The sequence below is a fragment of the Anguilla anguilla genome, chromosome 13 (genome assembly GCF_013347855.1).
Source record: "Anguilla anguilla isolate fAngAng1 chromosome 13, fAngAng1.pri, whole genome shotgun sequence".
Taxonomy (NCBI): domain Eukaryota; kingdom Metazoa; phylum Chordata; class Actinopteri; order Anguilliformes; family Anguillidae; genus Anguilla; species Anguilla anguilla.
In genome coordinates, this window is record NC_049213.1 from 21031639 (window position 1) to 21172902 (window position 141264).

The following is a 141264-nucleotide window of genomic DNA, read 5'->3' on the forward strand; positions in this document are numbered from 1 at the left end:
CTTTAGTAGTTACCGAGATCGGTTGTTTTCCCTCGTCATGGCACCTCATTTAAGGCAGTAGTATCTGGTTGTTCTGGACAGGAGTGAAAGGCAGTCAGAAATTGTAAAATTAAGAGTTGCAGAATTAATTTCAACTGGAATAATTTGTGTACCTTCACATGCATTAACCTTTGCATTCATTCCAGTCTGGGCAATTGAAATGGGATGAATATTGAATAGGAAGACAATATTCCAGTCACATTGCAAGACATCTGTTTAAGACAAATTCAGTGCAATAATTCCTGGAGAATTTAAGCTTAGAAAGCCCCTAGGATACCTTTGAAATTAGGTGGCTGGCCAAGTAGCCCTTTCCATTCTGAAATCTGTTCTAGACCTCAGTTAGCAGTAATGGGCATTAAATCAGCATTAGAATGCTCAGTAACACTAGTCACATTGAAAGTCTAGCTGTTGCCTTCATCTCCCTAAAGCAAGGGCCAGACCTTTTTTTTTTTAATTTTAAAAAAAGCAATTGAATTTATCCAGGAAAGTGATGGGTTAGCAGTGTAAAGACTAGATTGTGAACATGCTTTGAAACCAAAAAATCCTGGGTGACAATGTTCTTTCAAATCAAGCATTTTACAGCAGTTGTCACAATACATTTTAGACAACCCTGGCCTAAACCCCCACAGGAGCAAGCTTAAGGCAACAGTGACAAGGAAAAACTGGCAGATGGGAAGAAACCAGGCTCAAGTGGGAAACCATCCTCCTCTGGTTGGCTCAGGGTTCTGATTGGTGACCAGCATGCCTGCATCTTACAAAGCTGATGTACTACGGAGGGTCAACTTGTCAACTCAAGGTTACCAATACAAAAGTCAGTCAACTTCAAACCATTATTTTTTAAATAATTTTATTTGTTTACATAAACACGATTCCATCTTCCTTCAGCTGTGCCGTCAACTGTCTGCGAGAGGAAAGTTGACCAGTCAGGACATTCTACACATTGACATTTGACAATGCAGATAACTACCACAAATTAGAATTACCATCACTGTTCAAGTTCAACTCACAGCTATCCTTGGCAGGTATACTTGCTTGTCCATCTCCCAGCAGATCAGAAGTTTCAACTTGTGTCACTTGACCTGCATTGGAGCCATCAGGTTTTTGGGCATACCAGCTCTGGTATGTGAAAGGCTGTTGCCAAGGCTGCGCAGGAGCAGGTGCAGGTTGAGGCACAACAGGCCAGGAGGGTACATATGGCCAGGAGGGTGGAGGCTGAAGAGTGTGGGCAGTTGGCAATGGTGCAGGAGAAGGATGGACATGGTAAGGCAGGCCTGGCCAAGGGAATATAGTTTTGGGAGGTGTGGGAGGTGGAGGGAAAATGGGCCATGGGAGTGGAGGTTTAACAGTAGGTGGGGCAGTTAACCAAGCGGGGTATGTAGGGTAAGGATAGGGAGGGAATGTGGGGTAAGGGTAAGGTGGGTATGTAGGGTAGACTGGTGGTGAGCAGGTGAAAACCATTTCGGTATCTCCTGAACGAAGAGAAATACTATGGACACCATCCTGGAAAAAGAAAGTTAGGATTTGGGCTTCGTTTAAACACTATGAAAGGCACTCTAAAAATCCAAACCATTGTTCCACTTCAAACCCTTAAAGGCTAGACTCAAAGCAATTAATGGATTGCTTTGAACAGTCTTAACTTACAGGTGAAGTGGATTCTAAATTTGAGCCATGTGCATTGACAAGGTTAAACATCTTGACAAAGGTCCAGGTCAGAAGCAGCAAGGCATGCACCTACAGGGGCTCACCTTAGTTTCAGTGCAGGAGCCTTTGAATGGAGCCTTAATGGACAGCTCTCCACCCTGCAGTTCCACAGAGAGTCCACACCATCTACAAATAACCATCAGGGGATACCAGTACCCCATCACTGTTTCATGGGGAAAGGTAGGACAGAAGAGGGGGAAAACACATGAGTCACATGCCCCAACTAGTCACATTTAATGTGGCAACTGCAGCAGCCAAGGGCAAAAATGAAGTTAGTCTTAAAGAATAACTATAGAACAGTGAAATCTCATTAAGTAGGAACCAGGCTGTTAAAATCAGCAGTTCTGCAGATCATAGAATCCAAACTGAAGTCACTAGCAAAGGAAGAGTTTAATGTCCCACTTAAGTTGAGGCCATGCTACCTGACCTTTGACTCAGGCACCCAATTGCTACCAGGAACTCACCCTTGATTTTCAGGCCGCCAGGAGAGACACCATTAAGTCGCAACTGCAGGCCAGTGGTACACTCAACTGTAGGATCGCGTGGGGGAAATGGGCAGCCAATCACCAGAGGGGTTCCGGCAACCCTCACAGGAAATGTAGCTGGGCCATCCTGGGACCCCAGGAGAAATTATACATAAGGTTAGCAAGAAAGTGGACCAGCTTGACAAGACTAGCCAACCTGGTTAACCTACCGGTTTGGAAAGGACACATCCAAAATGAGGTGGCAACTGTCGTCGGTGCCTGGACTTCCTGCTACTGCATCTTGGCAACTTCTGGAACACCGCCACCCAAGACTCATCTGGAACAAGGAAGTTTACTCCATAGGAACTCAGCAACACAATTAACATATGCATGACAGGCCTTACTTTGGTTCACATGCAGAGGAGAGGATCCAAGTTTTGAAATTTTTAGGGTCATGTCCTTGGCACCACACTGGATTTCAGCATCAGGTTTTGGCAAAGCTAGTAGGAAATAAGTGAGAATCCAATAGCATCTTAAGCCAAATGAGTACCCTTAAAGCACACAACTCACCTGTTGATGGAATACTAGAATATGGAGAGCCTTTAACAAGAAATTTGGCATTATCTGTACTAGGCACAACATTTCTGTGGTGGTTAATTCTTGGCACCACCCATTTAGAACCCCAAATGTCCTCATAAGGCTTGCTTTGTGGGGTGTTACTAGATAACACATGAGCAGGATTTACAAAACTCAAAGCAAGTGCAATAGCACTAAACGCTAAAAACACATCCGGCATTATTACACACGCAGTAATCACTAGAGAAGTTTTGAAACACAATATACCATGAAGCCGACCATAACACGTTATATAGTCTACAACGAAGTGACGCTGATTGGAAAACCACAGACATCAATCACGATGAGACGCATCTGCCCGCGCTGCATGCATCATGTGCAGGTGCGGTCAATTAACAGGATTTCTGCAAGCGATTACAGCACGCGCATGCACTTCATTGCTGGAACACACCACTTGGGTGATCCTGCGTTAAGGTATCAATGCACTGAACTGAAGGCTACTCAATTGAGTAATCGTTCAAAACCCACAATAAAACCGTCTGTTTAATCATAAACATCATGATTTAATAATCTCAGAAAACCAAAGCTGCGTTTAGATTATCGTTGGCGAACATCGATTTGGACGCTGTTTCACGTGATCTACGCGGCTAACTCAGTTAACGCAATTAGTTTGTTGACATTTTAGGACTCATGATTTTCGATCTCACAGTTTAGTCCAGTGGTGTCAAACTCGTTGCCATGGAGGGCCGTGTGTATGCAGGTTTTCATTCCAACCAATTAATGCTGCCTTAATTGAGTCCAATTACTCATTCAGCCATATGCGTTTAACTGCATTGAAGCACAGAATATAAAAAAAAATTTATTTAGACAATGCGGGTCACCATTGTGCACAAACCTGCATCAATAATTCAGAAAATAATTTAACTAATTATATAATCAAGATCTGAGGCTGGAATGAAAACCTGCATACACACGGCCCTCCATGGCAACGAGTTTGACACCACTGGTTTAGTCAAACGTTTTACCGGTGCAACAGAGCTAACATATGGGGGGTAATTAGCTACCCTAAATCAGTGATTCTCAACCTCGGTCCTGGGGGCCCACTGTGTATGCTGGTTTTCGTTCCAACCACAATTGCAATCCCGGAATTGTAACAAGCTATTATTTTTCCTTAATTAGGTGCTTCTCATGTCAGGGATTATTTGCCCATTTAAGCCACCTTGTGTCAGAAATAGCTATGCATGCCATAAAGAATAAAATAACTCATATCACATTGTGCTATATTGTAGACGATTACGTAAAGAGGTTACAAAACTTTTAAACTAGGCTAATAAAAATAAAGACTGAGGCAAATCAACAGGTTCCTAATTGGGGAAAGTGTGGACACCCGGTCACTAAATCTAATTATTTGATAGATAACGAAGAATTCAAAAACAAATAAAACGATAACGAGTCAAACCTGTAGGCCTATTGTGCTGATTAAAGGGAAATATTATGCACTTAAACACGTGTTCAGCAACCTAATTAGGAGCCTATTAATTCCCCTCGTTAATTTGATCTGTTAAAAATGTTACCTCTTTTTAAGTGATTGTTTGCAATCACTTAAAAAGCAACACAATAACACAATGGGATTTTATTCTTCATGCCATATATAGCAATTTCTGACATAATGTATCTTAATGGTAAATAATTCCTCTTAACATGAAAAACACCTAATTAAGAAAAATGAACAGCTTGCTAAAATTCTGAGATTGTAATTGTGGTTGAAACGAAAACCACACAGTGGGCCCCCAGGACCGATGCTGAGAACCACTGAGCTAGATGACATGAACACACCCTACAGGCACACGGTGAAATCACGCGCGCGCGCGCACACACACACACACCAACAGCAAACGACCGGTTCTGGTCGATGAACGTGTCATCATTGTAAAATTTAGAAGGGAACGCGTGTTTTTAGAAAACGACTAGATCCTTTAAGGCACATGCACGATTATCTTTATGAGCGCTACTGATTTCGTCGTGAGGGAATTAGGGGATTATTTACCTCCAGAAATTAATAGTTATGAACATTGCCATCTCTGCGCGAAGCGAGCCCTAACGACGATAAACATTATGTTGAGCTCCGCTTCCTCGCACCGGTGCATTTTTATATGGTGTTGGCGACGCTAAAAATACAATTGTTCATTTGTTTAATACATAAAAATGCAACGTAAAATCTCTCACATTTGTGGACAAGAGTAAAAGTAAAATAAAACCAACAAACAAACAGCCTACAGTAGTCAAATGAGGAAATTAAAACAAGGCATTGACAAAAATAAATAAATAAATAAAAAATAAAATGAGAAATTGGCCAAAAAGGTCAAAGCAACAATATAGCCCACTAAGCAATCAGGAAAGTGTACCTTGCATTCAAAAGGCATATCCTATTCATCATATTTCCTGGCCATGCAAGGGTGAACACTATTAAGAAAGTTTTATATGCAGATCTAATTCGCAAGAGTTGGTAATATTTAGCCTATACCTGATCACTAATAATTAAATATTTTCATAGCGGTTCCAAATGTCTTGTGAGGTTAACCACTAACTTGTACCTAGCCTACCTGAAAACGTAGAACTTCAATAAACAGGTTTGCTATATATTTTTATATTTAACTGCTGCCAGCTCCATTTGTGGCTGCCGGCATGCAATGAAAAATAATACACTCGGTGCCTGGAGAGTAGCCTAATTAGGTCAGTTCGAAGAGATTTTAGAGTGTAAAAGTAGGCTACAATTTAGCTAAATTTAACAATTTAGCAAAATAACAAAAGAATAATTTAATTTAGCCAAGCCGAATTCGTAGTTTTGAATGGACTTCAATGGGGAAATTCGCTTTTTGGCACCAGAGGCGTAAGCTACTAAACTGTAGTACCTCGAGTATTCATTGGAGTTTGCGAGCTTCACTGCGAATGGTAGCCTAATTCCTTATCCCTTGGCGTCTCCATTCCCGTCGGGTTCCGTATAGTTTGGGGGTGTTTTCGTGGGACGGAGATTATTTGGTGACCGAATTAATCAGATGGCTTTCTCCGTGGATAGACTACATGAAAGATATAAATTATCTACGGAGGGAGTACAGTAGGCGTAGGTGTAGGCCTACTACTTCCCTTAACTATGGGACAATGGCCCGAGTCCCATAATTCTTGAATTTATGAGTAAACTTTGGTGTGATTGCTTCAGGAAATATTTTAAATCCTATATTAAGTGCAAGGTTTATGAGCTCAAGCATGAGCAGTTGCCACATTAGAACTAAACTGAGGGACAATTCGTGGGAGTGCGGATTTATTCGTTGTAGTGGTAAGTAAAAAACAAGTAGGCCTAAATGGCAAATTTGCGCTATTACCATTTTTGCCTTTGCCGGCGATAACGGTGATACTTTTTGACATTATGATTGTTTTATTTTCTTCGTATCTGTTTATTATATCCGTCCATATCAGTATTTTTTCCTCAGGTGAGAAATGCGCTGCTCGGGTACGGTGCATTCTGTATTGTCATAGGCTCATTATTGCCGACTCGAACACTTTATAAACAAAGCGCGTGTTCACTTAGCAAGTTGATAACCACTCACTAATTGTGCTCTTCTGTAATATCTGTGAGTTTCTCAGTGTGCAGTGTTTATCCTGTTAAACAAGTGTTCAAGCACATTTAAGTAATTTGCACGCTCCAAATGACCCAAAATATTAGGTAGCAGTCTTTGCTGGCCAGGGTGTCGCAACCGTCCCAGACATCAGTTTCTAAAGTGGAATTCATAAATGTAATGTATGAAAGCCTCATTGTCTCCAGCTGCTGATCACTTTAAGATACCTTTCACTGTGAAACTGGAGATGTCAAGGTGTCAATCCTATGAATGGGGGAACTTCCCAGAAGTGACAGGCTGTGTGTTGATGTATGCCATATTCCCATCAAATGTCTGTGTACACCGGATGCCGAGAAGTACAAGTATTGCAAGAACTGGTTTTCTATTAATGTCCAAGCATTACGCACTCGAGACTAAGTTTACACCGTACATTGGAAGGATGCAACTTACGATTCCAGAATTTTCCATATTTTCAAATTCTCCTCTTTGTACACTCAGATCAAAGGAGGAGACCACGGTGGATTTTTTTTTGATGACAGTGGGTATGCTCATTGCTCAGAACAACAGAGATGTTGAATGCTGACTGTAAATTTTATGCGCAATCCTGTTCATGTGATTAGCAAAAGGAAACAGCCAGGAACAAATACAAATAAGAAATAAAAAAGCCAAAATGTTTCTGGAAACAAAAAAAAAAAAAAGTTAACAAATTAAATGCGCATGCATACACACATACGCAGTCACATACACACCCACCCGCACGCACGCGCACACACACACACTCACAAATGTAACACCGCCACCTCAGTCACAGAACTAATTCTGTAAAAATACTGGTTTATTAAATTTATTTTCAGTCTATTGACAAAAACAATGCCATTCTACAAAAATATTCATCAAATTTATGGTGTCCTCACCAAGTATCCAGTCTACAAGAGGCTTTTCCCATTGTTCACGACAGGATCCAGGCCTGACAATTTTTGGTGTCAAGTTCAAACTGAATGGTGAATTCCACCGGCATAAGCAAATGAAATAACCAGGCTGAAGTTATGGCTCCACAAGCACTTGGCTACCAAAGGTGATGGTGACTCTCAGATGCACATTAGAGGGACAGTCAGGCTTTATTTTTCTAGATGCAGTCTTGGACAGGCCAAACTCCATAGCCGCCTTCACTTTGCACTCTCCCAGTGACCCAGGCTGGCCTCAGAGAAGGTCTAACAGGCAGTGGCACAGGGTCAGATGGTCATGCTGGGGTTGCAATGGGGTCAGTGGTCACGATGATGCAAAGCAAGATCAGAGGTTATCGCTTCTCTGGCAGGGGAATCTGCAGCTTGCGCAGAGAGCTGGTGAAGAACTTGGGCAGAGGGCACTGGACTGTGATGTCGCCCTTACCGCTGATCCCTGGCAGAGTCAGCTGAGAGGCATGCAAGTGGAGAGGAAGATAACGTGCTTTACTCTGCTCTAAACCCAACTTCCGCAGAACCCCTTCAGGCAACTTCTGTAGGGAAAACAACAAGGGTTTGTTTTTATCTGTGTAAAGGACCAGAGCAGAACTGTAAGGAATCATGAATGTTATTCACAGAAGTGGTCAGTTAGCACACAATGGCTCATGCTGCCTTGATTGGACAGCTACCCTTTTCATTAAATCAAGAATTCTGCATTTTCTGTTCATATACAGAGCCACAACTGATCACTGCTTCTCATATATGGGCCTATACCTGAACAGCTCCTATACCATGCCTACACTCAGGTTGAAAATCCAAATAACCCCCATATGTTAGTACCTTAAACCATAATCTACAACCCCAGAAAACCCAGTAAATACCACTGTGGAGAAAGTGTGCTGCTAGCTGTGCTGCAGGTTTGTGGCAGGTGTGCTCTTACCTGTGGGGCCAGTTTATTCCAGTGGGAATATTTGTGGTCCCCAAGGATGGTGCAGCCGAGAGCGTAGGCCATATGAACCCGGATCTGATGCTTCACACCTAAACATGAGAGGGGCCTTTCAATGGTACCTGCATCACTGTGTACAATATGCAGACCGAGACACACGGACACACACACTGCAGTCACACTTGCACATGTGCCCACACAAGCCTTCCTGGTACAGCGTCTTCATTCACCCAGTGCACCATCCTTAAATATTCAGTGGTCACTAACATGGCACTATGTATCTGTGTGATAAGTGTTAAACTGTGTACTGTATGTGGATGCATATGACACTGATTTAAGTGGATGCAGGTGCTTGTATGTATATGTATGTGTGTATTTGTGAATGTGTGTTTGTGTATGACTGTCAGGTTATTGAGTGCAAGTAGTACATGTCACTATGTCTATCTGTGTGCATGTTTACGCATGTGTTAGTGTTCTTGTGTGCGTACATTGTTGTGTGTGAGCATGCATGTGTATGTGATTTTGTGTGCATGCCTATAAATTTGATCAAGTGCATTTGTGTGCTTTTGTGTGTGTGTGTGTGTATGTGTCTTTGTGTATACCTGTGATAGGGCGGAGCTCCACCAGGCTACAGCCTCCAGAGCTGGCTAGAACTCGGTAGTGAGTCACAGCACCATGGGCCTGTTGATTGGCTCGAACCCGTGTCACTCCCTCTCCTCCTTCACTCAGTCTGTAAACTGGGCTAAGGGCCATCTAAGGGAACAAGGAGGAAACAGTTACAACTGAAAATAAAGTTAAATTGTATTTTTAAAAATATTCAGGTAATATATATATATATATATATATATATATTTATATACACACACACGCAGCAACTCAATGCATTTAGGCATGTAGACATGGTCAAGACAGTCTGCTGAAGTTCAAACCAAGCATCAGAATGGGAAAGAAAGGTGATTTAAGTGACTTTGGCATGATTGTTGGTGCCAGACGAGCTGGTTGGAGTATTTCAGAAACTGCTGATCTCTAGAGTTTACAGAGAATGGTCTGAAAAAGAGAAAATATAAAGTGAGCGGCAGTTCTCTGGGCGAAAATGCCTTGTTGATGGCAGAGGTCAGAGGAGAATAGCCAGACTGGTTTGAGCTGATAGAAAGGCAACAGTAACTCAAATAACCACTCGTTACAACCAAGGTATGCAGAAGAGCATCTCTGAATGCACACCATGTCAAACCTTGAAGCAGATGGGCTACAGCAGCAGACCACCACACAGCAGGTGCCACTCCTGTCACCTAATGAAGTGGCCGGTGAGTGTATATAAACACACACCTATCCTGGACATTGCAAATGCCACTATATAAATATCTAAAGTATCCATTATTTGCACACAAACTGCTTGGGTCAATCAAAAACACACTAAAACTGCAATAATATTACAAAAAAACAAAAAAGTGAATTAACCCTTCTGTTAAATTACCCCTCCAGATGCACTTTAAAACCTTAGAAAGTATTCTATGTTGAATACGTGTAATATGGGTTGTGCATAAAATTTACAAACAGTCAGCATTCATCATCACATATACCTGAAATATGCACAAAAACAAAGGTCTGCAATTTAGATATCTTTGATTAGTGGACCACAAATTTTGCTCAAACAAGCACATTCCCAACTTCAGGAAAGTAGAGAGAACCTCTCTGTCTACAGTGGAAGAGTGTGAAAAAGGCACTCTGGTGACAAGTTCTGCACAAAAATCAAACCATATAGTGAAAGTCGTGCTTCAAAGAAGACATAACCATAAAAAATACACTTTTGAGTGGAAGGGATCTTTAAACATGAGACGCGGACGAGCACCCAGCAGGGGGAGCCCTGGCCTACTTTGTAGTGGGGCTGGGGGCCGGAAATCGCTTTCTCCACAACAGGAATGTCAATCACTCCTTCTGAGGGTACAGGTACACCCACACTCAGCACCCTGAAAGACAGAATGCATACAACATACATATTACTGACAAGACACCACACCAAACACTCAACACTAATATCTATTGACACACCAAAAACACTCAACGCTAATCTGTACCAACACACCAAAAACACTCAACGTGAATCTCTACTAACACATTAAATGCTCTTAATAATGCTCATCTCTACAAGCACTAAAAAATGCAACACTAATTGCTGCAAACACACTACAACACTCAACATGAATCTCTAACACACTCAACAGCTATCTCTACCAACACTCATCTCTTTACTAACACACCAGTCTCATCTACTCATTTCTCTGATTAGCCCTATAGGCTGGTTTATACTCAATTTCAGAGGAGCAACGGAGTATACACCAGCCTTATATTACAGTGGGCTCCGTCTCTGGCAATATGAAGCACTAACAAAACACATCAGCGCAAAATCTCCCATAATCATTGCACATGCACGAATATACAGCTCTGCAACCTGTAGGCATTCCATTCATTTGTTTCAACAACCCCCGTTTAAACAGACTGTACGTGTTAACTGGAGGTGAACAAGTGAACATGCTAACTTCTAGCTTATGCAGCTACACAATAATACACTGACTAACACATCTTATCATTATGGTCGTGTGGTCTGAGCACGGTTGGTCATTCACATTATTACACTAAAGCCCTGTTCGGGCGGGAAGTAATGTAAATTTTTCCCTTTTCTTTTTTCCTGGTAGGCGGGAATGAGTGATAAATACATATGGGAACAACCACGAGCCCCAGGCGGCTTTTTTCACTGATGCGCAATTTTAAAAATACGTTACCGACGAGTCCTCCAATACTAAACCCGTCCAGATATTGCTTAACCCAGAAATCATTCAACTTAAAATATCTCTTCACCAGTATTTTTTCTCCACTTGATGAGTTCTGAATAGCTCTTGGACACGACTGGCTGCCATCTCACTCCTGGCCAGCAGCATTGTGCCAGTTGTCTCCTTGTCCAGTCGGTGGCAAAGGTGTAGTTCAGGTCCTGCCCTCATTCCATCAATCATCTTGGCCAGGATGGGTAGCACATCAGATATACTATTTCTGACTCCTGGTCCACCTGCAGAAGCAAGTGGTCCAAATGACTGAGTTCAGGGAACAGTACTCTCTAGGTCCTGATGATGAACAAATTCAACCAACGAAAACACAGATAACACCCTTCATCTGGTTTACTGGGTCTGGATTGATTGAATACTTTAAGGTGAAAACTAGTGACTATTATCATTTACATAGTTTAAAACAAACTAATTAGTATTGGTCGATTAACTAAAATTTTGGCTGATATTACTGATTGATTAAATGCACCAGATACCAATTATTTAATTTCAGCATATGACAAAATCGCTGTAATAATAATTATGGAATCATGCTAGGATGTAATTCAAGTTTCATGCCATTCCAAAAAAAAAAAAAAAACAGGACACAGGATCGTGTGGCCACCTTGGCATTTTAAAACGCGCATGGTAAATCATCCTCATTGGTTTGACCTACCATACCGCAGCCTTCAGACTTACGGTCTCACATGATAGTATTTTTACATGGGTGTAGCTATGCTCTGAGTGCGGTATTGGTGATGTGTGTGTACAAACCGTGCACAGGTACGCCGTAGGGCTTGTTGATCGCGAGTAACTCTTGGTTGTGGAAAAGCAAGCCCCTGTGTAGGGCTTTTGCCAGCACGTTCGGGTGCACCACCTGCAGCTGGCGGGTCAGCTGTCGCAGTTCACGCACTTTCTTCTGCACTGGAGACAACTGTAGCTACTCCGCGCGGCGCACAGAATAAGAGAATGTTAGATATAGATTTAGATAACGAGAACAGTGACAGCCAAGCGAAGTGATAGTGACGTGCACATGAAGAAATCTAGGGTAGACACGACGTCACGATTTTATGACTTCAGCGAGCATGCTACTATATTATGCTACCGTTATGAGGTTTTACGAGCAAATTGACAATTAGGTAGCAAGTACAGTATCATCCCATTTAATCCATATAGTTAATACAACAATAAAGGCATCACAAACTGGGAGATAGCCTTGCACATCAGCAACCTGACAATGTTTCAGTTCTTGCGAGATCACACACCTAGCAAGCTACAAACCTTGTTATTGATTTCTGTTTTTCCACGCCGAATTGCCTGTGCCAAATCTTCTGCTTTTATGTCTGGTTTATTGTTCACAGCGGCCCTTGTCAAGTCTAACTTCTGGGTAACTGTAGCGTTCGAACGGGCAATCACAAAACGCGAATGTCGGGGCAGGCTCCAAGGTCGTGTTTTGTCCAAACGTAGGTGAATCCAAAATGGTCCATGCTGACACAGACTAAAAGCCCTTACACCTTTCATTGCCGCAGAGCCCCAATTCACAAGCCTGATTTAATAAATATTCTCAATGCCACCTACACAGAGCGTGCTTCCATATGTAGCTAGTATGAGTTGTGAAGTGGAGGAGAGTCACGTGAAACGTATACTTCCGGTGAATTAGCGGCAATTGAGTTTCAAAATTAAAGTGCAGATTTAAAACTACGTCATATAGTACAGATAATCCTCACATCATTTTAACAAATGAAGCATTATCGTGATGGTTTATTTGAGTAGTTTTCGTTCAAAAATAAAGACATTATTTGCACTTTATTGGGGAAATTGTCTAAATGACAAAGCTAAATTAATTCCCTAGAAGGCTGGAGTCATAGCCCATACTCAGCTGAAATTCAAATTCAGCAAGAGCTTTATTTACATATGGGATGCTTTCCAACAAGAATTCAACTGCCTGTGGAATTCCCAGACTGTTTCAAAATAAAAGGGCAATTGGTGGGCGGTATGTCATTCACCAAGTTATGGCTTGGCAGGACATGCCCCATACCTGTGCAGCAGAGTTTGGCACTTTTCAGGGTTTCCTACCAAAATGACCACAGACTCTCAGTCCTTGAACTTCAGTACCTTCTCACTTTATGTAAAGAAATTCACACATTTTTTCCCATTTTTGTGAAAAGAAAAAAGGGTATTGCTTTCTGTGCATCCAGATAAGGGGCAATGCTTAGGCATTTTCACAATTTCTGTCCAAATATACATACACCCCTATGCACGTTGCCTGTATACATAGAAACATATATTTCATTGTTATATGTATATTAGTCATAGGTTAAATACATACATTTTAATCAATCCTTATCCCTGCATGTGCCTGATCCCCTGAATCCACTACAAATGAACAGAAGGCACAGAAACATTATTGGGCAATGGTAAATCCAAAACCAGCTTACAGGGATTTAAGGACCATGAGGTGCATCCTCTTACTAAAAGACAGTGCTTTGACATGACAAGCCACCGGACAGCCTGTCAGTTCACTAGGCCTACTTGGACAACATTTCGAGCTAGCAGTCTAACCGCTACAGTCCAAATGCTCCTCACACATTTGGTTCGTTTTACCCATCGACCGTATGAAAATAGGTTCGACCCACCCCATCCCCACGGTCTATAAAATCTCCTATACCACGCCCCCCCCCTCCCCCCTCCCCCCCTTCAGTCCGTGGACGCGCCTACTGTCCCCCATTATCCCCCGCACATGGGCGCGCCTCCTACCCCTATTACCGCCCCGATGCGCGCACACAGAGACGGCTGAATGCTAGCCAAAGGAAGCGAATCAGAGGGAAATCACCGCCGCTGGAAAACGGTAAAGAAGCATCTGGTAAGTCAACTTTATTTTCGGATTCATTGGCAAAGATTTCTGAGGTGAATTTCCCTGTACGAAACAAACAAAGAAAGGTGCAAGTTAAAGTTTTGTTCTTGTCAAATCGTTAGCGAAAGTTGCTGCTACACTGCTGTTTTCCTCTTCAGCCAATGCAACCTCTTTGTCGCTTCCGCCCGACGAAATCTTCAAAAAACTAGCTATCGATAGCTAGCAGCTCTCTTCATCCAATCGCACACTACCGTTACATATTTTGCTAATCCAATTAGCACCATTATTTTCTTCAACAAACCTGACTTATTAGCTAATCAACTCTGAACCTTCAAGGTACTGTTAGTAACTGGTTAACTTACAACAAATCTTTTTTGTTTCCATAGACGAATATTGCTAACTTATGTTACCAACAGCTACTGTTTAACTTTAATTAAGTTTTATCAGTAAGCTATGGCTAACTTCACTTTCGTGTCATAGTCCATATTGTTTTGTAAGGTAGCCAGCGCACATTCGCAATTTCGGAGACTAATGGGTAATAGCTTGCTACAAATGCTATCCGTTTCGCTAGCTGGCTAACGGTCGCACAGTCAAACGGCAGCTAACGTTATAGTAAGTCAGTTGGGTGAGTGGCAAGCTTAGGTATCCAGACATTGCTTCTAAATTTAGCTTTCTTGCGAAGGTAACTTAAAACAACTTTACAGAAAGTGATAGAGAGTCACGCGTTTTCACGTTTTGGCAAAAACCTTGAGGTGGTTAAAATGATTGAATGACGGAGTGACTAACATTAGGTAGCATTAGCGTATCTAGCTAGCTCAATGTACAGGCGAATGCTTTTCCACTTCATAGTGTAATGGTGCCGTCATGAAGTAGGTAAGTATCCTGCCGACCATACTCTCCGTCCCAGCGCAAGTCAACAGTGGCTCATTGGTGAGATCAACTACTACGCATTGTGGTCTAAGCAGTGGTAGCTACACACACAAGTCCAGTTTGTGTGTTGTGGTTGTGGAGACGTATTTCTTGAAGATATAAGTTATTGCAACATCCTGGAAAGGAGAGAACCAGCATTCCCTTAATTCAGGGATTTTGTCTGAACGATGATCACAGTTCCTGAAATATTACAAGCTTTTAATTTGTTTTAATGACCTGCTTTTAATATCTAAGTGATGATCTGCCCTCTTATTGCCACACTGGGTGAGAAATAGAGATATTAATTTGATAATTAATATTCTTTATTTGCTTAGGGACTTTTAATCAGTCAGGTCAGTTCAGACAACTACTACTTTAATTTTCTGTAGTGTGCGCTGTCAAATTATGGCATTTATATTTGAATTGACTTGATATACCTACAGCTGAAATCAATTAAATCATAATCATTGAAAGTTTTTCTCAACAGGTCACTGAAAATAAAGCACTTGTTAAGAAAAATGAATTAAGGCTAGGGATGGTGATTTTCTATTTTACAGATCAAGTGATCACATAATATGATCCATTTCAAATCAATTGGAAATGTGTTGTGAGACCATTGAGGGAGGGACTAAAAACGTGTTCATTTGCTAAGTGGTATAGGGTATGGAATATTTGCTGGAATACTTAAGTAACTTTTACATTGCTTTGTAATCGCATATTTAAAAAGTCATGTTTTGATTAAAATTATGCTTTTTGTCGGTAAGCTGTTATGTAAGCAGGATAATGACTGAGTGGCATTTAGCAGTTTGAATGTCCAGTGGAAAAAGTAGTAAATTCGCCATGGCAGTTTCCCTCAGTAATCAAAAATGCGTTTCAAAATATGTATTTGCTTTTCTGTTCACATTAGACAAAGTATCCTCTATTTTATTGTGTTTAAAAAAAGGTTTTGTTTACATATGTTAAATTAATAAACGGAACCAAGTTCCAACCCATAGTTGTACATCATAGCCTTTGTGAGAAAAAATATTTCATAGGCACGTATTTATTCATCCATTACTCATACCCATCCCTAGTTAGGACAGCAAATGGTATTGAATCGAACCTATATTGTATTAAAATCTAGTTAAGCACAAAATTGTCGAAGAACATAAGCAAATTAATTTGTCCTTTTTTTGTTTTCTTTAAATTGGTTATTGTTGCACCTATTCTAATTAAGGCTTCCATTATATACTAAGGCATTAGCTGTATATTTTTGAAAAGCAAAGGATTTGTGGTTTGATTAGTGTTTGCTAGTAGCTTATTACACACTTGACCTCTTTGTATCATATTATGATGTAATTTTGTTTAAACTGTAATCACTGACCTTCCTGTTTTCAGTGCATTTGAAGATGTGTAAAGACGGTTTAGAAAAAACTTGTCTGTCTTCATCCAAAATTTTATTTTATTTTTTAAATGAGTAATTTTTCAACATTTTTCACCCGTTGGCCAGCGTTGCTTGTAGATTCTTAAAAAATCACCAACCGTTTTCAACAATTTACTCGCCACATTGCCTTTTTATGATATAGCCCTAACACAACCTAGTTTGTTGCCTGCCAAAGTGGCTGCTAGGTTGATTGTGGCTGATGCAATTAGCCACAAAGTTTTACCAGTATTTAGCTGGTGGCAGCTGTTAATTTCACACCCTATAAGATATTTATCATTTAATCAGCCCACCATTGCTGCTCACTGTCAGGGTACTACAGCCCATCACTGCTGTTGGCTGATCAGGGTAGTACAGCCCATCACTGCTGCTCACTGTCAGGGTAGTACAGCTCATCACTGTTGTTGGCTGATCAGGGTAGTACAGCCCATCACTGCTGCTCACTGTCAGGGTAGTACAGCTCATCACTGTTGTTGGCTGATCAGGGTAGTACAGCCCATCACTGCTGCTGGCTGATCAGGGTAGTACAGCCTGTCACTGCTGCTGGCTGATCAGGGTAGTACAGCCCATCACTGCTGCTGGCTGATCAGGGTAGTACAGCCCATCACCGCTGCTGATTGATCAGGGTAGTACAGCCCATCACTGCTGCTGGCTGATCAGGGTAGTACAGCCCGTCACTGCTGCTGGCTGATCAGGGTAGTACAGCCCATCACTGCTGCTGGCTGATCAGGGTAGTACAGCCCGTCACTGCTGCTGGCTGATCAGGGTAGTACAGCCCGTCACTGCTGCTGGCTGATCAGGGTAGTACAGCCCGTCACTGCTGCTGGCTGATCAGGGTAGTACAGCCCATCACTGCTGCTGGCTGATCATGGTAGTACAGCCCGTCACTGCTGCTGGCTGATCAGGGTAGTACAGCCCATCACTGCTGCTGGCTGATCAGGGTAGTACAGCCCGTCACTGCTGCTGGCTGATCAGGGTAGTACAGCCCGTCACTGCTGCTGGCTGATCAGGGTAGTACAGCCCATCACTGCTGCTGGCTGATCAGGGTAGTACAGCCCATCACTGCTGCTGGCTGATCAGGGTAGTACAGCCCATCACTGCTGCTCACTGATCAGGGTAGATGCTTTTCGGTGCTGTTCATAGATTTTCCAGCACTGGCCACTTAGGCCAGTCTACTTCATTGACCAGACACATAACATTATAGTAATAGCTATGTTCATGTGTGAGTAGTGAATAATTTGCTGACCAGCTATAAGAAATCTTAGTTGTAGCGATCTTGCTAGATATTTAGCCTAATCTTCTTGCGCTTCTTTCAGAATGTGTACTTGTGCAGATATTCCTGTGTGCATGTGTGTGTTCCTGACAATGTGTGTGCCATTGTGCAGGTATGGCAGCCATCAGGAAAAAGCTGGTGATTGTGGGCGATGGTGCATGTGGGAAAACATGCCTTCTGATCGTGTTCAGTAAGGACCAGTTTCCTGAGGTCTACGTCCCCACTGTCTTTGAGAACTACGTCGCTGATATCGAGGTGGATGGCAAACAGGTGAGCTGTACAGCATTGAGGCATGTACATACACGCAGACACACACACATACACACGCTCCTTTCATACCTTGTGGACTATACAGTTCTCTACCAAGTGGTAAGACTGAACAGCACCAGTTCTAGAGTTTTTAAACCTCAGGGTTTTTTTCTCCCAAAGTTGGACCACATAGCCATGCTTGTGTGCCCCACAGGGTGGTACATATTGTATGTAGACACTTGTTGGAGGGAGGGATTTCAGTTCTCAAATCGTAACATCCCAGTGTCTCATCTTGCAGTGATCCCCCCTCTGGTCAATTGGCACCCACAGTTTACCTGCACAAACACGCTAAGCATCCTTCTGTGATTCTGTTTGCAAGCTTAACTGATGCACTGTGGAGTAAAAAGCACTTGATTGACATAATGTGTTTCAGAAGAGTGCACTTGTTTTGGGGGGTGTGTGAGATTGTTCTGCTGTGACAAATGGAAACAAGCAAAAAATGTGTCAAAATATACCCACCCAATCTTGGTTATTAGAAAGAGCTATTGTCGTAAAGAGATGTGGCAAACTTCAAGACTGAGGAGGCAGACTAATATCAAATGTTTGAAACATTGATACTGCAGCCTTATAAAACAGGCTCACAACTGAATAACCAATGCTACTACCATTGAGAGGAAGTGAGTCCTGAGTAATGAGATGGCATTAAGCCCTGCTGCAGACAGTGACATACCTGAGTTTACAGTGAGTGAAGCTGACGTGTAAGCATAATCGGGTGGGTTTGTGTTTTCTGCCAGGTCGTGGGTCACTGGATGAGGTCCCCCCCAAGCAGGGGCGGGCAGTTCTTTGCCTAGAGGGCTGGTGTGTTTGGTGTGTTGTTGTATGCAGGTTTTAGTTTTCACTCCGTTACCCATGGCTGAACTTTCCCCTGCTGTCCAACCAACTTACAGCAACCATACAACAACACTAGAGCAGTTTTCAGTGTTTATTAATGTGCTTATTAGTAAGTGCTTGCTAAACTGTGAGATGGCAAAAATGAATGGTGACATGAATGGATGAAGTTTGTATGAAAACCAGAAATAGACAGTTCTCTTTCCCCTCCCCTGTCCCAAAAATACAGGCACGCAAGTGGATTTTACAGGTTAGGGTGCAGTCAAACATGTTCTGAATATGAATGATAAAAAAATATGTCTGCTTTTTGGATCTCAATAACTGATAACTGCATGTTTTCATACCAAATTGGGGTGTGTCACACACACATGTGGAATAGCTGGTGGGGTTGAATAGTGGCACCAGCCCCTTCATAATTTTAGCACCCTGTGTGCACGTCTGGTTAGTCACATTTTTGGGGTTGCAGGTGCAGACGGTTGCATGGGTGCTGTTTCAGGTTGAGCCAGTCACAGGTGTGTTGATGCAGGTGGAGTCAGTCACAGGTGTGTTGTTGCAGATGGAATCAGTCACAGGTGTGTTGTTGCAGGTGGAGTCAGTCACAGGTGTGTTGTTGCAGGTTGAGCCAGTCACAGGTGTGTTGATGCAGGTTGAGCCAGTCACAGGTGTGTTGTTGCAGGTGGAGTCAGTCACAGGTGTGTTGTTGCAGGTGGAGTCAGTCACAGGTGTGTTGTTGCAGGTGGAGTCAGTCACAGGTGTGTTGTTGCAGGTGGAATCAGTCACAGGTGTGTTGTTGCAGGTGGAGCTGGCTCTGTGGGACACGGCAGGTCAGGAGGACTATGACCGGCTTCGTCCTCTCTCCTACCCTGACACCGATGTCATCCTCATGTGCTTCTCCATCGACAGCCCAGACAGTTTGGGTGAGTCCCAGCAGCCCTTTGGTTCTGCTTCCCTGCAAAACCCCACCCTCTGAGCCCCCCTGCCTGCTTTTTCTTAAAACCCCACCCTCTGAGCCCCACTGCCTGCTTTTCCTCAAAACCCCTCGCTCTGATTCCCTCTGCCTGCTTCATGTGGTTGACCTGAGGGATGCGATCTTGTGATTTGACTGAATGATCTGACTGTTGGGTGTGATCTAATTGAAGGTGCTGACACCATGATCAGTGCTGTATCTCCTGTATTGTAGAGAACATTCCAGAGAAGTGGACCCCTGAGGTGAAGCACTTCTGTCCCAATGTTCCCATAATCCTTGTGGGCAACAAGAAGGATCTCCGCAACGATGAACACACACGCCGGGAACTGGCGAAAATGAAACAGGTATCACACTTGCACATACTGTACACACATACACACAGGTGTACAGACATGCATTTACAATCTCCCTCTCTCTCGCATACACACACCTCCCACTCTTACCATTGGATAAAAGCTAATGGTAACTAACTCCGTATGTTGCGTTCTTCAGTAGTTCTCATCCTCTCACCCCTCCCCCCAACAGGAGCCAGTGAAGCAGGAGGAAGGGCGGGATATGGCCAATCGTATCGCAGCTTTCGGCTACATGGAGTGTTCAGCAAAAACAAAGGATGGAGTGAGGGAGGTGTTTGAAATGGCCACTAGGGCAGCGCTGCAGGCACGCAGAGGGAAGAAGAGCAACAAATGCCTCCTGCTGTAGAGTGTATAGGAGAGGGTGCACCCCCTACAGACATGCACATTATATGCACATTATACAAGTGCAGTATGTGCATTGTGTTTTTAATTTATATAAACACAATGCACATACACCCCTACAGACACACACTATACACATTCAATGAACATACTCTCACACATGCCCTACAGTAACACACATTATACATATATACATACATCCCTAAAGGTACACACATTTTATACACACAGTGGGCCTCATTTATCAAACGTCAGCTGAACAAATTTAATTTTGAATCATTCGGAAATACATTTACGCAAACAGTTTTTGTATGTCAGTTTGTTCATCTGAACGGATTTCACAAGTGCTCTAAACTGTTTGCATTGTGTGCGTAAATGAAAAGGCATGGTTGTAAAGCCTGCTTTGCATGTTTGTGCTTTTGTTCTTTCATTTATCTTTTATTTTAGTTAAAAAAGAGTATCTGAATTATTTGAATAAATTATAGTTTGACTATATATTGACACATTATAATTGTCCAAATTATATTAAAATCACAATTGGATTCAATGTTAGAACGGGTCATGCTGCATTTGCGTAATCCTGATTAACCTATTTAATGCTTAATTGCAATAGAATATTAACACGTAAAACACATAAACAAAGTTTGCTATAAACAGGGTGCAGGAGTCATAGCTTAGGCCTTCATTGCTGAGGCTGAATTCGCTTTTTAGAAATTAAGACTTTCTTCTTGGCCTCCAAGTTCATGTTTAACCATTTTCGTTTTACCTGTTGCATAGTACACAGAACCTGAGACACAGAGTTTACAGCAACAGCTAGGCCTATATCTTGCTTTAGTCTTCCCTGGCCCTGACCACTGCTTACACTATTGAATAAAATATGTTTGGCTTGTACTATAATTAACAGCACCTGAATCACCACTTCAGAGAAGTTTTTTTTTCTTTTCTCGTCCATCTCTTTGCCTGCAATGTAATTCCAAGTTTTTTATATGGCATTTTAGAGGCGTCAGTTTATGCTAATCACAAATTCTGGGAATGCGCTTTTCATTTAAGATTCATAGGTATTTATCAACGCACGTGGATACAAAAAAAAGCTGCGTCTATGCGTGTTTTGTACATCCAGTGGATTACTTTGTTTCAAATTAAGTGTGAATTTAAACAGTTTTACGAATATATTGATAAACGAGGCCCAGTGCACATGCATGCACGCACGCACGCACACACATGAACATTACATAAAGACCATACACAACTTGCACTCACCCCATACACACATGCACATTATATGCACAATGTACACCCACACCCATTCGTACAGATCTGCATATTATATACACTCACTGCTCATGCACACACAACCATACAAGACTTGCACATGCACATTGTGTACACACAATGGGCAGTCATGCACGCGCACACACCCTTACAGGTCCACACACATACACAAAAACAAACACACCTGTATTGATGCACATACACACCTGCATGCACACTCAATAGTGCTCCGACCTCCCTTCAGCTCAGGGAGATTAATCACAGCCAGTCTTCATTCATTTGTTTTTTTAACCTGTTTTTATGAAGCTTGTGGGCGTGTCAGTATTTAAAGGGCAGAGAAGTGGAGGCAGCTTTAAACAAAAAAAAAAAAGTATGAACCTCAACTTGCCTCGTGGCGTTTTGTCATGTGACTTGTGAGGTCTTTGATCAAGGCTGGTCCAGAGCCCAGGGTCCTCTTTCACATGCGTGTCTGTGGAAATTTTGGGACAAACCCAGGATTTTCGGTTTCACAAAGCGAGTTCAGTGTCTTAAGCCCAAACCTGCAAAACCTCAAGTTTAAGCTAATTAGCTGAATAACATGAACATAGCCTCTATAAGCCACACGGTGAAATCACAGACACTTCAACAGCAGAAATGAATGCACCGTTTGTAAGAGGTTCTTGTCGATAAACGAGCTAACAAAAGAAGCGCATTTAGGGACTTCTAAGGCACTAAAAGCATGTTCCTTTCTTGCTGTTTTTTTGCTGTTGGTACGTGTGTGTGATTGAACCATGTTTAACCAGGCATATAAGCTATTTTCATGTTATTCACCTAACTGAAGCTTATGGTTTCACGGGTTTAGGCTTAAGGCCCTGTTGCAGCAATAGCAACTCTGGCTAAATTGTGAACTCGCTTTGTTGAACCAAAAATCCTGGGTTTATCCTAGAATGTCTGCAAACTTAATTTGGTTAACTGAGTTGGCCATGTTCGTGAAACCGTGCCCAGATCTGCTACTTAAGTATTTGGCCCCGCCTCCAGCCTGTTTACTGATTCCCCTTTCACACCAACGCAACTACCCAAGTAAAACCCGTGTTTGCCTTTGGTGTGAAACGGTCAACCTGTGTTATCTAACCCAGGTCACCCTGCTCATGACCTGGGATTTACGTGGGTTTGACACTGCTCAGCTTCGGTATGAAAGGGGGTGGGGGACACAGGTTACTCAATGTAGCATGATTAGCTGACCAACCCTTGATCTTGTAATGTGTTTTACTGGCCAAAATGTCCTGAATCAGTGCTCCAAGTCTTACAACTGCCCTCATGCACAAACAGTGTCCCAAAACTTTTATACACAGGCCATGATGGAAACCATACTCATGTAAATGTGTATTAGAAACAAACTTCTGTGGAATTATTGCCATTTTCACTAGCTAGCTTTACTGCTAGATTCACGCAAGAAGATGATTGCTCAGTTGTCACAGGTAAATATGTAATAGTGAATATTAAAAAAACAACAAATAGGCTATATTACTTTAAATGTTTTGTGACAGCTTTTACAAAGTATTTGCAAGAATTTGAGCACATCACTGGGCTATTGATTCAGGAGTTAACATCCTAAATTAAGCCAGCGTAATGGCAAACTTCATTGTATGCGGTAGCCGGCTGGCTACCAAGCTGTATTAGCAGGAGAAAGCAGAATGTGTGCAGAAGTAAACTTGCGGACCCAGGTCTTGTGGCAAAGACCTGGTACTCACCCGTGACCATAGTATGGTGTGACTGTGTGAGGGGTGTGAGTCAAACGCAAGTTAAACCTGTGTTCAATATCCTGTGTCAACCCTGGGTTTTGTGTGAGAAAGGGGTACTAATTAGAGGGTTTCCTGCTTGTCCAGCAATCTCTGTGCAAAAACACGTCTCTGCAAATGTACAATAAAGGGATTAGAATAAGAGATTTACAAGCGTAGATACTGTACACAAATGGCTATGTATGGCTGTGTGTTGAGGCATACGTGCATATACACAATCATAAGTACAAATATGAGTATGTGTGTAAAATATGCATATATACATATGTACACGTGATTACAAATATGTATTAATGCATTTGTGTGTGTGTGTATATATATATGTCTATATGCAAACATGCAACAATGAATGTGTATGACATGCATATATACATATGCACACGCATGGCTACAAATGTATATGAGTATAATTGTATACATGTACACAACTCACTACAAATATGTGTGTGAAAGCATGTGAGTTGTATAATACACAAATGTGTATATATGCACATGTGCATATATACATGTGTACACAGACATGACTGGAACCTGAATTTGTAAAGACTTTGGAACTTTTGTGTAATAAATTGATTTATATAAGGTTTGTGTGGTGCTTTGAATCTGAAAGAGGTGCCTTGTTAAGAAAGGACTTTTTGTGCAGTCCATGACTGGGTTATTTTCGCATTGAGGGTGGAGGGGGCTCGTTTACCATCATGGACATTCATTTTCCACATCTCCATCCAAGTGTTTTTGAAGGAAACTTCCACTGAGGGGAAAAAAATTTACTAAAAAGCAGAGCACATAATGAATGTGCTAATGGATGCAATTAATGGAGTTAATGTCTCTGGAAGACATTAGAAGGTGATCGTTCATAGAAAAGCGACATTGCTCTACATGCAGAAAAGCTAACGAAAGCTCTTAAATGCAAATTGTAAATGAACTCGGAAGATCTGTGACACTTTGTTCACGTGGTTTGCCTTACAATGGAAATAACCTGCCAGTGATGTGCATTGTTTCATTTTACTGGACACATGCTGTTTAAATGTGTAGCACAATTAATTTAATTCATAATGTGCCTGTCATTAAGGACAAAGCTGGTAAAATAAACAGCCAATTATAGACCTATTGCCCTAGCCAGCATTCTTTCTAGTGTTGGAGAGAATATTGCTGAACAGACTACAATTGTACATTCTCACCACTGATAACCAATTTGGCTATAAAAGTAAACATGGCACAGATATGTGTATTTTTTCTTTAAAGGAAATAGTAGACAAATACAGAAGCCAAAATTCTACCATGTTTATGTGTTTTATAGATGCCTCAAAGGCATTCGATCGAATAAATCATGAGAAATTATTTTATAAAATGTGCCATAGAGGTGTACCCAAGTATATACTCAGAATCTTCGTTCTCTGGTATGCACAGCAGACTATGCAGGTTAAATGGGGCAACGCTGTATCTACTCCCTTTCATGTTAGTAATGGAGTCTGGCAGGGTGGGATTTTATCCCCTTTTCTTTTCAGTATGTACATGGATGATTTATCGAAGCAGCTGAATAGGTGCAAAACCGGCTGTATTGTTGCAAATATTGTCATTAATCACCTTATGTATGCAGATGTTTTGGTTGTTTGCAGTTCATATAGTGCTGGTCTACAACAGTTATTAAAGATATGTTCCCAGTATGGTGAATAATTTGACATCAAATATAATGCCAAAAAGAGTAATATTATGACTGTTAGATCTAAAGAGGACAGGAAATCAGTATTCCCTGGTTTTTTCCTGAGTGATAATGCTCTTAAGGTGTGTAATGAGATTAAATACCTTGGCCACTGTATCACAGATGATTTACCAGATGACAGAGATAATTATCGACAATGTCGCAAATTGTATGCACAAGCTAACATGCTGACACGTAAATTTCATATGTGCACAGTCAATGTCAAATCCTCATTGTTTGGAGCCTTCGGTATGCCCCTGTATACAGCTCACCTGTGGTGTATTTACAGAAAAAGCAGTATGCAGAGACTTAAATTGGCATATAAATTGGCGGTTGTTACTTCATGTGCCAAGATCTCACAGTGCTAGTCAGATGTTTGTTAATATTGGAGTACCTACCTGTCAAGCAGTAATAAGAAACCTTATGTACAAATGTATGTGTCGTCTGGTTGAGTCAGAGAATAGCATTATTGAGGTTCTAACCAAGCCTGTGATGAGTTGTACTAGATTTTCATCAAATATGTGGAGGCACTGGCACGAGTCTTTATGTAGGCCTAAACTTTTAGATGGGTCATAAATGTAACCTCTATCAATGATTTTTATCTATGCTTTTGTATGTGTAACTTATTCCCCACCCCATCCTTTTTTTTACTCGTGCTATGGACCTTTTTTTCAAGATGAGTCTTGATTAAAGTTGAAATGAAAATGAAATGAAATAATGGGGATTCACAGAAAATATTAGCCACCCTGGCCTTCGCTATTGATGCCATGTAAATTACAAGAGAAACCGGTTGGTTTTAATGTGATAGCGACTCTGGAATCTAATCCAGACCGTTAATGATAATGACGCCGGAAAGGTAGAACTAGTATGTGAGTAAAGAGTTCGTGACTCAAATACCCGTCACTTCCATCTGCTCCATCATGTGAGCAGCTCTGCTGTAACTCCATCTGAATCCTGTGAAATGTTCAGCGCGGCGCTGCTGTTATATACGTTTCTATTTTTAGAAATAACGAGTTAACTTATTTTTAAACGACGTGAGATCATAGCAAGGCGAGTTGCTGCCCCGCTTGCTGGAACTGCGCACGCTAGGGCGGGCCTTTCGATGCCGAGTAGGAATTGTATGTGGTAAAAGCAGTATTCAGAGCGGTCAGTGCTGATATAGTCACTTTGTGCTCTTTCTTTGTAACGAGCGTCGACTGTATATCCAGTCCTCCGCTCACGTTTTCTATTACTACAGTCCCACAGCGCCATTATCCATAACAAGTCTATATTTGCTTATTCAATGACTTTTGAATGGAGGTGCTGAGCGGGGTGTTCTAAAAGCATATTTTAGTTATTATGAGTGATAACGCTTATATTAAGGCAGTGAATGTTTCCTAGATCTACACTGGCAACGAGTGTAACGAAAAATACTAGACACACATAAAAACCCCACACACGTTCTATCCAGGCTATAAGCTCTGTAACGTTTACTGGGTGCCATAACATTTCATAGAAACCTGAAATAACTGCTGGTCCCATCCAGGCCACCGCTTTTAACAGTTTCTGGTGGCGCACAACTCGTCGCACTCCTGTGATGTACTGCATAGTTCGTATATTCCATGGAGGGTGCCTGCACTGAATACCCCATTGATGTTGGCTGGTTGTGGAGAGCCAGTCCCGATCGGGTGGAAAATGGGCCATTCCCCATGTGCAGTGCCAGCCATAGCCTTTGAGGGGCCATAAGCAGGATTTGATATTCTTTAGATTGACCAACATCATAAATTCTATATATGCATATATTAGAATAATTAGGGGCCCCCTGGTGGTCGAAGAGCTCTAAGCATCCGCTTATTGAGCCAAGCTGGCTCTGGCTGTGTGGTAGGTTTCCAGTGTATAAGTAGGGCTTGTCAGAAGGAACTTACTGGCAATATCCTGTGTTTCCTATTAATGTGGGTATTTGTAACCGGGAATGATGCAGAGAGTGGGCTGAACAGTCTGCAGGATGAGGTATGTGGTGAACTATCTGGACTTTTCCCATAATCCTCTGGGTTATCTTCAGTTTTCAGAATTTTGGCAGACTGATGTAGGGAAGAACACAGAACTAAATGAGTGCTGTTGACTGTTTCTGTGGTTATGCACTCTGTACACTTTATTTCTCAGCTTTAGAGCATTTGCAATGAATGGGTTCATTCTTTCACAGGTTGGTTCAGCCAATAATTTAGGTTAGTCAGGAAGACCCTGACATTTTAACTTCAACATGATTATTATTTTTTTTATAAACAGGTTTTTATTAGAAACATTAACAAAGAGTAGAAAACACACAAATCATAGGGCAGGGGCATACAAAGGGGTGGGGGTGAGGACTAATCAACTACACACAATGAGCAAGGTTGTCAAAATATACAGAGCTTGACAAGCTCACAGCATCACTACTAGACCTGTTCCACCTCCCAAACCTCTCCAAAAACAAGTATACTACTTTTTGGACGCTTTACAAATCATTAATTTCAATTTAATTTGATTGTCTCAATTTTTTGATATTTTAGTTTGGTAAAAATCAATGGTATAGTGTTCTGGGGAACAGTTGGTCAGCTCCACCGTGCTGTCTCTACACACCTGGTGAAACACAGTGCAGCAGTCAGCCAATCAAATTCTTCATCTCACAAAGTGCATGCCTGCAGTTACTATAAGCCAATACATAGCACATCAGAGAACATTTCTTTGGTTTTACTGTAAACATACCGCAGTGCTAGGCATTTACACCCCCCCCCCCCCACCCATGATTTGCCTGCTTGTAACGTGAAGGTGAATGAAATCCATACATTGTGTGTGTTTAAATTTCAAAGCTTCCCCAGTCAGATAACAAGGCATTAAAAGTGAACAAACACTGCATTTAATTTTGTTTTTTAACAAAAGCTTAATTGTGACCAAATGCTAAATCCCAAGCCTGGCAAGAAATAAAATTCACCAAATAAATGCTTTTCATTGGTAGCTTGCCTCATTAATATATGATGTCATTAAAGTGCCACATGATGGAGTTCTCCCTGGTAGTGGGATAGCCCATAAAGACTCAAAGCTGCTGTATTCTAACAGGCATCTGATATGCCCCCTTATTTGTGATTTTCATATTTACAAGTGGACACACCCACTTCCTTTATGGGGTCTGCAAGGTTTAATTTTTCAAAACCCATACACACTTCTGTTCTTTAAATTATTATTTTTAATTTCTCAGGCAGTATTGATCATGATGCCAAGGTTCTGCTCCTTGGCTGACCACTGATCTGTGGTTATTGTTGCTGAGGAGAATGAAAAGCAAGCGCATGTACCAATACAAGAAGAGGGAGGAGCAAGAGCTGCAAGAAAATACGGGGGAGGTTGCTGAAAATAGTGATTTCACTCTCTTCTGTTCCTGGAAAACACAGATTCTTTAGAAATACCAGATTCTTAACTCTGTGTTCTTAACACTGAAAGTTCTGTCCCTCTGGCTTGGAAACTGTGGCAGTGCTGTCATGCCCGTGGCCACACCCCTTAACTCCTATGAACTCCTATTAAGCAGCAGTAACTCCTATCACCAGCAGAAACTGTTGTAGTTATGCAGTGGAGAAGAGTGAAGGAACATTTGTGGTGAGCATCTGGTGTTTCTAAATAATCTTGGTAAATGTGACACGGGATGAGAGATCAGGGGTGAGGGCTCACTGGTGCTTCTTTGGTGGGGTGCGGGTGCGGGCGATGAGCACAGGTAATAGGGCCAGTGCAGTGAGGGCTATAGCCAACAGGGGGCGGTAGAACAGCCAGCCGGCTGCAATGGTGAGGAGTGAGAGGGAGCAGGAGACACAGAGAGCGAAGATCTTCAGCCCCAAATTCACAAGCTCTCTGAGGACAGGAACCCAGTCCACTGTAACATACAAACATATCATTACATACACAGATTCAACTGTAACGAACGAATACATAATTAACTACGACCTATTCCACAGTAACATACAGAGACATCATTACATACACCCATTCAACTGTAATGTACAAATACATAATTAACTACAACCTATTCCACTGTAACATACAGAGACATCATTACATACACCCATTCAACTGTAAAGTACAAATACATCATCATCTACAACATATTCCACTGTGACATACAAACTAGGGATGCAACGATCCGATACTAGTTATCAGTATTGGCCAATATTGACCTAAAATGCTGAATTGAATATTGGTGACAGTGACTATTTATCCGATCCGATCCAGAGATGTAGTTTGCCATAAACGTGTGTGATGCGACCGACGGCAATAGAGTACCGCACACTTGTAGAATGTGACCACCACCAAGTGTGGAGGGTTTGTAAAGTATACTTCAGTGACTAAACAAACTCATCATTACTTATTCCACTAGCTGACAGATCTTCAGCACATTTTAGGAAAGAAATTATATGAAATTTCTGCCTATTTTACCTGAGAAAACACACCCCTCAGAAATTACATTTAACACAAAAAAGAAACTGTGCCTATGCCCTTAATTCATAAGTGTATGTTTACACAATGTGCAGTAAGAGGGCAATGCATCTTGTGTATCGTGTCATCTGTATCTTACCATGTGTGTGGGTAAACAGGATCATTTTAGCTCAATATAATGCAGGGTCATTCAAAGTTGAGGACAGATTTTCTAGGCGGAAGACAATGCTGATTTGCTCTGCTCTTACCCAGAGTGTAGAATATCCTCATGGTCAGACTGATCCCCAGGAACATGAGCCCCCAGCCTGCAGCTCTGAGAGCCCAGAGACGCCTGGTGTTCACCTGATGTTCCCGCTCAAACACCTCCTACAGCAGGTAAAGCACCTCCAACAGTAGGTATAGTGCATACACAACACCTCCTATAACAGGTATGGCCCTGAAGGGGCGACATAGCTCAGGAGGTAAGACCGATTGTCTGGCAGTCGGAGGGTTGCCGGTTCAAACCCCACCCTGGGCGTGTCGAAGTGTCCTTGAGCAAGACACCTAACCCCTAATCCCTAACTGCTCTGGCGAATGAGAGGCATCAATTGTAAAGCGCTTTGGATAAAAGCGCTATATAAATGCAGTCCATTTACCATTTACCATTTACCATTTACATGACACCTCCTGAAAAAGGTTTTGCACACACATAACACTTCCTACAACAGGTAGGGCACAAACACCTATTACAACAGGCATAGCACATACATAACATGTCCTACAACAGGTATAGCGCATACATAACACCTCCTGAAAAAGGTTTAACACACACATAACACTTCCTACAACAGGTATACAGCATACATAACACCTACTGTACAACAGTTAGAATTCAGAGAAGTTTCAACAAAACAGTTTGCTAACCAAAATGTACAAGAATATAAAATAATTATTTTGTTCTCGATATTGGAAAAAATAGCTATTTCTTTTACAGTCGTTTCATAATCTGCAGGAAATTTATGGGCATCTTTTCTTTTAAAAGGGATAAAGTAATTCAACTAAGTATTTGACCCTGGTTTTGAACACCACACACACATACAGTACATACACATGTACACACACATGCACACACATACCTCGGCAGACAGTTCTTCCAAATACAGAATCTCCAGCTTTTCTCCAGACTTGGTTTTAAAGGACATCAGTTGTTCACCCCTCTGCATCGCAACCACACTGACCTGCAGAGACCACAGATTGACCAAATAACCTAATCACTACACACTGATCTGCAGAGACCACAGATTGACCAAATAACCTAATCACTACACACTGACCTCAGACTTTCCTGCTGGACAATTTGCAGAACGTCAATACTCACCACCTGAGCAGGTCTTGGGTATGATCCCTCACCACTCATTCCCGCGTAGTAAAAAGACACTCTTACATCCCCTACCTGAGAATCCAAAGCAAATCTATTAGTCTGTGCATGCCATACAGAACTCTGTCACAGACTGCACATATAGAGCAAACTCTGTCACAGACTGCACATATAGAGCAAACTATGTCACAGACTGCACATACAGAACAATGTATGTGTGGAGTGTAAGTGTGTACTGACCTCTGGCAGGTTGGGGTGTGGAGTGTGTGTGTGTGTGTGTGTGTGTGTGTGTATAAGTGTGTACTGACATCTGGCAAGTTGGGGTCTGGAGTGTGTGTGTGTGTAAGTGTGTACTGACTTCTGGCCGGTTGGGGTGTGGAGTGTGTGTGTGCGTGTGTGTATAAGTGTGTACTGACATCTGGCAAGTTGGGGTCTGGAGTGTGTGTGTGTGTAAGTGTGTACTGACTTCTGGCAAGTTGGGGTCTGGAGTGTGTGTGTGTATAAGCGTGTACTGACCTCTGGCCGGTTGGGGTGTGGAATGTGTGTGTGTCTGTGTATATGGCCAGTTGGGGTGTGGAGTGTGTGTGTGTGTGTGTGTGTGTGTGTGTGTGTGTGTATAAGTGTGTACTGACCTCTGGTCGGTTGGGGTGTGGAGTATGGTAAAAGAAGTCTCCATCCACTGTGATGAAGGAATCAGGGTCAGGTGAGGGCACAGTCAAACTCAGCCTCTCAAAGTTGTCAATCTTCTCCACCAAGCCTGAGGGACCAGACAATTATAGAAACACATACACTAAAAAAACATAAACACACATTCTACCACAAACAAACTGATACACACAGTGGAAACCCTCATACCGCACATTCACTTACACTAAAACACACAATCTCTTAGACACACACTTTCACAAAGTTGCACTGTAGGGAAGCTCAAAGCCTACCATTGGACAGAGAGAATCGTCCCACCCAGACATCAGGAGCAACCACAGTTACACTCTCCACTGCCATCGCACTGCAACAGGGGTGTACAAAACATTTGTTACCTTTAAATTCATGTTGCAGACACTACAGTTTTCACATTCTATGCATTTTTTAAGGAGAGCAGACACTGTACTCTCCTGACATATTTTTGTTTTTATTCAAACAGGGGGAGAAAGAAAGTGTACAGAAAGTGCCACGGTGGGGAATCAACCCCTTGCCTGTATGGGAGAGTTCACAGATCTAATGTTGGTCTCATGCCACCGTCTTTTTTGGGACAAGGAAATGGAGGGAATAAAAACATCTCATTTTGTTGCGTGTGGGGACTACACAGATTTCCCATAACCCCTGGGATATGATGTAAATAACATCCCGCTCTGATTACAGTACTAAGCCACAGTGTCAGTACGCATTTCCGAGTCCATGCGCTAAAGTTGAGCGTGGGCCTGGTTAAAAGCACTTCAAACTGTATTGTGGGCTTCAGAATTTCTCTGGAGTAGGGGCAGGACTGAGTTTGCACCAGTGACCCACTGTTCATCTGACATTTTCAAACATCACTCAGGCCCTAATGTTCCCTGAGTGAAGGGGGGGAAAAGGTCCAGTCTTGACTGAGAGGTCACCAAGCGCTGATGCTACCTTTGTGGCAAAGGGCAAGGGGAATGCATTTGAGAAGAAAGATTCCGAGCTGGGATGGCACTTAAATAGCCACCGTATACAAATTTGGCCACAAAGAACATCTTTACTCTGACTAGCCATCAAGATGGCACCGTGTAGATCTTTTCAGTCTTGGGATTGTATTAATTCAATTTCCAAATGCAGCTTAAAATGAAGTTAATAAAGAAACAGAACTGCTTTCTCTCTTTATGTGGCTGCCTAAGCAGGCTCATCATAGCTGACTGGTTATACAATGCATTCACCAAATTATTTCCCTTAAAGCTGACTTGCCTAATTTCCCCCTAAAAGCTGATACATAATTATTTGCATTTCTAACTCACCTACATTCCTCACACTCAGCTACTTCTCAGTGCAAATGCTTGGGTAAATAAGGTTAATAAATGAACAGCAGCATGAAGATGTTAATATAGAGAATGTTACCTGGGGTTAATGTGCCCAATCTCTTTGTCAAAGTTCCTGCTACTGACGATGTCTGACCTCCACTCTGTACCTGAGCAAGAGGGAGAGGAGCGATCAGTGTGTGTGCTCACTGTAGAAATATGCTGTCTCACGCAGTCTCACTGTGCTTGTGTGTGAAGGTTTAAATCTGTAGGGTACTTGTATGTGTGTGTGTGTGTGTGTGTGTATACCCCCTGTAGGAGTATGTTGTCCTCTTAAATTGTGTGTCTGCATGTGTGTGTGTGTGTGTGTGTGTGAATGTGTGTACACATTACATACTGTAGGAGTATGTTGTCTCAGTCTTCGTCTGTCCATCCTCCTCATAGTCTCTGTACGAGAGGAAAACAATCAAGGTTCAGTGAGGAGGATGGACATGCTGTGCTATCTCATTGGTCTCTGTCCTTGTAGTTCCTCCCACCTGCTCTCCTGGTGCTCCACCCACTGGTACATTTCCACCTGCCTCTTCAGTTTGACTGCATGCACTGCCACTCTGTAGTTTGGGTCATGCAGGGGCTAGAAAGGGAAGCACAGTGGTGTGTTTTGTGAGGGTGTTTGCATACAAGTGTGTCCACAAAAATGAGAGAGTATGTATGAGAGACGAAGTGAGATGGTATATGTATATGTTTGTCTATGCTTGAGGAAGAGGAGGAGCATGTAAGGATGATAGAAACAGGGTGATGTAACTACTAGGAGCAGTGAAAAGGTGGTGTTGGATGCTGTACCTGGGCAGTGCGCAGGGGGGCAGACAGATGTATTAGGTGGTTATTATTCTGGACTTCTGGAGCAAAAGAAGGTTCCAAGGACACCACCAGTGACAGACCCTCATCCAAAGAAGCAGCGACACGTATCGCCCTGCCCTATAGGGGGCAACACTCCTTACAAATCACACAAACAGACCCTTACAGGTGGCAACACTCTCGACTACTTACAGGCACACAGAGGGCAACCCTCAAAACATGCAAAAACATCACTCTGCCCTGTAGGGGGTGACACTACATTAAAAACAAAAGACACAAACTGCTCTTCACATCAAGGGTAACTGCAGGGCAGTTCGAGTTAGTTGTACCTCATTGGTGAAAAGCACGTAAAATGACAGCAGGAATAAAGAGACTCCCACAAGCATTCCTCCAGACGTCTCGCTGAGGCGCTCCAGGAACCCGGGCTTTGATTGGCTGCTGACACGCGTATGCGTGTCCCTGATCTGTGGGCAGAATGTAAACTAAAGTAAAGAGAGCAGTCATGGAAAAACACTGTCACTTGACCAAAATATGTGTGAATTAGTTTGAGAAAATTCTGTATTGTCACGCCCCATATACATAAATGTATAATGGTTCATCATTGGTTCTGTCTATAATAGTCTTTTAAACATATCCACAAGTTACTACAACGAACATGGCCAAAATCACGGGACCAATGGATTCCTTTTAATAATGAAGTAGCTTTGGATTCCAACCTTGTACTCTTATTGAAATGGTTCATTATTGTTTTACAAAAATACGAAGAAAAACTGCAGCATTAGCGGTATCGGAACTGCTCAAATGAATATCAGCCAGATCTCCTTTTGATATTTTTAATTTACTTAAAGGTCATGCTCAGGCCGGTTAAAACGTGCACATTATTATTTCAGTGTAAGATTATTTAAACGAGTTGCAGTGCAGTTGGTATGATTTCGTTTACTGTAACGTTAATGATGATAACCTTAAAAATGTCACCATGAACCAGATTTATTCTGCAGCTATTTTTGTGTGAATTACACATTCTAGACATTCAAAGAATGTTCGATTGTTCGGACCTAGTTAGGCAGTAATTTGCAACGCCTGCAGCTGCATAGGGTTAGCTAACCCACAACTCCCCAGGTATTAAATTAACTTAGACTAATTATGTTTTCGCTATGGTGGAACGCTGGATTCGATTAGCTAGATAGTCTGTGGACGTCATTTTTCATTTTCACATTTGTGTTCATTTATAACCAAGAGTGGAAACTTCTTACCGTACCGGTTCCGACATACTTTCACTATTTCCACACCCACTCTGCTTTTTGCAAGAAGTCCTTTGGGAGATGAACTGGAAATACTATTAATGCAGTTACTAAACTCGCGGCTGATTATATAATTATTCGATCATCTCGTAACCACTAGGACGCTGAACAAATGCACGTTAGGTTTTTAAACTGTAGAACAGTACAGGACACTCAACTACCCTAAACTGCAATCCTGGAAATGTCATATAAATCAGAAGTTGTTAGGATCTTGCAGGAAGTTGACGCCTGTATCGTGCTATGATTTGATAGGGTGAATGGACATCAGCTGGTTCTTCAGAGGCTTTTTGGGAAATGTAGTTATTGTTGAGGTCCAGCTGTACTTGAGGATACTGCCTTGAGTACGTTGTACCAGGGTTTTAATGTGACCACTTTTTTTTGGAATTGTTGCCCTCTGAAATGATTTAGATTTTTCTTGGCGTGTTTCTATATTATTCTTCAATATAGAAATACGAAAGCTGAAAGTCTCTTGGTGTATGGCAAGGTGCCACAGGATATGATGGTTTTTGTGTTCACCTTAAAATCAGCAATCCAAAGTACACCCAAGAAACAAGTAATAAGATGTCTGTTAACTGTTCGGACATTATCTTGATGTGACTTCTACTAACTGCAATTTGCTCTGTAACTCACCACAACCTACCCCCCATCCCCCCCCCCCCCCCCCCCTTTAAACACAGCTTTTGTGGCTGAGTGAGGAAACCCCCACCTTGGCTCTCTCTCTCTCTCTCACTCACTCTCTCTCTCTCTCTCTCTCTCTCTCACACACGCACACACACACACACACAGATGCATCAGATTCTATAAACTCATCTTCTGTGATTGACATTTGAGAGGATTATGTGCTATGGGGCAGATGCGCTTGCATGATCCACTGGAGACGGAGACGTGAGGGACTAGCACGCACATGCATGAACTCGCACACTCATACAGGCACTTTTCTATTCACATACTCATAGACACACTTGGAGGATTGGCTGCCCCCTGCCAGTTACAGAAGAACTACTTCTCCCTCAGAAACAGGACCTTTACTCCGGGGAAGAGCCAGCATGCAGGAGTATGATGTCATCGTTTTGGGCACAGGTCTGAAGGTGAGAGTGGCCTTTGTGTCTATATGATGAATTCCATATATATATATATATACAGTCTATACCTGTCCTCACCCATGTATGCCAGGCTATACCTCTGCCATCTCTCTGTACTATTACTAATTTTCCTCAAATGCTTGCCAACACTAACTGAAACAGTTTAAAGACCGTTTAATACAGGAAACGTATCAATTGTGTGAATGCACTGTTCATTTAAAGTGCTTATTTCATGCTCCTCTGTAAATTTTGTTAATAGTGTCAATTAATGATTTGACCAAATGTTGTATTGTGTTAATGCAGCTATACAAATTTATGTACAGTAACCTTGTTTTCTGAGGGTATGGGTTCATTTTGTAAATCAGTTTTGATTAAATGAGACGATGAAGAATGAAACATCCTTGGATATTTGCTGCAATAATGGGTTATGATGGTGGTGTGTGTGCGTGCGTGTTTGCGTGCGTGTGTGTGTATGTGTGTGTGTGTGTGTGTGTGTGTATGTAAAAGTGTAAAAGGGAATAGGGCAAGGTTCTGAACTTGTGGCTCTGATGATCCCACTCACTGGATCAAGTGGCTGTAAGCAGGATTATCTGTCTGACATTCACACCTCCTCCTGTGATAATGAAAATTTGGCAGTCCTAGTGCCTGTCCTGAGGAGTATGTTATATAGGTGATCAGAAAAAAGCATAGGGCAAACTTTTCTTAAATGTTTTTTTTCATTCAAATCAAATATGAAATTGGTCTTGTATAAAATGTATATCATACATTTCTCTGTCTTTCAGGAATGCATTCTTTCAGGGATAATGTCAGTGAGTGGTAAAAAAGTCCTTCACATTGACCGGAACCCATACTATGGAGGGGAGAGCGCCTCTGTCTCCCCACTGGAAGAGGTATTACTATATATCACCTAAAAATAAAGTTGTGTGGCTGTCAAACATTTTATTTAGACAGACTTTATTAGACCTGGGTATGTGAGATGGTTGTTTGTTGGGTTTGTACAGTCGTCTGTGTTGTATGTGCAGTTGATTGAATGCTGTATCTATGTAGTTAGTTGTGTGTTGATTGTGTGCAGTTGTCTGTGTGTTGTATCTATGTAGGTAGCTGTGTGTTGATTGTGTGCAGTTGTCTGTGTGTTGTACGTTTATGAATGTGTTGAATACATTGTCCTCTCTCTCTCTAGCTGTATAAGAAATTCCACGTATCAGGTCCTCCTAATACTATGGGTCATGGACGTGACTGGAACGTGGACCTTATTCCCAAATTCTTGCTGGCCAATGGTGAGGAAACTGTGTGAATTGGGGCATACTGTGAAGTCTATAATATCAGTTTGTGCATCTACGTTTGGTCATGTGTCTCTGTCCGTGAGACACTTTGGATAAAGAGTGTGTAAGTAATGAGTTGCAGTATGTGTGATAATTAATTTGTTTGCACTGTATGAAATTTCACATGTGTAGGCATGTGTATGTTGCAGGGTGTGTAACTGTGTCTACATACGGTATGTGTGCGTGTATACTGTGTGTAAATAAGTCCACAGTGAGTAACTTTTCATCTCTATTTGTGAGTATGTTGTTGGGTGTGTAACTGTATGTGCATGTGTGCTTGTGTGTGTGTTGCAGGGGAGTTAGTGAAGATGCTACTGTACACAGGGGTGACTCGGTATTTGGACTTTAAGGTGGTGGAGGATAGTTTTGTGTACCATGCAGGACGAGTCCACAAGGTCCCATCAACAGAGGCTGAGGCCCAGGCATCAGGTGACATCCGTCACTCTCCCCCCGTCTATCACTCCTGTAACTCTCACCTCTCAATAACATCTTACTCCATCATATCCCAGCATGTAACCTGTGTATCTTCCCTCTGTCAGATCTGATGGGCATGTTTGACAAGCGTAGATTCCGTAAGTTGCTACATTTTGTGCTGAACTATGAGGAGAGCAGCCCAGGAACTCACCATGACATGGAGCCCAAACGCACCAGCACCAGGGAGCTTTTCCGCCACTATGACCTTGGGCCAGATGTCATTGAATTCACAGGACATGCCCTGGCTCTGCACCAAAATGATGAGTCAGTAGCAACCACTTCTACTACCACTGCTGCTGCTACTACTACTATTACTAATCATTTTATTACCACTGATACTACTATTACTGATACTGCTACATCTACAACCATTACTACAGCTACTGCACTACTTCTACTAGTTTTTTGTATTAGCACTACTACAGAGATTTTCTCTATATAGCTCCCCACTTACTGTGAGCAATAGTCTCCAAATAAATCTCCTCCAATATAGAACAGTGGTATTTTACTTCACTAGCTCTGTTGCCCACTGCTGTGTGCCATCTGTCAGTGCTGGAGCAGTGCAAACGTATGAACACATTGTTTTCCTTCATTGTTTTGCTATTCAGAAAAGAGATAAAATCTGGTCGGACCTAGCCACTTTCACATTCACAATAGGAGTAACAACCATGGTTTTAATGTGGTACAATACAATGAAAAAGAATCACACCACTGGCACTTCTGTTCTACTGTGACAATTAGATCTACATCTACTACTATTTTACTCTCACAGAAATATACATACAAGGTAACTCCACGGTTACTCCCTGATTAATGCAATGTCTCCATGGTAACTTGTATCGATGTGCGTCTGCAGGTACTTGGATCAGCCTTTCCACCAGACGATTAAACGCATCAGACTGTACATAGAGTCTCTGGCTCGCTTCAGTCACAGTCCATACCTCTACCCCATCTATGGCCTGGGGGAGCTGCCGCAGGGATTTGCACGGTAACAATACAGAGCATAGCCTCCTTTAGATATCTGCAGTCTGAAATACTACACAATATATTATCTCTCTTTCTCTCTCTCTCTCATACTCACTCAGTCACTCTCTCCCTCTCCTTGTCTCTCCCCATCTCTGAGTCTCTTGCTCACCCACTCTTTCAAGATCTCTCATATTCAAATTCAAGATTTTTTATTGGCAGAAAATACATTTGTAAAAATCTCCAAAGCATATCACATCACATCTAAACATTACCACAGATGAACATCAGTAAATGCCATAGAATTAGGACAACTGTAATAATAATAATAATAATAATAATAGTAATAATAATTTCTCTTCTTCAGACTCAGTGTAGAGTATGGGGGAGCCTACATGCTGAACCGTGCGGTGGAGGAGATAGTGATGCAGAACGGTAAAGTTGTTGGAGTGAAGTCTGAGGGACAGGTGAATCAGAAGATGGACACCCTTACCATTTACCCCCTTTTCGCCTGCTATCTCCTCCTATCTCCCTGTTCTTCATTTGTCCCCCCTCCCCTTTACTTAACCCTTGGGTCTTCCTACCTCGCTTGTTCTCTCTACCTCTCCCACTCCTTTCCTCTGTCTTACCCTCTTTCTTTCACTCCTTCCCCCTCCATCACCCGCTTTCTTTCTAATTCTTTCTCTCTTTCAGCTGTAATATCAGCTTCTCCATTTTCCCTTTCTATTTCCTCCATATCTCCCCTTTATCCTCTTTTCATTGCTCTTCCTTGTTATGTTACTTAGGTATTTCACTGTAAGCAGCTGATCTGTGACCCCAGCTATGTTCCCAATCGGGTGAAAAAAGTGAGCCGTGTCATTCGGGTTATCTGTTTACTCGACCATCCAATCAAATCTACTCATGATGCCAGCTCCTGTCAGATCATCATCCCTCAAACACAGCTCAACAGAAAGTCAGGTATTGTGTCACAGATCAACATGAATTATTACATGCGTTCACAGTGCAAGTTTGAAAACTGCTGAATTTTCTGCCAACCAGTCCAAGGCAATCGTGCACCTTGGCTCTATTTTTGGAAGTAGTCAAAAAATAGTTTATTTTGCTTCTTGGGAAAGTCTTTGGGACCTTTCTGCTATTATTCCCCTCTTTGTCTGTGCTTGGCAGCTGAGAGATTCACTCCCAGCAGTTGAGCGCCTCTCGAGTATCACAACACTAGCTATGTAATCCAGAATAGACCCCCCAAATGTAGCAATGTCGATTTAAAGTTATTACTGATTGAGTCTTTCTGTCTGTGTCCATTCCTATCAACTGCCACGCAGACGTCTACGTTTGTGTGGTGTCTTACGCCCACAATGTGACAGCTGAGGGGAAGTATGTTGCCATGGTGAGCACTACTGTGGAGACCAATAACCCTGAGAAAGAGGTGAAGCCAGGACTGGAGCTGCTGGAGCCCATTCTACAGAAGTGAGTACGACCGCATCCACAACACAAACAGAAACTAGAAATACTGCCTCACGGTTGTATGCCTCTGCCAACCAGTAGCCAGTTTGGATATAAAATGTCATCACTTCATCATTTTATCCTATTAGACATTTGTGTGAAACTTTGTCATAATTCACGTATGAATTCTTGAGTTATGGCCAAAACGTGTTTTGTGAGGTCACAGTGACCTTGACCTTTGACCACCAAAAGCTAATCAGTTCACCCTTGAGTCCAAGTGGACGTTTGTGCCAAATGTGCAGAAATTCCCTCAAGGCAAAAACGTGTTTTGTGAGGTCACAGTGACCTTGACCTTTGACCATCAAAATCTGATCAGTTCATCCTTGAGTCCAAGGGGACATTTGTGCCAAATTTGAAGACGTTCCCTCAAGGTGTTTCTGAGATATCGCGTTCACGAGAATCGGGACGGACGGACGGACAGACAACCCGAAAACATAATGCCTCCGGCCACGGCTGTGCCGTCGCGGAGGCATAAAAATCCACAAACACAACCTGAAAGTGTATTATGTGTTATAAGCTTTTTTCTGATGTGTTATCTAGGGACTGCACAGCAGGGAGTAATTCCCTAGTTTGTTTGTTTGTTTATTTAGATCCCCATTAGCTACTGTATTGTAGGGAACCATTTACTTACATTAACTCTGATTGGTCCACAGATTTGTCTCCATTGAGGACCTGTTTGTCCCCAGAGATGATGGGAGGTACAGCCAGGTGAGGACCGCGTTGTACTGGATGCAATGGTCAGATAAGGTTATAGCTAAGATAGATAGATAGTTTATTTGTCTTCAAGGAGGAAATTATTTTCCACAGTAGGTGCATACATAACACAAACAAGTAAGACATACAGAATTACACAAAATACAGGATGTCTTTGCTCCATTTCACCCATTCTAAATGGGGCCCAGAAGGAACACAACACAGTGTGTATATAGGTCTGTCTCTGTGATTTCTTTTTTGCACCATGCAATTTTGTATCAATAAAATATTTTTGCAAGTCATCCGAGCCCAACCGTATGTACAGTGTGCACAGTACCGTTTTTTTCTTTTTGCTATACATACCTGCAGCAACACTTATTGAGTGCAGAATTTCACCTTTCATTTTGTGTCTGTTGTTGCTCATTTAAATCGGTCTGCGCTCGACCCTCTGCCCACACATACAAGCTGATTTTACCTCGCCAACAGGGGGCACTGTGATCAGTGTGCAGTAGATTGTGAAGGTGCTTTGTTCAACACTAAGCCTCTATATATTTTTTTATATTTTATAAAGTGGGAACACAGCCGCTGATCGTGGTGATGTCATAAGAACACAACCGTCACACAGGTCTTTGGGTGTAAATACCACTCTGATCTAGCTGACTAACCATGAAATAATTAGGATTTATTTAAAATAGCACTGTCGCCTCACAGAAGGCCCTAGGTTTCTAATCTGTTCTCTCCGTGTCCGCGTGGCTTTCTTCCGGGTACTCCGGTTTCCTCCCACAGTCCAATGACATGCAGCTTAGGCTAATTGAAGACTCTAAATTGCCCATAGGTATGAGTGTGTGATTGAATGGTAGCCTGCCCAGGGTGTATTCCTGCCTCTCGCCCAATTCACGCTGGGATAGGCTCCAGCACCCCCCGCGCCCTGCCCAGGATAAGCGGGTATAGATAATGGATGGATGGATGTTTCATTTGTCAGGAGCTGGGTTTGGGTTGACAGCTGAGAGCTATGCGTTTCTCCTGCAGGTGTTTGTCTCCAAGTCATATGACGCTGCCACACACTTTACGGCAGAATGTGAGGACATCAAGGACATGTACCATCGCATTACTGGGTCAGAGTTCAACTTCAGCAGCCTGGAGAATAGTACCACATCAGAGAGGACTGAGTGACTGACACAAAGACCAACCCAGCACACACCCACCCTTTGATAGTAGGGAAATGAGAAACAGACCAACTCCCCTTCCACATCTCCCAGCATGCATTGTCTTCAGAGTGATGTACGATGGCAAATAACATTGTGGTTAAAGCAATAAAAAATTTCCATTAAATCAACTCCTGTGATTCCTGTGTGTGTGTGTGTGTGTGTGTGTGTGTGTGTGTGTGTGTGTGTGTGTGTGTGTGTGTGAAAAAGAGAGTCTATGATTGCATATGTGTGACACTGGGATTGCGTGTTTGTGTGAATGTGCATGAGAGAAATTAAAAATGACCGAGTTTCTCTACATGATAGAGCACAGAGTGTGAGATCCTAGATAAACACATGGAATAATAGATTAATGTTGGCTCGTATGAAAGTGCTTATCTCGAGAGGGATAGAGATGAAGGGACAGGGAGGATTAATTTGGTTTACTGAGTGAAGGACAGCCATGGCAACCTTGACTAGAAGGACACTAAACCTGGATTACACACAGGAGCTGTCATCTGGATTAACAAATGAACAAATGAACAAATGTGTGCACAGGTACACTCACACACAAGCATGACTGTCAGCGCAAGAAACTGCACTTAACTCAAGTCACTGTTGCATTATCTGCTCAATTTGCAGATAATCTTATTTACAGCTACTTACATAGCAGTGCACGCAACAAGGCCAGGCTATGCAAAACACCAGTATAGATACAGAATTGTCTGAAACACAATTAATTGGTCTCACTGCACAACCAGATACAGCTCTGCTTCATCATTCTCCAAGTGGTTCTGGAAAATACCTAAGCTAGCTTTGTAACTTCATCATTAGCGCATGTCCACACATATTTGAGACGAGTTGGCAAAACCAACATAGCTGTGTGCTTAACCATAGGATAAGAAACAACACACAAGCTGGCAAATCTGCTGGTAATTCACTGGATGGTTGGCTATGGAGTTATTCCTCGCCATATTATATTTATGCGATCTACACCAGTTCAGATCGGTAATAGTAACTATGTGGTCTAGCTATAGCCAGTGATGATTTGGGACCTTGCACTTCCAGGTTTTTACAGTGCCGTACTCGTGCATTTCCTCCGATCTTTTCTCCTGATTGGTCCCTCCATCTTCCTCTGTGGTGGCATTACAAAGAACAACAAAAAATGTTGAGGATGATGCTAAATAATTAGAAACAAAAATCCAGGAGCTTAGTAGCGCTTGATGGGGACCACAATCTTCAGGCACAGTGTTCAATCCAGTATGCAAGTGGGTATCGTTGCATTAAATCCACCCTGATTGGTGCATCATTTCTTCCCCGTCACATCATTTCCTGTATGGGGTGCTACTCCAGGGCTCTGCTGGGAGGGGGTGGAATGAGACCAGCTGCTGCAATTCGACGCTCACTTGACAGGAAGTTGAAGGTCGCACATGCGTTGGGCTGAGGCAAGGAGCACACACAGAATAAACATGACCCTCCCATCCTTAGGCAGCCCAGAACAGTAAACCAGCTTCTATGACACCTTTAATGCTATTTTCAAAAAATGTAAAATGATACTCTTTCAAATATACTAATACAATATTAATATATATAACCAGCTCCGGCAATATGAAGAAATGAACCATTCTAAAGGTCCAATATTAAGAAATCTAAACAAATGGGAGATGATAGAGAAGCAGACTGATCATGGAATAATGCCACCGAGGGGGTGGGTCCTTACCGTGTCCTGTACTTCCACAGCAATGCCCTTTCTGTTCATGAACTTTAAAACATTTGGGTCGATCCGCTCCACTCGTCCTCCTGTGCCCAAAACCAGCACCTCTGAGACAGAAAAGTGATATTACTTGCATTTTGCGATATCAAAACACTAAATTCTATTTAGCAACATAACACTCAACATGGTTCAAGGGTAATGAATGTGCAAAAAGTCTGCACACAAGTGATTAATTCAGTATCAAATCTGGCAAATAAAAAATGTCACACTACATTAGAGAGTAGCAAATCTCCTCTATTCAGAGAACCATGTCTCTGTGGTCCTGTGAGACACGGGCTCTGGCAGTACACCTAAAAATACTATAATAATAATCAAAATGGTTAGACACTGGAGAATGATTAAATCTAATAATGAACACAGATAAATCTGAACAATAAGCATGCTATTTTGATCTATTTGGGAACTTGTCAGGCTTTGTCCAGTAATGACAAAAAAAACATACCCTCTGAGTCAGTGTGTGAGGTCATCTTGCATAGCAAGATTTTACAGCCAAAAAAATCATGTGTACTGTTTTTGTGCATGTATACATGTACGTGTGTGCGCATGCTGTTTCTCACCGATACGGGGCTCCAGCATGTAGAACAGGGCCAAGCTTTCCACCGTGATATCCTTGTAGTTGCCCACCTGCAGGGTGAAACAGATCTTGTTGGCTTATAAGTGGGTACACATGCATTCTCTCTTCCTCCCTCCCTACCTCTTTCCTTCTCTCCATCTTTCCTTCATCTCTCTTCCTCTACTTCCTTACAAGTACTGCTACACCCCCCCCCTAAGCTCCCTAACTCACATTCCACTGCAGGATCGTGGGGGGCAGGAGTGCACAAGGCCCTATCACACTGTTTCCATCGATGTTGAACCCACGGGGACTGTAGCCATAGATCAAGACTCCACCTGACTCCTCCCTCTGCATGACAGACACTGTGGTGCGCTGGTATAGCTCATCATCGCTGGGGCCCAGTCTGTGGGTCCGTGTCATGGGGAGGCTGGAGGGTGTACAGGGAACACACAATATTATTTACACAAACTATCTATATAGTGCACTCGCGCACAGTGTTCTCAACTATCAGAAAATGTTAGTTCAATTATTCATCATATTAATAATAATTATTTAAACACAGTATATTTAAACACATCCATCCATCCATCCATCCATTATCTATACCCGCTCACGGAGGGTGCTCCAAATCCAATCCTGCTAATATGTGCACTGTGTAGTGTGAGTCTGTGTCGATGTAGAGGCTGAGTTCTGTACATGCACTTGTTTGGTTGGTTCCAGTGCTATCTTAAAGGCATGCCATTTGAATTTGTCTATTTATATGCATTTACACATACTGCATCCATTCATCCATCCATTATCTATACCCGCTTATCCTGAGCAGGGTTGCGGGTGGTGCTGGAGCCTATCCCAGCACGCATTGGGTGAGAGGCAGGAATACACCCTGGACAGGCCACCAATCCATCGCAGGGCACACACACCATTCACTCACACACTCATACCTATTTGCAATTTAGTCTCCAGTTAGCTTATCTGCATGTCCTTGGACTGTGGGAGGAAACCGACGTACCCGGAGGAAACCCATGCGGACATGGGGAGAACATGCAAGCTCCACACAAGAAAGGCCTCCAGCTGAGATTCTAACCCACGACCTTCTTGCTGTGAGGTGACAGTGCTACCCACTGCACAGCATTTACATATACAGCATTTACACACAATATTTATAAATAAGTACTGTGCTTTCACACAATATTGCGGTTCATATTTGAACACCTCAGGACATTCATCACGACCACTTGGGAACCCAATATTTAAACTTTCAAATAGCAGAAGATTAGGCACTCTGGTGGAGAAAGGCACCATCATCCACTGAATGCAAACCATAGAGAATAGTAGCCAGCTGGCCAGAAACACAAGAATGTAGAGAAAGTATGGGGTTAAGCAGCAGTACAGTCACAAGACAAAATTATTCAAGTATAGTTACTAAATAACAAGCTTCAAATATAATTCTTCAATCTAGACTGAACAAATCTACTTGTAGTGGACCAGAAAATCCAGAAATGAATGAAGGTAACTTGTGCAAGCATAAATAGCAGATAGGTTATTATAGGCGGTGAGTACAGACATGCATCTGCCATTATTCACCTAAATCCATTGCATTTAGGTAAAATATTTGTGATGCCTCATATATAAACAAGGGTGGCTGTACAGTAGTTAAAACCTAGCAGCCACAATTCCTAGGAGAAATGCATTATCTGAAGCTCATATGACTGAGACTGCAGACATTCTGAGGAACACATTCTAACCCCATTTTATTGAGTTAGAAACCTTTGCTTTTGCAGGACAACAAGACTTGTGGCGGCACATAGACTACAGTCAAGTACGTAACAAATCGGGCTGACCAATTCATCAGATTTATTCATGAAGACTCGAAAATATGATCAGTAACCAAATAATTTGATTATTAAATCATTTTTGGCACAACACTACAAAATAATTAATAAGAAACTGAAACTTTTATTGTGAAATTTAGCGCTCTAATGGTTACCAGAAGTCACTGCTTCACCACAGAGCTGCACGGTCCTTGTCAAAGGAGCGTCTGCGAGAATTTCCAAATTACATGTATGGTACTTATTTAGACTGTCAGATTACTTCAGTATTCGTGCTAAATCACATTCTGTGTTCTAGTAAACATTCATTTTAGCAGGCTAGCAAGGTATACCTGTGTTAGATGCCTACCGGAACTTCGATATTCACTAAATTATGACCTCTCCAAGCTAACTACTTTAGCAAAGCAAAGTAACAACTGGTGTTACTATAAATCAGCGAAAAAGAGTACCTTTATCGGTTTTTGTTTATATTATGTATGAAGATGATAATCAATACCTTAATAACAACGGAGAGCGTACTGAAGCTAATCGTAGGCCATGCGCGGTGCCTCTCAAGAACAGTCGAGTGCAGTTAGCCACAGCCATTATTGTGACAACTCGTAGTCGCTCTGTGTTCGATTACGTGGCCTGCATGTCGAAAAGGGCGTGCCCGCGTGTGTTGTTTTGCGTGCGCGTCCCCAGTTGATAAAGAGAAAGGATCCATAGATTGGAAATTACGTATATATTAGAGAATAATGAAAATAAAGATGACCCTAAATATGTTTTTACTATAACTTTTACTTTAACTGGACGTAGTCATGCCCTTAGAAAATCGAGAAAAATATCTCCAAGGAAAGGGCAGGTTTGCTGTATTATGCTGTTACACCTAAGTGAGGAAGGAAAGGAGGTTATATTAGGGCCCCAATTAGCAAACCATGTGAATTTTTTTTTTAGGATTGATAAAACACACGGGCAACACATATAAATAATATAATAGATGCATGTAAGAAAGTGCTAAATGTTACGAGATGTCTGATAGGAAAGGAATGGGGAGGAGATGGGATGCCAAAGAAGAAGAAAATGTATGTAGGCTTAATAAGATCAGAGATAGACTACAGAAGCATTATGTATGGCTCAGTAGCAGTAGTCTGTTGAACACCCTAGATGTAATTAAAAAACAGGCTCTTAGATTAACCTGTGGGGTAATGAAAACAACACCTGTGGCAGCAATACAGGCCGAGATGGGAGAGACCTCACTAGAATTGAGAAGATTACAGCTTTCTTTAACTAATTGGGTAAACCTGCGAGGACGTGGCGAAAGATGGGAAGATGAGATGTGAGGTGGCAGTTTTATGGTTCTGGGCCATAAGGGAATTAAAGGAAATTAAATGGCTGATAAAGTTGCCAAATCAAGTCTGCAGTCAGAAAATATCCAAGTTAATATATCAATGGGGAATATAGTTTAAAAAGAGCATTGAGAAGGAGTGTCATAGGAAACAGATTAGAGAGGGAGACACTTTTACTCAGTTGAAACATCTGTCAAGAAAGGATCTGTTTATTATGGGAGAGATTGAACTACTTCAATGAAATGCATTATACTGAGAATGGGCCATTGTGGTCTGGGGAGTGGAAGCTATTAGGAAACACCCTGATGGACTATGTGAGTGTGGTAGTCTGGAGACAGTAAAGCATTGTAATAAATTGTAATAATTATAAATGAACAGATAGGGAAATTAATTAAAGAGGTCTAAAAACTACGTGTTTCTTCATTTTCTGTTTAAAAAAACCCAGAATAGGATTCTGAAGCCTCTACGGGGCTGTATCATAGTATCGAATGTGGATCTGAACAATAGGGGGCAGTGATGCACAAGCAGGTGTATACTATGCCACAGATCTAAAAGAAGAAGAAGAAGACTGGACGACGCACAGCGACATGAGAAACTGGGGGAAAACTAGCTTACGGGCTAGCTAGCTAGCTACGCGCCTCCGGTTTAATTTTTAGGTCATTTATTCCATTTGAGAAAATTCTGGAATTAAGTGGCCATTTTTGCCACTGGAACCAGACCCTTACTAGCCTGATAAGAGCGGCGAAAGTGCGAAATTTGCGAACGTCAGCCAAAGTTAGAAAATGTATAAGTCTCTGTACGCGTTCCGATCGCCAGAGCCAAACTCTCTCCACTTCGCTGCCGGAGAAAGCTTCCTAATCCTGGAGCGGAGTAATCAACACTGGTGGCTCGGATCGCGCTGCAGCTCGGGGGAAACCGGATACATACCGTCATCTTATATCGAGAGAATCCAGGTAAAAACTGAGCCAACGTTATTGTGAGTATGTCAAATGAGTTTATACATAAAGTAAACCAAACAGAAGGCATGACTGGGTTGCGATTAAATTAAGGCGATGCGCACAGATGGAATACAGTTAGCTTTGCAGAGTCATCTGACGTTAGCTCGAGGTGGTTTTAACATTTATGCGCAGGGTAATGCAGAATTCACAGTGCACCATGTGTACTATATGTCACGGCATGACATAACTGCATTTTGACCTGTTCAGAATTATTTAACTAGTTGGCTATCTGGCTACTGCGAATTATGCGGGGCTAGACATTTCCCAACACCCCATGTCCGATTAATGCAGACAGTGTTTTTTGCGTACGCAATTTGTATATTATATGTATATTATAATGATTGAGGGGTGCAGGCTGGATCTTATCTTGTACTTAAGTTGGCATCCTGTTTGATTCAGTCCGCAAAAAACCCAAATGAAAATGCTGACGTCAACCCAAACAACCTTGACTCATCTCAGTTTACTGGGCGTCTTTGTGTTAAACATAAACTAGCACTCTTCAGCAATTAAAAAAGCTAGTAAATACCAAAAATGTATCTGCCAAAATGCCCGTCGGTGTAATCAGTTTTAATACGATGTGCGTCACGCGCGTTGGACGGGCTGCAGAGATTACATCTGGAGGTTAGTCCTCTCCTGGTCCTGATGTGGTCGACTCGCGAGCCTGCACAACTATGATTTACCGCAAATTCTATTTTCGTTTAATGCCGCGCTACACTAAAGATGGGTATTGCTTTCCGTGTAAATTCATCGCTTTGCCATCAAAATGATAGAGAATAATGTTTGCTTGTCTGCGGGTATTTCAAGATATTCCCTACAAAAGCCTCTGTCTTAATAAGCACACTTTCCTCATTCTGAGAGAATAATCTTACTAATCTGTCCACTCATCTTTCTGTGCAACTCCCTAACAAGTTAATGCATGACCCATTGGCGTTGAGCATGTTACAGTTTTTAACAGGTAGAAATGTAGTTACATAATAGTTTTCTCTTCCCTCTGGCCTTTAAAAAAAACCTCTTCCAGGATACTTATATAATTGGACACATTTTTTTGATGCAGAGCAATAAAAGAAACTTTAAATTTTTTAAGGATGATCAGCATGTACAGCTCAAAAGCTGGCACTTTGACTTCACTGCAGTAACTCTACATAATTGTGAAATTTCAGAAATTAAAGCTAATGTAATTATTGTAATTACTGGACCAGTGAACAGCCATCATGTTCATGCACAGGTTCTCTTATATTTTGGTTCTGTTACTGTTTTGTGCTTAGACAGGCTAAGTGTAGTCAATTCACTACTTAATCAGATTAATAATTTGACTCATAGTTAAATTGGAAAGCTGAACAGAAAACAGCCAAGGAAAGGTGTAACTAAAGGCCCTCCTTTTTTATTGAAATTTAGAAAAATCCTTCCCCCAAAAGTAGCTACCACCTGGCATTATCACTATTGCCCCTGCACACAGTGTTCAGTGCTCACAAAAAAGTGACAAACATTGTTTCAGCTGGCATATGGCTATGATGTACCATTTGGTAGCTTTGGTAACTATACCTGTCAATATCCTTTGAAGGTCAAAATGATGTTTGCCATTTGACACTTTGATTGAATATCTGACCGACCAAGAGTCTGCAGCAGTGGTATACTGTTAACTCCCACTTGCTGGTATAGGGGCTTGAATCAGCTATGATACCTACAGGTTCCTGGTTGTCCTTAGTGAGCGATGTAAATCCACTGTGGTTTGTACTGTGCACTGAATCACTTGAGATTATGGCACTTTGAGGTAATGAAGAAGACTTCGCAAATCCACCGGTGGGCCTCAGTTGTCTGACTTGGTGATAGAATGGAACTATATTACTGTTGTTATGCTATTTATTCTGAAGCAATGACATCTGAAAGGAAGGAAATTCGAGGAGCTCAGTTAAATCCTTATGCTGTTATGTCTATTGATGTAGTACTCTAACCAAATACAGTTTGATTTGTGTTTGTAAGTTATAAAAACCTGCCTTTTAAAGTCTTTTCATCTTCACCAGAACCGGTTTTCCAAATTGTTGTGGTAGTACAGTTCCCATCAAGCCCTTTTCCCCACATCTCATGCACATTCTAGTCAGACAATGAACTGTGGGAGCTTGAGGCAAGGGAAAGGCTGGAATAGGCTGTGCACACTGTCTGTCAGGTTAAAGTTTAAGGGTTAGGTACATCGCCTTGACATGCTGACTTGCTCAACTGACAGAGGTTGAAACCGTAGAGATTGTGCAAAGTAGTGAAGAGCAAAAATGCCGACGTACACACACCTTTTGTGTTAAAAAGGGCCAGAGTTCTTCCCGCCTACATCATTAGGAGTAATGTGTCAAATTTGTCAAGCAGGTTGTTAGGCATATTATAGATGTATCCTTCTCTGGGTGTTTTGTATTATTGCCTTCCATGTTTTTAAGCAAATTTTTCCTTTTAAGTAAAGGGAGCATTGGTATCACTGTAAATCACTGTATCATCAGAGCATAGTCTTACAAATGAATGAATTAACTCAGTAAAGTACAAACTAGGTTTTTGAAGCTCATATCGATAAATGTATAAAATCTTGACATTTCATATTTTTAAAATATTTGAAATAGGCTACATGTTCAAAACACGCTTTAATGAAATGCCTTGGATCTAAAGCACTGGGTGAATTCATATAATTTTAGTATATATCTGAAACACTTTCAGAATATTTGAAAAGTGAATAATAAAATATTTCACTTAAATATTTAATTTTGTCTTGAATATGTGCTTTTCAGACAGCTTTGTCCAGTTTTTTTTTATTTTTATTGTTTATTGTTTCTTAAGAAAATTTGAAATTAATTTTTGTTTGGGATGTGGTCTGGATCATGCACTCTATGGTCTCTCGATAGGCCCCTGAGCAGGATGAGGTTCTGCAGTCCATCGACAGGGCCATCGAGGGCATCCACAACACAGCCATGAAAAACGGAGGCAAATACAACCTGGAGCAAAGAGAAGTGCTGCAGTGAGTCTCTCACAGGGGTTTGTATAGGGCGATTTATAAAGACATTAATTGCTCTGAATGGAAGACGCATCAATGCCACACTGCTCCACTAGTTTAATGACTTGGATATTTTCAGCCATATATTGGAGTTTGATACAAATTTTCTTCTTATCTTGCTGTGGGCCTTTGATTTCTGTTTCGGTCTGTTCACTGGGAAGTTGAACTTGCCTGTTCAGATTAATTTCAGGACCAGGTATGCATAGTGTAAGGCGTGTTTTAATGTTTCATTTTCCAGCATGAACATGAGACTTGGGCCTTGAGGTCCAGTCTTTTCTTTTTTCTTTTTTTTTAAAATAGCGCAGGCACTATCAGTCTGATGTAAGCAGTGACCAGAGGGGTATTCCAATTGAACGGTGATTTGATATGAAAAGTGTTTATTTCTCTCTGTCCCTCTTTTACTTTTTCTCTTTTTTCCCCCTTTTCCTTCACTGTTTCACTGTCTGTTTCTGTCACCACAGGAAGCTAATCCACCACAGGAAAGAGACCCTCTCCCGTCGAAGCCCAACTCCAGCCAGTCACAAACAGAAGATGCCGTCGTCCAGCAGTGACCTCTCACTGTGCCACACCCCTCAACCCCCCAATGGACTGAGCCGTGGGTATGGGCGCCAGGCCAGCGAGCCGAAATCAGAGACCACAGAGCCAGAAGAACAGGGCCTCTACCAGGTACTGCATGCTGTGACACCAGATACTGTGTGTACACACACATACAAACACACATGCACGAATGCGCACACGCAGTCACACACGCATACATGTGTGTTAACGCACAGTTTTGCATATACATGGACCAGTACTTACACTCGCACACTTCCCACAAACACACAGACACACATTGTGACAACCACCATCATTTTCTCGATCCGGTTTATGTTTATGGTTGCGTCCTTAAATCGAGGATAACGGTAGTTTAAAATGTGATTATCAGTATGACCCATAACAAATTATTTGTGGTTAGCTGTAAACGTATGCAAGTAATTATCCTTTTCCTTGAAAACAAAATCCTGGGGTGCGCATCTGTTCCTTTAAGACTGTGTGGTTGTGCCTCACGGAATTGGGTGCAGAGATTCAACTCCATTGGAGATAAAGGTGTGCGTTGTAAGTGCACCATCTGCGTCCCCAGCACTGCGACTCTCTATTTCCGGTTCTGTTGCGATTGCAATGTATCGACCACTTATTGGATGTAACACTATCACATGATTGTGTACTTTGAAACCTACTTTGCTATTTCAGCATTCGTTCAGCTTTGGCTTACCTCCGGTGCTATAACTTTAGCCAGCAGGCTAATGACGGCAATAAATTGCATGAATAAGTAGGCCTACACAATCATGTGGTCGCATTGTATCCTATAAGGGGTAAAAACATCACATTGGTGACAGAACCAGAAATAGGGGGTTGCTGACAGTACAGGGGACGTAGTTGGTGCGCTTACACCATAATGGCTGCCTCGAGGGAGGAGAATGAAAAGAGTTCTGGAATCACTGAGAAGACGCGAAGCAGCACCAATCATTTTACCCGAAACCAGAAACAGAATGGGAAAGGGATTACAGCTAGCCTTTGGAAAAACTAACTTTAAAACTTGAACTAACTAAACAGCAGACAGGGCTGTCTGTCCAACTGGGACAGTCGGCTGACGCTGGCCAGGCGACATCGAAGAGTTTCTGCGCAAGTTCAAGGCGTCTGTACGGTAAGCTTGAATGGATTTTGTTCTCAAGTTGGAGGGTAATTCCTATGGTTGTTATTTTGGACCATAGGGATACATTTATGAAGTGTTAGGGTGTGGCAGGTAAGGTTCTACAAAGTCATAAAATTAGTATATTTCTTAGACATGAAAGGGTGCGCAGTTGAAATCTTGTTGTTAATTTCCTCTACGTGGTTGTAACAAACATGCACTCAGACATCCTTACAGTATGTACAAATGAACGGGTGCTCGCACTGTGGAGACACACACACACGCACACACACACTCTGTCTCATATTCCATGTGTCTTCTCCTGCAGGTGCCCCTCCAGCCACGCCGTGCGGCCCCCATTACTCCTCCACCCCCAGAGAAACGCAGGGGCACCCGGCCCAAAGGTCAGCTACTCATACCCTTACTCTACTCCTCCTTTACTCACACTTTCTGCCATAAACCCTGTCCACATAGACGGCTCTGTTCACTGATTATAGTGCATAGCCTGTACCTGTGCCCTCACAAAGTAAATTATTATAACTGCTTTTTATATCTGTGAGTAGTGAGGTGGGCTGACAGCTCTTTGTCCTTTTTTCCCATCTCACTGTGCACTTCTGCACTTCTTTCTCATTCTCTCTCTCTCTGTCCCCCCACCTACAGAGCCAGAGGGTTCCAATAGTATTTCCCCAGATGGCCCTGGGCGTGGCGCTCCTCCCAGTACTGCGCCCTCGCCCTCAGTCAGCTCTGCCTCCCTGGACTCTGGCTCCTCCCACTCAGCGGTGTCCTCAGACGTCAGCCTGCCCAGTGTTGCCAGCAGCCCTCCCCCGATTCCCAACCGTGCCAAGGCCCCGCCTCCCCCTGCTCCTGTCCCTGCCCCTACTCCTGCCACTGCTCTTGCCCCTTCCCCTTCCCTTGCCCCTGCCCCTGCCCTCCCCTCTGAGTCCCCCCAGCCTCCGGCCCAACCAGCCATCCCTAAAAAGGGCCCCGCCCCTCAGCCCCAACAGCCAACACCCTTGGAGGACCACTCAGAGTCCGCAGGTTCTTCCTTGGCTCCACCCGCTGCTTCTGCCAGCCCCTCCAGCAGCCCCACCCATTCTGCAGTTGTTCCTGTGTCAACAGGGGTGGAGCTGATTGAGCTGGTCCGTAAAAACACCAATCTCAGTTACGAGCTGTCGCGTGTGGCGGTCGGTGTGGTCGTAGGTCATCTGCAGACCGCTCTTCCGCAGGCAGCTTCTGCTCTGGAACAAGTTCTCCTCTCATTGGTGCAGAGCAAGGTCAGTAAGTCCTCCCCTCTCTGGTGGGGAGCAGGGTCAGTAAATCCTCTTCTCATTGGTGGAGAGCAAGGCTAATTACAGGAGATCACAGATCACCACAGATCCCCTATGGTGCCAGTTATTCTTATAACGCTTTTTAAAAATGTGATTCTGTATATATCGTGCAGTCGTAGTTGCAGTTTGGAGTCTCTTGAAAGGGCCTCATGTCTGGCTGTATGACCAGAGGGCATATGAACAGTACTGAACTCGCTGGCTGTTGTGCTCTGGCTGCAGGACCTGAGAGCGGCTCTGCCTCAGGGGCAGGTTTGCCACGACGAGCAGAGGCTGGAAGTGATCTTCGGGGACCTGGCCCGGCACCGCGAGGACGCGCAGCAGCGCAGCTGGGCCCTGTACGAGGACCACGCCCTCATCGCCTGCTACCTGGAGGAGCTGCTGCAGATCCTGGTGAGCCGCTGCAGCGCCGGGGGACAGCCTGCTCGCCCATCACAACCCTGCCCCCAATCAAAGCCCTGTCCCCTATTATAAACCCGCCCCCAGTCACAGCCCCGCCCCCCCCATCACAACCCTGTCCCCAATCAAAGCCCTGCCCCCTATCACAACCCTGTCCCCAATCAAAGCCCTGCCCCCTATCATAACCCCACCCCCAGTCACAGCCCCGCCCCCTATCATAACCCCACCCCCAGTCACGGGTATGCTAAGTCGATCACTGTACAATGGCTCATACACTACAGCCTAATTGATAGGTGTACCAGATTCATGACTTAATCCTATGTATGTGTCCAAGTCTGTCAGTCTTGTTGAAATGGTATATGAATAATGATGCCTCTGAATCTAGAGAGTTTTAATTGCCCTGCTCATAGCACAGACGTTTGTGGCAGGGAGCCCTGCTGTGTAAATGTCAGTGTATTAAATCTGGGGCTGCAGTCAAGTTGTCATGGTGACCTGGAGGATGTACTGTTGCCCACAGACGGATGCTGACCCAGAGGTGTGTAAGCGGAAGTGCAGGGCCAACCAATCAGAGCCTGTGCTGTCACTCGTTTCTTACTACCAGATGGTAAGATGTCTGTTAGCATGGAATGCTGTAACAGGTACAACCTGCTTTACTAACGGAGTAATAACTCCTGTAGGACCGTATCTATGTATAATTATTATTATTTTTTACTATATAAATGTTTTTTAATGGTTGTGTATTATATACATTTGTGATGATGACTACAGTAATACAGCTATGCTGTGTCCGTGTGTATTTATGTACTGTGTTGGACCTATTAGAGTATAGTTACAGTACTTGTAACACTGTAGTGATCACATCGTACCATGTATGTTGGTTAGTGTGTAATTATAATACCTGTATTTGTCGGGTTGATAATACTTTGTTCAATAAACTTCAGTCGAAGTCTTAGATGTCAGTGGCAGAATACTAATTGACCTATAGTTTGCAACGTCTGTTATTTTGCCAGCTTTATGTATTACAGTGCTGTTATAATGCTGTATCAATTTTTATGTTGTGTTAGTGTGTAATTATAATGCCTGCATTATAACTGTAATTTTAATCTGAGATGTTAGTGTGTAGTTACACATGTGATACTATAATTATGACACTGCACTAGGGATACGATGTGTAAGTTATGGGGATATATCAATAACAAGGATTTGGCTGGCACTGTTGGCTGATAATGATTCTGCCTCGTTTTAAATTACAGCACAAAGGTAGAGCAAACTCATTTAATGGAAGGAAATGAACACAAATGTCATTTTATGAAGGAAAAATAAAAAAATTTTATTTGTATAATCAAACATTTCAATGTTATTATTAAGCAGAGAATATGAGTCTGTAGCTACGGACTGTCTGTATAGCTTTGCTTTAATTTGGCTGGTAAAGATGATAAAATTAGTAAGTAATAAATAATAAAGGGATAATTAGGCTGCTTTTTGAGCATGACAATTTCACTGATTGTATGGCATCTGCAGCACATCAGATGCGTCGCCTTTGATGCATGTATCCTGCATCATCATCATCGGCTGTAGTCTTGGCATCTGGCCACCATAGTGAGCTATTATGGGATGGCAGCAGTATGACCCCAATGTTATTGTGCATCCCTGCACTGTGCCCATGTGTGTGCTGTATGTGCGTAGTTGTGATATTTGTGTAGTGCTCGTAATGCTGCAGTTATACCTCCATGCCTGTGTCTGTGCTGTATGCAGGAGCACAGAGTGTCTTTGCGGCTGCTGCTGCTCAAGGTCTTTGGGGCGATGTGCAGTCTGGACTCCGCCCTCATCTCCACCCTCCTTAATTCCATACTGCCCATGGAGCTCGCTCGCGACATTCAAACTGACACCCAGGGTGCGCAAATCTGTCAGACTATAAATCTGCCCTTTCTATCGTTCTCTCTCTCTCTCTGTCTCTCTCTCTCTTTCTCTCATTGTTGAACTTTTTTGGCTTTTTGTTTCCTTTTTTCATTTTTCCTTTTTGTAGGTTTCATATTTGCTGTGGGGTCTTGCATAATATTGTAGATTTTTGGGTTTCTTCTTCCTTTTATTGTTAATAGAGGGAAGTTTATTAAAAGTGTCTCACTGCAACTGCCTGTAAAACTAAATGTGTGCCTCTCTGATTTTGTTTCTATAACTGAATATGCATTGTGTGTGTGTGTGTGTTTGTTTCTGCAGAGCATCAGAAGCTGTGCTACTCTGTGTTAGTCCTATCTATGATCTTCTCCATGGGGGAGCAGGTGCCATACCACCACTACGGTACGAGAGACTGTAACTCCGTGTTTGTGTATGCATGCATGCATGAATGTCCTTATGTATGTGTGATTTATGTGAGTATGAGATGTTTATGTGAGTATGAGAGTGTGCGCGCGCGCGCGTGCGTGGTAAGCTTGGTGTATCCTGCACCATATAACAGTTGATACTAAAGGTGCAAGGGCAGTGTAAGAGCATTGTAACTGTGTTATAAAAGTGGTGTACTCTGTGTTGCAGAGCAGCTGAACAGCTCGTTTGTTCTGTTCCTATTGGAGGTGATTGAGAACGGCCTCCCCTCTGACTCCACTGAGCAGCTTCCTGACCTCTGTATTAACCTGCTCTTGGCATTCAACCTGCACCTGAAAGGTGAGCCTCTTCACTTTGAGTGGACACACAGAAACTCTCTTCATTTTGATTGGACACAGGCAATCTCTCTGCACTTTGTTTGGTCACTGGGAGGCTATTCACTTTAATTAGTAATGCTTGTGTATAAAAGTAGCTGAGTCTGCCATTAAATCTTTTGAATCAGGATGGGTGGTTTGTCTGTCTTCTAATTCACAATTACAGTGGTGAATCAGGTGAATGAATTGTTTTGTAAAGTAAATGGCAGTAAATAATTTGAACATGAAGAGTTGTATGGTTGTGTTCTATTCACTACTTTGTGGTAAGATATGTGCCTTTTCTCTTTCAGCTCCAGACACTAATGTCATCATGCAAACACTTATTAGCAAAGGAAATGTGAAGATTTTGTCAGAGAAGATCTTACTACTGCTGAACAGAGGAGGTCAGACACAGCAATTTCCTGTCTCTGTTCACTTAGTGTCTCTGTTCACTTCCTGTATTTGTTTGTTTCCTGTCTCTGTATCTGCCCTGTCTCTGTTTAAAACCTGTCCACTGTGTGAGGAATTCTAATTCTTTGGTTATCAGAAGATTATTAGGCCTGGAGACCCTAAGGGATCACAATGGGTGGAAGAATTTTATAGGTTCTGCAAAATTTCTCTTTATTATTCAACCCCCCCCCCCCCCCCCCTCTCTCTAGGTGATCCAGTTTGTATGTTTAATCATGCCCCGCCTGCTCCACACGCTGTGCTGAAGTTTCTGCAGGACATCTTTGCCAGCAAAGACACCGCCACCATTTTCTACCACTCTGATATGATGGTGATGATTGACATCGCTGTGCGCCAGATCTCTGACCTGTCCCCTGGGGACAAGGTGAGGCAGACAGACTGGGACTACAGACTTCTGAATGGTTTTCATTCAGGATTGTATGATCTGTGTTTATGACCTCAAGCTCTTCTCTCTCCTTTTTCTTTTATTTATCACCTTCTTGCCCTCCCTTCTCTCTTCCCCTCTCTCTCTTCCTCCTTCTCTGGCCCTGCCTGTGTTTCTCTCCCTCTCTCTCCAGCTGCGTATGGAGTATCTCTCCCTCATGCATGCCATCATCCGCACCACAGACTACCTGCAGCAACGCCATCGTTTGAGCGACCTTCAGAGGGCGCTGCAGCGCATCCTGGTGGAAGGGGAGGAGGGGGCGGGACAGGGAGAGGAGGAGGGGACGGTGGCCAGGCAGATGGACAGACTAATAGTGCAGCAGATCTATAAGGAGTTTCCTGATATCTGCCATCAGCAGGACTGACATACACACGCTCACAAACACACATACACACATTTACACAAACCCTCTTCCTCTCAAACACACATATACTCACACTCTTTGTTTCTCTTTCTCTCACTGATACACACACACACTTAATGTTTCTCACACACACTAATCTTGACTCACCATCTCTCTTACGCACTTGTGTGCACACGTGCACACACACATACACACACGCGCACAAACACTCACACAAATTCAGTTAAAACAACGAGATCATTGCCATGACACTGATACTCTACATAAACACAGTGTGTGTACATAGGTGTATGTGTATGGATGTATGTGTGTTTGTGTGCTTGTTCTTCCACACTCTCCAAATCTAAATTCTAAATTGCCACCAGTATGTGTCTCTCAGGCTAATAAACTAAAAGTATATTTTCCCAGTTACTGTATGTTTTAACAGTGTGTGGCTGTCTGAGAAGAGCGGAAATAACAAACTGTATTTTCATAAAACTAAACTGAAATAAACAATGCAAACAAAATTTCCTTTTCTTTATTAATTGCCCATACAACACAGATACAGACACTGTCACATGCACACATGCTTACACATGCAAACACTGTTAAATGCACAAATATAAGCATACATAACCACACATTTATACAGACACATTTATGCACACTTCCATGTGCGCACACACACAGATATCCACAAACACATAAAATGAGACGGGCTCAGGAAGATGTACCGCAAGCTAGTCGGCCGCACCCATCTGTAGCTGAATCTGCCTCAGAACCTTTAAGGCCTTAATAAGCTGCATCTTGTCCTTCAGGGGAAACAGGTTCCAAGTGCGGTAGTTTTCCATTCTGCTGCAACTACTTTTCCAATGCTGCAATATATGCAGGGGCTCTGGCAGAGAAGGTGAGGGTGCTAAATTCTCTATCTCACCACACCAAATAAAAATATTAACTACACTAAATGTTAATGCATTCCACTAAAAATATACATTAGCAACACTACATTACACTACAGCTACACCAGATTGGAAGAATATACATAAAGTACATTCAATTACACTACCCTAAGGGTTCCAGAAAGTTCTAAACTCATAATATTTAACTACCGTATAGTAGAATGTGAAATTGGAAAAACTGCACATTCAAATACACCATATTACACTGCACGACACTGAGCTACACCGGTGTGTTTAGAATGGAGTTTCTACCATTAAGATGGAGTCCTGTGGGTGTAGAGTGGAGTTGTCATCTATACTGCCCCATCACTCAAAAAAAAAATGGGGAGAAAAAGCTAAAGAGGGATCAACAGGATACAAGAAAAATCCACTGTATCATCAAAATGACCGAGTTTACAATGCCTCCAGTGCAAGAGTACTTTTCATAAAAATATTATAAATGATACTTTAAAAATATGTGATGGAACAGGATGACTGTGTGTGTGGTTGTGTGTGTGTGTGTGCAAGCCTTAAATTATATTGCCTACTGCAGAAAGATTCTCATAATTCTTCACAGAATGCAACAGATTTACCCCATATCAGATTTACCCCATGCATGAAATGGAATGTGTGCTTGGATCTTGTGGCTAAAAAGAAGCAGCTCAATCTACCGAACCATTAAAATGTCAGTTCACAATACCCCCCAGGGTAAATAGTGTGTGAGAATGTCTTACAGTAACATTTTTAAAATAGAATGTGACCTTTGATGATTATATATAGTGACAGGAGCAACTCTCTCCTGCTCCTGTGTCTGGTTTGCTGTCCCCTCAACTCCTCAGGTGTATCAGTGACCTGACAGACCCGCAGGGCCTTGCACAGCATCAACCCCACACACAGGCGTGGCAGCAGCTGTGGCTCATAGCCAATCAGAGCAGCTGATACCAGTTGTTTAATTGTTGGGCTCAGAGGAGGTTTCTCAAAGACAACAGGTGAAGCTTCACCAAAAAATAAAGAAAAAACATGCATAACACACTCTACATATCTTTTTTTAATGTTGCATTATCACCACAATGAATGTTTTCCTCATGAAGCTAAAAAACCATGCCTTGGTTCAAAAACATGTCTGGTATCTTGCAAAACAGTGACATCCTCAGGATTTCGAAAGAACTTCAGTGAGGCAAGACTTCTGCCTGCTTCACTAGACAATGTTCATCAGTGGATGACTTTGGACAGTTATGGATTATGATGTGTTTATGAGCCCACTAGTCCTACAATAGTCTATCCAATCATGTGTGCTCTTTTGCGTGTCTCACCCTGATGATTGATCTAATATGGGGGAATCCCAAGGGTGATGGTGGGTTTGCTTCACAAAAGATTCTGGACAGCAGCCGCCACTGATTGGGCTCAAAGAAACGCTTAGGGCCCATGTGTAAAGGCACACCATTCTGTTGCATAATGGTACTGGCCACTTTGGCCTGAGTTGTTGCGTTTGTTTGTTCGTTTTTTTTTGTTTTTTGTTTTTTTTTGGTGGGCAGTGGGGTGGGGGGGGGGGGGGGGGGCGGTGGTTGTGATGCATTTTTGTTCCATTTTTCATGTTCTTGTTTGAGTGACTTTGTTTAAGCACAAGAAGGTCATGAAAGGTGGTCAGCCACACATTTTTGTGTTTGTTTGTTCACCGTATGACTCGATGGCTATCCCCAGCACTGTCACAATATGCAATGAATATGCAGTTGCATTACTTGAGAGATCCCACCTGATTTTTTCTGTTATAGGATCGAAGAATTTCTTGGCCTACCCCTGGCCAAGAAATGAGTCTTTTGTTTCTGTTTATTTACATGCACAGCAGATTCACAACTACAGTTTACACTGTCCTATGTGATTACTTGCTGAACTCAGCCTGGAGCTGGCATCCTTAATCCCACTCACCAGCCACTCCAATTTATGCATCCTTATCAGGATTATGGATGCATGGGCAGATGGTAACCCTGTGTTTCTGCCTAGGTGTAGAATGTTGAGTCTGAAGCAGAGGTTAAGGTTTATGTGACAGTGGAGGAGGGTCTACCTGACTCCACCCTTCTACACACATTACTCTAGACATGACCCCTGAAGACACAGCTGTGAGAGAATCTATCTGTCTGCCTGCCCCGTTCTCTCTGCCTGTTGGTCAGTCTGCCGACAATCAGTGTATTGTCTGCTGTTTCAGATCCAGAGGGATTATGGGAAGGATGGAGTGAATGTTCTACTGTCTGGGTGTCAGGTCAAGCAGGATCAATGCATTTCAAGGCTGAATAACATAAGGGAGATACCAATGCCACCTGCTGTTGACGTCTAGAAACTACCAAGCCTGTCGAACAAATCTGCACTTGATTATTCAAATACTTTCTGGTCGACCAATTTTCGCAAAAATCGATGTACACGGGGACTGCCATGACGAAATGAGTAGCACTGCAAATAATAATAATAATAATAATAATAATAATAATAATAATAAAAATAAAATTTAAAAAACGCTTTCACGAAACGAAGTAATGTATTTTGCAGTGCGTATTATATGAAACAGAACGCTGAGACATTATGAAATACGACGATTTGGGATGTCAAAACATATTTAGCCATAACGAAATGAGTTTGCAAACGTATTTTATCCGCATTCGCATTAACTACATTTGAAAATGTTCCAGTTTACTCATTCAGTATCAGCGATAATCGGACACCTTTATCAACCAACAAAATCGCTTTATTTATATATGCTGTGGTCACATAGTTGGTTACCATTGAGATGTATGCTTTTCTCACCACGAAATGGAAATCTAGTGGACGTACTTGTAATTTATGTGGTAGTTATCCACATCGAACTGTAAACGGAGAAGCACACGCAAGCAAGGTGTTACACTGTTTTTAGTCCGGGTAACTATATAGGGGAAAGGTCCCCGGCTACTTAGGCGGGGTGACACGAAAAGATAGTAGCTAGCTAATTTCACTACGGTTCACCTCTGGCAGTAATCGTTCTTCTGGCTCCGTTCATAAGATTGTTTGGAGTTAGCAGAAAGATATCCTGACTGTAGTTAATCCCTGAAGTAAATAAAATGGCAAAACAACCGCAACCTATCAGCCCTGGGAAGAACTTCTTCGCAGGGGGATTCGGTGGAGTCTGTCTGGTCTTCGCTGGACACCCTCTTGACACCATAAAGGTAGCTAGCCAAATTAGCTCCTAGTTTGTCGTGCTTTCTTTTTTGTATCGTTTGATTACTCTACGCTAGCTTGATAACAATGGACACATTTCATCCTGAGATACCACTCATTTCAGCTAACTTTCTTAGCGCTGGTAACCGTGCACTTAGTTTTTTTTAACTTTGCAATCTAATATACTGGGATGGCTAGTTCGGTTAAAAAACGCCCCATGCAGCGAACTAACTTCGGACTAATGTTTCATTGTGAAATACACCGTGGCAGCATAGTTACATATTCCCTATAACGTTAGCTAGTTAGATACTGAAACATCTCAAACCACTCAGTTAGTCAATTGGCTCGCTCAGGGTTAGTTATCCTATTACAAGTGTCGTGCACTGCAGATAAGCTTTGCAAATTGAAAGCTGTGTGGGTAGGATGAGAGGCATGTCAAACTTTTCTGACTGTAACCAGTCTAATTACTTTAAACTGTCCCGTACAGGGTATTCGTAGCAACACAAAACTAGCTGGCTAGTCAATTGGTATGGCGACCTTTGACACAGTGACTTCTGGTTTAGGTAGCTTGTGCTAGCAACAGTAATCGGTCTATAGGAAGCTAACCGGACTAATGAGAGGACTGTTAACAAGTCGCTTGTAGCAGCAAATTCCCAAAGGTACATGTATTCAAGAAGCAAATAGAAATATATTTTCTACCACTAGATGTTGGGTTTATTTCAGCCATATGCACTGAATTGATGTGTGTGGATCTAAATGGTTCAATAAATATTTTGGAGAAATAGTGTTTGGTACTGATGCCAATTTATACCTAAGTTAAAAAGCATCATCCCCCAACCCCGCACTTCAGCTCAGTCCTAGACTGTAAGATTCAAGTTTTAAATGTTTTTAAAAACTCTTTTTAAAATCCTGATGCACAAAATGGTGAGTGTGTTTGATTTATAAGTGTGCCAACTGAGAAACTGTGTGAGAGAGTTTAGCTGAGTGTTTCTCATAATGTGTGCATAATTCCACTCTTCTGTCTCTCAGGTCCGCTTGCAGACACAGCCCAAAGCTGTTCCTGGGCAGCCCCTTCTGTACTCCGGCACCTTCGATTGCTTTAAGAAGACCTTTGTTAAAGAGGTGGGGAAGAGTGGGGCAATGGGGAAGAGGGGGTGGAGCCAGGGGGTGGAGAAGGGGCAGAGCAGGCTCAGAAATGACAGCATGGGGAGAGCATGCTGTCTGGCGTGCTGAACTGGATTTGCCTGCATTTTAAATTGTGCTGTGTTTTGGGGACTTGAATTTTGGCACATGAGGTTTTTTATAGTATCAGTGGAGAAACAATTTAGTTTTTCTGTACTGTTTTTATTGTAGCTGTGCTGAGTGGACCCCCAAACTTGTGTATAACAATGGGCTGGACAAGTTCAGTTTGTGGAGCTTTCTTTATATACTCTATAAGCTTTTAAAAAATAATAATGAATAATTTTCTTTTTCTTTTCCTCCCTCTCAGGGATTTCTGGGCTTATATAAAGGAATGGCTGCTCCCATCATTGGAGTCACACCAATGTTTGCCATCTGTTTCTTTGGTTTCGGTCTTGGAAAGAAACTGCAACAGAAGCACCCGAATGATATCCTCACGTGAGTGTGTGTGTGTGTGCATAAGTGTGTGTGCATTTGTGTATTTATGCTTCTGGAACCACTTCTTCAATTAAATCGATTAAAGTGTAAGCACCACAAAATGGCATCCCCAAAGATATTAGACCAGTTCTTTTTAGTCTAGAGGATTCTCATTAAATTAAGCTGAAATTGTTTTTATTATGACAATTTGATCACTTCTAATGGTAAAACCCGAAGTCACACCAGAAATTTACATCTGTGATGCGTGACGTATGCACAGCATTGAAATATAGTCAGATGACTCTGACTCTTTTGGGTCTGTAGAAGAAATAATCGCTGATCCTGATAGACTACCACAATACAGCCTTTCAGGTTTGAGCGATCGGCGGTGGTGATCGGAGTCTTTTTAAAAATCTCAGTGTGCTCTACCTTGCACCAAGTTGAATGCTTATTAGACCTATGCACCTGTGTCCAGAAATTCCTTTGGGCATTTTAACGAAAGGCACAGCTCTTCACTGTTTTAACTAAACAGTAAACTGTAAAATGATACTAATTGTATTACTATGACTAATAATATTATTATTATTATTTTTATTGTAGTATTGTGATTGCATGTTTGCATGATTTAATGTTTGATGTGTCCATTTTTTAAAGACCTTTAGATGCATTAATGTTATCTGCTGTATTAATATGTAAACATATAACGGTTTAAATGTTATATCAATTACATATATACAGTTTTAGATGATGTATAAATGTTTTATGACCTTTTTCATAAATACATTAAGAACCAAATTAAGACAAAAATGGCTTTGTCCCAAACATAACAGAGAGAGCGGCATTATGGAGCTCACTGTATAAAGGTTTATATGTATGAATGTTAAATTAAAGCTTAGGTGTGTACGTGTGTTCTTTCTCAGGTATCCTCAGCTGTTTGCTGCAGGAATGTTATCAGGGGTTTTCACTACGGCCATCATGGCTCCTGGAGAGCGAATCAAGTGCCTGCTGCAGGTGAGACGTGTGTGTGCGCGCGTTTGTGTGCGTGCGTGCATGCATGTGTCTGTGTGTGTGTGCGCGTGTGTGTGTGTGTGTGTGTGTGTGTGTGTGCGTGTGTGCATGTGTGTGTGTTATGTGTGTGTGCACATGCTTTTCTATGACTGTGTGGGAAACTGTTTGTGTAACTGTGTGTGTACAGGTCCAGTCTGCTTCTAAGGAAGTGAAGTATGCTGGGCCAATGGATTGTGTGAAGCAGCTGTACAGAGAGAGTGGCATAAGAGGCGTTTACAAGGGAACCGCCCTCACCCTAATGAGAGGTATTGACCCACTCTGATACTGACCTACCCTAATTAGAGGTACAGACTCACCCTGATACTGACCTACCCTAATGAGAGGTACAGGCTCACTCTGATACTGACCTACCCTAATGAGAGGTACAGGCTCACTCTGATATTGACCTGCCCTAATGAGAAGTACAGACATACTCTGATACTGACCTACCCTAATGAGAGGTACAGACTCACCCTGATACTGACCTACCCTAATGAGAAGTACAGACTCACCCTGATACTGACCTACCCTAATGAGAAGTACAGACGCACTCTAATACTGACCTACCCTAATGAGAAGTACAGACTTACTCTGATACTGACCTACCCTAATGAGAGGTACAGACTCACCCTGATACTGACCTGCCCTAATGAGAAGTACAGACATACTCTGATACTGACCTACCCTAATGAGAAGTACAGACTTACTCTGATACTGACCTACCCTAATGAGAGGTACAGACTCACCCTGATACTGACCTACCCTAATGAGAGGTACAGACATGGCCTGATACTGACCTACCGTAATGAGAAGTACAGACGCACTCTAATACTGACCTACCCTAATGAGAAGTACAGACGCACTCTGATACTGACCTACCCTAATGAGAGGTACAGACGCACTCTAATACTGACCTACCGTAATGAGATGTACAGACTCACTCTAATGCTGACCTACCCTAATGAGAGGTACAGACTCACTCTGATACTGACCTACCCTAATGAGACTCACACTGCCACATTGTAATGAGACGTATCAAGTCACCTTAATCAGAGGTACTACCTGTGTTACTGTCTCTCACTGACTCGCCATAAAGAGATGTACTGACTCACATTGTTTAATTAACTTTTGTTTTGTGCAAAAACAATTTCCCAATGACTAAATTGTAAATTGTAATGAGAGGTACTGACTTACTGTGACATATAGAGGTTAATTTCACCAGTCATGCAGGCCATTTTGGTGGGGGTTTCCCTTCAACATACAAATGAAATTGGTCCTAAAATTGAGCACACTGCGGTTTCTGTGTTGCACTCTGAACAAAGTGAGATGAGACTAAGTAGCTACGGAATATGCCACACTGCCAGTTTTAGCTAATGTTGCACATGAGCGCTGCCCTTGACGATGGCTTGCCGTGAGCCGTATTCCCTGGCTAAATGCTGCAAAGTGCTGCTCCTTTTTGGGGTTTCGGACTCTGTGTGACTGGCGGCCGTCTCTGTTCCAGATGTACCAGCCAGTGGCATGTACTTCATGAGTTACGAGTGGCTGAAAAACATCCTCACTCCAGAGGGCCGCAGGTCAGTGTGTGTGTGTGTGTGTGTGTGTGTGGTTTTGTATGTGTGTGTGTGGGTTTTGCTTCCCCCCAGCTCAATGTTGAGTGTTCTGACAATAACACTATGTGCCTGCGTGTGCGCATGAACGTGTCAATTGCAGCCCCTCTGAGCTCAGTGTTCCTAGTATTCTGTTTGCTGGAGGAATGGCGGGAATCTTCAACTGGGCTGTGGCCATCCCCCCTGATGTGCTCAAGTCCCGCTTTCAAACAGGTATGTGTGCGTGTGGTCAGTGTATGTACTGTATATTTTGTTACATTAAAATTGCATAATTTTCTTATGTAATTATTTTTATTATGTAATTATATATATATATATATATATATATATATATTTATTAAATCGTTAAAGTAAACATTTGCAGTACTCACGTTACTGAAGCTACAATTTCATGGCCTAAAAGAGTATGAGCAGACCCAGCAGTATGAGTAGGCTTTTACACTTCATGCAGGTTTATCACAGTGAGCAGGGTTATGATTAGGCTTTGTGATATGTATAGTGAGTAGTGGTACAATGAGATTTAGTGCAGCAGTGTAGTATAATGGTTAGGGGGAGCTGGGCTTGTAGCTTGAAGTTATTGGTTAGATTCCCAGGTTGGGACCCTGCTGTTGTACTTTTGAGCGAGGCAGGATTAGCAGTAGCAACAGGAGTAATGGTATGTGTTCACATAATATGTGTACTGTACACCGTATTTGCTAAACACTTGCTGTAAATGCGGTGTTGCTTTCTGGAATCCCCAGCACCTGAGGGGAAGTATCCCCATGGCTTCCGGGACGTTCTGCGGGAACTTCTGAGGGAAGAGGGTGTGGCCTCCCTGTACAAGGGCTTCACTGCTGTAATGCTGAGGGCATTCCCAGCCAACGCAGTTAGTACCTGCAACACTCTCTCTCTCGCACACACTAATCGTGCATTATTTACACACTGCCTAAAGACCACTCAGAAATTACTCATCAGCCACACACAATCGTCACACACCTATCATAAACGGGGAAAAAAAAACACCACACACAGTATTCGCCAGCACACACAAACCACACATCCCCCAGGCATTACTTGTGCACTGCGCACACACTGCTCACTCTTTCAGTACATACACTTCTCATGTATTACTCACACCATTCACACCACACGTACCTTTCTCACCCACCACTAGCACATCGATCACACTCTGCTCATACCCTACCGTTTACACATGTACGCATTATTTATATACAGTAGACACAGGCACTTTTCCAAGTCAGTTAGGATTTAATTTGAGGTCCGGTGCTTTAGCAGGGAGCCCTGGAGACCATGCCCCTAAAGTTCCCTTTCTTTCCCTGCTCAGGCCTGCTTCCTAGGGTTTGAAGTTGCCATGAAGTTCCTCAACTGGGCCTTACCGAACCTGTGACCCAACATGCACCTCTCCGGAAGAGCTGGAAGCCGCACACATTTAGAAGTGACACCCAGTGCACACGTGCAGTACAGACACGCAATGCATACACACAGCATTGACACGCATGGTCCATGCATACATACATAACTGACACATGCAGTATACACATACAGAGCTGGCAGACAGTACCTGAATTCACAGTGATGGTGCACACATGCAGAACTAACAAGCATTCCCAACATTCACAGTGCCAGTACACACATACAACACTGACACATGCAGTAGTAGAGTAGCATACAATAAACACATCCGGTAATGACAAGCTGTTAACTTGAGCCAGTACTGACGCACACAGTGTGCACAGACCACATTTCACAGCAAGCAGCAGAGATGTACTCCCAACTGCATTTCTACTCTGGAATGATCACTTTGTTTTGCATTTTATTTGAGAAGGAATTTGTTTAAAAGCCATAAAGAGAACTGCAACATGTGCCTTACTTTTCTGAATGTCAGTCAGTCTAAGTAGGGAGCCAGTACCTTTCTGCGTGTGCGTGCGTGTGCGTGCGTGTGCGTGCGTGTGCATGCGTGTGTGCGTATGTGTGTGCATAGGTGTGTGCGTACGTGTGTGTTTGTGTGTGTGTGTACGTGTGTGTGTGTGTGTGTGTGTGTGTGTAGTTATAGTTATCATCATTTACTGCAAATCTTCACTGACCAATTAAACAAGAACATAAATCTAAATTGCTGGGGGAAATCATGAGATTCAGTTGGTTCAGTAGAATTTTAACCCACATACCACCCAAAACTTGAAGTTTTGAGTAACAGCTGATTCTATGTTTAAATAATTTATAAATAAACAAGCTAATGTACATAAATATCTTCAATGGATTTGTGTTTTCTGTCTTCATTAAAGCTTGTTTTCAGGGCATCATTGGTAGGGAGGTGGAGCTCATCTGGCCTGACAAAGATTTAGTATTGGTTTGTTTAGAAGGTTTATTTGACAATGATGAAAAGCTTGATCAGATTTTTGTTTAGCATAAAAAGTAATGAAATAATGGAAGGACATAAAAGTATAGGGTATTGCATCCTGCTTGAAGAGTGACAGAAGAGTGCAACATTATCTTTCTAGGAAACATGTGACAGTAACACAGTTGGGTAGTTGCATTTATTCCTGAGAATAAGCTGCGGCCAATATGGAACACACAAAAATGATTCCATTTTCTCAGTTTTTTTATACCAAACTTGCCTAATCTTTCTGTGTAATGCCGATTACTCATGACATAAATTTATACTTTTTGTCATTTAAAAATATATGGAATATTACAGTAATATGCTGTGTATTGTGTGCTAGTATCTGACCAAATGAAGTGCTTTCAGTACAGTAGTGCTGACATGATATAGCCCTATTGCAGTTATTTATTGAGTGGTAGTTATGTCAATTTTACAGAATGATGATTGCAATAACTTGTATTTTGTATTCTGTAACGTGAACTTCGTAGGAGAAATGAACGAGTTTTCACTGAATGTTCTATGGCAGTTTTTTTTTTGGTTAAAATATTTACAATCTGCTAAACAAGATATTCTTGGATTAAAAATTATATTTACAATCTGTTATAAGATGTTGATATTATTATCAGCAGCAAAACAACGAGAAGTGTAAAGGACCTAACCAGTCTCTTGTTCATCTTAATCAATGGATCATTGCCATCACCTGTTGAGGAAGGTACGAATGCATTGCGTTAAAATTATCACAATAATTTATCCAATTGGAAGACGCCAAATGGACGCCGGTCCCGGAACAAACTATAGCTATCCAATCAAGGTAAGTATTGTGGGGGGTCGCAGTGAAGCGGCCAATTGTTGCAGGGAAACTGGAATGATGCTGTAAGCTTCAATGGAGCATCTTGGGCGGGGTTTTTATAAGGAAGTTGATTCAGGAGGTTGTGTGCTATGTTGTCAAAAACACCGGTCATGTGAATGCGAGATATACGACCATCCCATTTCCATCGGCTGCATAACGTGCTAGATAAATCGTAGGTTTGATTATTACGATGCTTTGTTTAAGTGTTTTATCCTTTGCCCTCCTGCTTGCTTTGATACCAAGCGGTAGCGACGCATTAAATCAGGCAGAATGTGAAGGTGAGTTTACCACTATATTTATTTGCAGAAAACCTGACTACTTAGTTACTGTACATCATTTTATTCACTCTTGGATAATAGATAGGTAGCTATAGTAGGTATAGCTAGCAATCAAACTAGAATTGGCACGTGCTTGGCCATCTCACCGAAGCCCAGAGTTCAGGGAGCTAAATTATTGGCTATAGTTTTGCTTGGCCTTTCACAACCACATGCAAGGATATAGCAGCAGTTATGGCTCTGAAAACGATAGCAGAGGGGAGACAATATTGCTACGTATCAGATTCCTCATCCATGGATTAAAGACTTAAATAAGACACCCAGAATTGCTGGTTGGAATGCATTGGGTATTTTACTTTATTGGTTTCTAGGTATTAGCCAGCATGTGGTGGTGAAATAAGACTGGACAGAATGCTTGCACACTAACCAGTGCTTTTGTTGCTATTACAGTTTGTGTGAACTTCCTGGGGAGGTTTTATCAGTCTCTGAAAGACAGAAATGTGGAATTCAACAGTGCAGCTATTGAGAGGGAACTAGTGAAAATGTGCAAGGATGCCAAGGGGAAAGAAAACAGGCTGGTGAGTTTACTAAAATAAATTGTGTCAAATATTTTGGAGCCATTAAACTAATTTAGTAACTAACCCTTATCCAGAGCAACTTGTCAAAGAATATGAATTGATTTGCGTAATAGTGGCAGAGATCTTACTAACAACAATCCCAGACCAGGGAGTATATAAGTAACATCACCAAAGCACTGATGGAACTATGGTAATCAAGAACCAAAATACACATTTCTAATACATACCGATTACATTCATTGCACAAGCCTTAAGAAGAAAAATCTAAAACAATAAAGAATACCATAACCGTGAAGTCAGACAAAGTGGGGAAAAATACGGTAACCAATGGAGCCAGGCAAATGTCATGCTGACAAATGTCTTTACAGTGTTACTACATGGGAGCAACTACTGATGCAGCCACCAAAATAATAAATGAAGTCTCCAAACCTTTGAGCTACCACGTGCCAGTGGAGAAGGTGTGCGAGAAGCTAAAGAAGAAGGACAGTCAGATCTGTGAGCTTAAATACGGTAAGCCAAATACTACTTGCCTTTTTAAGTGTTGACCCACTATCTGAGGTTTCATCAGTGTCTGAAAGTAGTTGTTGTATTCAGCAGTTGGTAGGATTGGACAGAAATATATGAATCAAACCATGTGTGGGCAGGGACTGAAATGCCCGTTTCTGCGAGGGATGAGAGAAGGATCCAGTGTTTGTCAATGCTGAACACAGGATACAAGTGACGAAGGATGAGGACGGTGCTGAGTGACTTAGCTCTTAGCTCTTGTGACTGTGAGAGCACAACATATGATAATACTATAAGATATCCTAATTGGTGGATTATAATATTACCATCCTTGGTAATATTAAAAAAAAACATAAAACGTAAATGTAAAAAAACATAACCTTTAAATTGGGAAGCAATTGTTAATTGTTAACATTGAAAGTTCTGTCTCCCTACCATTGAAGCTGAACCATTCCAATTGATACAATTATTGAAAATTCATTAAGGGACGTGACCTAGAATACCATGACAGTAGATGTTCTGTACTGTTGTAAAGCACTGGAAAATCGTTTTACCAAGCAGGAACTCCTGTAGGTAAGAAGTGTGGGAACAGTGGAGCAGTGGTGAGTCTTTGGATTAATTTATCTTGGATTTGTATCTCTCCAGACAAACAAGTGGACTTAAACACTGTGGACTTGAGGAAGCTGAAGGTGAAGGACTTGAAGAATATTCTGGAGGAGTGGGGGGAGGTGTGTAAAGGCTGTGCGGAGAAGTCAGACTTCATCCGCAAGATCAATGAGCTCATGCCCAAGTACACCCCCACTGCAGCCAAAACACACACAGAACTTTGACTTACATGGAGGATCTTTGGGGTCGTGGCTGTGGGGGTGTTTTTAGACTTTTGATGCCTTGTGGACAGCCGTTCTTTACTAATTGTGTAAACATTTTAAATGTGAAGAGAAGAGGGCATGTGAAGAAACTGGATATGTAAATACTACTTTCAATCAAATGTATCTACAATGTACAGTAAGACCTGTTGTGTACTGAGGGTGAGACTTATTTTCTTATTTTTAAAGAAGAGATGTACTGGTGATGTGCCATAATAATTGTAATAATATGGAAAGACTTTTCTGTGACTGTCTTATAATGTTTTTCCAGTAATGTAATGTGTTGTCTCAGAATTTGATGTACCTGGTAATATAAAATGTGTATAAAAAGTGTGGTCACATGAATAATTTGACCTGCATAGTTTTACCTACCTATGCCATTGAAAGAAATATAATTAAAAACTAAATAAATAATGTATTTATATAATTCTATTTAACCTGGTTATTGGAAATGCATAAAATGTTTGGTTGTTCAATTCAGAATTTACTGTTTGGATGCTGTGTTGTCACAATTTGGATAAATGCAGATTATGTTTTAATTCTGTTGTGTTGATTAATGAAGGGTTTCGTTTATTTGTTTTGAATTTGAATTTAAGTATGTTGAACACATTAGCACAGATATATTAGACAAAGCTTCTGTTTGAATCTAATTGAGGAATACTGGCATATTGTCATTTTCCTCAGTAATATGTGTGGTTGACTAAAATGTTTGGTACAGTAAATGTTTTCTGACTGAAAATCTAATTTCATATACCTATTTTTTTAGCCTGTGTACAGTACAGAATTTCAAAATTAATTTCTCTTTGGGTGCCGTGATGTATGAATTAAAAAAATTAGTTCAACACCGATGTCAAATTTCCATGTCCTGTTCAATTGGATAAAATAAATATCATTAAGCCAAGAACAGATTAGGAAAAACGAACTGTTAAATTCTAAACGGTATTGGCTGTAAAATGCTAATATTTAAATTTCTCTTTGAAATGTTCTGTGACTGGTTGTTGAAAATGGTCTGACAGTAAAATTTGGAATCTTAGGAAACCAAAATGCACTTTCATTACATTGAAGTGTGTGTTTGAATTAGGCATAAATATACAATCTCTGTCCTTAATTTCTTCTTTGTGAGTACACAAAAAGGTCTAATATAATCATAGAGATATAGCTTACGAATCCTGAAATTCACCTTACATTAAACTAGTGCAGCCTGATAGCCCAGTTAATTATGCTGCATATGTTGGTCCAATCCTTTGTATAGAAGTGCAGTACATTTTCCCAGATGAAGCCAGCAAAGTACTAAAATGCTCACAGACATAAAGAAAACCATTTCAGCAGCTCTTATTTCATCGTTTTTTAGACCTTTTCATATTTATTTTGGTCTTGTGACTACCTTGAAATTTACATTTTATATTTTAAAAATTGCAGTTGTTTGTTTTCATTTTAATTTCATTATGGTTTAGCTGTATTTATGTTGGTTTCATCTTGTATTATCATGTCATGGATTGATTCCGTTTTAACAATTAGTAATGCTGTACATAGTTATTGGCTATCTTTTTATTTGTGACCAATACGTATGCTGTGAATGCAACTGTGTTAAATAAAATTTTATCTGTGCCAAGATTAACAAGAGAGGTCATGGTTTCTTGAAGGATTAGTTAAGAGTCCATTTCTTTGTGTAACCCATATCATAGGTTGGCCCAGATAAAGTTGTGCGCACACTGTGCCAATTACATATTTTTACATTTTGAAAAGAGAAAAGGAGAATATTTGTTTTAGCTACGTTTTCCACTGCAAGGTGCTGACAGTACACAGTTTTAAAGTAGCCTACTTGCCAGGACTATACTGCAGCCCAAGAAAGCCAAGGTAGCTTATCCCAGAAGTGAAGCTAATTAATCTGAAACTAGGTTTCTTAAAAACATGGACAATCTGTTCCATTGAGCTATCTGCATTACACCCATATCAAACATATAATTTTAAAAAATTAAGTACATTTCAGTAAATATAGTTCTTGTCACATTGCGCATGACGTCACCAGTCTCTGAACACATTGACGCAAGCTCCTCCCACTGGAGGAGCGCGCACATTCCTATTGTCCAAGATGGCGGCCTAGATACAGGCTTGCTAGTGTTTATGCTATTGCATATTTTTCTCCCTTTACATTTTAATTTCAAAAACGTGTTGTGACCAACATGCATGCTTCAGTTTGATTCGAGTAATCGTTTATGTGAAACGGCGACGAAGAGGGACAGCAATTGCGAACAAAACGGACCCTTTTTGCAATCGCAAGCAAAAAAGTTTGAGCATCATTAAAAAAGAAATGAAGAGACAGGCCGAGCGGGACTCGAGTCCTGCAAGAGGAATTGCAAAACGGATAAGGGAGAGAGAACGAGACCGTGGTGGAAATCGTAGGGATGACGGTCCGCCTACACCACTGGCTGCACTGTTAGCCGACAGCCGAAATTATCACAAGCGCCAGGTGCGCAGCAGGAGTAGAGAACGCGAAAAGCCCTGGCCAAGGGAGGAGCGAGGCGCGGTTGGAGAGCTCCATCATCGCCAACACCATCACGACCTCGGTCTCATCGGACGCCCCTCACTGAGGACAACCGCAGTGCCCCCAAAAACAAGCAAAGCTGCAGCAGAACTCCTTAACACCCGCGGAGCCCGCGGTCTGGAGTACAAAACTTTAATCATTAGTAACCTAGGCTCGCAGCTGTCCGATGAGCATGTGGAAGACGGACTGTTTCACGAGTTTAAAAAGTTCGGAGATGTCAGCGTTAAGCTCTCCCACACTCCGGAGCTAGGTCGCGTTGCCTACGTGAATTTCAGACATGCCGACGACGCGAAAGAAGCCCGCCACTCCAAAGCCAGGTTAGTGCTGTACGACCGTCCTCTTAAAGTTGAACCCATGTACCTCAGACGCCGTAGCTGCACGCCACCCGATGTGGGATACGTGCCTGCACTAGGGGTTTACAACTACCGGCAAAGGTCCCTTTCTCCGGTGCCTGGAGCCAGCAACATCAGGGACGTTCGAACTAGGCATTATGCTGTTGAGGGACAAGGGGTGAGCCGGGAACGGGAGAGGGTTTTGGATTACTATAACTTGTTAGAAGACAGGGGGCGGGGCCATACGTATCAACCAACGCCAGAAGATGAATTGAAGCCTGAGGACGACCAGAGGGCAACCAGGAACTTGTTTATTGGCAACCTTGATCACAGTGTGTCTGAGGTGGAGCTCAGGAGAAGCTTTGAGAAGTATGGGATCATCGATGAGGTAGTCATCAAGCGGCCGTCGCGGGGCCAGGGCGGGGCCTACGCTTTCCTCAAGTTTCAGAACCTGGACATGGCGCACAGGGCTAAAGTAGCCATGCAAGGTTGTGTCGTCGGCGGCAACCCGGTGAAGATCGGCTATGGCAAGGCAAACCCCACCACGCGGCTGTGGGTGGGAGGTCTGGGGCCCGGCACGTCTTTAGCTGTGCTCGCCCGGGAGTTTGACCGCTTTGGCAGCATCCGCACCGTGGACTACGCCAAGGGCGACTCTTGCGCCTACATCCAGTACGAGAGCCTGGACGCTGCCCAGGCCGCCTGCGCCCAGATGCGGGGCTTCCCCTTGGGGGGCCCGGAACGGCGTCTGCGTGTGGACTTCGCCAGGGCGGAGGAGGCGCGGGCCTACCCGCCGCAGCAGCAGCTCCAGCCCCCTGCCGGTCCGCCCCAGCCGCACTACGACCTGCTCCCCGAGGCCTACGGCCAGCGCCGCAGCCTGGAGAGGGAGCCCAGAGCCCCCCGCGAACGCAGCCCCGTCCGCGGCCTGTTTGCCGACCGCGACAGGGACAGGGAGAGGGAGCGGGACAGGGAGCGGGGTCTGGCGGACAGAGAGTGGACCAGCCCCTCTAAGAGCCTGGAGCGCCGGGGCAACCCAGAGCCGCTGGGCCGAGGGCGAGGCAGGAGCCGGAGCTCCAGCAGGGAACGCTGGGCCAAGGAGCGGGAGGAGAGGCGCAAGCGCAGGAGCCTGTCGGGCGAGCGGCAGCAGCCAGAGAGGGGCCGGGTCAGAGGGCGGGGGGCGGGGCCATCCTCACCCACGTCTTTGGACTGCAGCCCCAACAGACCGCGAGGGAGAGCCGGTGAGCCGCCCGCTGAGCCCCCCAGTCAGCCTGCCCCCCCACCCTGCCCTGAGGAAGTGGAGCAGGAGCCCCGTCGCAACCATGGCGATCGTAAAACGGACGTGCAGGTGGTGGAGGAGGACAAGGGGGGGCAGGAGCATGGGGAGAAGCCCCCGGCCGACAACGGCGGGAAGCCAAGCACCCTGTTGGAGTACACGGAGACCCTGACGCGGGTGTGGCAGGGCCCGCTGGTGCTGAAGAACAGCTGGTTCCCCACCAACATGTACATGCTGGAGGGGGGCCCCGCCTTCCTGCGCTCCGTCATGAGGGAGAGCCACACCCAGGGGGGCGGGGTCAGCCAGCTGAAGATCGCCCAGCGCCTGCGGATGGACCAGCCCAGGCTGGACGAGGTGACCCGGCGGATTAAGCTGGGCGGGCCGGACGGCTACGCCGTGCTGCTGGCCGTGCAGGGTCCCGTCGACAGGGCCACGCCCCCTCCTGAACCAGGCCTGCAGAGGAGGCTCCTGCGGAACCTGGTCACCTACCTCAGGAACAAGCAGGCCGCCGGCGTGATCGGCCTGCCCCTAGGGGGCGCCAAAGAGCATGAGACGGGCGCCATGCTGTACGCCTTTCCGCCCGGCGAGTTCTCCCAGCTCTACTTGCAGGCGGTGCTCAGGACCCTGGGTAAACTGGAGGAGGAGCACCTGGTGATCATCATCGTGAAAGACTTGGTCTGAGGGTCTTAGCTTAGCCTTTCTGTTCTTGCTTTTCTGCTGATTGGTTGAGAGGAGCAGTCGGGTGTCGGGGTGAGGCGGTGGAGTGTACTGGGGTGAGGGAGTGCATATCTGGCAATTCGGTTAGAGGGGCAGGGTCCTGCAAGTGCTGCTAAATTTTGCATAACGAACATGAGTTAGGATTGCTATGGGAGAGCATTCCTAAAATCAAGCTTTAAGATATTGATCAGTTGTACTCAATAGAGCAAATACGGTTGTCTTTTGTACTTTTAAAATATATACATGTAACAGCACTACCAGAGTTAATGTTGTTTACACTTTGGAAGTCTTTTTTTCCCCCCCAAACGTTTCAGGCAGGGAGAATCTTAACAGATTTTTGATCCCTCTTCCTAATGATCCAGTTTAATGGATGAAAATATCACTGATGTGCGAAGGTAAAGATTCTTTTTTTGTCTTCCTTCCTTCCTGTGTAATTTGCCTTACTGTTTGTCAGTTTCAGCGGCAGTTGTATGGATTTTAGACTAAATGGTGTTTGATTCCTTTTTTTTTTTAAGACAGATGGAATGTGTTTTAAAAAACTGCAGGTATGATGGGTCTTTGAAGCAGTGTTCAACAGACTTAATTTTATATTTTTGTATTTCTGTCTTATTTAAATGAGAGAAGTGTAGTATGAGGATAGGTTTGAATGGACATAACTACCTCAGCACTGATCACACCTACTAGAAATACTCTACATCGCCAGCATCAAGCAGTGTAATTGTTTGAGCCCCCCACCCCCCCCCCCCAGCTCTATGCTAAGATATTTCCAAGGGGCACATATTCTTCTAAGCTGAAACATTTAGGAGTCCACTCGTGCATCCCAATTAGTAGATGTGCTTCTTGGTAATTAGTATTTTTCCAGTTAACAAACATTCATTTGGAGGTGCAAATGGTTCTAAAGTAGGAGCTCTGTAGAGCCCTGTTGAGGGTGAATTCTGTTATACAATGCATTTGGGGAACAGTAGACACTAAAAAAAGGGAATAATGCTACATACATGGTACTATTACACTACAATAAATGTAGCATGTCAGTTTTGTACTTTGAATATTGTAAATTCTAGACGACTGTTGTTATGAATTTCTGTACAGTGAAAGGTGAATGAACACTAAGGTCTTGGGTTCTTTTGCGGACCATCTGTGTTTTTTCAACTTTTGTCATTCCTCTGCCCCTTAGCGATTGTGTGTGTGATGTAGCAAAGCAACTACTTTGAACTTTGAAACTGGAGGAAACCATTTCCTTACAGATGTTGTGGCCATGGTAGAAAGAGGTCAGTTAGCTGTCAGAATTAATTACAAATGTTGGACTACCAATACAAGAAACAATATGTAAAATGTCCTTTGACTCTATTTGAAGCTGTTCATGTTTGCAAAGGGTTTTTTTAATGAGAACTAACACTTGTGCCCTTTGCTATTTGCACAAAAAATGGAAACCACTTCCTTGTTACATATCACATTAGAATTGTAATGTGACCAGAGAGAATGTCTCCTCTTTTACCCGTTTTTTAAATACTAAAACAAGCTTATACTTGTATTTTTTTTGTATTTTAACTATGTATGCTGTATCAGACCATCAGTAAAATAATTCATGTTTTGATTTTTATCTCTTGTTTTGTTTATTTTTTCTTGCATGCCTTTAGTATCAGTAGATAAATTACAGTACATCACTTCAGGTATCACATTGATGTGATATTTTAAAAATCCTTGGTTAGAGCTTTAACGAATTACTAATATCTACCGACATTAGTCTAGTCCTGTCTCCATAGATACCTGAGGATTCTGCTTTTGGAACAATGTGTAAAGGCGAAAATAGTAACCAGGCAACTAGACTTCGCAAGTGTTGGTATGGAAAGAAAACCGAAGAAATGTTGTTCTGTCTCTGTCTGGAGTACCAGATGCCACCACTAAGGGTCAGTATAGCCAAAGATTCCGAATAACCTTTAGGATATAACACACGGTAGCTGTTTATCCCTGCAGGATTCAATGGGAAGTGTCTAAGCAAAAGTGTCCAAGGCCTTATCTGAAGCTGCACACTGTGTGAATTAAACAGTGAACTCAATGGTTTGTATTTCATGTCCTGAGATTGATTTACACGAATAGACAGGATGGACCTGAAAAGATTGAGGTACTGGTGGAGCCCATAATGCCCAGCCTAATTGACTGTGGGAAAGATTGTTGGCTACAAGGCTGGGCATTGTCCTGGTTGTGTTCACCGTTTGAAAGTGTTCACTCAAATAGTTATTTAGCAATTGCAGATATTTAATCACTTAAAGTTTAGCATTAGTCTCTTTCACATTGCTCAACTAGGCGGTTGTGAACAAAGATTTAATCATTTTATTTCAAACAGGTGGTCTTGACGCATCTTCACTGCACACACCAGATCGGTTCGGTTTCCTTCACTGCAGGATTAAGCCATCCCTCTGCTTTCGTGACAGGTCGTCTCTCAGCGCTCGGAGTGGCAGGGCACTTAATTGATTTGGCTGTTTGTAAGGAGACGGCGAATCTGCGGGTGCTCGTCTTGTAGTGTTTATAAGGTTTTCGTGCTTCTGTCCTGGGGGGTTTTGTTCAATATATGCGCAGGGAGAGAGCCGTGGAAATGTGCATGCGTTTTCGGCGCGTTACATCAAAACATTAATTGAAACTTATGCACTCCCACACAGCATTGCCTCCTGGTGTACGTCTTCTCTAGCTTCATATCATCACGTGCTATTTCTTTGTGTGTTCAGTCTTTAAACCGGTGACCTTGGAACGATATCCACAGTCGCACAGATTATCTCGATGTGCAAATCAAGCATTCTCCAAAAGTGTCGGAACTTAGTGTTGGTGAATGCTAATTGCTAAAATAATACGCATATGCAATTTATAGCTACCTCATATATTAAAACTAGACTATTTAAAAGTGTATTTTACTTCCAGATATGTAAAAATGTCTTGCGTTCTTGTGCAATGCGAAATGGAAGAAAAAACTACGGTTATCATGGCAACGTCTGTTTTTCTTTAAACGTCAGCAGCAGTAGCCCAACAGAACAGTGGGCAAATTGAATTAAAACTGCCGTTATTGGATAATGCCCATGTCAGCCCTCACTGTTTCATTCAGAATACTCCTGTGTTTTATATTCAGTTATGATTCTATTGTTGCAACAACAGCAATAATGATGCTAATAATAATAATAATAATAGTAATAATAATAATAATTATTATTATTATAAACTACAAAAACAACTACAACAACAAAACAACAACGATTATTATTATTAGCTATTATTAGGCATGGTAGGCCTAGTAGGTAGTATTTATAGTAGCCTAGCTCAAGAAAGACGTGCTGATGCTCATGGGTTGATTGTTCATCCTAATCCCGTACAGTTCATAATAATATAATGATGGGTGGGGCTAGTGGGTTTGTTGATAATGTTGGGCTCTGCCGCACGTTTACCGTGCAGGTTTATATATTGTGGCTCCGGCTTTGGCGTTTGCAAAGAGCTGGCCCCACAAGACTGTTGCGCTTTAAGGGAATTTGTCATTTTCGTAGTCGCATCGCATGTGCTGTGCGGTGATAGGACACCAAAGACCATACTGGCGCATCTGCATGATAAAAACGTGCTTGATATTACATTACATTACATTCATTTAGCAGACGCTGTTATCCAAAGCAATGTACAAAAGTGCATATCAAGGTCATTGGAACAACTAAAAACACAGGTTCGATAAGGTTCAATATTAATTTTGTACAGTTATTCATAGCCAAGAACACAAAGTCTAGTTCACTCAGTGAACATTATTCTGACCTAACCTATACTAAATCAAACTAGGGTATGATATGAATGAATGAATGAATGAATGATTACATTTATATTGCCTAGCACTTTTCCGAACGCTCAAAGTGCTTTACAGTGATGAGTGGTAACTCACCTCACCCACAAACAATGTGTAGCACCCACCTGGATTAAGAATGAGGGTGATCAGTGTTTGGATAGTAACTAACGATGTGTCATTTTAACTAGCATATGTCGTCACATATCTTTAACATGTTAAGATATAAAATCACTTTAGGCCACATTATTGTATATCTTTTGTTAAATGTGTGTGTTCACCGTACGTTCCTCTTTTTTTAAAAAACGATTTTATATTCCGTTAGCCGGCAGACACTATACTGTAGCTACGTACTGTTTTTATTCATATAATAATCATGTGAGCTTTAAGTATAGTAAATGCGCCAAAAATATCAATTTTATCTTTTTTCATTAAAACTAGGCATGAACATTTAATTGGACATTTTTGTCAGGAATGATATTGGTGGGTCACAGCAAATAATCTGTGTACATTGCCAGAAGCACTTTAGCTTATTGCAAATGAATGAATGAATAAATAAATAAATAAATTGTGTTCAAAAGTAATAAAACAGCAATTATAATGTTATCATTTCAGTTGGAAAGTAGATGTTTATATGACAGAGAAATACCTCTAAACCTGAATGACGGTTTGTAGTTCCCTCATTTCCAGCCTTTTGTGAATTTATCTCGCTTTTTTTTTGGCACAAAATAGGAGCATAATATATTTTGAGAGACAAAATAGGCAAAATCATGTGAATGAAGTCCACCAGCAAACTAACAAAAAAGAACAACATATCAGCCTGTATGTTTGTAAACATGCAAATTATACCATTGTGCAAACAGTGTACATTATGTTGATCATTCCACAGAGCAGTTGTTTAGTTTTGGGCCCTATTGCAGAAATATTAAGTGATGTGGATTTCCTGGCTTTTTTTTTTGTTAGTTTTTTTTTTTTTTGCTTTCATTGCATGATTAATGAGGACGAAAGATGGTGCGTTGAGTGGAGTGAATGTAAGTGTGTCTCCAGGCCCTACTGATGCGGTTACTGGTAGCTACATCGACCCAAACCTACTAACTGTAAGCTAGCACCAGCTCTTAAAGCTCAGGAAATGGGAAAAAAAGTTATGAAATATTAATGCAGAATCATCAAGGCTCCAATAAAATCCATTAAAAGGAAAAATCAATAGAACCCTCTCCAGCCCCTCCCAGATCGACCCAGACAGTGCACCGGGACCCAGATTGCTAGTGTTCTGTTACACCACAGCACGGTGTTGCCAGAGTGGGGGTGAATGAAGCACAGAAAGTACACACACACAAATATGGCCCCACATGTAAGAGGCAGTAGTCTCTGAGAATGGAGACCTGCGGTGCTTCTCCCATGCAGAAAGGACTGAATGGAAACTTGAAGAAATGACTTTAAAATGACAAGAAAACAGGGAAGGAAACAATGTCAGCACAAAGGCTTTTCTGGACCTGTAAGCTTTGAGTTTGAGTTCCTGGGGAGCTGCTGTACAACCTGTGTGTTTGTGTGTAACATGCCGCCTTGCCTACCTTCAGCGTTGTAGCCTACAGGACTGTAGATGAGCCTCATAGCAAGCCTTTTCCCCCTCTCGCATTCCATTGTATATACCACCAGACTCTCCTCCTGATCTGTGCCGCCCCTTTAAACAATAGGAGTCTTCAAATGGCAGAGATTGTGGGGTGTATTTTTAAACCACGAAGAAGTGCATTGGTGCTGTCTGGAAGGTCTTGGAAGGCAGGTTTTTTTTTGTGTTAAATAGATACCCATGGCATTGTAGATGGTTACTTTTTGTAGAATGTACCAATTCTCAATTTGTTTTTCACAGCCTTTCCAAATGACTTCAGTTCAAGATGAAAGGCTATAATATATGTTACTAAAAAAAAGTAATGCTCCAGGGGGGACAAACACCAAGTAAAGTTTCTTAAGGGCCTTGTCATTTGTATGCAATATCTTGCCTACTGTAGTTAAGTGAGAAAAAGTGTCGATCACTGTTCAACCAAGGGGATCTGATCAGGTTGGTAAGGATAACCCCCAAACTATCTTATTATTTATTTATTTCTTTATTTTATTTTTTACTGCACTGTATAACTATGCAGTTGGTGTGATTGGGGCAGGCAGATTCCAAGAGCTTGACTGAGTGGTGGAGTCACAGATTTGTGATGTGCCAGAGAATGTCCTGCCCACTGAAACCCTCCCTCCCTTCCTGGGCAACAGCATCAGAGCCAGGTAGGCCTCCACAGGACGCCCAGCTTCAGTCAGTGCCACTGTGATCTGTATGTAAGTGTCAGGTTGCAGTGAGGAAAGAGATGAGGCTTGATAAAACAAAATGGTAGTTTGCCCATGTTTACGTTCCAAATCAAAATGCGGTCAATCGCAATATACGGTCAATCAACTCCTCCTCCTTCCTGGTGCATATAATGCAATTGCCTTATATGCACCCTACATTGCTTTTAAAATAATGTCCAGTAGTGTGTAAGGAATTCAAAAAACACACAAGGGGTTTTTAAACCTTCTTTCGTGGTTAAGTGGAAATATGAATCCCTGTAAGTGCATTCTGGTCCGTGACACAGACTGGATTGGGACTGCAGTGGGGTACATCACTGCACAAACAAGCGCCTTAGCTGAGCCCAGGTGTGCTGTCTTCACTGCTGCTGTATGGTCCATGGTCCAGTCCTGAGAGGGGACCCAAGTCGTCTCGCCAAAAGGTGGCCGGACTGAATGCGGGAGTGAAAGGGTGGTATTTTAATATGCTGTTATTATCTGCAGGACACAGTCAGTATCCAAGTACACAGTTCAGTTGAGCTGGAATAACACAAGGCTGCCTCGTCTACACGGAGAGCCGTTGGGTCAGTGTGCGCAGCTGCACATGTTGAACTTGCGAGACATAGCAAAGCCAGCCATAGCTTGGATAAAGCTTTAGCTTTGACTGACCACAGGATAGACGGCCACTGCACTTCTAATAAGAATGAGATGCGTCCTTATGCAAACGTGTACAGTAAGGTCAAACGTATTTTTTTCACTCTGCAGATGCTGATGAATTTCAGAAACACCCCTGCAGATCTTGAGATTTTTCAATGAAATGCAATACTGAAATGTGACCCCAAATTCTACACCGACTGAGGAACTGAGGCAGGAGCGGGTTCATTTCCTCTGACATCAGACTTCTGAACCAACATCTGCCCCAGGATACCCAATCTCCCCTCAGGACTGAAAGGCTGAATGACTAACTGAATGACTGGCTGACCGAGTGGACTAATTACATCAACACACACATTTGTTCTTCTTCTTCTGCTTATGCTACTTCTTCCCCATACATGTTTGTGGATGCTGGAGAAGTTATCCATGAACCCTGTAAATTTATGTGGTATGTATTTGTGAGGAGCTGTCCCAAAACAAATATCTGTCTCATCTGTTCACCTTCCTACCTGGCTCCATCTTGCTGTTTCTCTCCTGCTACTTTTGTTTTACTGGCAGCAGATGGTGGCTCCGGATGGAGACCCCCAGGGCCACGCAAGACCACTTCCTCCACCTTCTTTATCGCTCCTTTGATTGTTCCCTTTCTCCTCCCACCCCGCCCCCACCCCCACCTCCCCAACCCCCAACCCCACTCCCCAAACCCTGCAGCAACGGATCCCTTGGGAGTCTGAAATCTCACCAAGGCCTATGATATATAAGGCATAGCAGCAGGGATCAGAGAGGATTGGATTAAAGGAGGCATTCATATGGAAAGGTTGGATGTATGGTTACGGAAATGTCAGTCATTTCTATGACTGTATTCCCAGTAGAGCGCCGGCTGTACTCGAATGCAAGTAATACTAATGAAAAAGGGGGGGATGGTAACACCTTTATTTTATCCTAGTCACAATCTAGGCGAAATGCACATGGGTAATCAAAAATCCTGGAACATCTGTGCTGAATGTTAAAAACCATTGTCTTATAATTTCTTTATTTTGTCTAAATCCCCCATCAGTTTTCCTCTTTTGACTGTATTACTTAGGAGACGTATTGATTAGGATTGCTCAACAATAGTTACTTCTCTTAGTTCAACATTGTTTAAAAAAACAAACAAAAAAAACAATCCATGATAGAAATGGCTTGCAGAGATTCACAAATGGTTAGCTAGTGTGTTGCCGTTTATCTGAAATATTTCATCTGAAGAGTTAAACTATTTAAAATATGTAGAAATTATTTGTTATCAGACAACCTGTGTAAAAATTGATCCGGGTATCGAGGGTAAGTGTTTGACAGTTTTTTCTTCTTCTCAGTTTGTATCTTCTCCTCAGTCCATCTGTTTCTGCCTTTCTCCAGCTCAGGTTTTGTTTGTGAACAATCACCAGAGATTGAAGAGCACAAGAGACTTAAGACACCAATGGATTAGCTGTCACTGTGTGAAAGTACAGGAAATAAAGAAATATTCCCCTGGGAATAGAACCCCCCTCCCTCCCCCCCACAATGATAACCTTAGAGTGAACTGAGCATACCCCTCCCCTGGACTCTATCTGAATGATGGGGCGACTGTAGGGTAGGTGTGGGCCATGTTCATTTTGGGACCGCGTGCAGAACATCTGTTCTGAATAATTTAATTAGACCAAATAATTCATATCATCTGACATTTAGCTACATTTCTTGATAAGCTTTGTGAATGACAGCTAAATATGTTCTTATGTCCCTATATGAAAGTGTGACTGTGGTCTAATCTATGAGTGAACTAGCATTGGTGTATTAGCTAATTAACTATTTGAACCAGGGGTGATTGATGGAGGCAAAAGCCTGCACACACACACTAGCCCCCGAGGTATAGAATTACCTACCATTGCTGTAGGGCAGGGATCAGTAACTCATGGTCCTCGAGGGCCGAGAACTGCTGGTTTTCCACCCTCCCTTTGCCTGGGATTCAGGTGTGAAGACAGTCTGGCCAATCAGTAGCACTAATTACCCGGGAGAAAAGAAAACCAGGGCTGGATTTGGATTCAAGGGCCAGAGTTGATGATCCCTGCTGTAGGGGCTTGTGGTCAATGCAGAGTGGAATGCAACACGACCGTGGTCCACACTTAAAAGGACAGGAAATGAGAACCGCAGTCCTCATGAGGTCCTCATGCTGCAAGCCCTGCCTGGCACCGGTGCGCATGTGACTCAGCTGAATGCACTTACCATCTCTTGCACTGTAAGTTACTTTGGATAAGAGCCACCTGCTAAATTAATGTACTGCATGTGATGAAAGGCATCCACTAGCAGTGCATTTTAAACCTTCCGCTGCTCATGCAAACCTCACTAAGTGCATCAGTGTTTTCATTTAATCCTTGCTTTGCTCTACGTATTGGGACTGTAATATGAACGAGAGGCTTTTTAAAAGTTCGCTCAAAGAAATTGCATGTCTTTGTACGTTTTTGCACTCAAAGGGCATGTACATTTTCAGAAAAAAACAAATAATAAAAAATTATTTTTTTTGTCTGCTGCATTTAAGAAATATGCCAAAAAATAATAAATAAATATGGCAATAAAACCAAAAATATGTTAATAACCTACATTTGTAATGCTGTCTTTACATGTGGACACGCCTTAGTATCAAAACAGTGATGGTTAATACAGTATAACTGGAAATTATTTTTTAAGTAATGAAATTAAAGTGCATTTATGCAATAATGGAATTAGAATACACTGCACAGCACATTACGGTTATTTCAAGATTGCTGTCCCAAACCCCTCAGAGAAATAAAAATTTAAAAAAATATATATTTCAAGTATATAGTAAATGTATGAACTAATATATACATATAAATATTTATTATATGTCACAGCAGTGTGGTAATCCATGTGTGAAGGAACTGCAATTAGGCCGTCTTCTTTACTGAGCCCCAGTAATGAACTCTGGAAAGGAAAATAGCGGCTTGTTCACTCAGACATTAAAGATGCCCAAAAAGTTCACAAAAAAACAAAATGTGCCATTTTTTTAACTCCTGAAATCTTGCGATTTTTTAAATAGTGAAAGCCTTTGATTTCTTTTTCTAAAAACAAATTTTAAGTAATAATTTGTATACTTGGCCACATATTATGTTGCAAAATCTTATTATAATTTTATTTCAATATATTTAAGTATGACCCATTATCATTAGGGAGCACTTCCACAGGTAGAATTAATGTTTCTCTGTGTATGACTGTATATGACTTCCTGACTGTTGGCTTCCCCCACTTTTGAAGCTAGCTGCTTGCAAATTTTAGTAAAAACAGATCTTAGTCATGTGATTAACAGACCATTGATCCTTGCTGTTTAATTGATTTTCATATCCCTACTACATACTTCCAAGTATTTTCATTAATTTTTGCAACGGAGAATGATAACAAGGCCCCGCTGAATAGGAAACACACACATTTACTCACTGTTAAATAGTGTTGCTGTCACCATGCATGTACTTACGAGTTATTTGTGGCGGCATTAGGCATACAATTTCCTGCATAGGCATGCTATGGATGTCTCCACTTATACTCATCATGCTAAGTGGCAGGATGGTTGTATTACAACACTCAATTTAAAACAATGTCTGTTTTTTTCTGTTTTGAGTGTCGCTTTCATGTAGCTCAAGGATATCTGGATTGAGGACATGAGGCTGGATTGAAAAGGCTGTACCTTATTTTGGAGATCAGGCCTGATACAGATTCCATGTGGAAAAAATGAAAATATTTCTTGAAAAAAAAAAGCATGTGTATTTTTCTGAAATGGATAGAATTTTTTGTTTCCCACTGGTGGACTTGATTTATAGAGGGCAACACACCATACTCCACACTCTGAATTCATATATGATGCTTGGTTAACATTGGCTAGCTTGCATTTACTTAAGGTTTCCATCTAAATGAAATCCATGCAAATATGGAAATCCGTGAAGCTGTCTTCTCACATGTTTGGTTGAGCAACACAATTTGTCTTGCTTTTATCCTCAATAGACTGGCCCCCTGCCCCCCACTCCCCGCGTTCCTCTCTAAACCCGGCCACACATTACCGAACAGCTGGAAATAGCGCTTTTCCTCTGCTGATATTCACTTGTAAGCCTCCTCGCAACTTTGATCTTTCATGCTCCCTCCAGATCGTCTTTATGGATTCTTTTAATCTCGCGTTGAACTGCGATGCGCGCAGGCCCGCGTGTGCGCTGCGCCGCGGCGTGGCACGCGAGGAAGTGTGAGCGCGTGCTCCGACTTCAACGCCGCTGCCGTCCGAAAGGCGGAATCTACCGCTATTATGAATTACAGCGACGGGATGGTGTTTATGTTTCACAGTATCACATTTCATTGTGTTTGCTTGCTTTCCCTCTCGCGTTCTGTCTCTCCTCTTCTCTCGGCCGTTTTTATCTATCCCCCTCTTTGCAGGGTTCCTAACAACAAAGTGGTACATTGCCGCAGTAATTACTTCCTTCCTTTTCTGTCTCGTTTTGTGTCCAGATTGTCTTTAATTGTTGATAAATTGTAATTACTGTTCTAAACAGTGCCTGGAGAGGCGATCACTGGTGTAATTACTTGCTGCCTTTCATTTTTCCCCTCTCTCTCCCTCCCTCCCACTTCTTTGTCTCTGGATGTTCTTTAGATTGGAGCGGTGAGAGTGACAGTGATGTGGTGCCCGGCCTGCTCCTTCTCCGCACAGGAGGATGTGTGTTCCATATGCACTCTGTCTCAGGCCACCTGGCTGTCTGCCCTCTGTATATTTCCAGCAGAGGTAGAGTGTCATAGTTGCTATGGAACCCCACCAACACCCCCCCCCTTCCCTCCCTCCCTCCCTCTTCCAAACACAATTGTGACGCCAAGAAGAATTTGTTTGTGTTTGGCCAGCTGCTGAAGAGTTAGCGTAATCATAGCTTGCTGTCATCTCCGTGTAGTAGTCTTTGTGTTTTGGTGGGCAATGGAAGCAGGCCAGTGGAAGGCGTACAGTCAAGTGGGGTGGGGGGGGGGGGGGGGGGGGGGGGGGGTGTCTGCAATTACAGCCAGCAGGTGGGTGGATTTTTCTACCTGCCTCACCTGCCCCTCCCCCCAGTTTGCACATCATCACAGCTTCTCTCTGTTGTGACAGATAGTCAGCCAGGACTTTCTGCAGGGAATAGGCTTTCTCATGTTAGTCCTTCTGAAGGCAAGCACCTTTTTATGGCCTCAACTATGAATCAAACCCAATTAGAGATCATTAAACTTAAAAGCGGCCATAAATGCTGGAGCACTCCCTGAAAGGTGAAAAGCCAAATTGATGTATGACGGTATTAACATTAATGTCTACTCATTGACAAAGATCAGACACATTTGAGCACTGGTATCAGGTTAATACAGCATCATTTTTATTTGTTTGAATGGTATTAATGAATGAAAATAAATAAAAGGAATCACAAAGAATTGAAGTTAATGACACAAATGACATGAACCTCTGTGCACAAAAAAACTATGATTCTGGGGAAATAATTAATTATACTTCTTTCTTAAAATTCCTTTTTATTTTTAGCCTTTACTTAAAATCCCAATTTCAAGTGCAAAGCCATAAGTGTGGTTAAAAACATAGTGCTGTTTCATTTTTATGTGTACACTGGTGTCAAAAGTGAATGATTTTGAAAGTGAGGATTACTTTTATTTATCTTTTGGTTCACAAAAACAGGGAGCAGCACTGTCTATGCCAGAAATACAAATTTAACACTATTCCGAATAGCCCTTCCTCACCGGTTGACATCCCCGCCTACCGATGGTGCAGAACACAAAATACTTGGGCGGGCAATAGACAGATGCTTTGCATAGGCATTCAGTCTGGTCGTATACATGCAAATAAACCAAAGTCTGCAGAAAATGAGAACAGCCGCTCAAGGCCTTTGTACCCTGGATGAACGTGTGTCCTGATGAATCTGTGTTCACATTTGTGGCATCAGTCACTTTAAAAGATCTGGTTTTATAAAAATAATTGAGCTCATATAAAAACCTGAACAAAAGAAATCTACCATAGAATCTCCTGGTGATGATACTATATATTATAACCTACATCTACAACTATATATGTACTTATATATTGTATTTTTGCCTGAACTTCATCTCTGTGGTTTTTATGGTGTGGTCTTCACTCGACACTTTCACTTTAGTGTCCCTCTTCAGTAGCGAAGCGTGTTATTGTTTAGCCTGTCAGTACAGTGATCCCACTGCATGTATGTTGAGTTTGTGTGTATAGACAACATGCAGCATAAGTGTCTGCTACTAGACGGACAGTTTCCATGCGCTGCTATGGCAGGGGAAGGACATCGGCATGGAAACTGCTCCTCACTAACTCAGCTAGTTTCGTTTTCACATTATTACATGTAGTCCTGGCCCCCAGGTATTTTATTTTGAAATAAAAAAAGGACCTGGCTTTAGCGTGTTGTTTCAGCGCATTTAATAGCAATCACATTTCAGAAGTGGCAACACACTTTTCCTATTAAAAAAATTAAACAAAAAATGTATTTTGAACCTTTGCTCTGCTAGAATGAATCACGTATGTGGTCAATGCGAGGCAAAAGCCTTTCATTTTTGAGACAATTCAGCGCAGGACTAAACAAAATTATGTGAAATACCTGCCGCCATTTCAGAAAACAAACAATTAACCAATAAAAGAAATAAGTGATAATAAATAAAATAAATTAAACACATTTAAAGTAAAATGGACAAAAACACATAAAAACAGATTAAAATCTGCTGTTTGTTTAAAAACATTTGAATTTTTTCTTTATATCTTTCATATATTTAAAAAAGCCTTCTGGAAGTGGTGTACAGGAGAATACACAGACAGTATAAAAGCTGATACATAGAGTGGAGGTTCAGTCAGCAGTGCTTCATTTATAAACTCTTTGAGGGATTATTTTTGATAATATTGTCAATAAATAATCATGGACAGTAGACGGAAAGGTGGGTATATAGGGAGAAAGAGTCTGAAGGAACAGTCTATGGCTTAAAAGAGGCTATCTTGGCAAATAACATAAATATAACTATATAAGCCAACGTCCTGGTTTTCTTTGTGGCTAAAATGACAAAGCTACAGAAACAACAACAAAAAACAAAACGAAAGATGTGTACAGTCTCTTTACTATAACGGCTACATCGTCAGGCAAGAGGAGAGAGCAAGAGAAAGATGCCCCTCCCTGGTCTTGTCTCGGGTTTGGGGGTGGGCGGGCGGTGGGGGTGGACAGATGGAGGGAGCAGGGAGGTTGTTATTTTTTTTTGGGTGGTGGACGTGGGCACGGAGCGTGGACGCGGGTGGGTGGTGGAGGGGGTCGGGGGACGGCATCAGTAGGGAGCAAACTTCTGTCTCTCGGGCTTCTTGATCCCGTTGGCGGAGGAGATTTTGGCGGTGTAGGAGGCCAGGGTTCCGTGGGTGGGGGCGGCGGCGGCAGCGGCGGCGACCGCGGCTGCTGATGGGGCGGTGGGGGTGGAGAGTGCCAGGAAGGGGACGGATTTCATTCCCAGGAGGCTGGAGAGGGGGAGGGCATAGGGGGTGCCCAGCATGGGAGCGTGGGGCAGTCCCCCCATCGCTGCCAGGGCTGCGGCGGAGGACGAGGCGGGGGAGGCGGGCTGGGTGAAGCTCATGTTGAGGTCAACAGGGGTCGACATGGAGGAGGACTGGGCAGTGGATTTGGCGGTCTCTAAACTGTACAGGCGGAAGGGAGAGGGAGAGGGGAGGAGGGAGACGAGGAGGAGGAGGAGGAGGAGGAGGAAGTGGAAGGACAGGAAGGGAGGGAGGGTGGGTGGAGGAAGAGGGAACGGAGGCGAGAGGAGGGAAAGAGGTCCGGATGGAAAAGGGTTAGAAGGTTAAATAAAAGACATGTTAAAGAAAAAAATTGAGAGAAATTAAATAAAAAAAACAAAAAATAAAAAGTAAATAAAAGTTTAAAAAAATCATAAGAGAGGTGTGTTTTGCTGGAGGTTGCAACAGATTATTTGAGGGGGGACCTTGGCACTCACGGGGGAGGTGCTGTTTAATTCGGGGAGATGGCTTGGGTAGGGGCTTAGGGAGAGGAAACAAAATCATTTTAAATTCATTAGGATTTTTAAATATTTACTTCTTTAAGCCCTGTTAAAGATCAAAGTACCTAAAATCACCGTAAAAACACCTTGCAAGCACACACGAACACATCGGTGTCCTCACATATTAGAGATGCTTGCGTGTTTGCAAAGTACTGGAAAGATCCCTACATCCCTACAGTCGTCTTCACGATGTTTGTGAATTGTCAGATTGTTTAATGTAGAATGGGGGTGGGGAACTCCTGTTCCTGATTGGCCTTACTGGTTTCTGTATTTCACGCCAACCTCTGCTCTTAATTATTTCATTAGACCCGATCATTTTTGTAATCTGACATTGAAGCTACGAGCTAGCTATTTACTGATAAGCTTATGAAAGCCAGCTGGAGACTCTCTTTGTGTCCCTATATGAAACATTCTAGGTCTAGGTCTAACCCAGGAGTGAGCTGATGTTGGTGTGAGATTAAATAATTTGGTGGAAATTGGCATGAAATCCAGAAACAGACACGGCCCTTTGGGAACCGGGGCGTCCCACCCCTAGTGTGGAACTCTGGAGTGGCAGATAAGGCAGATCATTTCTATAAGAACAGTTTATAAATTAAGCTCCTTTCTGTTGAGCAGAACACTGATTTTGTTGAAATCCTGGTGGGGGGTGGAATCCCCAACAAAGGAGAGTTCATTAAAATCGCACTTTGATGAAGCACTCCTCTCAGCATTATGCAATCTGAAAAATTACACTTCACTTATACTTTCTGGTTACCTTTTTAGTTACTTTCCACAAAATAGAGAGTATCTACAAAGATAGTGTTTTATTTGTGCGTCAGGCTTTGAAAATAACAATCAAATAATGTAACTCTTGGCATGAACATAGTCAGAAACACACAGAGTAGTTTTGTATTTGGTAACATACTGAAGTGTGCATGTACCTGCCTGAGACACTGTGCTCAACAGAAAAAGTTGTGAATGCTCTTTTGTAACGTGTTCTGCCAACTGAAAGCACACCAGGGTAAAGAATGAGTAGAATGATACTCAACTGAGACTTGACAGCAAGATGCTCAACGCTTCACATTCTCAGTGTCAACACAGCACACAGATCATCGGCAGTGGCGTAAGGATCAGCTCTGGCAACAGCACCTTCTAAGGCACTTATGTTGTGGCATCAATTACAGAATTCTGGAAACTGACAGATTTTCATTCCACCACTGTGAACCGGGGTATGAGCAGTGAAGTGAATGTCGCTGCAATAATTGCCTCTAATACTAATCTACGCCAATCCATTAGATTATTGTTTTTTTCTATACATTTCTAAGTGTGATGCTAAGTGCTGCACAGGGGTAATTGGACAGTAATTAATTATATCCACTTCAAAATGACAGCTTGTAATTGGCATCAAATTCGGCACAAGCTGTTTCAGGCCCTCTTTCTTTCTCGTGAGACGGGGGGGTAGGAAGCACACAGCAAATCCCACAAATGAAAATCCTGAGCCACTGGCTTCAGGAGGGGGGGTGGGGAGTGGGGTGCGGGGGGGGGGGTGTGGATGGGTTGCGGAGGAGACAATGTCACTGCTGCCCTTTTCTCTGGGAGAGGCACTTTATGCACCAGGCCTTTTAGGATTTCAGTTCACGTACGCTCCGTTTCTTTATTTATTAATTTTCTGTTGTCATCGTTATTAATCACCTCATTGATATTTCAACCGCCACATCGTCTCAAAGAGGATTGCTACTCTCCCTCTGATTTGAAATGCCGATTCTGTTATTTCATCATAGTGGTCTCATGTTTTTTGATCTGTATCCTTTGTTGTGACTTTTTTCTTTCTATCTTTTTTTTTACATGCTGCTCTGGCCGCGGAATGAAATATCGCTTTAATTTCAGTGCCGTGGTAACAGTCTGTATGGCCAAGAGAGCCACTGCCCATACAGCCTCATGAGGGCAGTGAATGGCACTGACTGGTTTTCAGAGGTTTCTCTCATCTCCATTAAACATTTGATAAGATTTCAATAAATGTTGATTGGAAACAATTAAAATTTTCTTACCAAATGTTTTTTGGGTGGGGGTTGGGGTGGTGGGACAAAGTTGTCCTGGTCTGGCTTTCTCCAGCTGCCGAACCTCTGCGTGTGGTGTCTTTAGCTATCTTTGCTAATGAGCTATTCGCTATCCACTCAGCTAATTATGGTCTCAACAGAAATAGTTCAGCCACTTCCCCTTCTCGAGCTGTTAAACCTTCTGGACAGAGGTCCCCTTGCATGGAAAGCTCTGGGAGCAAGATCACGTGACCTTGGGTGCTGGAGCTTACCAGGAAGTGATGAGGTACTGGGCGAGGTTGATGCTGATAGGAGAGCCGGTGATGGTGACGTGCCGGTCGCTGGTGCTGTCCAGCTGACTGCCGATCTTGATCTGTGCTCCCGAGACCTGGCGGATTTCGTTAATCTTGGTGCCCTGCCTGCCGATGATCGAACCAATTAGCTGTTTTAAATGACAAAAAAAGAAAAGGATGGGGGGAAAAAACAATATGAGCTTGTGTAGATATATCACCAAAAGGGGACAGTACCAATGAATGGAGTTATTAATTACCAAAGGAAGAAAAACACGTGCTATTGCAGAACCTGAGCAGTTTATTAGTTGCACCAAGTCAAAAAGACCATTACAGGGCTATACAGCAGAGGCACTGAAATGTGCACAACAGAAAAAAACACAAATATATAATTACCCTGATCAGTATAAACAGTACACACAACACAGTTTTACTGTACCACTGGTCTTCTGTCTGAAGACCTGCAACAGTGAAAACAGGTTGCTTTTTGTTTTCTGCAAAAACGCAGAGTTCACACGTATTTTTCTCGTTTTGGATACTTGTTTTTTTTAAAAAAATTTTTTAGAAAATTGTGTATTGCACTACAACTCACCCAAAATGTGTTATTTATTCCCGATAATATGAAACCAGATCCAAGTAGATATTTCGACCATTAAGACAGACTGTGAGCAAACCAGGGTGAAATATATATATATATATATATATATATATATATATATATATATATATATATATATATTTGAGGTGCTTTAACTCTTTTTCAATGCTAGTAAATTTTGAAAACACTCAGACTACAGACATATCAACAATTAATTTTTGTTCTGAATATTATTGAAAATAGATGTTTCTTTTTTTTTTAACTCTCAGTAATCTCAGGAATATTCTCAGGAATATTTCCTCTAAAGCATTAAAACCATGTTGGATAATTATTTGAACCAGGTCTGAATGCCAAAGTAATACACATACACATTATTTATTTGTAGTGCAGGCGCAGATATTATTTATTGTTGATTGATGGCAAGACAATGCCTAAAGAGATGGCGTATCTGTTCTTTTCTGTGTGAGGGAAGGGTGTGGCCTCTGTGAGAGGGGGAGGGAGGGATAATTCCCCTCCCCTGTTTGTCTCCATTCTGCACAGCGCCGGCCAGTCCATCTATCAGGCCCAGCTAATACTCCTCTCCCAATCCCCTCGTCAATTTCAATCTCCTCAGCTTCAGTAAAATGAGACCAGCGTGCATTTGCTTTGCTTCAATCTGTGTGGCTAAGTGGCTATTGATTTTTCCCGGAGTCGAGCAAGTTCAGAAAAGTACCGTTTCCTGAACAACCATCTGGGAAAGGCTTCTTTCTGCTGGTTAATGGAAAACACCACAGGGGAAAGAAATCTGCACAAAGGACACAGGCCATTCGTTTCGAGCCATTCTCTCTTTCTCTTTTTCCTTCCCTTTTTCCCCTTTTTTGTTTTCAAGTTTCAAATATGAAAATAACCTTTCACTGTATTTCTGCCAGTGGTGCAAGTTAGTGATTTTTGCTTTTCATTAAAATAGAAAAGGCTTTATTTTAAAGAGTCAAATTCTTTTTTAACCTGGAAAATTAATGAAATCTGAAAAAAATAAGGCAAATTTGATAGTGCCCAAAAGGGAGGATTTTTCTGACTACTGATGATGCTGCTGAAATCACCCACCCCAGCCGGGTTGCATGTAAATCACCCAAAATTGGGGGGTTGTGGTGGGGGGGGGCGGGGGGGGGGGGGGGGTGTAGAGCAGACAGGTGATGAACTGTCTGTCTGCTGTTATCATTGTTTCGGCATCCCTGATGGGGACTGGCATGGCTCAAGTCCTGATCTAGTAGGGATATATCCCCAAATATGGAGGGGAGGGGGTGTCTGTTTGTTGGGCTAAGCCTAATCCAGAGGATCAGCACAGGAGCCTGGAGTCAGGACCTTGAGGGCTGGGGTGCTGGTGTCAGGACCTTGATCCGCAGGGGCCCGTGCAGGCCTGGACAGTGACGCAGGGACACCAACGCGGACGTGTTGGCAGCCTGGCATGCGGCTGACGGACAGCTCCCTCTTTTGTTCCTCTAACCCCCACCCCCCCCCCCCGCCCCATGTTTTAACAGCGGAGAATTCCTTTCCTCAAAAGTCACCCGCCTGTGCAGCGCCTGATTCGTCACGGTGTGATACCCGCTCTGGTGTTGCAGGCTATTTGTGGCACAGTCAATTATTTAAGGACTAAGTGCCCTCAGACAAGTAACAGGCCAGGGAGTGGGGACAAACTGGGGGGGATGGGGGGATTGGGGGGCAGTTGGACTCGTGTCCTGCCCTTCCCAACTGCCCTCTTGCCCTTTATTGTATGGGTCACCTCCACAGTGCTTTCAATTTGCTTGCATCTCAGTTGCCATCATTAGCTCACTCAGGCTTTTATGATTGGCCAGTTTTATAAGGGCATGGACCAATTTTATGATTTATATCTTAGTTTTTTTTGTTTTCTGAAGTAACATATCTAGAAGCCCTGGATGGGGTTGTCTCACGGTCAGCCTTTTTCCCCCGCAGCAGCAAATAAAAAGAAAGGAAGCTGTACTGTGCTGAATCGGTAACTGGGTCTATTTTTGGTGAATCCCTGCTGCAGTTGTAATTTGAAAAGGCTTGCGGTGCTGTGAACGTCACCGTTTTTCTCCCAGATATAGCTTCTCCGGGCACAAATGCTTGCTGACTCTCCGTCTGCCTTCTGTCCTGCTCTCTTCGCTTGGCCCTCCCGATCGTTCAGTTTGTCTTGGTTCATTACCCACAACCTCAATCTTTGTGTTCTGTGCTGCTTCAGAGAGGTGGGTAAAACAGGATGATGTTCTCCTCACAGAGAACGAGACTGGACCTCACACCTTTCTGGTGTCAGGAATGGGCCAGTCATCTCATTTCATTGCTTTTAAAAATAAAAAAATCATATATATCAACACTCATTGTAACTTCCGCTATCAATTTGGAAGACCACAGACAAGCATGTGCTCTCATCCAAAACACGTGATGTCAGCCGCCACTTCTTATCACACTGCAGTTTGCACTGACATGAGGCAGAGGAATACACTTAGTTCACTTTCTGCAGTTTTTTGGTATTATTTCAGTTATAGCACATTTTCGACAGGCAGAGACAGCTTATGCATATGATGAAGAATATTTTAGATGTATACAGTTTATGATGACCTGCTGGCTTTACAATGGCTGGTATGTATGTGATCGCTGGTTTATGGTTTAAAGCAAAATAAATAAATATGCACTTCACGTAACTCGCAGCTTGTAAAGTGACCTTAAGCACAGTTATACATACAGACAGATTAAATTTTATATCATTTATTCCCAATTATAAACATTAATAACTGTTTAAATAATGTGCTGGTAGTTCTTTCCCTCCCAGTTCAAAAGCTGCACAAGCTCTTTGCTCCTAAGTCCGGAGAACCATGGCTTAGATGCAGCTGTTCTAGCTACAGGACAGCATACCACACTGCCTGTGTTTTTTAATCCATATTTTCTGTGGACAGATCTATTTAGCTTCAAAAATTGATTTTAGGATGAAGTTCCCCTTTAACAGCATAGTCATCAGCTGGGTTCCTCCTGAGATTTCTTCCCACTGGGGAGTTTTTTCTCGCTGCTGTTTGAGTGATTTTTCACTCTCAGCCCTTCCCAATTTTCAGATTTTCCTGTAAAGCGTCTTTGTGAGCATGTCCTTTCAAATAAAATTCAATTCAGTGGAACTGAATCGTTGGAACTGAGACTGAACTCGGCCCCTGACAATGCTTCTTGTGTTATCACATGGCCACGATCTCCCATTGCATCTCTGCAAACGACGCACGCTGTTTTTATATCAAGATTCGCCTGAAGAGAACCTTGAACCTCTGTGACACGAAGGCGGTTGGGTACTTTGCGATGGGGCGTATGCTTTATGTGGTAGTTATGTCTGATACAGACTCTTCGAGTGTCAGTCGGTAACATTTGCCGGCGGTACAGCGGAGAGCCTCCTGACGTGCTGGGTAATGGGCCGGCCAGCTTGTTGCATGCACCACGCTGTTTGTGCTACAGTCATGCCCTGAGCTGTCAGTTGTGCTGACGTCCCAGTAATTTGGGTAGAGTGTTGCTCATCCACCTACAAAATAACCACCCTTTGTTTATTTCTATCTTAAGGAGAACATCTCACAGTGTGTCAGGTTTAAATGCTCGCTCGCTGTGATTTTTAAAAAAAGATACGACTCTTAATTGTGGGTTTTTATGTTCAAATTTGTCAATCTTGTAGATTTACTCTAGAAGATTACAAAGGTACAATTAACTCCTTCTTATAAAAATCACATCTGTGTAATGTGATTTGAGTCTCTAAAAGTGTCTCATGAGCTTATCTTTTTACAAAGCATTGTTTTATTTTCTCTTTGGTTTGAGTGCACAGGTCACGATATCTACTTCTAATGTAATGAAAACTTCTGCAATGATGAAAATCATCATGTGTGAGTAGCTATTTAATACATAAAGTAGCAAAGAAAGTGATATTATGATATTAAGCCTGTTTTAGTCAGCTGAAAACTGCAATTAGGTTATTTTTTTATCCTGGAAACAGTTCTTATGCTTCCAACAACAGGTGGGTTTGGTACTGATCTTTTGTAGACCATGTTCGAACAACATGTCATTTACATTTTAACCAATGAAGAGTTTTGTCTGTTTAGGTGGGACTCCAATCAGAAATGAACTTAAAGTGAATAACCAATCAGAATGGATATGCTGTGTCAGATATCCAGCTCTCTTGTTTAGAAATGACATACTTTATATTGATAATGAAATAAGATAAATTTCTACCATGATAGGTTTCGACTCTCCTAACTGGACAGAAAATATACAGAAGTAACACACATTGTCATATGACATACACAGTGTCACATGACACACATGCTGAATGGCTGAATATGGTGTCTGGGCTAAAAACCAGCAGATAGTCCGTGCTATACCATGGGTGGTCTGTCTAGCTCCTCTTTAAAAGCGTGCATGGTACACTAAGCCAGCCCGTGAGTGTTGGGGTGTGGAGAGGCCTTATAGCCAGGCTCTTGCCCTGTTTATTTACTGCTATGTTTTGACAGCAGAGAAGCTTCAAGCATGCCAGACATCACAAAGGGATATTTTGTGCAGACTTGAACAAGCCCCTTTGAGACTGTAATATGTAGTAGAAAAGAGAGAGAGAGAGAGAGAGAGAGAAAGAGAGAGAGAGCAACAAAGACTGACAGAGTGAGAGAGATAGATATAGGAAAAGTGATCAGGAGAAATTCACAAAGAGAAGGAGAAAGTGAGAGAGATATGTACAGTGCAGTCTGTCATTATTTGGACAGTGATACAATTGTTGTTGCTATGGCTCTGTACTCCAGCACATTTGAAATGCAACAATGCATATGAGATTAAAGTGTAGACTGTCAGCTTTAATTTGAGGGTATGTACAAGCATAAAAGCAGCATGAGACTACTACCAAGAGAATACTATACCAGCATAACCTAAGAGGGTTCACTGAAAGATGCAAACCACTGCTAAGCCTTAAGAACAGAACAGCCAGGTTAGAGTTTGCTGAGAAGTACATAGAGTTCTAGAAGAAAGTTTTATGGACAGATGAGACGAGTACTAACCCACACCAAAGTTTTGAAAAGAGGAAAGTGTGGAGAAAGAAAAGAACCACTCATGATCCAAAGCATATTATCTCATCATTGAAACATAGTGGAGGTAGTAGTGTTATGGCTTGGGCATGTATGACTAGCACTGGAACTGGCTCAGTTGTCATTGATTATGTGACTGTTGTCAGGAGCAGCAGGATGAATTTTGAAGTTTACAGAATCATCTTATCTCCTCAGATCCAACTTGGCCAAATCAATCACCCAACCTGAATCAAACTGAACTGAAGACAAGACTGTAGGTAAAAAGCCCCCAAAACAGAACAGGAACTGAAGATGGCTGCTGTACAGAGCATCACTATGGAAGATACTCAGTGTCTGTAGGCCCCAGACTTCAGGCAGTCATGACATGCAAAGGATTTGCAACAAAGTACTAAATAAGATTACTTTATTTAAGATTATGTTTATTTGACCTATTTCTTTTGGTTCCCTAAAATGGGGGTAGTATGTATTATATCAAATCCAATGTGTTGGAGTACAGAGCCAAAACAACTAAAACTGTGTCACCACCTTACTGTGTGTGTGTGTCTGTGTGTGTGTATGAGTGGGTGTCTATATTATACATATATGGGGTGGAGTGCAGGAAATGTGACCATACTTCCTAGTCTATATCTACTCTTGTGCCATTTAAAAAAATATTTTAGGTGGGAGATCTCGGAAAACACTTTTATCACAAGCTCTGTTTCGGCTTATTGCCGCCTCGCTCACTCCACCCAAGCCTTTGCACCCAACCCTGCAACCTGCCCCTCCCTCCCCCTGCACTGCTGCGTTCACAAATGGAAGGCTTACGTCGTTTGGAATGAGGAGCTCCTGGGACGTGGTCTGGGTGTTGGTCTCTATTCCTGCTGAGAGAACAGAGGTACAGAAATAAGGGAGAACATCTCCATCCTCACACACAATACAATGGAGGGGGCTGTCTTTATGGGATTTTATATGTGAGGCCTACAGAAGCGCTGTGCTTTGTGAAGAGGAGGGAGACCTTCACACGCCACTTCCTGTCTGTAGTGCATGTGCGGCTAAATGACGCCTCACTGATGTCTGCTTCCCTTGCCCTAGTTTCTGCTCTGCTTCAAGTTCATTTTTCACTATGTCTGTCAGTGCCACCCGGATGGCGTCACCTGGTCTCCTAATGACAGTGGCGCCGATTCGATGGTTCTCTTGTTTCACACTTTCAGTCATATTAGTGGAGCCCGCTTGGGTGGAGATGTGCAGGGTTTTTTTATTTTAAAAAAAGGACAGAGACACAGCCATGCCTAACAAGCTTTTACCCAGAACATAATCTCATTCCCCATTCATATCGTGATGGATATGCCATCTCTGCTTGAGCTGCAGTTGGATCATTGTCCCGCTATTATGCCTTGGAATACTTAAACCCTTACAAAGTGTGTTCATTCACAGACCTATTTCAGATCAACTAGTAGTGCCACTGCTTCAATGACCAGTTTGCATCCATTCACAGTGAAGTGGACTTGAAACTTCCAGTCAAATGTATTTATTTCAATTAAAAATTTGGAATTATGTGGAGCGCATGTAGAAACGTACTGAAATTATTATGGGACAAAATGACCATTAAATTATGACCATGAAAATTAACCATTCCCTCTTTGGCTTCCTATAAAGTTCTAAATTGAGGTTAAACGCCTTTCCTGCTTACTGTGAAATCCCTGCATAGACTGGCCCCATTTCACTGAACTAATCTACCCACACCATATGCTCCTGTGAGGGCAGGTACGCAACCCAGGCCTACAGCCACCAGTCTTAAATACATTAAATACTTATATGTGATATAAGGACTAATATAAGGACCCTCGTTCCGAAAGAAGTTTATGTGTCATGTGATCAGGTCAGTCTGGAAGCTTCTGTGGCTTTAAGATGGCCTTTAGTATCAAAAAGACTTGCTTTTGAAGTTTTTTGGGAGAGCTTACAGTTTCACTGGGGTTAAAAAAAACAAAACATGAAAAAATATATACGAGTCTTAATAAAGTTATATCTGAGTAGGGCTGTAGATCATTGCCCAGACACTCACTCACTCAGAGCTGCTTACCGATAGCCTGTCACCTCTGCTCCCCACCCCCTGCCCCCCCAGATCCCAAATTTGTGGGTATATCTCCATCCCCTCCCTCCCTCCTGGGGGCCCTGTGTTCCCCCAGAGGCCTGGAGCCAGGTGGATCCCTACCAGGCAGGATGGGGGCTTGCTGGCCCATGGGAGTCAGGCCCTGCTGCATGGACAACTGGTGAAGCTTGGCCAACTATAAACCAGAAGGAGGGAGTTTGGGCGTTGGAACAGAAAACAACACAATAAGGAAAAAAGTACACTAAATTCAAACATGCTATTAAAAGGGGAATTTCAACCTAAAATAAAACTTTAATAGTAATAATCTATCCACAGATACGGTAAAAATGTGCTAATTTCAACATTGCAATCAACTTAACCTCCCTTACCTCTGAGTGTGGAATGCCATATTGGTTCTGTACAGTGTATGCCTGGAAGAAAAACAGACATGAATAAGCAATCACAGATACTATATCCACATCAAGTGAGGGACCTTATTTGTTCTCTGTATTTCTGTTTCCCCCCTTTTTTCTCAATTTGAAATTCCCAATTCACCAGCTGTGTTCATTGCTGCAATCTCCATTTCAAATATGAGAGGACAAGTTGCTGATTCTTTTCACAGTCCACAAGTTGAACTTGTACAGACATGAGTTGGAGGAAGACATCTAGGGTTCTATTTTTTGGCCAGCGCTTGGCATGTGGTGAGCCGTCGCACTGGCGAAGTGGCATTTTCATTATGAATTTTGATGTGCCTGAGCCCGTTTGGCAATTTGGTGACTCGCTGGGTGCTCTTGGGGATCTGTCAGCGCACGGCAATTTTGGTGTCAGAGTAGTCTGTGATTTGCAGCTTGTGCTGCCCGCCTGCTCAGACCAGGGGTGCATTACAACTGCTTATTTCCTGACCTCCTTGCTTCCTTTCCTTGTCTCCTTTCCCAGTACGGAAGGCCAAACGGGTCGAAAATATGTGGAAATTTACATCTGGACTCACACGTTGTCAACGTGGATGCCTATTCATCCTTTGCTCCCAAGGTCCTTGAATGACCTGGAAATCGACCGGGCATTCCAACCCTCCTTCACGGAACTTGGAGCTAGAAGGCTCCCAAAAAATTATTGAGCATCCTTTGTAGAAGTATTTTTTCGTAACACGTGATCGACCTGTAGATCCACCTCACCCCATCTGCCACATCTCTAATTGATATAGCTTCAAACTGACGCTTAAAAGAGAAAGGACTTTCCAATTGCCTTATATACGTTTCCTCATTTCCTCCTTCTGCGAGGCCTTTACGTGCTACCTTTAGCACCGATAGGTGGAGCTAGGAACATGGAAAGGAAGCAAGGAGATAAAATAAGTGAATGGAATGAGCCCACGTTGACAACACATGATTCCAGATGTCAATTTCACGTATTTTTGACCTGTTTGGCTTTCCGTACTGGGAAAGGAGGCAAGGAAAGGAAGCAAGGTCTACAGCGCAAGTTGCAGCCCAGCATATGGTGAGCTGCTAATTTCAGGGCTTTCCTAAACAATGTGTGAATGGTAATAATGTATTCAAAAGCCAATCATCCATTTTTGTGGATCATATACTGTCCAATTTGACTTTGAAAGCAGGAACAATGCACACTTCGCATTTATTGTTCATTGTCTTTTTTATAATGTTAGTTCCTCTATTTATTACTGTTAATTGTTTATGGCTGTTCATATACTGCACTGTGGTCCCTGGAGTACTGTGTTCCATTCTTTTTCTTACACCTGTCTATAATGAAAAGAATGCAACTTCAAGTTGAAGAATTCAACTTAAATTTTAATTTTAATTATGTGACTGTGGTTAAAATGATAGCTACATCTAAGCTACCTGCACAAACAGCATTGGTTATTTTCTTCCAAGCTAACCGAACATAATCTGCTCTTGCCGGTTGTCTTGAGGTGCCATAGATTTTTGCTCCTCCCACACAAGAACGTTAATTTCCTCTTGGGAGAAACTTCTTCTGATAAGTATATTCTCGTCTTCCATTGCAGTGGTAGTTAATGGAAATTGGCGGTATGGCGGTGCGCAAAGCATATGGCTCTTAATGGGAATGAAAAAGAGGTCATTTGGTTGGCTATGACTGAACCCAGCTGCAACACGCCCACTGATAATATATTCATCCTAATCCAGCCCACCGTCCACCTGTGCCGCTGCGCTCCTTTTCTCTGGTTACGCAAATACCAAAATTCTGTCGCCTCGACCATGCGCCGTGCGCCATTGATTCCAGTAACAGAGCCCTCAATGTGCTGCTTCAGGAGGCAGGCTGTGGGTGCCTGACTAGCCTGTGGGGGTCACTGGTAAGTGATGAGACATGGTCATTCTGGTGGACTTAATCACTCCCACCCTGGGTTTGGCTGCTGGCTACAGTTGGTACGATGTCAGACTGTGGAACCTATCTACACTCTGGAACAGATTGTGGGTCCCATCCATAGACTGGAACAGAGCCTTAACAGGTAACAGACTGTGAGACCCATCCTCACACTTAAAACTGTGCCTTAACATATAGCCTACCAGGTTGTGGCACTCATCCACACAGTGGAACAGAGCCTTAACAGGTAACAGACTGGGCAACCCATCCACAAGCTGGAACAATGGCCTTAACAGGATGAGACAAGCATCAACCCCTTTTTATTGTTTATTTTGACAACTTCGTCAAACATAATCTGTATATTAAACAAGCAGTTTCAGAGCCCATAGTCAAACCAGTCTGCTTAGACAGTAGAACAGCCTACAAGAAGTCTCCATGTAGTCAACACTCATTGTCACACATATTCGCAACAAATACATCCAAATCCTGTTGGATCACCGAAGGCAACTGGTCACATGATTCAGGAGGGACGTCTTACTGGTGTAAACCACTGCGGCAGCTCGTCCGTAGAGGTGGGCGGTGTTCTAGGACTGGTTGCTTGCCTGGTTGTGATCTGGTTTAGAGTTGCCCATTGTGGGTGCCTTTCACACCATCATCTACCGCGAAACGGGTGGCGGCTCCGTCACAATGGTTGGACTTTACTATTTTAATTTCCTTCCTCCCTCCTCCTATCCCGTCCGCCTGCAGCCTGGCACGCTCATAAATAATGTATAAAAGCATTAATCGCCTTGCACAACCACTTAACGCTGCGTAATCTGCCCCCCCCCCCCCACCCCCCACTCTCTCTCCCTCTCTCACACGGGGCCTTCATTAGCGAGCCATAGCGATGCTGACAGGCCCCAGGCCCCTGCCAGACAGCACTTATCTAAACTCAATTCTGAGGAAATGCTAGCCCGTGTGGCTGCCCCCACTGGCCCCGCCCAACATCACCACGAGCGGGCGGCCTCGGTCACATGCCTGCCCCATTTAGCTACCGCGGCGATAAGGCTGCCACGAAACCACTGAAGAGGTATGCACCCCAACATCAATCATTACCTTGTTGTCAGATTACTACACTACCAAGAGCAGGTCCTGTTTTTTTTAAGCTTTTTTTAACCCACTCCCCCACCCCAACCCCTGAACCCTTTTGCTTTTTTCGTCTGCCTCCCTACCCACCCTCTCAGGCCCAGCACACTGTTGATAAAAGTGCTCTACAGCACAAAAATTGCAGACAAGGAAAGAGGCTGATTTTCTTTATTTTTGGTATCCATTTATCAGTAAGCATTAAGCTCTGTGCAGGCTGAATGGTGATGTGATAGCACAGTGGTGCTTGTGGTGTGTGTGTGTGTGTGTGTGTGTGTGTGTGTGTGTGTGTGTGTGTGTGTGTGTGTGTGTGTGTGCATGCGTGCGTGCATGTGTGTGTAAAACATACCCATGCACCAAGCAGCATTTCTACCTTTCTCCTGCCTGCATTACACCATATCTTTCCCTGTTGCACAAAAAAGACAAATACTCTCCTGTTTCTCACTGGCCCAGGGTGTCAGGATGCAACATGCGTATTTAAACAGAACTGCACAAAAATAAAATGAAACCTTTGTCTCCACATGCCCTTTGCTATAGGTAAAAGCTGAGGGATGCAGAGTTAAATTTGGAAGCCCCCGGAGGAACTCCTCTTCTAAAATGATACTCACTTGTTGCAGCTCCACACCTCCCTGAGCCAATGAGAAAAGAGGGTGTGACCCAAACTCAGAGGCTTCCAAAACCTTGAAATACACACAGGGAACAGAGACAAAACAGAACATGGCTTCATTTAATTATATATATATATATATATATATATATATCATTATCCTAAATCATTGTCATCACACTCTTTCGTGACAATTGCACATTTCTTTTCAATGAGTCTCAATGGAGCTTTCTGCCTATACCTGTAAATCAGAGGGCGATGTTCTCACTGTTTAAAATGGGATAATTTAGCTAATGAATGAGAACTGCGTCTCCCCCAGATGAACTCCAAGAGACAGAGTTCAATGTAAAACATTACCTCAGACATCCACCTGACTGTCTCTCTGTACCCCCCCCCCCCTTTTCAATTAATCTCCTCCCTTGGAAATTACCGAAACCAATTTGAGGCGGATGAATATTCATGAGGGCGCCTGATCTGAGGGGCCTCGCCTTGTCAGCGTGCTTAACCCTGTTACTAATGAGCAGCTACGCCACCGTTAAAAGGACAGGGGGAACAGCCTCTCTGTGCTTCCCCTCCTCACGCAGACGAGTGTGCCGACCTGTAGCCGCACTGCATGCAGAACGCGCGACCTTGTGCCCCCGCCATTTTCCCACTCCCGCTGCCTCACCTGGTTCCCGGAGATCAGGACGGCCCCGGGGGACGGGCTGGGGCGATATGGAATAGTGGCCCCCTTCGGCGGGGACTGTGGAAGTCCAAGAAATAAAAAAAAATAAAAAAACACAATACAGAAAGAGAAACAGGGTGGGTCAGTGGCAGGCACACAGTGGAGAAGAAAAAATAGAGACTGCAGTTTCATGCAACAGAATTGCTGGGTACAAAAGGTGTAATACAAACACATTGGATACAAAAAGGTTTGATACAAAAGGTGTATCAAAAATGATAATAAAAGAGTACTGGGCATTTTTATGGGCATTAGAGTTATTTCAAGTTACCCTGACACCAAACACCACTGACAATGCCAAGTAATCAATTTGACTTCTTCCTTGCTATGACTCTAACAGATAGATATGCAAGCACATACATTGACACACATATACATACGACACACACAAACATGCACACATGTGCACACATTGTAATGAAAAATAACCTTGCAGCAGGTGATGGAGACTAAATGCACTGATAAAATAATAACAAAATGGAAAAGGAGAGCACCCATATTGGTCTGCTTATTTATCAAGGTGTGTAGCTCCAATTGAGTTTCCCCAAATGAGGAGCATCTTTTAAAGCAGCTCCATTGTATTACTTTGCATAATCTGCATTCTCAAGTAGGTAGCCCCAGTGGTGAGGAATCCTAATGAAATCTTACAGCCTTTGTGGAAAGCCCTGGAACAGGGATCAGACTAGCAATTCAGACTAGCAATTCTGGAAACACAAATAGGACCTGAAATCATTTAGATCTTGAAACATCCTCCAGAAAATAATTTAAATGAAATGTAATTTTTTTCTTGATTTGGCTCTGTACTCCACAATTTTTGATTTGTAATCAATGTGGTATACGTTCTCAACCATTTTTATTCAATTGTATTTTATACACTTTCGTTTCACCATATAGAATTTACAGCACTTTTTATATACCCCCCCTTTTTAGGTCACCAGGTGCTGAGTGTCTTCTGTGGTGATGCTCTGCCAGGCCTGCACTGCAGCCATCTTCAGCTCCTGCTTGTTTTGGGAACTAATTGCCTCAGGTTTTCTCTTCAGCATATGAAACGCATGTGCAATTGGATTCAGATCGGACTTGGCCAGTCAAGATTCTTCCAATTTTTGGCTTTGAAAAACTTGCTTGGTGCTTTAGCTGTATGTTTGAGATGTCTGTATGCCTTGCTGTAGGACAAAGCAACATCCAGTGGGTTTGGAGGCATTTTGTTGATCTTGAGCAGATAAGATGCTTCTATACACTTCAGTATTCAACTAGCTGTTGCTATTAGCAGTTACATCATCAATGAAGACAAGCGAGCCAGCACCTGTGGCAGCCATGCCCAAACCATAACACCCCCAGCACCGTGTTTCACAGATGCTTTGGAGGGTGCTTTGGATCCTGAGCAGTTTCTTTTGGCCTCCACAATTTACTCTTGCCATCAGTCCGTGTCACTCACGTGTTTGGGGGTTTTTTTTCATTATGGTGTGAATTATTTTATCATCAACCGCCGGGGTCTTCCTTGGCCTACCAGGCCCCTTGTAATTATTGAGCTCACCAGTGCTCTCTTTCTTATGAATGATGTTCCAAACAGTTGATTTTGGCAGACCTAAGGTTTGGGCTATGCCCCTGAATGTTTTTTGTCTTATTTCTCAGCCTCATAATGGCTTCCTTGACTTTTATCGGCACAACTCTGTTGACAAATGGCAATAACAGACTCCAACGGTAATCAAATGCGTAGAACCAAGACTAGATACTGAAAGCACTCTTATACCTGAATTAACAAAGCAATTGAACACTCCTGACTAATCAGAAATGCTCATGAAGCCATTTGTCCCAAACATTATGGTTCTCTGAAATCAAGGGAGTTATTTATGCTGCAATTTGTGCTGTAATTTTTACACGGTGAAACCAAAATATATAAAAATACCCTTTACGAAGTTAATTTATTTAAGTTAAATAAATATGTGTGTGTATGTGTGTGTGTGTGTGTGTGTGTGTATGTGTGCGGGGGATGTCAATTGGATATGTCAAGTTTAGGTTTAGATACAAAGCAACAATTTTCTTCCAGTGAAGATTTTGACTAAATTGTGTAGTGACAGTACAAATGTGTTGGCACAGCTTTGGCTGATGGGGATGTCTGTACCTCAAGGATCACTGTGCAGATAAGCTTGACACACTGGATTATGGCGTCTTGGGTCCCAGATATCGTCACTCCTCGCTCAGTAGAGTTGGGCAACAAGTCACCAGCCACCTGAACCTGTGCCCCTGTAGTCTGTTCAAGAGGTAAAGAGGCACACATTAGGGCGGGCAGCAGTGTAGTATTACAGTTAAGGAACTGGCCTTATAACTCGGAGGGTGCAGGTTTGATTCCCTGGTGAAGCACTGCTATTGTACCCTTGAGCATGGGTACTTTAATTGCTTTAATAAATATCCACTTGTAGAACCGCATTGCATGTATGTATCGAAAAAGTGAGGTGGGTAAGTTGCACACCTGGGTAAGATAAGATCAGGTGGATAAGGTGTCCGCAAAAGGCCTAAATGTACAGTAATGTTAATTACCATTTCTTCACTTCACAAAACAAAAATGTATTCCAGGTGGTTAGAGCATTAGCTAATTTAATACACATTCCTTTCTTAAATCCTACCTTTCACCCTCCTCCATTTTTAATATGGGAAACCTTATTCAATTGATATAGCATTAAACATTACTGGATAATTAACAAATGACCAAGCATGTGAAATAAACGACTATGAATGCAAACATAACATAGCCTGTAAACACTCGGCCTGTGTTAAAGAATATTTCAAAAATATTTTTAAAACACGATAAGCAGTTGTTTTAAAAAGGTCCCCAGGGTTAAAGATATGGTTAGGGTTAGTATTTCAAAGATGCATTTGATCCAAGTCTGCGAAACACTGGAATTGCTTTTCGGGCCGGTTGGTAAACCTCACCTCACGGATCTCCTTGATTTTGGAGCCCCCTTTGCCAATGAGGGATCCGCACTGGCTGGCAGGAATGACCAGCCGCAGGGTGACTGGTGGCTTACTGGTGACTGTCCCATTGGCTACCAGGGTTGTGAGATCCTGAGGGGGGTCAAGGGGCCCAAGAAGGGAGCAGTAGAAACATGTTAGGGAGGACTTTAAGAAGAACACAACACTTGATTACTTTTGGGATACAGCATCATGTCACCCGTAGACGGACGCTTATCCATAGATGGACACGCCCCCTCAGACGTTTGTTCAGGCCTTTTCACAGGGAACTTCGATGAGAAACCAGCAAAAATATAGGTGCCCCGTATTTATGCTAATGAAACTATCTTAGTGTGAAATTTCATGTCGATCCAATCATATATGGGCATGTGAGGATGAGATTAATACTCTGTGTGTTAAAGTAAGCCAATTCAGCACTGGAATTACAGAAAATTGTTACGTTTGTATACTATGAGATATTTACTTTGATCTAATATTGGTGAGGAGACGAGCGGTAGTAGAGGTGAGGAGGGAAAAGTAATGGTATGCACCAAACATACCCCTTCTTTGGCCCCGTCCCAGCATGCTCTGCTTTGACAAAAAAAAAAAGAAACCAAAAAAAAACAACTTCCCCGAAATGAGATTGAGCCTGAAGGAAATGGAGGGGTCGTGCCCATTAGTCAGGTGAAGGCTGCAATTTCAGACAGGCTTTTTCTTTAATTAAGCCAAGTAATAAATATTGCTTTTAATCGTGCTTGGTGAGAGGTGCAATCAATTAGTGAAAGCCAGAATCAGGCAGTGTTTGAAATGTAAATAGCGTGCTCTGCCTGGCTGCCCATCAGCACAAATCACCATACGTGGGCTGAATCAGATTGTGTGATCCTGAGTAGGAATGCAGTATGTGCACGGTGCGCCCCAAACAAAATGGTTTTCCCCTCACTAAAGTTTTCAGTGTTATTTTCTTTCCTCCCAAACCCTTCCGAAAAGACATCCTGATCATCAGCTCTGCCGAAATGGTCCCATTCTTTAGAACATTATTTTTTGCTTGAAACAAAGTCGAGATGGATATCCACATCTCTGCATGAATAATAAAATGGCTTCTTTTTTCTTTTGGGCTTTCTTTATCCTTGGTTGGATTTGCACTTTATGACTTTTCCGGGGAAGACCATCTTCCTTCATCAGGATCAGAGAGCTCTGAACGTCAGCTTCTAAATTTAATTTAAAAATATGCATTACGTCTTAATAGCTGTGAGGGCAGTAATCCTTTCTAGCCAATCCTCTGTAATTCTCATAGCAAATCTGTGGAAATACTTCCCAGGGTCCGTGAGCTTCGTTGCTACCAAGAGACATCTTCCTATTCTTTATCTATATTTGTCTTCTGCATAGGATCATAGAATGTCAATAGCAATCGACTTGCAACTAAAAATGAATTATGTCCTGGCTGGTGACCTGTAAACATAAACGCCTAAACGTTTATGTTTCGAATATTTCCAGAGATGAATAGGGTGACAGCACAGACATAATTGTGGATATAAATGTGGAATTGACACTGGTAGGAGTTAACTGTTATTGGCTTAGGATCCCCCCTTCTCCTAATTAGAGTGTGCATACAATAATAACCAAACCAGGCCCTGGTTGAGCTGAGCCCATGATTTATTTGTACAGTAGGGTTTTGTTTATGTTTTCTCTCTACTACCCACCAATCCTGAAAGGATGGAGAAGTACACCTGGCCTAGACCTCCTTATTAATTTGAGCAGTAAGACACGAGCCAGTGCTGGGTTCAAGCTGCAGGGTACCCCAGGGGTTACTATGACAACACACTTCATGGTTAAAAAAGAAAAGAGTAGCGGTTTGGAGGGTCAAGGGGGAGTGAGTTTGGGGTTTGGGTGGCTGTGGAGGCCAGAGAATTCAACAGATGTTTAATGAATACCATTCTGGGTGCTCGGGCTGCCAGAAACAAACAACAACAGCAATGCAAGAGCTTTCTCTGCCGTGAGCAAAAGGCCTTTAATGAAATGGCAAAGCTGATTGCTGGCACAAGCCTCGCTTACAGCAGACGAGGCTACATTATTAATCCCATGTGGACTGACACCTATGTCTTTGATATATGCAATAAAAAAGCTCTCACTTGAAGGACACAGATGAAGTATGTCAGTTTGACAGAGTGACTTGGTGTTCCTGAATGTGTATGTGTGAGTATGTGTGCGTGTGTGTGTGTGTGCATGTGTAATGTTATTCAGTAGGAATCTGTGATGTCATTATACTTCACAACTTAACACCTTAACAGTATAACATCAAAATATATTAATAACTGAAAAGCCTTTAAATGTCAATAATTTATGGAATATAATCTCTTCTTTAAACAAGCCTTTGTTAAGTCTTTGTTAAGAGCAATAGAGCAGTTACATTATCCTATGGCAGATTGTGGAGGGTCCCTATTCTGAGAGAGAGATGGGAAAAAACATTTTGTCAAAACAATTATGTTAAATCATTGGGATACATGTCTATGTAAGTCCTGTTTTAACATTTTGGGAAACATGGTTCCCATTTGACCACTAGTCATAGTCCCCACAAGTAACATATGTGTGTCCGTGTGTGTGTGTGTAGTGTGTGTATATTCTCCTCTCCTACCTCTTCCAGTTTTAACGTGATCATGGTGAAAGCTCGGAAGACGCAGTCTGTGGGCCCAGTGATGGTAATTATTCTCTCAGGGCAGGACCCTTCTGAGATGTTGATGCGTGCGCTGCTCTGTAGGTGTGAAAGGAGAGAGAGAGAGAGAGAGAGAGAGAGAGAGAGAGAGAGATTACTTCTGGAGTCACTTCCGTTTGCCTCAGCACCCAACGCACCTCTGTGGCTGGGCAGAGTGAAACGAGAGTGGCAGCGCTAACCTTTCCACAGGCCGGCCATGCCAATCAACATCCCATCTTCTCATTTCTTTTTCTGAACAGGGCGAGATGCACCCTTTAAAAACTGCAAATACGTGTGTGTGTGTGTGTGTGTGTGTGTGTGTGTGCAGGTGTATGTGTGTGTGTGTGTGTGTGTGTGTGCGTGTTTCCGTGTGTGTGTGTGTGTGTGTGTGTGTGTGTGTGAAGGAGCCGCTGTGGACTGAGCCATTCAGCACGGCACTGATGAGTAAAGCGGACCGAGCGCGTGTGTGCACAGAGAGGAACTGAGGCTGGACAGCCTGTCTGATTCATTGTCCTGCAGGGCTCTTCCTGTCTGCATTGCTTACATGTGATCTCTCTATCACTCAGTACCCAGCCTCTTTCCATCAGGGATATTTCTGGGATGTATTTGCGCTAGTCACAGCTGCAACAAATTATTGCTAATTATTTTGTTACCCTTATTTTTTTTCATTTATGTGTATTGTTTTATAATGGGGGATGATGGAGCACCGTATTTTGTATTGCTCCTTTGATTCACCCCTGACAGACAAACACTAAAGGAAGAGAGATTTCATTACACGTTCCATTTTGGCTGCGTGCGAGAGCCGATGAGCAGGAGTGCGCTCTCGGTATCTGGATGATGAGGAGGAGGAGGAGGATGAGGACACACACAGCGCACGGCCGCGGCTCCGCTCGCCACTTTGTTGTCGCGGGTGGCCCCTGTGTGACCCCGCATCAGCTCATGCTGACAAATTAACAGGTCGTGCTCAAGGCCCTGACGTGAATTCCAAACCCAGCCCTCTCCCATCTTAATGAGAAAAATAGAGGCTATTTTTGGACATCGTGGAGGAAGAAGATGACAAAATTGTTCATTACCAGTCATACGAAGGGAGAAATACAGCATGTCTATCAAATTTCCGGAGTCATTGAGATGAAGGCCATCAGAGGAGCAGTGGCATCTGATTTTATGTACAGCTAAAGGCCTCAAATCAACACCTTTACACACCAAATAAAAAACATTTTTCATCTCTCCTTCGCCACCATTGTCCACGTCCTTCTGAAATCCTTCAAGCCACCAATGCTTCTTAACACTGTTCTTCAATGGCCTTGAAGACCAAGGGTCTTGGTCTGTGCCTGTGTGTGTGTGTGCGCAAGTGTGTGTGTGTGTGTGTGTTTTTGTGTGTGCATGTGTGTGTGCGTGCGTGTGTGCGTGTGTACATGTGCGTGTGTGTGTGTGTATGTAAAGTGTTTTGCCCTTGAGGTGGAAAAATATTCATTTAAATATTCATGTATCCTTCTTTTGAAGCCCTCTCACCAATGTGAGGAGCTGTCTTTTTTATATATAGCGAGCGGAAGAATAGTCATTTGTTTCCAATATGACTTATTTGGGATGACAGTGTGAGCATCTACAGGCATGACAATAGCTTCACTGTCATCCATCCATGCTCTAAAATTCAGGGGAGTGGGTTGGGTGGGTAAAACCCTGAATTGATATTAATTTGTCTCTCGCTGTAAAAAACCAGCCTTACGAAGCTTAACAATTTGGAGGTAGTTAGATCCATACATCTTAACTCCGCATGGCAGATGCTCTGCTCTGTATGCAAAGCACGCTGTGCATAGAGTGTACACAAAGCGAGGGAGGTGATAGGTAACAGTAGGAGGTGTGCTTACCTCTTCTCGTATTCTCTTCACTGTTTCTCCTTTCTGGGGGTGGAGGGGGAACAAAAGAAGAAGAAGATGTCAAAGGCTGTGTTTTGCAGCTCTTGTTTACAAAGAAGAAGGCTTTTAACATGTCCCTTCACCTTGTAATTAAACTGGCTTGACTTGGCTCTAACATGCCAAAAATGAGCATCAGTTCAGCCCCACTAAACAGCAATGAGGCTTCTGCATGGATGCGCTCCCCAGAAACCAGATTTGGGATGGCAAGGGACTCAACTGCCCTTCAATCACTAGAACATCTAGGCCAAGTTCTGATGCCAGGCACTTGCATATCTGCACTTTTGCATGAAAAAAGCAGTGTGTCATGCCTGGCTGTATTTCGAGGGGCTGGTCTATCTGTATGGGACTGTTTCATCACATTGTGTCAGTGAATAAAACAACAAAAAATAAATAAAAGAAAAAAATCTATATATTTTTTGTAAAAAATAAAATAAAAGCCAAACTTGTTTAAGTAGCTTTGTCAGGCCAACTTTTCAGTCATGTTCCCGTTCCTTTCATGCCCCCCACTCTATTCTCTCTCTCTCTCTCTCTCTTTCTCTTTCTCTCTCCCTCTCTCCTAGTTTGTCTCTTTGCTGTTTCTCTCTCTGTCTCACTCAGTGACAGGTATTAAAAGTGGAGGCTGAGGTGGGTGTTAGGGGACAGTATACTGCAGAGCTGTATCTGTAACATTACCCTTCTGCTTTCTTCAGCTGAGGTCGAACCAAGGGGAGGGAGTGGGAAGAACACAAGGATAAACTGGCACGCGGAGGGAGAGCAGTCCCTGGTGCTTCATCATTCGGATGTCAAAATGTTCCGATTCTCAATCATCTGATCTCATGTCTCTAGAGAACAGCTGATGTAATCAATAGGCAGAGGGGGCAGGGGTGGCAAGGGGAACAGGGGGGGGGGGGGGGGGGGGGGGGGGGGGGGGGGGGGGGGGGGGGGGGTTTCGGAAGGGGGCGCTACAATTTTTTGTAGCTTAAGAATTCTTTTTTCATAAATAACTGTATCCCAAAAGGTTGCCAGTTTGACTCCCAGGCGATGAGGCTTCTGCCTTGCCCTCGAGCAAGGTACATAATCTGATCCGCTTCAGTAAATATCCAACAGTATACATGGCTAATGAGCTATTTAAGTCCTTCTGAATAGGAGAATCTGCTTAGAAATGTCTGCTGTTCTGCAATATCAATCTAGTCCAACTGTGAGAAAGTGATTAGCTAAACCTAGCTTATGTAAGATTCTGAGTAAAATACTGCCTTCTGTTTCACCATTCTTTACAGATTGTTGAATATGCTGCAGATGTTGTGCAACATGTATTGTGTGTTGTCATTTATAATAAAATAAGAGCACAACATGCAATTATTTGTAAGATTTATTGAAAAACCTTCAAAGTATTCTATAATATTCCACCATGGCTCTAATTATAAATTTGAAAACCTTTCTTCTCATTAATATTTATATTGCTTAGCAGAAAGCACTCATCCATAGCAAATAACATTTGAAATGTCATTCATATACACACGTCCGGTTGTTTGTTTACAGAAACAATTCAGGTTAAAAACCTTGGCCTAGATTCAATCAACAACTGTCATTAATTGAGTTAAAATGAAATTAAAGTGCTTCCTTTTTTCTTTAGACTGTTTATCGAGGTCATTTTTGTGGTTGAAGAACTTGCTAAACTGATTTATGTGAAGACACTCATGAATGCATGCATTTAATTGTAGTCAAGGTGTTTAGGACAAATATTGACTGAATACAGGCTTAATGTGTGGCAACTGTAACAGTGCAACATGTCGGAATAGGGGAGCTTGTAGGGTCTATTATGATATAGTAGAGTCATACAGTGAACTGCCATTTTACCCTTGAATGAAGTACTTACCCTGAATTTCTGTAGTAATTATGCAGATATAAAAATTATGTATGCTCTGTACGTCACGCTAGATAAGGGCCTCTTCCAGTGTTATCAATAATAAATAATAACTGGGAGAGTAACAGCTCAATTAAAGAACTCCCGGTCATATTTCCAGACTGGCTGAAGAGAGTATCAGAGAATGTCCTTATAAGAGGACGACCTTGCATGTAACAGCGGTGTTCTCTCATAAGAGAACATCCCTACAACATGCTTATATGAGAAAGACCTTGTGTATAGCAGCCCTGCCACGCCCACATGCACCCCCCTTAAGCCCGGTCCCCTGATCCTCAGCGGTGGGCCTGCACTGCGCAGCGTGGACGGCGGTGGGCTGGGCGTCTGAGTGCTCTTGTGGCCAGATGAAATGGAGAGGCTGGCAGTGACCCAGGGCCTTATTAGCTGGATTTCCCCAGGGGGAGAGGAGCCTGGGCATGGGCAATGCCTCAGGTCCTGCAAGGCAACGTTTACTGCTCTGCTGTAAGGCCGAGGTGGACCAGAGAGAGCTGCAAGCAGAACCCACGCCTTGTCTACCGTTAGCTGACGGCTGCAGTTAGCCCCACCCTGCTCGGCTAAATCTGTTACTCTCTTTCTCTGACTGCCCATGTCGGGTTTTTTGATGTTCCTCTTTGCCCATTCCCCTGTCAGTGCTGAAACAGTGACAAACTCGAGATTAAGGGCTGATGTGGTGCTTTTGAATAGTTTCTTAAATCGCATTTGTCATTGCATTACATCTCATGTATTGTTTGTTGGAATACATGCAAAAGGCTGTGCAGAAAGAGTCCATTTTGTAATTATATCAGTTAAACCAATCTGAATGCAGTTAGTTTCACTCTTCTCCATTTGAACCTGAACAAAGTTATGCCACATTACCTGCGCATGCTAAATACCAGTAAAAACCAGTAATGCATAAATGCATAAAAAAAGAATGGAGTATAAATCAAAGGATGTTATATTGATGTTCTACAATGCCAGATTACACATAAAGAGCATTGTGTAGTTTGTGGTACTACATTACAAGAAAGATATAGAAGCTCTAGAAAATTTTCAAAGAAGGGCAACCAAATTGGTCCCTCGGATGAAATATAATAGTTATGGAAAAGAAGTAAGACTTGAAAATAAAGAAAAATACTCAATCTGTTCCAGTACATTTAAAGAAGACTAAGGGAGTATTTTATATAAGTTTTTAAATTCATAAAGGGGGTCACAATAGATTTTTTAGTTTGATTTCTGTCAGTAGAGCAAGGGGAACATAAGTGTTTAACGACAGGTAAATTCTGCGCAAATATCAGGCAGTATTTCTTTACACAGAGAGTTGTCAATGCATGGAACAGCTTGCCAAATCCTGTAGCGGAGGCAGAGACTCTAGGGGTTTTTTCAGTCTTTGTGCAGTGCTAGACACTCTCTAATTTGTGGAAAAATGGGGAGTGCTAGAAACTCTCTAGCTGTAGACAGGTTGTGAGCTCGAGATATTCTTAAGTTTGTAGGTAAATGGCAAGTGCAAGATACTCTAGTTTGTCCATAAATGTCGGACAGAGATGGTCTGATTGGCCTGTTCTAGTCGCTATGCGTTCTTAGAAAAAACAAGGATCATAATAGAATCCTTCTCCAAAAAAAAAAAAGATGAAGTGCTCACCTTCCCGATGATGCTGCCGACCTCCTGTAACAGAACAGAGGAAATGGTATTGATCCCAGCTCTTCCCACACATTCCCTGTGCATTTGAATACAGCTGGGATGCTTTGTGAAACCAGCTCCTACCAGCTGCGAGAGTGTCCACTAATTGCACATAACCAACTGCAAACTGGAGCTTTAGGGTTAGTATTGACTCAGAAACAGATGTTTCTAATGTAAGAGAACAAACTCAAAAAGATAACTCTTTATGACAGAAAGAGGTATATTAAATGTAACAGGCAGCACGACAGACCCACCTTTCCGTGCATGAGCAGCCTGAGGGTGAGCGTCACGTTCATGCCCCCTTCTCCAAAGTCCTGCTCACAGTTCATTCTGATGTGGGAGTCTGGCGCAGGGAGACGCATGAAAGAGGCTCGTCAGCAGGTGCAACTGCGCAATGAGGCTCTTTACCGGAATTTCACAGCTCTGTGGGGAGAGAGAGAGCGCACGGTCACACAGGGTAAACCAGTACCACCAGCAATATTAGACCCCATGGTCATATGGTGTAAACCTGGACCACCAGCAATACTTGACCACGTGGTCATATGGTGTAAACCAGTACCACCAGCAATATTAGACCACATGGTCATACAGGGTGAACCAGTACCACCAACAATATTGGACCACATGGTCCTACGGTGCAAACCTGTACCACCAGCAATATTAGACCACATGGTCATACGGTGTAAACCTGTACCACAAGCAATATTAGACCACATGGTCATACGGTGTAAACCTGTACCACCAGCAAACCAGGATCACAAGCACAATAAGACCACACTGTCATTTTGCAGGGCACCACTGTGTTAAAGCCATACACTCCCACTGGACTTCACAATGTGAAACCATACCGTCTCATGGAACAGTACGTACAAAATCAAGCCCTACAGCACAGTTTGTTCAGATTCCATCTTTTTTGCAGCCAGGTAACTACACACATTTTGACACGGAATAATGCAGCTGTTGGCACTGCCACCATGAATAGAGCAACAGAAACTGTCATGGCAGCTTCCTGAGCCGGCTAACTTTGATGTTGCAAGTGCAGTCATTCTAAACTAGAAATAGCATCACTGGGGGATAGGCACAAAATTTAAGGAATCGCTTTCTGGCTTTTCTCCAGTGCCAAAAGCCACTATAGTTACTGCGCTTGCGCATGCGCTGTTGATTGTGTCAAATACACCTGCAGCATGTAGCTACATTTTTTTGGGACTGCCACTCAGAGCTTTGATTCCTTGCTTGAACTAGAGGGAACCTGGTAGTTTGTCACAGAAAACAGTCGTGATTCGATACTTGGGGAGTGTATGCATTTACCACGCGTATCATAAAAGGCATTGAAATACATGTTAGTGAAAACATGTTTATTGATTCACTGATTTATTGTGACATTATGCTAAGTACATGGGAAAATATTGGCCCGTGCATATTAATGCAATTTGCAGGCGTCAAGAGTTTGCACAACAAGGCTGTGTGATATTTAAAAAATTAATTGGCAAGTCAGTTAAAAGCTTAAGGGTGAATTAAATAAGCTTTCGGTACGACTGTGGCACTCGTGCGGAATACTGAAAAATCCAGCAGGCATCACGCAGTAGGCTTTCAAATAAATAAATATATTAAGGAATAAATAAAGAAATAAAATGAAGATATTCGCTCAACCTGCCTCGCAAGTAACTGCAGGCAAACGTTTAGACATCTGTCTTGGAGTAACGCGACCCAAATACCAACGCATTAGCTGCGCTGGTAGGCCTACTGAAACCGTTGACAGATTAATTAAGAATCCGATTTTCACGCCTGCGTAATTTCAGGTGTGGGCGTATGTTTCCTGAGAATCAGCAGCCGGCTGATATCCACTTCTGTGGCAGACTAACAAGACTTCCGGACAAAAGGTAGGCTGCAAATCTGACTCGGCATGTAAAATAAATCCGTGTCACAAGATCCACATTTGTAATGCTCCCTCTTTTTTTGCTGATGTTTTGGGATTTTTTTCATTCTGGAATAACGTCACAGTTCGCACTGGGATGTAGGAGGACTATGCCATCAGAACTGGGCCAATGTGCCCGTCTTCCCTTGCTGCCACCGCCTGATAATTTGCAGGGGAACGCTCGGCTGGTGTCCTAACCTGGGCAGCACGGGCACACGCTCAGACCAACCGCATGGTATTTCGGCCTTTCGCTAATTGATGGCGACTGCTCCCCGCCCCGCAACAAATAAAACATCCTCGCTAATGAAGAACAATTGGCGGAGGGAAATTCCTTTGCTGTGGCCTGTGGTGACAGAGTGTGCACGCTGTCAGCCTCGGTGTAATGGATGACAGCACCGCTCCCAGGGAGTCCTTCAGTTACACAGGGGGAAAAGGCAGGGAGACAGTCTGCTGCTCCTGAGCCATTCACTGACAGGATCCCTGTCAGGGCAGAACCGGGCCAGAAAAAGCAGCTCCGCGTGGGGCCTATGCGTATCTTCTGCGAGAAAAACAACGCATGAAAACAAAACACTGAACCCCCTGCGACTTCCTATTGCGAAACGATAAAAACAGACAAACTTCTGATCGTGGGGACTTGCAGAAGTAGGATACAATATTGGAAAGTACACATCTAAACTTATAAATTCAGTGAGTTGCCTATGTGTCTGGATGCAAATGTTTTTCAAGAGAACATAGTAGGCCTACAAGTAAGTGGGATGTACTTGTGTAAATGTTGCTCACCAAACTTTCAGTGCCCACCACTAACCAAATAGAAAAATGAATTTATTATTATCCTACCACTACCATTGAAATTTGCCCTGACATATACTGAAACATAATATTAATATTGCATGTAGGATACACTGGAACTGAAGTGCACCACACTGCAGCAATATTTAATTTAAACTGATATGAACGTCAATAGAAAGTGTGAAATATTGAAAAAAGTATACAAATGTCACTCTGAAACCCATCTCAACCGCTCCCACGAAGTGCAGTTTGGGGGCTGTCGATGTGGGGAGGCGGGTGCAGTAAGCGCAGTTTGGGGGCTGTTGATGTGGGGAGGCGGGTGCGGTAAACGCAGTTTGGGGGCTGTTGATGTGGGGAGGCGGGTGCAGTAAGTGCAGTTTGGGGGCTGTTGATGTGGGGAGGCGGGTGCAGTAAACGCAGTTTGGGGGCTGTTGATGTGGGGAGGCGGGTGCAGTAAACGCAGTTTGGGGGCTGTTGATGTGGGGAGGCGGGTGCAGTAAACGCAGTTTGGGGGCTGTCGATGTGGGGAGGCGGGTGTAGTAAACGCAGTTTGGGGGCTGTTGCTGTGGGGAGGCGGGTGCAGTAAGCGCAGTTTGGGGGCTGTTGCTGTGGGGAGGCGGGTGCGGTAAGCGCAGTTTGGGGGCTGTCGATGTAGGGAGGCGGGTGCGGTAAGCGCAGTTTGGGGGCTGTTGATGTGGGGAGGCGGGAGCAGTAAACGCAGTTTGGGGGCTGTCGATGTGGGGAGGCGGGTGCAGTAAGCGCAGTTTGGGGGCTGTTGCTGTGCGGAGGCGGGTGCAGTAAGCGCAGTTTGGGGGCTGTTGCTGTGCGGAGGCGGGTGCAGTAAGCGCAGTTTGGGGACTGTTGCTGTGGGGAGGCGGGTGCAGTAAGCGCATGCTGAGCACGTGCAGAGCGCTCCACGCAGACGCGGGTGATGGGACCGGAGGGCCATTTTCTCTGGCGGCGCCGCGCGGGGAGCGCCGTGCGCTTCTCGCGTGCTTCTGGCGCATGAATACCGCCGCGGCGCCTCGCGGCTCCTCGCGGCTCCTCCCGGCGATCTGCATGCTCGCCGCGCACAAGCCCGGTGGCACCGCGCCCTCGCTGCTCGGGCTGCGCTTTACCGCTCCCCCTCCGAGGCGCGGCTCGCATAGCAAGCCCCGTCTGTCAAGGCCACCCAAATCTAACATGGCAGGCCTCGGCGTGTCCAGGAGCCAAAGCCCCCCCCCCCCCCCCCAGCCCTCCTCGCCCCAACCCTCCCCCGCGGTCCATGAAGGCAGCAACGCGGGGAGAAAGCGGATATCCGGGAACAGGTGCACTGGCAAGGGGTATTACCAATTACTCTGCTTTATTTCCTGCGCCAGAGCAGGGAGGTATGAGGTAATGCGGACGGGGGCCTTCGCAGTTGTTTGCTGTGCAGCGTGTGGCGACCGGACGCGAGAGCTGCTGCAGGAGAGCGATTGGAATGTTTGTCGTCTTCCTCCAGGCTTGCTTTTCGCGGCGGGTGGGTGGAATGGGATTAATTTTTTTTTGGGTCGGGGATCGAGGCGAGGGGAGGTGAGGCCACTGTCCGCCCCACCCAACACGCGTCCTTCAGCGGCGCACCCTGGCGTTTTATCACCCCGCAGTACTTTGCCGCCGCCCAGGAAATGAATAATTGAAGCGCTCGTGAAAACAGCCTTCCTGGATGGGGTTAAAGTGTGTCTCACCCCCCTCCCCCCCTGCCCGCCCCCCTCTCCCCAGTCTTCCCGGGGCTCTTTAGAAGCACTGACCCCACGCATGACTGATTCGTTCCGAATCTCTGGGGTCTGCCTCCCAGTGAACACAACGACGCAGGCGGCCTGTAACCCACGGCGCCAGGGAAGCAGCTGATTACCCCGCTCCCCCCACGATAAAAGGGCCCGTGTCCCATTAATGCAGAAATAATGTTGCTCTTAATAACGCCCCCAATATATAATTCATATTTGCATTTCTGAATGCAGGTAATCGTGAACCATTTTAACCCAAATTATGAATCAGGGCTCATGCGAACTGTTTCAAGATGGAGGCTACGATAGCAACAACAAAAAGTAACTGTCTCAGCAACTATAAGCCTAATACATAATGAAATAACATAAAATTACAATATACATTCTATAACAATAGCATATAAAATAACAGATGACACACACAACCATAATAGTTTCAAATGGTTCCTGGTTGTTGTGACTTTGGTCAGAAATTATACTGAATACTTTAACTCTTTAAATGCCAGTAACACTTGACACACTGCTGCAAAATCCTGAGAGCTGAAAATAGACCATTTCGGATGATAACTGTTCTGAATGCTGTGGAAAACTGACATGTCTTTTTAAGTCTGCGGGAGGTTTGCTGGCGTGTGACAGGCATGTGGTGAAGGCAGGCAGAGGGGCACACAGGGATCTCAGCCTTCACTGTGTCACCTGACTTCACTCATCCCACTGCACAGGAAATATTACAGCATTCATGTACCGGTGGAGGACAATCCTGCAGAAAAGCTGATGGAAAGGCACAAACCTTTCTGCCACTGGGGGCCATGTCCTTCCCAGGACCTTCTGATATATTCTTCATTGCACTTTACTTGTATTTATATTTCATTTTATTTATCATACATTCATCCACCCTGGCCACATGTTGTTGGGGTCTAAGGAGTTAAATTATTTTACATCCATATTTTGACCCAGGTGTAATTCAGTGGTTTAGAAAAGAAGGGGGGAAGGGGGTGCGGTGTTGATGGAAATATTTTATAAGCACTACGCACCGCTCAGTGAGCTCGGCCCAGGTGCATCCTGGGATATGGAAAAAGCCTGAGTGATGTCACTCAGTCATGCATCCACCCGGGAACCAGAGGAGGGCACGTGTCCGTCCGCAGGAGAAAGCCCCCCTCCCTCCCCCCTGCATTTAAATGTGCCACAGCTGAGCGGAAGCGTGCTCATGCTCTGACACAGCCCTGACAAACGGCATGGTTTCAGGGCAGTGCAGCCTTCCCTGCCTGACTCATAATGACAGTGAAGATGATCACTATAATTATGTTGATTGTAATAGTAGTATGCTGTAGTAGACATCGAATGTCTCTATATATAAAACAGGGTGTCCTTGCCGAAGCTTATAAAGAAACAGAGGAGTTAGAGGCTCCCTCCAGAAAGGAAGAGGATGCAGGCAACTTGACAGAGATCACGACCGCTCGCTAGGCCTTTCAAGCCCGTCACTGTTTTAGAAATTCAGTTTCATGTCACAGTCTGAGTGCGGTATTATCATTTTCTGTTTGGGTTCTGTGAGAGCTTGTGTCTTGTAGCCCCTAAAATTAATCAAACTGCCAGATGTAGCAAACATGTATTTTTCTCATTCCTCAATACTGTCGTATTAAAATAACTGTCAGTGCCGCACTTCCAATATTACCCTAGCTTTTTGGACTAAAGCCTCACACAACACGAAAGGGTAGCAGTAACACAAGAGTGCAAATTGCTAAAAAAGAGAAAACATATCAGAACTGAGCAATACAGTGTAGAAAAACATTTAATAGTAAATTTAATTAAAAGGGACAAATTTAAATTAATTATAGTGATTTAATTATTTTTTTTACAGCCAACGCTGTTGTCAGGGTAAAAACAACTGTGTGTTCACACCTTGCTCTCAAGGTGATGACACCTTGGCCTCTATGCCATGTGTGTGTGAATGCCAGAGGTGGGGTACAGGGCCTCATTACCAGAGTGTGTTTCACTCCCAGGTCCTGCAGATAAGCCACAGGCTGGACATAGACCCCCAGACCACAGCTGCCTACCACTACAAACGTGAAACTCATGTTCCAATAAACCTACAAACCAATATCATATTGTACAGCAATAAATGGGGGTGGCATTCCCAAACTGCTGGTTTATTTGTTTATTCCGGGGATATGATGAAATCTTCTATTATTCTTTTATGTCTCTGTCAGAGCAATACGCAGTTACTTTGATCAGGGTTGAAACAACAAAAAATAGAAAGAATGGCTATTTTCTCCCTTCAACTGAAAGCATGGGGCTATTCAGGCCTCGACAGAGTGATCCAGGTCTCAGAAATCATTTCTACACAGCACTTAGGAAATATTTGAATATGTGAATGTCTGTTTATTAAAAATTACAAACCTCCTTTGTTTATTCAACAACATTAACAGCATGGACAAAGGTTGAATGTAAACTTGCTAATGCAGTTGTCTTCTGATATTCTTGTCTTAAACCTGTACTCTGAAATATGGCGGGGAGTGCATTAACCACACTGCAATTCTTCCAGTTATTATTTATTATGGATAGTACTAAAAGATGACCTTATCTAGGGTGACTAGCATACCAAACATAATTTATACAACTGAATTTGTACTGCAGGAATTCAAGTTAAAGGGACAGGGGCTTTTAAAATGATATTGCATTATGTTTTTGATCAGACCAGAAGGATATTTCAGATATTTACATACAGTATCTTCCTCCTTTGTTATAGCCAATATTTTGTTCATTCACAGCAGTCAAACTCAAAATGTTCTACACTTCAGGCCTGATTCAATAAACAATAAACACTCAAGTTAAAATTTTTATCCCTCATAAACACAGTTTGCCAAGTAAATTTGGGTGATTGCTGAATTACCAACATCGAGTCAAAGTTAAGGACTAATGTTGTTTGAATCTATGTCTGAGTCCTTGTTGCAGTTATTTTTTTATGCAGTTATGAATCGTGAGCTGCACATTTGTCCACTAAGCACTGTCCATATTCATGATGTTAGATGAACGAAGGAAGACCAAGACTATGCCAAAAACCTAGACTGGACCAGAAAATGGTCATGGTGACTTAAAATGTTCACTATAGCCAACTGAAAACGGCATTGAGAATCTACAATGCTGGAATTCCACAGTAATGGGGCGAGTGAGCTGAGGGTCACCAGTGCACAGTGATTCACATTTATTAACTGCAAGGTTTTCTTGCCCATCCCAACATGTTTCAGTGATTCATCAGAGAGCCTTCTAGATCTCTCCCAGCCAGAATGGAAGGCACGAGAAGCGCTTACATGAACAGAGATGCTCTTTGTCGCTCCAGTGCTTAAATTAGCATTCAGACCACAGGCTTAGGACTTACAGGGCTACTAGTGACCTGGTTCAAGCTGTGACTCAATCAGCTTAGACAGGGATTAGTGAGGAGAGTGAAAAGGAGGTAAAGGTAGACTGTGTCTGCTCTTTGTTTGCCTCCTTGAACACAGATATGCAATAGCTGTCTTTTTGATGAACATTAATAAATAAATAAATAAATAAATAAATAAAAACACACACATGCCTGCACGTACACACTCCTGGGATTTGTAGACTTCTAAAACCTTATTTCCTGCAGTTCCTAACAAGCGCTCCCATAAACTTTACATCTTTATCTATAGAAAAAACTGTGTGATTCCACCTTCGTTTAAAATGATTAAACCTGCATAAAATAAATTCAAATAATGCAAATAACATGCAAATCAGCAGAAAATGACAGAGTATAATATTTACAACATGCAAATATAGATGTAAATAACCACACACGTACACATTTACATGTGAGCCTTAAAAGGTCTTCTGAGGTTGATTAGAGCTTGGAACTCTTTCTGAATGGAATACTCTATGTTGTCTGATATGAGATTCATACATGGGGGCTGAGTGGCTATTAACAGAAAGGAAGTAATAACCTGGAGCTGGCCCTTTAATTTAATTCGAAGCTCCACACAAAAAAACCCCAGTGTGATTATTATACTTCCTGGGCCCTGGCAATGCAGCAGGAAACTCGATTTTCACTCCCTCCTGTTCCAGGCTCTTACGTCCACGCAGCAGAAACCACACTTCCCAAACTGCGGGGCAAGAAGGTTGTCCTGTGGAGAGGTGGAGGAGAGGACAACCCTCCCGAATTTACCACGATTGCCAGAGCTGCCTCGTTCTGCATGTTTGCCCCTCGGCCTCCTGGCTCCCCTCCCTGGACCAATTCTTTATACCAATGTTTTAAAAAAATAATAAAACAATGCAAACTTCAGCTATATGCATTTCTCCTTTTAAATTTGATTAGTGATTCATTTGATAGGTCAGTGGATGTTGTGCAGCACTGCACAGTATCCACAAAGCTTATTCAGCACACTGAAATAGGCTTTGCTGTTTCATATTAGCCAAGAGCTAGCCCCTGTTACATACACTTCAGTGGCGTTCCTAAGGCCTTGTAAAATACGGCTGAATATACTCAGTATGGTCTTTATATTCTGAATGAGGCCAAGTGTTACAAACAGTGCTGTATCAGACCTGCCGTGGCTCCATGTTTTGCATGCTGAATTCAGTCTTCCATGACACAAAGGTACAGGGGAAACTTAAATATGATTGGCTAAGCACTGAATGATATGGTGCGGAATGACCCAAATACATATATCTACACCAAAAAAATGCTTTCTTCTTTTAAATTAGAGGGGTGGGGGTGGAGCTTTGATGTTTCACTTTTGAAAATTTAATTCAGAGGCAGAAAGAGCCTTAGATAGCCAGAGTTAAGGAGCTGCGGTGTTTTCTGGAAGATTCATGTGCGGCCCAGTCCGGCCCATGATGAAAATATCCAGGCATGCTCAGATCCGGGTGCTTGAATGCCCTGTGTCCAGTAGTCTGTGTCGCTAAGGCAACGGCACATGCCACCCACCTCAAAGGGGGAGCCTGGATTCTGCTGCGGAAGGGCTTAGGGAGAGCTGAGATAGGGTTTGGGGTCTGCTGCAGAGAGGGGCGTGGGGAGGCTGGGACTGGGACGTCAGCTGTAATAGCACGGGGGGGGGGGGGGGGGGGCGGCGTACGCCTCAGAACTCTGGGAAGTCCTCAGCTGTTGGAGGGGACAGCTGGACTGACGGATGAGGGAGGTGGGGAGGGAGGGAGGATGCTTCAGATCCACAAAGCCTATTTGTAGTCTGCGGCACAAAAGCATTCCATGCCTTTCTGTCCTTTTTAATTTTTTAAATTTCGTTTCGAGTGCATGTGTGCATCTGTGTGTGTGTGCGTGTGTGCGCGTGAGCATCTGTGTGTGTGTGTGTGTGTGTGTGTATTAAAGGGCACCTTTTCAGAAACATGACATAGCATGGATTATGCAAGCTTGTTATTCACATATCAAACTCAAAAATGGGAGTAAGAGAGATATGGGTTTTCATGCTGCTGACGACAAATATACATACAGAAAGCCATGTACATGTACAGTGGTAACAGTTTTCCAGGTCAAACTACATCAACCAGCAGTGGTCAGGCACACACGGAGTCCCCTTACAGACCGTTAATGAGGCCTACAGGGAACGTCACAGACATTTTATGACCTTATACACTGTAAAAGGCCTGACCTCTTGCTCCTTACAATGTGCCGAAAAATGGCCAATTAAAGAGCCAAAGGAAAAAAAATTAGGAATAGTTACACATCAAGGACAACTGGAATCAGGGTTAATCGCACAATATTTTAAATTCACCTGGGGGGTGTGTGTGGGGAGGGGGGTCCCGGAAAACGACAAGTGTAAGTGGTTACAAGTGGTGACGAGTGAACCCCGACTGAGAAAATGACATCCATATGGGCTACAGCAATACATCGCAAAGTTCATTTTATTATTATTGGTAATTAACTGTTCTATGAGATGTGCCTCTGTTGTCTTGGCAGGGCATGCTACTTCATGCCTCCATGTGATTTACTGGCTTTTATTGGGCTCCCATATAAAAACATGAGAGAAGAATTAATCCTGAGACTCAGGTTTGATGTGGCCACTGAGACTCAACCCCTCTCACCATAAACACCTGAGCCCCCTAAAAATATGCTCTACAAGGAAACGTGTTTTTCAGCACAATGGTGCTGTGTGTGCGCATGTGTGAGTGAGAGAGAGTCTGAGTGTGTGTGTGTGTGTGTGCGAGCATGTGTGTGTGTGAGTGTGAGTGTGTGTGTGTGTGAGTGAGAGAGCATGTGAGTGGGTGTGTGTGAGTGAGAGAGTGTGTGTGTGTGTGCGTGCATGTGTGTGTGTGAGAGTGAGAGAGCATGTCAGTGTGTGTGTGTGAGTGTGAGTATGTGTGTGCATGCATGTGTATATGTGAATGTGAGTGAATGAGCGTGAGTATGAGTGTGTGAGTGTGACAGTGTGTATATATGCGTGCTCAGGTGTGCAAGTGCGTGAGAACACGGGCATGTGAGCACACACACGGCCGCCCTGGTAGGCAATGGTGAAATGCAGGTAATTAACTTAAGGTGACCTCTTGATTTATTTACAATATGGAATAAGCAGCCGTACAACATACTACAATCAGTCTTGCCAGGTAATCCAATTCAGGAAACAAGGGCTACATCACTCATGTAAATTATATTATGAGGAAAAACCATGGCTCTTTTCTGTGCTCCTGCATTATCCTGCAATTCATTGAGCTGTGTTTACTGCTATAGCAGCCAGGCAAAGCAATGGCCAAGGGGAACTGGATTGGAAACAAATCAGTTCTCTCTCCCGCCCCCTCCCCCGCTCATTTGTGTCTCTCCACAAATGATTAAAATAGTTCTGACATCTCTTTCCTATTAAAAACAAGAGAGCAGCAAGAACGGATCAATAGCAAAGGAATGAAATAAGAAGCAAACAGGGCCATGACAATCGAGTAAATGACGTATCTAGGAGGGATGTTATGCTACGGCGATTTGGATTCTAGCTGTTATTGGTACACTGTCAGTGGCTTGGAATAAAGTGGTGAAGCAAAAAGACATGCTGAGCACTGAACAGGATCTCAGTAACGATGATTTGACACTGCTGAACAGTCACTGTGTGTACGGGAGGATTCTGCACTGTCCCAATCGAGTCGGGGGAGGGGGGCATGGGGGGAGCCCTTCATCCTTAAAACCTGCGGCTTGACAATTAGTGCCATCTGGATATGACCATCCGCCAATGGCATGGGGGAGGAGCGGCCTGGCTCGAAATCCACTGACCCGATGAGATTTCCTCACCTGAGACTGTGGACTGGGGGGGGGGGGGGCGGCGGGGTTGGGGGCAGAGGATGAGTGGAAAGGAATGAGATCCCCTCTTAACTATGAAGCTCAGGGCAAGGGGGGATGTGCGGCGACTGCCCATTGTCATCTCACAGTCTCTGTCATCCCATTGTTGTCAAATCGGGTGTAGGGTACAGCGCTCCAGACTGGGGGCGAAGGGCTGTCTCCCCATGTTGCCGCTGGCGACCGTGCGGCGTTAAGTCAGACGGAATCCACCCACACTCCGCACATCCCCCAGGGAGTCCCTGCCCCCCCCCCCCCCCGGCCTGAAGGCCGTGGCCCGCTCTGTCGGTCGCGCTCGTACCGCCAGCTTACCCGCCGCAGTAAATTCCCCCAGCCCAGCTGCCCTGCCCACGCCCCCCCCCCCCCCCCCCCCCCCCCCCCCCCAGCCCCTGCACTCTATTCATCTCCCCATTAACCCTCTCAGCGCTTATTGATTTCCTTGTTTGGCTCTAAGCGTCTTATGTGTTGTACAACAGCATGAGTTAATTCCCCATGACTGCGAGCCCGATAAAAAAAACCTGCACTTCCTGTTCCTCGCCCCCGTCGCAACCTGAAACCTGAGCCTGTCATCAGACCCGGGCAGACTTCAGCTTTTCATGGGTGGCGTGACACCTCAAAATCTGCTGCTGTCCAAAAAAAAAAACCAAAAGAAAACTGCTGGGATGAAACACTATTCCAGACACAAAAAAATGCCCGGAGTTATCTTTAACAATACTCTGATATGGTAATATTCAAACTACAGCAGAGACTTAAGGCTCACCATACATATTTTCATTTCATTTCCCAATTATAATCACATCAAACTAAACTCCCCATGTAACAACAGCAATTTATCAGAAAAACTGGCGGAAAACAGTGATTCAAGTGGAGCAATAAAAATAATATGAAAGAAACATGAGAGGAGTCATTCAGAGGATACCACCATGGTTTACAATGAACTGATAAAGATACTGAAATATGCAACTGAGGGAGCTATTAAAATTAGACTGGGCGGATTTCAGAGCCACTCGTCTGAGAAGTGTGCAAGCATGCTGAACAACAGTGGTTCCTCTGTAAAGACAGACCGGAGTTACAGAATGTTAAAAACTGTGCTTACCGTGAGACCGTGCAGCCAGGGCTATTCACCTGATGGCCCTCTATTGATGCACTCATGGCATGTTGATCTTTTTGGAGATTTATTAAATAATATAAACAATACTGAATATTACATGAATGCATTGTGAAATTACAACTGTGTTCAGTTCTGTACGTGCTCAGTGTCTGCATATGTTCCATTCACAATGGAATAATAAGTAAGAGCTGCACTTTAAGAAGTATAACCACTATTTTAAAAAGAAACCTATCCTGGACCAGTTTTCCAGAAAGGAGTGCCCTTCCACTGGGCCCATACAAGGGGAACCAGTCCTGTCTTCTGGCTTAGCTGCAACATAATTTCTTCATATGAATTTTGAACCTAATTCTGAGCACAAATTGTGGGAGAAAAGCAGGGATTCTCTCAGGCAGATGAAAGCACCGATCGGATGGAGGGAGACACCGCACTAACACACACAGGTAAGACTGCGATAAGAACTCCCAAGGATAATTCTCCCTTGTCTCTGCTCCTTGTCCCTAAACACTTGGCCATCTCCTCTCCACCCCCCCCCCCCCCCCACCAGCAGGATGCTCAGAACGTCTGCTGTCCGCACTCACAATTAAGGAGAGGGACATCTGCCTGACGTTCAGTTCTAATCTTTCCCCCCCTTTATTTGAAAACCCTGTGGGCCATAAATGGATTCTGCTGCACTAGTGGTGTGCTCCGAGGTCAATTAAGCACATTCTAAAAGGCAGGTGTGGGCTGTTTCAGTGATTACTGTCTACAATGCTTCTTTTTCTGTTAGTCTGACACAAATGGAGAGCTGACATCTCACAGGGTCGACAACTATTTTAATTATTTTCAATTTTTTTACGCGTTTTTAATATAAAAGTAGACAGACTGGCTTTAGACCCACCCATACATAGCCTGGAAGTAACCTTCAATTGGCTGTGTAATATACTAAATTGTAGACAAAGTATTTTTTTTAAACATGAAAAACCATGAAATATTGATTGTGCTTTCATCAAAAGCATTTTACATAGGAGCCATTTCCCAGCCAGAAATGGATGAAAGTGGGGACTTGGCATCCATATGGTTCGGCAAAAAAACGACAACAAAAAAACCAAGCAGAGAAGGCGAGGGGGTTTGCAGTGACTTGGCACCCGTTTACACTTTGCTAAGAAGTTCTCAGAGACGTGCTGGGGAGAAATGCGCATTCAGCAACAGGATTAAGAAGCTTTAAAGCCACACCCTACCCACCTGACCTGTCCCGGCTGGGCAATGGGGTAGGAGGCAACACAAACCACCCTCACAGGATTGCTCCAAGCGCAGTAAGAAGGGGCTCCACCCCTTCTCTGGGATTAAGCGATTAAGCGATAAAAGCTTGTACCCTTGAGAGTCTGGTGCTCTGCTGTAGTTGGACCAACAATGGCACTTAGTCTAAACCCATACAACCCCCAACTTAGAAATGCCACTCCCACTTTGTAATAGGGAAGCCAACAACCTTTTCAACAGATGCTCACACTCCTGGTGGCACAGCTCTTTTTAATGACAACAACCTGGAGATGTGCACATGTAGGTGTCTGCATGAGTGCTTGTCTGCATGCGTGCTTGTATGCATGTGTGTGTGTGCATGTGTGTGTGTGTGTGTTTACGGCTTTCTGAACAGGCTGTTATGTACCTCTGACCTCTGGGTGAAGGTCACTCCTCTCTGTCTGCTCTATTATCCCTCCATCACCCCATAGCCCGTTCAGCTCCCCCCCTCCCTTTTTTCCACTGAACAATCAGTCAGAGAACCTGAGATCCCACCAGAGAGACCCAAGAGGGGAGGGTGATCGATAGCTCTTAACTGCAAAGAAACCTGGGATAGGATGTGCTGTGCTCTGACTCCACTTACAGGAACCGTTCCTCAAGCATAAACAGGCAAGCACATTTCAACACTGCTCACGCCGTACTCGCACATGTACAGGCTTATTAGCGTCATCGCAAAACACATTTGGATACTCTACGGCAGGGAACAATACATCAAATCTTTAAAAATGTTTCTGGTCCTACAAACTGGTTGCTACACTATTCTAATTCTAGGTGTAACAGTGCCGTTAGCACAAAAATGTCTCAAGCAGCATTTGATAAAACATTTTATTTTCATGAACAGAACAATGTTGTACAAAAGGTACTATATATATACACACACACAGTATATGCATTATCTGTGTTGGTAGCAAAATTTCTGCCCTGTTCTTCAAACCGTCGACCAAACAGGGCACACCTAATCCAACTTTTCTCCATTTTTTTATTTGTGGCTCCGTACAGCAGAGGTGATTTTAAGAGGTGTGGACAAAGATGCCATTTTACGATTTAATAAAATTAAAAAAAAAAAATCCACAAAAAGCACTAAATATCTTCCAAAAAACATACAAACATATTTTTGTTTTTTTGATGTGGTGGTATATCTGTATTTCCAGCAGTGTTCCATTGCATGCATTATAATACTTTATAATACATGAAATGGAACAAGTAGCTTCCTGTTCTTAAAAAAAGCTTCCCAGTACAAACCATTGGGGTTTGGGTTGGGTTTGCATTGCATTTTGTCCGATGAAAAGTGTACTTTTGAAAATGGACAACCTCATTGGGATTTGAGTGTAGTATTTGAGGGGGTGGACAGAAAGTTACTTTACATGCATTATATTTATGATAAGCAGACCACAGGTTTCTGCTGAAATGTTCTAATCTGTCTGGTGTGCAAGCAACTTTACAACAGCAGAGAGGGGCCTTTTTGGCATATCCGTTTTACTCACAATGCCAATGTGAATGTGTGGGGATTTATAATTTAATGTCTGACTAACAGAAGACCTCCAGCAGGTTGATTGATCTCACATGAAGGAAGCAGACCCACTTCTGGCACCAGAGTGCAGATTAAAAATTCAGAGGAGATGCAAAAACCATGTAGCACAGCCTCCAGACCTGTCATTATGGAAGCAAGAGAAAGGTGGGTAGGAACCCGATTCATCATAAGATTGACACATCTTGGTGAACTCACTATAGGCAATGACCACATAATCCCACATTTCTTCAGAAAAATTATCATCTTTCCAATTTTAATTTGGCTGAAAACTTATTGACTAGGTCCTTCTTTTTTTCTTTTGCATAATGCAGTATTTATGGGTGAGTAAGGACAGTATCTCTGATAAATCAACAAGGGCAATCTGGTGCCTCTAATGTGAATACACAGCATGCTGGCTAATGCTGGAATTAGAAGTGCACAACACTGCTTAGCACAAGAGGTACCTAGCCTGGAATGCTTCACTTACTAAGCGGCTCTAAAAACGGGCCCGATGATTTGTAAGTCACTTTGTATTGGGTGTGTGTGTGTGTGTGTGTGGGGGGGGGGGGGGTCCACCAAGTAAGTAGAAAAAATAATTTAAGTAAGTCTTTCAATCATGTCAGTGTAAGTGTGTGTGTGTGACCTTCACAACTGTCCCATGTGTGGTAAAAATCTATTCTGTTCTGCATCTACTGTCAATAGGCCTAATGCTTTCCTTTGGAAAAAAAACAGCAATTTATTAAACTTATTAATTCAAAGCAAACAGAGGGTGACCAAGAAATATCCTACTATGGAGGTCTATGTGCCCAGGATAGATCCATGCACTTAGAAACAGCATGATTACAACTCCAAACAGCAGCTCACATGCACGCATATTCGGCCACTTACACCAAGTTTTCTTGGCGTAAACAAAACAGCAATCAATTCCCGGTGCACAGAAACAATGCAGGTTGGCCTCGGTTTTATTTTTCACCCGAATTTTTCTGTAATAATCTGGGACATTAAAGCGATGTGTAATCCAGATCACGTCTAGACCACATATATGAAGAACATATACGGCTGTTAGTCCTGACAGTGTGTGCATGTGACTCCAACTGCCCACAAAACAGCTCAGACAGGCCTGCCACCACACAAAATAAATAAGCCAGTGGTGGAAGATGCCGATCAATAACAAAGGGTCTCTAGAGCCTCTTATGGGGGACTGGCTGCGCAGAAATTCACAAATACTGAGCTATATTTTGTATATGTCGCAGTGTCAAGGCAAGAACGTCTAGGAAATTCAGGGACCAGCGTATATTTAGCAACCGGCGAGGCTTGTACATGCGCGGATCAAACAAAAAAAGTGATTGATATCGATCAAACTAAAGCCCCATATGCACATTTGCGGGCAAGCCGATGTTTTTGGCGATTTCCATTTGTGTTATTTCCGGGAAAGGTGTTTCGGAGGGCAGGCATGTGCGCACGCCTCTTCTGCTTCGGCTTGTTTAAACAGGGATGTATCTGGGAAAACATTGAATATCAGTCTAGGCTTTCCTGTTCCAGGACTCAGCTGTCTGTCATTCTGACGGACAGGTGGACAGCAGGACGAGAGAGAGAGAGATCTGCGATGCAACGAAACTGATTAACATGCACGCCAGTGGGGCTGGGTGCCTGTCTGTGGACAGAACGTGCGAAGAGCCGGAGTAGACTATTTGCATACATCTTCGAATCCCCTGGCCTGTGATAAAAAATACAATCAGTTGAACTATGATGAATACCTTCATTGTGCATGGCTGTGATACCAAGAACTATTGCATCATAAGATGGGGAGAGAAAAAAAAAGAAACAGCGCACAGATCCAAAAATAGCGCAAGCCTTGTTAAATATTTTAGGCACTCGGCAGCAGAAGGGAGAGAGAGACTTCCCTAACCACAAACAAAAACAGACTGATGCAGAACGCTTCCAGCCAACCTGCATTTAGTGCAGAAATAGGCTACATTTACTGTCCTTGTTGACGCCTCCTGAGAAGGGCTCGGCTTTTCGACCCTGTGACAAACAGCCCTGCCCGCACTCGCTTCCTAAGCTTGTGGTCAAGCCATGCCGTAACGGATCAAGCAAAGATTTATTTAGGCGCTGGCTTCGTTGGAGCTAAATTCAGGGATAAAATGCGAGGAAAGCGGTCTGGTTTTAGAACGGTGAAACTGTCCCGTGTCCTGCCAGAAGTGTTTCGTCATAAGTGGGCTAGGCTACGGGTGTGGTACTGGTCTGGAACAAGAGGGCACCAAACCTCTTCTGCACTATGAAGCCTATGCTAAAATATGCATGTAGCCTACACCAGGACAAACGGGTTAAATTACGCCTGGATAGTCTTCCTTCAACAGCGTCGGATTATGGCTGCGAAATGCTGTTAGCATTGCACGGTCTGAGTCAAAACAATAGTCTCAAAAATAATTAGTTACTGTTACGAGCCAGTAAAAGAACAATGCCCCTAAAAGTTTTAACGGTGTTCCGGCACGATTGTGTGAACATAAAACAAGTAGCCTAATAAGAGATAGGCTGTGGCAAACCATATTTGTTATGATTGTCGAAACATCTTGGTTTAACTTGAAACTTTGTCTCCTTTCATTTTCCCGCCCACTTTTTATAAATTGCCTGCACCCCACGTCAATCAAAAATGACAACTTTTCGATCGAACTTCACAATCAACAAATCAGCTGTGGAGGCAGCGGCGTCGTGTGCAAGCCTGCTTCCACAGAACCATGTTTCTACTCATTAAGGAGGTAAGCTTTTACATCAAGTTTAATCCATAACATGCAACTCACCAGGGTGTGCGAGGTTGCACTGTTCACAGTTTGTAAGCTCTCTTTAGTTCGCTAGCTGGCCCTTGTCCGAAAAGTTTAGCTTTGTGTCGTATCATACACGGTAACAATCGCTCAGACCTGATTGAGCACGCTATGAAACGGACACAGTATTTATCTGCTTAAATAGCACAGTTACTATGCCTGTTATTGCCTCAACCCTACTATGCCTGTTTCTCATAACCTACTGTACCTACCATGCTGGTCACAAATAGATTACGGCCAGGTGTGGCGGACCATTTGGGGAATTGACGCCAGTCAATGCTTTTGGAAATATTACAATGCTACTGTTGATTTAATGTGATGGTTCACTTTCTGAGCTTTTTGTTTATTTAAAAAAAATCAGTTTCAGTGTTTTTTATTATTATTATTGTTTTGATTGGCCCAGTTTTAGGTGCAGTAAATATTACATGAGGTAGAGCTTTCAGCTTTGCACACCCAAACCTTAAAATTCTATAGGTAATATAGGTATGAGGACTTGGTAAATTAACCTTTGTAACAAAGTGCATGATAGCAGTATATTCATAAACTGCATTGCTATCATAAGCATTAAAGCAAAAAGAAAAAGGTGGCTACCATGTCAGCTTTCTTGTGTAACACATTGTGAAAGGAAAACTTGAGAACTCTATAAGCCTTTATTTGTCCTGCTGCTTTGGTGTCTGCCAGCATATATTTCTCCTTCTGTTCAAATTCAGCTTTTCAGCCCACACCCTTTTGTTATAACCCAGACAAATGAATAAACAGACACATGCACACACGTAGGCACACACACGCTCAGACAAACTCATGGGCACAAGTGTACGCACACATACACACACACACACACACACACACACACACTTACCCTCATGTGCTCTCAGGCATTAACACTCAATCGTGCATATACGCACATACGGATGCACACAGTCAGACATAAGCACACACTCCTGCATGCACACCCAGATGCATACACTCGCACGGGCACATGTAAACACACGCAGTGACATACACAAATTTATATTAGTATTCACACACGATCCGTTTATTTATTTGTTTGTTTGATTTGGCCTGTTTTCCAGATTTGTCTGTGATGAGGACAGACAGGGAGGGGATTTTGTTCTATTGGTAAAGGGATACAGAGCTGCCTATTGGGTGACTCCAGATAAACCCGGAGGAGGAATGCTCTGACCAGCACACCTCCCACACCGTCTCATGCATTTGTAAAAAGAGATCCAGCAGCATGCGAGACCCAGGCCCCATGGGCTTCTGTCGTTCAGTGAGATTTATTTCGCTAAGCTGTGGATGGGAAGACCAGGCGAGTCTGTGCAGCTGAAGAGCGGCATAACTAGTGGATCTGTGGGAGGTCCAGCAACATCTGTCCACTGACAGCTTGTTGTGCACGTATGTGCGGGTACAGGATGACATTGTGTGTGCGGGTGGTGTGTGTACAGTATGTGTGTGATCAAAACTAGGTCAGTTTAATTATTTTCAGAGACCCTATGATCTGTTAATAGACTCATTTTGATTAAAAAAGGAAGGATAGAAAAAAGAAAGGGAAAAAGGCAAGACGGAAGCACTGAGAGGGAAACATGATCATATCTTCACATGGAAGATGTCAGGTGGAAGTCTCCGGCTTTTCCCTGATTAACACTGACGCAATGTCCTCATCGCTCGGTAACAAAGAGATCAAACGCCTGCGATCGTGTTATGGACGTGCCAGCGACTGTACAAAAAAAAAAAAAAAAAAAACCCACGATGCTCTTCCTGTGCAGCACAAGCCAAGTGGCTCAGCGGTCTGTCGGCACAGAGATTTTCTTTTGACTAAAGCCTTTTGCCTTGGCTGCCACACCAGGCATCTATGCACAATGCATAAGGGGGGGGGGGGGGGGAGTGGTGGTTACTGGCATCTCTTGCTGGCTATGGTGATGTGAGTGTCAGTCTTTCAGTAATTTATGAGAAACTTCATCTTCTCTCTCCCCTCCCATCCCCCCGCCCTGTCTCCAGCTGGCGGAGATGCAGGCTAGTTTTCATTATGGAAGGGCCTCTTCTCCCTCCGCTCTTATTAGATCTGTGATTCCAGGAGTGCATTAGGAAATTAAATACGGGCACGTTGAGTCACTGTGGCCCTGTCTCAGCAGTCGCTGCACTGCATGCCCCCCCCCCCCCCCACCACTCTCTTCCTCTCTGCCTCCCCCTTTCTCCCCTGTTTCTCTTCTCCTCTCTTTTCTCACTTGCTCTGTCTTTCCCCTTTCTTCCCCCCTCTTTTCTCACTGTCCCCCTCCCCCTTTCTTTCTCTTGAGTGTAAATACGGGAATTGTGGTGCATTGTGTGGAACTGGTTTTATTGTATCTCATAATGCATCAAAGGTCTCTCTCACTCCCTTCTCAGACTCTTCCGATCCTCTGGAGGGCAAAGGCACTGAAGAGCTGACATTTCCCCTAAACCCCCCCCCCCCATCCCCACTCTCTCCCTACCTCCCTCCCCCCCCCCCCCCCCCCCGGCCCAGCCCACACTGCGTGTCACTTGCTTTTGTCCGCCGTGCCCCTGGCCTGAGCAGAGGCACAAAGCTGGCCCTTGTGATCCGGGGAGGGGACCGTTAAGGCCGGCAACAGTAACGCTCTTGTACGCGCCAGCATTCCGCAAACGCGCTAATGAATAAACATGCGCGAAGGCGCCCACGAATAACCCCTCGTATGATCGCTGCCCGGCCCTGGGAACATTCTTCATTTTCGAGGCACATAAGGAACTTTTGTTTGTTATTTTACATGTAGCTGCTGTTTGCAGGGTCTTTGTACTTATTGGCACTCCCTCCCAGCCTTTGGTAGGCCGTGGAATATTTCGAAAACAAGATGAAAGACACAAAGTAATTTCTTTTCCTGTCATGTGATCATATTAGAAGATATTCCTCAAAACATGACACACATAACCCATAAATTACCTAAACTTACATTAAAATTACCTTGTATTAAATTAATTGAAGACTCACAATTAATATGCCAGCAGTTAACCTTGGGAAGGCTCATTTACAGGGAAATGGATCTACTGCAATTAGGAGAAAGTTGGGAAAACCTTGAGTAAGAAACGCCGCATGAGGATGTGAGCTGAAGGCACTGAAGGCGTGAGCTGCAGAGAAGCTGTGAGGCGGGAGAGCAGGGATGCCGTGTAAATACAGAGTTATTAGAGCAGTGCTTCTGACAGCGAGGGCGCCGCTGCTGTACCCTTGAGTAAGGCGTTTGTAATGAACGCCTTCATTAAAGCTCCAGCTGTGTAAATGGTGTATATCTAACATGCGAGCGCTGACAGCCACCCTGAGTAATTACATCATAATAATCATAGTGATAATGAAACAATGTCTTAGGAGACAACGCAAAGTATGACTCTCGTTCCTTCCCACCACGGGAAAGAACAAATGGTATACAAGGAAAGAGAATCGCAGGGATTTAAAAATGGAGAATGCAAACAGTAGGAAATGTATGCATGCGAAGTCTCTGGCTGTATAGACTGTAGAGGAGCATAAGGGCAAGAGTTTTGAATTGAATTCAGCTTGAAACATTTGTAGAATTCAAGATTTGTGAAAAATCCAGGACAATTGTTGACAATCTGTATGCTTTTATGACCCCTTGCCTCATACCCCGGTGGTGTTGTGGTTCTCCTACCAGTGTATCAGCCGGGCCTTTAATTAATAGAGGGACTCAATGTATATGTATACCCCCCCTTCCCCCCACAGACACCGTAACTGGGGTTGTGGACAAGGTGGGGGCACCTCATTTGCAGTGGTGTCACCCTCCTTGACACCGGACATAAATCTGCCTCACCTCCACTCCTGAGACCAGTGAGGGAGGGGGGAGATGAACTGGTGATTCTGCAGCCATGTATCACCTGTACGTTCCCCAGTGTGCTCTTTAAACCAAAAAAAAAAAACCTACTTCATTGGTCTGACCCCCAATCTGGCTCCTCCATGTCAAGAGCTCAGGCCTGTCTTGCCGGGCCTCGCCACCCCACACACGTACACACGCCGCCCTTCCCAGAAACACAAAGCTAAACACTGGGGGGGTGTGGCGGATCTGGCGAAACCAAATTTCATGAGACCTGTCACATTGTACCCGTGCTCATGACCCATACTGCTGTTTGTTGGGGGGTGGGGAGGGGAACTGGGGAGGGCGGACAGCAGCACTTCCCCCGATCCGTCATGGCCGCACTTGAGGTAATTGTGCAGCCGTGCCTGAATGGGGCAAACCGGACCCTGGGACAAACTCGCCTTTGTTCTTAGTCAGCCACTAACCCACTTTTTTTTTTTGTGTGGGCCC

General features: G+C 43.1%; 11 protein-coding genes across 23 annotated transcripts in view; 6 read left to right on the top strand and 5 right to left on the bottom strand.

Moving 5' to 3' along the window:
- Window positions 1-869: 869 nt before the first annotated feature.
- LOC118210825 (uncharacterized protein KIAA1522-like) lies at window positions 870-3047 on the bottom strand. 2 transcript variants are annotated; one of them, XM_035387281.1, is made up of 7 exons: window positions 2775-3047; window positions 2609-2704; window positions 2435-2541; window positions 2205-2352; window positions 1785-1903; window positions 1047-1539; window positions 870-940 (listed from the first exon to the last, which is right to left on the bottom strand). In XM_035387281.1, exons 1-7 carry the CDS (start codon window positions 2998-3000, stop codon window positions 933-935), a joined length of 1197 nt encoding a protein of 398 aa, XP_035243172.1. In that variant the 5' UTR covers window positions 3001-3047; the 3' UTR covers window positions 870-932. The 2 variants fall into 2 exon arrangements, with proteins under 2 accessions (XP_035243172.1, XP_035243170.1); XM_035387279.1 differs by having other exon boundaries at window positions 1023-1539.
- A 4161-nt stretch (window positions 3048-7208) lies between these two features.
- Window positions 7209-12732, bottom strand: rpusd4 (RNA pseudouridine synthase D4). Of its 2 annotated transcripts, none has more exons than XM_035386982.1 (7): window positions 12379-12732; window positions 11872-12037; window positions 11138-11342; window positions 10155-10248; window positions 8884-9034; window positions 8276-8373; window positions 7209-7886 (listed from the first exon to the last, which is right to left on the bottom strand). In XM_035386982.1, the coding sequence occupies exons 1-7, from the start codon at window positions 12616-12618 to the stop codon at window positions 7692-7694; spliced, it is 1149 nt and encodes a 382-aa protein (XP_035242873.1). In that variant the 5' UTR covers window positions 12619-12732; the 3' UTR covers window positions 7209-7691. The 2 variants fall into 2 exon arrangements, with proteins under 2 accessions (XP_035242873.1, XP_035242872.1); XM_035386981.1 differs by having other exon boundaries at window positions 7209-7889; window positions 12379-12731.
- Window positions 12733-13811: 1079 nt separating this feature from the next.
- LOC118210644 (rho-related GTP-binding protein RhoA-B-like) lies at window positions 13812-23984 on the top strand. 5 transcript variants are annotated; one of them, XM_035386987.1, is made up of 6 exons: window positions 13812-13960; window positions 17666-17823; window positions 18920-18940; window positions 19487-19607; window positions 19871-20001; window positions 20183-23984. In XM_035386987.1, exons 2-6 carry the CDS (start codon window positions 17668-17670, stop codon window positions 20354-20356), a joined length of 603 nt encoding a protein of 200 aa, XP_035242878.1. In that variant the 5' UTR covers window positions 13812-13960; window positions 17666-17667; the 3' UTR covers window positions 20357-23984. The 5 variants fall into 5 exon arrangements, with proteins under 5 accessions (XP_035242878.1, XP_035242879.1, XP_035242876.1 ...); XM_035386985.1 differs by lacking the exon at window positions 13812-13960 and adding an exon at window positions 14166-14287; XM_035386988.1 differs by lacking the exon at window positions 18920-18940 and having other exon boundaries at window positions 13813-13960.
- A 3383-nt stretch (window positions 23985-27367) lies between these two features.
- LOC118210641 (transmembrane protein 43) lies at window positions 27368-35253 on the bottom strand. 3 transcript variants are annotated; one of them, XM_035386978.1, is made up of 12 exons: window positions 34979-35253; window positions 34050-34184; window positions 33706-33840; window positions 33402-33496; window positions 33263-33312; window positions 32966-33035; window positions 31834-31904; window positions 31528-31652; window positions 30896-30970; window positions 30654-30755; window positions 29787-29904; window positions 27368-28978 (listed from the first exon to the last, which is right to left on the bottom strand). In XM_035386978.1, exons 1-12 carry the CDS (start codon window positions 34988-34990, stop codon window positions 28776-28778), a joined length of 1191 nt encoding a protein of 396 aa, XP_035242869.1. In that variant the 5' UTR covers window positions 34991-35253; the 3' UTR covers window positions 27368-28775. The 3 variants fall into 3 exon arrangements, with proteins under 3 accessions (XP_035242869.1, XP_035242870.1, XP_035242871.1); XM_035386979.1 differs by having other exon boundaries at window positions 34974-35253; XM_035386980.1 differs by lacking the exon at window positions 33706-33840.
- A 725-nt stretch (window positions 35254-35978) lies between these two features.
- Window positions 35979-42225, top strand: zgc:112334 (uncharacterized protein LOC619199 homolog). The gene is made up of 11 exons (XM_035388578.1): window positions 35979-36109; window positions 36886-36993; window positions 37284-37380; window positions 37720-37854; window positions 37965-38163; window positions 38756-38887; window positions 39230-39329; window positions 39648-39819; window positions 40179-40323; window positions 41013-41067; window positions 42082-42225. Exons 1-11 carry the CDS (start codon window positions 36068-36070, stop codon window positions 42223-42225), a joined length of 1329 nt encoding a protein of 442 aa, XP_035244469.1. The 5' UTR covers window positions 35979-36067.
- Window positions 42226-42660: 435 nt separating this feature from the next.
- ndufaf3 (NADH:ubiquinone oxidoreductase complex assembly factor) lies at window positions 42661-47035 on the bottom strand. The gene is made up of 5 exons (XM_035388399.1): window positions 46889-47035; window positions 44795-44990; window positions 44568-44634; window positions 43957-44057; window positions 42661-43676 (listed from the first exon to the last, which is right to left on the bottom strand). Exons 1-5 carry the CDS (start codon window positions 46975-46977, stop codon window positions 43581-43583), a joined length of 549 nt encoding a protein of 182 aa, XP_035244290.1. The 5' UTR covers window positions 46978-47035; the 3' UTR covers window positions 42661-43580.
- Window positions 47036-48248: 1213 nt separating this feature from the next.
- On the top strand, window positions 48249-59573 carry LOC118211298 (NCK-interacting protein with SH3 domain-like). Of its 2 annotated transcripts, XM_035388397.1 has the most exons (13): window positions 48249-48670; window positions 51595-51707; window positions 52205-52409; window positions 53744-53819; window positions 54076-54689; window positions 54963-55133; window positions 55657-55743; window positions 56895-57033; window positions 57357-57437; window positions 57669-57797; window positions 58123-58215; window positions 58471-58643; window positions 58837-59573. In XM_035388397.1, exons 1-13 carry the CDS (start codon window positions 48500-48502, stop codon window positions 59065-59067), a joined length of 2283 nt encoding a protein of 760 aa, XP_035244288.1. In that variant the 5' UTR covers window positions 48249-48499; the 3' UTR covers window positions 59068-59573. The 2 variants fall into 2 exon arrangements, with proteins under 2 accessions (XP_035244288.1, XP_035244289.1); XM_035388398.1 differs by lacking the exon at window positions 48249-48670 and having other exon boundaries at window positions 51593-51724.
- A 3297-nt stretch (window positions 59574-62870) lies between these two features.
- slc25a20 (solute carrier family 25 member 20) lies at window positions 62871-69670 on the top strand. Its single transcript, XM_035386807.1, has 9 exons — window positions 62871-63175; window positions 64197-64289; window positions 64657-64784; window positions 65684-65774; window positions 65959-66076; window positions 67312-67384; window positions 67521-67630; window positions 68158-68282; window positions 68742-69670. The coding sequence occupies exons 1-9, from the start codon at window positions 63071-63073 to the stop codon at window positions 68802-68804; spliced, it is 906 nt and encodes a 301-aa protein (XP_035242698.1). The 5' UTR covers window positions 62871-63070; the 3' UTR covers window positions 68805-69670.
- Window positions 69671-70676: 1006 nt separating this feature from the next.
- Window positions 70677-74488, top strand: LOC118210804 (mesencephalic astrocyte-derived neurotrophic factor-like). The gene is made up of 4 exons (XM_035387249.1): window positions 70677-70925; window positions 71373-71500; window positions 71869-72010; window positions 72650-74488. The coding sequence occupies exons 1-4, from the start codon at window positions 70838-70840 to the stop codon at window positions 72832-72834; spliced, it is 543 nt and encodes a 180-aa protein (XP_035243140.1). The 5' UTR covers window positions 70677-70837; the 3' UTR covers window positions 72835-74488.
- Window positions 74489-74945: 457 nt separating this feature from the next.
- On the top strand, window positions 74946-79334 carry LOC118210500 (putative RNA-binding protein 15B). The gene has a single exon (XM_035386710.1). It carries the CDS (start codon window positions 75182-75184, stop codon window positions 77696-77698), a length of 2517 nt encoding a protein of 838 aa, XP_035242601.1. The 5' UTR covers window positions 74946-75181; the 3' UTR covers window positions 77699-79334.
- A 10537-nt stretch (window positions 79335-89871) lies between these two features.
- The window catches only part of pcbp4 (poly(rC) binding protein 4), a 58932-nt gene continuing 7539 nt past the window's right edge, over window positions 89872-141264 (bottom strand). Inside the window, exons 2-15 of one of the 4 annotated variants that reach the window (XM_035389397.1) lie at window positions 118775-118943; window positions 118482-118505; window positions 114916-114948; window positions 112991-113107; window positions 110341-110472; window positions 109532-109660; window positions 107356-107430; window positions 106690-106761; window positions 103018-103059; window positions 102752-102824; window positions 101365-101420; window positions 94876-95045; window positions 92526-92568; window positions 92033-92211 (exon numbers count right to left, since the gene is read on the bottom strand). In XM_035389397.1, the coding sequence (XP_035245288.1) occupies window positions 92158-92211; window positions 92526-92568; window positions 94876-95045; window positions 101365-101420; window positions 102752-102824; window positions 103018-103059; window positions 106690-106761; window positions 107356-107430; window positions 109532-109660; window positions 110341-110472; window positions 112991-113107; window positions 114916-114948; window positions 118482-118505; window positions 118775-118882 (1128 nt within the window). In that variant the 5' untranslated portion in view covers window positions 118883-118943 and the 3' untranslated portion in view covers window positions 92033-92157. Of the gene's footprint in view, window positions 92212-92279; window positions 92569-94875; window positions 95046-101364; window positions 101421-102751; window positions 102825-103017; window positions 103060-106689; window positions 106762-107355; window positions 107431-109531; window positions 109661-110340; window positions 110473-112990; window positions 113108-114915; window positions 114949-118481; window positions 118506-118774; window positions 118944-141264 lie in introns of those variants that run through there. The other 3 variants (XM_035389395.1, XM_035389394.1, XM_035389396.1) reach the window with 3 other exon arrangements.

Bases quoted from the DNA above. Each gene is read 5' to 3' on its own strand.
- LOC118210825 (XM_035387279.1), bottom strand. From the start codon at position 3,000: ATGCCGGATGTGTTTTTAGCGTTTAGTGCTATTGCACTTGCTTTGAGT. The intron at 2,542-2,608 runs GTAAGGCCTGTC...TCCTTGTTCCAG, and splicing joins TCCTCTGCATGTGAACCAAA to ATGAGTCTTGGGTGGCGGTG. The intron at 1,904-2,204 runs GTGAGTTCCTGG...CCCATGAAACAG, and splicing joins TGGCGGCCTGAAAATCAAGG to TGATGGGGTACTGGTATCCC.
- rpusd4 (XM_035386981.1), bottom strand. From the start codon at position 12,618: ATGAAAGGTGTAAGGGCTTTTAGTCTGTGTCAGCATGGACCATTTTGG. The intron at 12,038-12,378 runs GTTTGTAGCTTG...CGCGCGGAGTAG, and splicing joins AAACAGAAATCAATAACAAG to CTACAGTTGTCTCCAGTGCA. The intron at 8,374-8,883 runs GTATACACAAAG...TCTCATGTTTAG, and splicing joins GGAGCTCCGCCCTATCACAG to GTGTGAAGCATCAGATCCGG.
- LOC118210644 (XM_035386987.1), top strand. From the start codon at position 17,668: ATGGCAGCCATCAGGAAAAAGCTGGTGATTGTGGGCGATGGTGCATGT. The intron at 17,824-18,919 runs GTGAGCTGTACA...CCAAAAATACAG, and splicing joins TCGAGGTGGATGGCAAACAG to GCACGCAAGTGGATTTTACA. The intron at 20,002-20,182 runs GTATCACACTTG...TCCCCCCAACAG, and splicing joins AACTGGCGAAAATGAAACAG to GAGCCAGTGAAGCAGGAGGA.
- LOC118210641 (XM_035386978.1), bottom strand. The intron at 33,497-33,705 runs GTACAGCATCCA...TTCCCTTTCTAG, and splicing joins CCCCCCTGCGCACTGCCCAG to CCCCTGCATGACCCAAACTA. The intron at 33,313-33,401 runs GTGGGAGGAACT...CCTCTCGTACAG, and splicing joins GTGGAGCACCAGGAGAGCAG to AGACTATGAGGAGGATGGAC.
- zgc:112334 (XM_035388578.1), top strand. From the start codon at position 36,068: ATGCAGGAGTATGATGTCATCGTTTTGGGCACAGGTCTGAAG. The intron at 36,110-36,885 runs GTGAGAGTGGCC...TCTGTCTTTCAG, and splicing joins TTTTGGGCACAGGTCTGAAG to GAATGCATTCTTTCAGGGAT. The intron at 39,330-39,647 runs GTGAATCAGAAG...TATGTTACTTAG, and splicing joins GAGTGAAGTCTGAGGGACAG to GTATTTCACTGTAAGCAGCT.
- ndufaf3 (XM_035388399.1), bottom strand. From the start codon at position 46,977: ATGGCTGTGGCTAACTGCACTCGACTGTTCTTGAGAGGCACCGCGCAT. The intron at 44,635-44,794 runs GTGAGTTAGGGA...TTCACCCTGCAG, and splicing joins CCACGATCCTGCAGTGGAAT to GTGGGCAACTACAAGGATAT. The intron at 44,058-44,567 runs GTGAGAAACAGC...TTTCTGTCTCAG, and splicing joins CATGCTGGAGCCCCGTATCG to AGGTGCTGGTTTTGGGCACA.
- LOC118211298 (XM_035388397.1), top strand. From the start codon at position 48,500: ATGTATAAGTCTCTGTACGCGTTCCGATCGCCAGAGCCAAACTCTCTC. The intron at 48,671-51,594 runs GTAAAAACTGAG...GTCTCTCGATAG, and splicing joins CTTATATCGAGAGAATCCAG to GCCCCTGAGCAGGATGAGGT. The intron at 52,410-53,743 runs GTACTGCATGCT...CTTCTCCTGCAG, and splicing joins AAGAACAGGGCCTCTACCAG to GTGCCCCTCCAGCCACGCCG.
- slc25a20 (XM_035386807.1), top strand. From the start codon at position 63,071: ATGGCAAAACAACCGCAACCTATCAGCCCTGGGAAGAACTTCTTCGCA. The intron at 64,785-65,683 runs GTGAGTGTGTGT...GTTCTTTCTCAG, and splicing joins CACCCGAATGATATCCTCAC to GTATCCTCAGCTGTTTGCTG. The intron at 65,775-65,958 runs GTGAGACGTGTG...GTGTGTGTACAG, and splicing joins GAATCAAGTGCCTGCTGCAG to GTCCAGTCTGCTTCTAAGGA.
- LOC118210804 (XM_035387249.1), top strand. From the start codon at position 70,838: ATGCTTTGTTTAAGTGTTTTATCCTTTGCCCTCCTGCTTGCTTTGATA. The intron at 70,926-71,372 runs GTGAGTTTACCA...TTGCTATTACAG, and splicing joins AAATCAGGCAGAATGTGAAG to TTTGTGTGAACTTCCTGGGG. The intron at 72,011-72,649 runs GTAAGCCAAATA...GTATCTCTCCAG, and splicing joins GATCTGTGAGCTTAAATACG to ACAAACAAGTGGACTTAAAC.
- LOC118210500 (XM_035386710.1), top strand. From the start codon at position 75,182: ATGAAGAGACAGGCCGAGCGGGACTCGAGTCCTGCAAGAGGAATTGCA.